The sequence below is a fragment of the Aulonocara stuartgranti genome (genome assembly GCF_965226115.1).
Source record: "Aulonocara stuartgranti genome assembly, chromosome: 6".
Classification (NCBI taxonomy): domain Eukaryota; kingdom Metazoa; phylum Chordata; class Actinopteri; order Cichliformes; family Cichlidae; genus Aulonocara; species Aulonocara stuartgranti.
In genome coordinates this window covers 27,944,369-28,088,189 of record NC_138944.1, presented here as the reverse complement: position 1 = coordinate 28,088,189, position 143,821 = coordinate 27,944,369, and the positions used below count along the sequence as shown (strand labels likewise).

Genomic DNA, 143,821 nt, shown 5'->3' with positions numbered 1-143,821 from the left:
ATATATATATACATATATACATATATATACATATATATATATACATATATACATATATATATATATATATATATACATATATACATATACATATATATATATATATATATACATATATATACATATATATATACATATACATATATATATATATATATATATATATATATATATACACATATACATACATACATACATACATACATACATACATACATACATACATATATATATACATACATATATACGTATATATATACATATATACGTATACTACGTACTTCCTGAGAACTTCCAGTGTTGTCATCCAACATGCTATGTATTGCTTTATTCTGGTTTAGGCTCACATCTCCACTTCATCTATAATCCTCTAATCCTCACACCTTCGCCTCCCGTGCAGGTTTGTAAGGGTGCACAGCAGCTAAAAGATCTCCGTTGTTATAAAAAAGTCAAAAGTAGATCTCAGGCTGCTGATGCAGGGAACTGCATACAGGGTGACCCCTGGTATGATACCAGTGGGTACTGGATTGTAGAACAGTCTCTCTTCAGTGGTGGGACCCACATGGTTCTCCTTTCATGAGGGATCCAATCAGTCGCCGGCTCCTCGGTCTCAGAAAATGCTCCTTTGTTCTTTTCCATCAGCTGCTCGGCCTCCACCTCCATGCCCCCCCAACCCCAATCCTCCCCCAAAGAAGAGGATTCAGGCCCTGGCTAGTACTCATCATCAGTGGTGATGCAGTCAGCCTCTTTGGAGATTGTCTCCTCATCTTCTGGAGAGGAAGTTTCTTCATCTTGGGCAGATGTCTTTTCTTCAAGGGCAGAGGACTGCTTGCTGTCTTTGCTCTCTGTCCAGATCATATAGACAGTGCTTGAAGCAGTGATGACCTTCTTGCCATATAGTCAGAATAAATGATCTGGAAGCTGTTAGGCTGACTTACAGCAGTAGCTCTGTCTGCACCTGCATAAACTCCAGGACACGTTTACAAACAGTGTTTGTTGTTGTTTGTGCTGCAGCTGCAGCTGCAGGTTTGAACTCTGCAAAATGTCCTGTGATTGGGGGGTTTTTTTTGTTTTTGTTTTTATTTCTAGAGTTAATATTTTGGGCATGGTATCTTTTTATGAAAAATACAAGAGTAAAAGTGCTTTTAACATGTGCTTCAAAGCTACGTTTGACTGGGAACCTCAAAGCTCAATAACCTGCATCCACAGAAATTCACTGCAGCCTATGTAATGTTTGATGCGTCATTATTTATTCCAGTCCATCTTGCAAATACATGTTTGTGCTGCAATGTCATACACAAACACAAACTATTAGATCCTTAAGATCAAACCTATGTCAAAATTGTTTCATTATTTTGGTCCATTGGAGTGTGGTAAGCCATCAAAGGCTGCTACTAGGAACTCGGAATATTACATGAAATCGCTTGCTTGGCCAAAAATGGCCACGATAGAGTCAAGAGGAACAATTTGGTGTATAGTGAATATTATTGATATTATTAAGGAGCTGGTGTTGAAAATTAAAAAATCTGAAAAAAATACACACCTTAGGGAAGTTTCATTCCATTTGCATTAACAGAACGGAAATGGTTGAAAAAAGAAAAGTGAAGTGGCCACAAATGGCCAGGATAGAGCCCAGAGGGTGTGTATAACCAGTATACACAAGTTTCAGTACATTGAGTTCTGAGGAAGAGTTTAAGCTCAACTCTTCAAACAAAAGCAGGCTAACTAAATATATAGCCCAGTCAGAGGTGGATGCCATTTTAATTATACACTAGAATGGCACTGCTGTCATGGCCTGGAAGGGGTGATCATTTTCTAATCAGGCAGAGTTGAGGAAAAAAAAAAACCACTGGATGCTACAGCACCACTAATTTACAAAGCTGTAAAGGATATATTTTTAGGAAGTTTTCATAATTACAGTTTCACAGTTCACATCTTTTTCCAAGTTTTGGAAAATTAAAACACTTTTCTGACATTTCAGAAGTTTGGAGTGAAAATGTAGGCAGTGGATGGCAGATGGATTAATCTCTTGCGAATAGTATCACGCTTGGTCATTCAGTCTGTGTTGTGATAATTCAGTTAACTGTGTACAGGTACAAGGGTCAAACGACAACAGAACCAATGAGCTGATCGGCACAATAGCTTACATACCAAGTCTGTATAGAGAGTGATATGTTTCTTAGTTGTATAAAGAAACTAGATTGACTGCTGCAGTTTCTTCTCGACAGAGTAAAACAGCAATAACAACCAAGAGATGAACCCCTATGATTGAGGAGGAGGAAGCAGCAGGCAGTCCCTACACTGATAATTCAAGTTTAATCTGAGCTCTGCAGGCATACACAACACCACAGATTTACCCTTGGCAGTCTAATGTTATCAAACCACACACACACACACACACATATACAGAACTACAGATATAGCCAGAATTACACTGATTGCCAAAGAAGTTACCCTCGATAAGAAATAAAATTGTGTTTACATGCTGATGGCTGATACAAGGGACTGTTTCCTGCTGCGGAAAGCATGATATGAATCACACCCAGCTACCACATTTGAAAGATGTGCTCTGAATCCCAACAAGCGAAGAACGGCAGCATTCACGCACAAAACAATGAGAGCATTGTTAGCACGGAGACATCGATCAGACTGACAGCATGTGAGTAAGTGCACGAGCTTCAAGTTCATTCGCATGTAGATTGCAAAATATATGACGATGATACTGATAAAATGGACAGTTTTGTGAGCAGTTTTTCAGGCATTTGCAAGTATACTGAATGCAGTGATACATACCTACCTCGAAATGTCCCAGCTATTATTAAGATCATCTGAATAAGAAATCGCATACAACATAGCCCTGTGATGGATTGGCAACCTGTCCAAGATGCATACTGCCTCTCATCCTGTGCCTGCTGGGATAGGCTCCAGTCCCCCTGCACTTTTGAATTGGATAAGCAGAAGAAAATGAATGGCTGCATGAATTGATGGTACAAGTCACAGAAACACCTGAATAGCAGAGCATTCAGATGATGCAATCCATCCATTTATCTCAGATGCAGCAGTCCTCACTCTTCTTATATACTCCCTCAAGCTCTACTGAGGGGACATTGCAGAGTTTCCAAGCTGGGACAGAGTCACCATATCATGAGTCTGCTTCAATATCTCTTCTTTGTTTGAAATGCCCAGAACACCTCATCTCAGAGGAGGATTAAAGCATTAAAAAGTTCCTCCTTTAAAAGTTGAGTAGCAGGAGTTCCAGTTTGAGCCCTCCTAAATTACTGAGCACTTCAACCCTGTTATCAATGATCAACTAAGCCACCCTTCTCAGCATATGTCCTCCACTTGCATAATAGTGGAGGACACATCTTTTTCAGTCACTCTCCACAGTAGTCAATCTGTAAATTCATAGCTTGCCTTAATCCCAAGCTTTCTCTTTATTTATTTATTTATTTATTAACCTTTATTTAACCAGGAAGATCCCATTGAGATTAAAAACCTCTTTTTCAAGGGAGACCTGGCCAAGATAGGCAGCAGCAGGTGTCTCACATACGTTTTTGTATGACAGACCAGTATAGCATCTGTATCATTCACTCACACACACACACACACACACACACACACACACACACACACACACACACACACACACACACACTGGAGCTGATTACTCTCATCCCAGCCACTTCACAGCTGCAAACCATCACTGTATGAGTTGAAGGTCATCACTTGAGCAAAGAGATCTCATCATTTGCAAAAAGGAAAAGGTGTGATCCTGGGACCCCCACACCCCAAAGCCCATTATTGCACCCACAAATTCTGTCTGTAAAACTCATGATCACAGTTGATGACAAAGAGCAGCTTTCCTCTACACATACATACTTACCGAAATTAACCAGAATACCATTTACCTCAGCAACATTTAAACATATGTTTGTACTCAAGTCTTCTAGGAGCAGAGGACAAGGTCAGGTTATTGTTTTAGAGCCAAAGAAAATATAAACAGTGATTATTGGGCCACAGGATTTCCAACTCAGACACATTAAAATGAGTTCCAATCCATAAGCAAGTAACTGTTATAAATATTACATCAAATGCTAAATGGGTATGAGGTGTTTGTGCTGATATGCTGCGTTTGGTTTTCACCAAACGAAGGTCTCTATTGTGGTGTCCTATGTGCAAAGGAGATTGTTCCAGAAGTTTTTTAGTTTGCTCAAATGTACAGTCCAAGCTGTGCTGCCATGTTCTGTTTAGAGAGGGGAGACTTTCTCCTGGCATTTCTTCCAGACAAGCCCCACATGTTTAGTGTTTTTCTAATTTTGTTTTTCTCTCAAGAACTTTAACATTTAGCAAGAGTCTGAGATGTAGCTCTTGAGTTTTGGCAGTTTTTCTGAGCACGGGGATGAATCTGCTGGGCCATTCAGTCCTAGGACAGCTGTGGCATTGTGTTAAAACACACCCAAATGCTCCAGACCACCAAAAACTCCCAAAATTTCTACTTTTACAGAGGTGCTCACACTTGCTGGTGATCGCTAAAACAAGCGTATTTGATTAGCATCACCTGACTGCTATACTGACCTTCCTAATTCCTTCTTAAAACGTGTATTTCATTTTTGATAGGAGTGCACAGAGTCATGAGAAATGTGTCTGTTTCACATCAATGTGCATCTCTGTCTGCCCAGAATCATCAGTCCTCTCCTCATTCCTCATTTTAAAGAGTTACAGACAACACATCACTGGACAGTCAGCATGTTAGCTGAATAGCACCAGCAGCCTTGGTGCTAGTTTCAAGTTTCAGTGCTCATAAATATACAGTTAAATTAGATGTTTATTTAAAACACATAAAACTTAAATCCTTGACTTAAATCCTAGAATTGGTAAATCATCTACATTTTTACATACATGATTAAAATGTAAATAGAAGAAACAGTGTTGACTTTGGGCTGGGAGCATAAAGCTCTCAATTTTCCACCAGTAATATCAGTCAAGAGAATCACTGCTGGCTTGTTTTGGCCATGGGCGGCAATCTCTTCTCAACAAAGGTGTTTTGATTAATATGTATTCCCTGGGATGTGTTACCCATTTAGGATACAGATTTAAACAGTGGGTGAAATTAACAGCAACCTTTAAATGTCAACCCCAGTTTCAAAATGAAGACATTAAACTAGGCTGCGTATGACTGCATTGCTTTAAGCTATTGTGTCTTAATTGGTGGATGTTTGGGCTCTCGGAGCTGATAATAGTCTGTTTGCCCTTGGGTAAAGTCAAGTCTTTTGTCAACAGCAGGTGATGTAACTTGAGTTATACCCTGTTGTGCTGATGTGTCACATTTGGCAAGATGAATGATCACAGCAATATAGTCATCTTTACTGTAGCAATCCATCAAGACTGCAGAGAGAGCACTGCTCGCTGCATGGGCTTACTTTCTTTTTCTTTTCTTTGAAGAAAATGTGAAAAACAAAACAAAACAAGCGGATCAGATATTGAAAGAAGTGGGGGGAGTTTTCCTTTAATAATATGCAAATAAGATATGAGCAACAGATGACAGGTAAATAGAACATTTCAATTCAACATTCAGTGAATTTGATGAAAAAATAAGATTGACGCTCATCCTCTACAATCAGTAATGCCAAATTCAGTGCTGTGGAAGTGAGGAGCTTGTCAAGGTAAAAGATTGTGACACTCACCATCATCTGCTGAAAACATTTTAATTACGTCTCTTTGTGTGTGCACATGAGAAATCTAAGGCCGCAAAAATTCAATCAGCCACGTTATGCGGAAGCTCCCATCAAAACACTCCAGTCTGGACAAAGGGCCTACTTTGGGGTGTTTCACTTTCATTAGTGAAAACACTAATTCCTGAAAATTGGCCTCAGACATTGTAAAGTGGCGGCAAGATTGCTGACACAAACAACAAAACACATATTTTCTCTATGAAAGGAAACGAGTGGGAAGCAGTGCAATCTTTTACAGGACCTAAGCGCAAGGTTTCAGTGCCAGGAATCATGGCAGGACTGCTCTTCACAGCATTTCATGAGAAGTTGGAGGTGGAGGGGGAACTCGGGTTTTTAAATCAAATCAAATCAAATCAAATCACTTTTATTGTCACATCACATGTGCAGGCACACTGGCACAGCACATGCGAGTGAAATTCTTGTGTGCGAGCCCCACAAGCAACAGAGATGTGCAAACACAACAACACAAACGAGCAAAATACAAGAATGGCCAACCTGAAACTAATAAATATATGTACAATATATAATAGTGTATGCATTTTAACAGAAAGACTGGAAAATAATGTAATTTTCTAACAATGGAACAGAATAATATAAGTGAATTAGGGTGAGCTTAATGTCCTTTTGTGTTCGAAGTACTTAATGAGGTGTAATAAATGATGCCTTTTAGCTGCATCCAGCAATATAGCAGAGGACATAGATAATAGCAGATTATTTTCAAGTCATTTAGAGTCACTGAATAATTCAAGTATGATGAGTTGTGCTAATGGATGTTTCACATCGGGGTCTGTAAAAACGTCTCTCTGTGTTTTTTTTATTTCTTTTTAGGCATTCATTTATTTTTTACAGTGTTGCAGATGTTTGAAGGTTTCAGATTTTTCATGACATTAAAATGACAGATTGAAACCAAGCTTTCTGCTTCTGAAGAAAGCTGCGTGCAAAGTGCGTAACATTTCATTTTATCTAACAAACTCAAATCTACAGCAGTTCTGAGCTTCTTATTAGATAGGCATATCACTGTAATGACAAATTACAGGAAATAAAGAACACTGAATGTCTAATGAAAGGTGTTGGCCCACCACAATGAGGCTTTTTGTTTTTTTATATATTTTTTAACCAGAGGTGGGACCAAGTCATTGTTTTGCAAGTCTCAAGTAAGTCTCAAGTCTTTATCCTCAAGTCTCAAGTCAAGTCTCAAGTAATGTCAGGCAAGTCAGAGTCGAGTCTCAAGTCACTGGTGTAAAAGTCCGAGTCAAGTCACAAGTCTGAAACTTTGAATTTCAAGTCCTTTCGAGTCTTTAAAAAAAAACAAAACGAAAAAAGCATGTTGCAGTTATGCTAAATGTAAATATTAGACCATGTAATTTTAAAATCTGTGTTTTTCTCAACACATGACAAAATAGTGAACTTAGAAAATATACACAAATTGTGAAATTGCACCTCTATAAAATGCAGCTCAATTAAACCTAGCTCCAAGAATAATTTTCACCGACAGTTCTGAGATAAGCTGCATGTTATTCTTGGATGCGGTTGTAGGACCGGCTTTAAAATCGCATGACAAAAATATCATACACATTAAAAATAACTGTATCACCAACGTAGCCTGGACAACATTTGCTAGTTAGATGAAGTCAGCTATCTCATTGTAGCATATTTATATGCATATTTATAATCATACGGTTCTTGGAGTGAGTGCATACACTCATGAAGTTTAGTAACTTCAGGTCACTGCAACAAGCCCAGGTACAGTTTACCGACGGATGGGTGCAGGACCTTGAAATGCACCGTGTAGAACGAAAGACCATCGTACGTATCATAAGTTTACCAGTCTCACAAATCGTCGTCATAAATACACATTCGTTAACCGTTTATTAATAGGACCTTTGAGCTCAAGGGTAATTAATTAGCAGTGGAAATAATTTCTGGTAGCGTTACAGAAATGTAGCAGTGACAATAATATTGTATGCTGTAATCGTACTGGGCAATTAGTGATACAAAAAACCTGTTTTATCCTGTGAATAAAAGTATATGTTTTTGTTAATGTACCATAATAACAGAAGCGAAACGCAATATCATGTCAGGACAATTCACTATTTATGCACAATAAATAAAGGAGCATAGCGCGACAATTTCTGTTCAGCGCCAGACTTGCTTGTAACCTATATCACTAATTATGTTATGAAAATGACGTATTAACTACTAAAAAACACTGACCTTCGTGTAAATGCTTGGAGCAGACTAACCTGTGAGCTGGAGTGTTCTGGGACGTTATATTTGATCTTTGAATGGCTGCAATCCAGGCCATCCTTCGCCTCTTTGTTACTTCGGAAACATGGCTTGAACAATTTCTCTTCAACGACGTAATCCGATAACAACCGATCTCTTTACCCGTCGGCTTCCCGTGGCTGTCATGCGACCGGCTATTGCAGTTAATAATACAACAGCTTCTTGACATTTTTGTGTTTCTTTTTATCGCTGTATAACTGATTTTAATTGAAAGCCTGCGTGCGCTAGTACCGCTTGCCACGAGTTCCCAGAATCCTTTGCGGTTTTACCCCTGAATGACGTCACATTTTCAATCTCTATATAATATGCATGTTAAATTTTATATTTGGGGTGAAATATCAAGTCTTTTCAAGTAAACCGGTTCAAGTCCAATTCAAGTCCCAAGTCATTGGTGTAAAAGTCCAAGTCAAGTCACAAGTCTTAGAACATTTTTTCAAGTCAAGTCTAAAGTCATAAAATTAATGACTCGAGTCTGACTCGAGTCAAAGTCATGTGACTCGAGTCCACACCTCTGTTTTTAACCTTTCAGACAACAGTAAGCTGCCCTTTACTCAAACTCTGTACCTTTACTGCACTCTTCCCCAGACAGCCCTCTCAAACTGTTTCCGCTGTTGTTTTCCCTGCAACAACTCATCTCCCACGAGATTGCTCTTTGAGTGAAATTTCTCTGTGGAGATCCTTTCCATAACGTTAGACCCTTTGAATAACAATCTAAACCTGTCAGTGGCAAAAACAAATACTTTGACTTTGACGTGGAAAATTGTCCAATGGGATTAAATTGCAGTTGTTTCGTGGTTGCTAGTTATTGCATTCTCACTCGCTGTGGGACTTCAAACACTTTAGCCTTTCTTGTTGATCTAGATTGCAGTTGCCGAGACACTAATTTCTTTAAAGAGATGTCCATGTATGAATATGCAGGATTGGTAGACGCTGACCTTTGTTTACATGCAGGCAAACAAGAGAACAAGAAAGGGAACACACTTGCCAAAATGCAGTCATGAAATCATCGGCTATTAGTTGACGATTTCACCCTTATTTTCTTGCAATAAAATATTTGCATTTGGAAAATGATCACCGGTGCGTCGATGAGTAATATCTGTCAGCTGCCGAACTGGTACCGTGGCTACCTCTTGCCCTCGGAGGCAAAGGTAGCAAAAAGCTGTTGAACCCCAAGATTGTGGAGACAGCTGCTACTCTTTGTTTAGTGGAAAGCAGGACACGTTGATAGCTTATTTTCTGCCCGAACACACTTACTGTGTTTATCATCTGATTGCTCCTTCTCACAATTTCTTTTTTTCTTTTTTGATTCCAGCTGGAAAACTGACAAATGCCGTGCTTCATCCCGCGTGTGACAGTCACTGTGAGTAAAAGTTTACGACACTGAAACTGGCCGAGCTTTAATCCAACACTAATAATGTATTTATCATAGATAAGGCTATGCAGTGTACAATACTATAGTTCAGAGATCTAATAACACTATTGCTGTCTACATTACTTATACAGGCAGCGGAGCAAAAATTATTAACAATTACTCAGACTTTAAATGGTGTTTGCAAAATACTCATTTAAAGTCTATAGTTCCAGCTAAAAATGCTGATACTAGTTTTACCTTTTCATGTCTATTCCCAATGTAGTCTTGTACTTAGTACAACATAATAACAGCTTCATGAACGAGTGATATGAATATAACAAGCTACCAGGTTGAACAGGTTTCTTCCTTGTTGTACAGATTTTACAACATTTTTATGTGTAATATATTTAAATGTAGAGACAGCAGAGTGTTTGACAGTTATTATACATATCACAGCAGTGAGGCAACAGCTGCTGCTGGGATAAGGCAAACTAACCGTACAACTCCAGCACAATATAAGAGGATACGAGGCAGTAGCTCTAATAATGCAAATGACTGTGACTGCATTTTCTAATAATTATTTTAGATTGCAGCACATGATTGTACACAGCTCTCTTAAGGTCCCACCTCAGCATTTCAATCAGGTTGAGGTTTAGACTTTGACTGGGTCACTGCAGCACTTTAATTCTTTTCTTTTTCACTCATTCTGTTGTAGATTTCCTGCTGTGTTAGGGATCATTGTCCGGCTGCAAGACCCAAATTCTGCCAAGCTTTAGCTGTTGGACACATGGCTTCACATTTGACTCTAAAATAGTTTGACTGCAATGGCAGCAAGGTGCCCAGGTGCAGGATTGTTGAGCCACATGATATCTCATTTAGGAAGATAAAAATAAGTTATTGGGATCACCGCTCCTAAACCATTAAACAAGTAAGTATTACTGTAAATATGACATTAAATGTGTCCTAATTGTATCCAAAAAAAAGAAATAGGTTAAAGTGACTGCAAAACAAGCCAAAGTCATTGACCGTCCACCACCTTACTCGAGCTTGTTTGTGTTGTGTATTGCTGCCAGATATCTCCAGTTTGGTCTCATCTTGTGCAAACCTAAGCCATGCTGCCAGGTTTTCTTTAGAGAGAAGAGGTTTCCTTCTGAAAACTGTTCCAAAATCAGCCACCCTTGTTTAGTCTTTTTCTAATTGCACTGTCACGAACATTAACATTTAACATACTAACTCAGTCCTGTAGAGTCTGAGATATGATGATTTTGGGGGCAATTTCTCTGGGTATTGCACACTAGTGGCTTTATGGTCTAGTGGTTTACACAAAGTTCAGATAGAGACACATGACTGCACGTGTTTGTGTGTTTTCACCTTGTCGCTCCATCTGTCCATTTGTCCATCTGTTTGTCTGTCTGGCTCATCATGCAAAATCCGGTCTCGTTGGCATCTGCTACGACAGACCCAATACTGTGACATATTCTCGCTCATGTTCTCTCTCTCTGAACAGATTTTGTCATTTTTTCCCTTTCTAGTCTGTTGCTCATCTGAAACTGTAGGTTGCTAAACAAACAGGTAATACATCTGGCAAAACATTTCTATGGCGCAATCACCACCTACGCTCAAGCCTTGCTAAAATACTTGTTAGCATATAGCAAAATGAAGACTCTTGGACAAACTATAAAGAAACAAAACTAATTCGAGTGCATGCTAAGTGTTATATAAGACATTCTGGAAAAAACTGTGAGACGTGGGAAATATATGACAGAGTATTAGTTTAAAACTTCTTAAATCCCATGGCAGGCAGCTCAGTGCGGAGCACTCTATCAAGAGGCTTATTTCACAAAATGTCAGGCTTACTTTCTTCCAAAGTGTAGCTCATCACTTCACTGCTCAGGTTATGAAACAGCAAATGTAGGGAGTGTTCTAAGGATATATTAGGTACTATGCAAAATACCTCCACACCAAGACATGACGTTATTACAGTACTATTATTGCACCAGTAGTAGTAGTAGTATTTGTGGCAATATACATACCATGCATATTGTGATACTAAAAGACACCAAAGTCTTATTGATTAACCTTCTAAAAACATTCCCAGTCAATAATGGGTGTTATTTCTTACATTTAGTTAAAACTACACTATTTGTCCCAGAGAACTGAGTGTTTCCACAAGGGTTTATCTTGCATAGTTAAAAAAGACAGGCGACGCTGTCTGAAGCTGGATGTGTGTTATGTTGACTGTATGTTATTTAAAACATCAGTCGGTTTAAGAAAAACAGAAAATCAAAACTTCATACATTATGATTAATGCTGCATATTTAAACTAACATTAAACAGAAGAAAAACTTTGTCAGCACTATTCATGAACACTTTTTTTAACCATATTTAATGTAACTGACAACAAAAGGCAAAGGATGATACCAGCAGGACTCTGAACATATTCATCCAGAATCCTATCCATTTTGGCAGCTTATCTTCTTTTTAAGCTTTCAGTACTCCTTATTTCCTTTCCAGGAAAGCCAGCACTTGACAGACTTTAGAGATCAGCACATGGATTGCACAAACTTTGCTTCAGTTAAAAAGATATAAATGAAATACGACTGAAATTCTGGTAAAGGGACTCAAAGGTAGTGTGGGGGAATGGGATTGCACAAACTGCTGATATAGACTTTGATAAGGAGAACTGGATCTCTGACAGAGAAGTTGGGATTTGTCTTGGGCAGCAGCCTAAAAACCCCAAGTTGTCAATCGAAGAAGTTTCAGTTTTGTCTCCTGCCTGTTTTGCAAAGACTGGTACACTTTGTGCATTTTGGGATTTTTGGTGACTCGTTGTGAGCTTTGCTGTACTAACGTCGAAGGAGAGGTGCCATAGTGTGCGCGTCAACAACAAGCAGCACTTTTCAAGAAAAGGATTACCATTAATTGAGGTTATAACACCGGCTGCCGAGACCTTACAAGATGTCGGGATGTTTTCAAAAGCCGACTTCAGCCCAGTTATTCTCATAATACTTTTGAACCATTTTATTTTTATGTAAATCCCTTAAGGAGAGTATACAGACTGGTGTATACAGCTACTAAATGATTGTTTCTGAACTTGTGGCACATTTATTAAAACATTAAAACATAGAGTAAGGTCTTGCTGACTCCACATGGTGACTCATGGTTCTGTTTGGCTCATTGCCTGATATCATTATCGCTCCTAGAGCTGATTTAATATCAAAACCCAGATATTCCCTCGTTGCAGGACATCAAACTTCACTCTGGAGAGCTTTTTATGTGTAGCGAGGTCAAGATATGATATGATCATATGTCACAAGGGGGTAGGTGTCTCCCCAGTGCTGTTTGTGGACTAACAAACCTATTGTGTCACAAACAAGGATGCAGTGGACTCAAGAGCAGATTCAATTGCTCGAACTATGTACAATTTATTGAAAGGAAAAGGAAGTTAAACAAGACTGGGTCTAACAGAAATCATTCGCAGGAACTGAGGGAGGCCCGAGGGCGGAGAAACGGACGTAGAACACAGGGAGAACACGGGCGGGAACTTCTGCAAACACAGGAGAAGGGTTTTACTGAATGGGAAACAAGTAAAGGGCAGAGGTGAGTGGTACTAGTGGAGAGTCTTTGGGCTTATTTGAAAATACCGGCTATTAGGCGGGGAAGGAGTTGCCGTGGGAGCGTTCTAGGGATGGTTGAGAGTGTGGGGAGGCTGGTCCAGGTTCCAAGGTGTCCAGGGAGGTTGAAGTACGGGCTGGAGGGCAGGCTGAGGAGAAGATGAGTGTGTGGTCCTCGGGTTCTGGGCAGACGGGAGAACGGGACGGAAACAGCACCAGCACTGCTGGTGAGTACGACGGGTGATGAATCTGGAGAATACAGGAGACGGAGGACACATTAACCCACGATCGAGGCACACAGAGTCTGAGCACAGAGGAGGCCAAGTTTACCACGGGTGGTAGCAGGACGAACTGGCAAGGAGTAGCAGGCAGTGCTGGCTTAAAAACCCTCTAGATGGAGCCCCGGAAATTGTAAGCAGGTGATGAGCTGGCCAACTCCACCCCAGGGAACGGACAACAGGAACCTGGACCACACCCGACCAGACACTCCCACAGCATATGACATATTGGCATTGTGGGTTTAATGTATTGTCTCTGATCTCAACAATGTTGTGGCAATGACAGCATTGTGTTATATTATCCAAATGTGGACCTCCTATGTCATACTTTAAGTGTGGCCTGGGCACTTTCATTCACAAAATTTGACCTACAGTATGAGTAAGATTTACTTCCAAATTCAGTCTCCAAAGAGAAATCATTGCTTATGTCAGCAGGAGACAGGATGAGAAAATATACAGAATTAATAATAAACATGTATTTGCTTCAAAAGATAGAATTCACTCCCGGGTTTTAATTATTTAGTCACATGTTTTGATTCGAGTGGAAGCCCTTTTTTCCCCTTGTAACTGAGATTTTAACTCTGTAGTTCATTTTATTTGTTATCTTCGTTCTTCTGACTTTACCTGTCTACCTGTCTGGAGCCTACAAAGCAACACCCCTCCCCCACGTTGGACAATCGGACCATCTCTCACACCTCGGTATTCACCACTCATCCAACGTGTGAAACCTGCTGTGAGGACAATTAAAGCGTGGCCAGAGGGGACAGACGCAGTGCTCCAGGACAGATTTAAAAACATAGACTGGAATATGTTCACCCACACAGACCTGGACAGGTACGCCTCATCTGTACTGGATTACATCTCCAAAACCACAAACGGATCACCATGTACCCCAACCAGAAGCCTTGGATGAACCGGGATGTTTGTCTCCTCCTGAAGGCCCGCAACACTGCCTTTAGGTCAGGAGATGCACACGCCTACAGTACAGCCAGGGCTAATCTAAAGAAGGGTATCAAAAAAGCCAAAAAGAAGGTAGAAGAACACTTCTCCAACTCCTATTATCTGGAATCACTTATCCTAACATCTGCCTTCAGGATAAAGGGTCATATGAAGCTGATTACCAGCTTAGTTAAACTAAGGTTTCCCTTGCACTGTACATATGAAAGGGATCCATCGCCAGTATCTGACCAATCACAAACATGGATACAGTGACTTTACAAAGGTAAAACTGTAATATTAGAAAAATGTGAAGAGGTTAAACACATAATACATAAGCTACACAGCTGCTGCAAACAAGTAACAGCGGGAGTGTGTGTGAGAGGAAAAGTGCTGTACAGTATTTAGCATTAAGTGTGCTCTACATACGTGTGAGGATCAGTAAGTCCAGGCAAAATGTACTTTATGAATAAAGTTTGACCTATTTGAAGCCAGGAGAGAAAGCCAGCAAAAACACAGACTCAGTATCACAACTTTCTTATTAATACACAGTGGAATCTGATGGGTTATAATGAAGAATTTCATTAAATGATTGTCTAAAAGAACTTTTTTTTCTAGCTACAGCCTGGGTGGTTCTTATTGGTCACAGAGCAAGTAACTGTATGGGCAGAAATCTGTGCCATCAGAAACTGAATTTGAATAAGTTAAATTTGAATTTGAATTGCTCAGATTGAATCTGAATTGTAACTTGAATAAATGCTTTTGAAAACTGAATTTGAATTAGTCTAATTTGAAATTAAATTTATGGTTTGAAAATGATCATCACTAAATTGAAATTGTATTTTATATTTTGAAAATGAATTGATTTGCTTTGAAACTGCATTTTATCCTTTAAAAATTCAGCTCTCGAATAATTTCAGTTTCACTTCTCACCATTCAGTTTCAGTTCTACAATTCAATTTCAGTTCCAAAATTCAGTTTTTTGGAACTTACATCTGGTTCCGGTTCAAGCGCAGATTAATAGAACTACGTTTTACTAGCGGACCGAAAGTGTTACTGATGGGAATCTACGGCGTCTTGAGCTGAATTAAGACTTCAGAAGTCATTCGTCATGTCGAATGACCAGCGGATAAACTCTCAGGTTGGTAATAAATGTATTACATGTATAAGAACATGCGTCATGTTAACAAATGATAGCCGTAAGGTAACTTTTATGCTTATTGTAGCTGTTAGCTAAAAACGCTAATTTAGCGTAGTTTGCCCTGAATTCAGCTTTGACAAACAAATATGATCGACTGTTTCTAGTAGAATTCCAAAGTTGTCATCTTGGACCCTCTCAGAGTACCCCCTCTGTATGCTTGCAGAGACCCCTACAGTAGGGAAACATGCAAAACGGTGCCCAAACCTTTGTATTTTAGCTTTATTTATGTCTTACACAGCATCCCAACTCTTTAGCTAACTTAATAACTTTAGCTAACGTGAATAGTTAGTCTAATTCATTAGTGCAGCATTACTGGATCACCTCTGTTTAAGTGATATAATATGATATACAACTATCACTGAAACAGCAAACTTTGTAAATAAGCAAACAACACTTCTCATTCTCTAAACGTTTGGCCACAGCTGTAGATTACATTATCAGTGCTTGTTCACTCTTGACAATAATTACATTTCAAAATTTACTTTGTGCATTTACAGGTAAACAATATCTAATATTTTATCTAAATGACTGCTTTGTCTTTGAAAAGGGTGAAGAGCCTGAGGCCGGTGACAGTCCATTTCCACTCTAAGTACATCCTTACAGTGGCTCACAGGACAAGGCCACATTCCTGTCCTGCCAGAAGAGAAGAGAAACTTCAGAGTCTTCATGCAGTTCAACCACACCTGTCAAATTCCATATGACAGGGGTCTCAAACTCCAGTCCTCAAGGGCCAGTGTCATGCAACTTTTCCATGCCCTCGAGGACTGGAGTTTGAGACCCCTGCCGTATAGTGTTCATGCAGTTTTCTACCCCACAGTTACAGCATGTCTGACTGCCTGTTCAGCATATGCAAAAATATATGATGAGTTTAAGCATGTAGGGTTGCCAACCGTCCCTTAAAAAACGGAATCGTCCCGTATTTAGAAACAAAAGTACACGTCCCGTATTGAGCTAATAAGGGACGCACTTTGTCCCGTAATACAGTGAGAATCAAAAGTAGTCTATAAATGTTAATGGAATTAACGCTTTGTTTGAAAACATAATTCCCAGCCCCTCTCCTGCTTTGTGACCAATGAGCTGACAGCACACTTATGACAATTCGAGTATGACAATTCAGATTATCTCATTGGTCGAGGAAAGGTCGCTTGCGGAGAAAATACCGGAAGACAACAGATGACCACAACAACAAGCATGGCCAACAGGGAAACAAACGCCGACACTGCGGTGCACGTCTCGGATGACAGTACACCTAAAGCTGGGCAGACACTGCGATTTTTTTCAGTCACGTTATTCAGCTCTTGCTCAAACTGCACGATTGACTCGCAGGGATTAGAAGTTTGCAGGTCACGATGCAGGGTCTCACACTATACGGCCCGATGCTCTGATGCGACCTGAGTGCTCACACTGTGCCAACATAACATGAAGGTTATAACAGAAAATCTGTCGCTCGCTCTCTCTGTCTTTCACTCACACAGACACACCACCATCAACTTTGCTAAATTGCTAATGAAAAACATGATCAGGCAGCTGTGATTGAGCAGCAGTGTAAATCCAACTATTTTCACGGTTGTTGTGGTCGTGATAATTTTGTGATGCCACATCGAAAAGGCTCGGATGAGCTTTCCAAAGTTCTACAAGTGCCTCCATCACTTGTGTCCAGATCACACGCTGCACAGCCGTGCTGCGCCGTCTTTTTCACCGATGTTTACGTGTTTGCGCATGAGCAGTGTGAGCGGCTGTGGTGACACCCTCACGAGCGATTGATGATCGGGAGCTGGTCGTGAGGTGTTAATCGCTTCTCGTTACCCCACGTATACTACACGACGCACGATGAAGGCCAAAATCGGGCCGATCACCAAATCGGTCGCACGACTCAAAAATCGGCTCAAAATGGGCCAAAAATCGCACAGTGTAAGCCCAGCCTTAGAGCAGCAATGTTTGTTGCCCTCAGAGAAAGAAAAGAAAAAAGGCTGCAAAAGTACAGGGAGGACTGGGAAAAGGAAAACACCTGGCTGGGAAAGTGCACGATAACACCTATAAAGCGCACTGCACTGTGTGCCGGCGCACTTTTTCCATAGGCATGCTTCTAGTGGTGGGCACAAGAAGAACATGAGGGGCGTGAAAGCTCGGGGAACCCTTAACCAATTTTTTGTCCACCAGGCCACGGCAGAAGCAGATATGGTATGTAAACACTGGTTTGTTGTTTAAACCCTCTGGTTAAGGTTAATATGGGCATGTGCGGTGAATATCAGCGCTATGTGGCCAGAAGTGTGATAATATCATTTATTTTGTGTAATAAACAACTGCAAGGATAGATGATTACAACAAATAGATGAATAATACATAAAAGTAATACATAGATGAATAATGATGATGAGTTAAGGTGCGTAATCATGGGAACAAGCGGGTTTACAAACAGGAGCAGCTGATTAGCATTAGAAAAGCTGAAATAATACCTCAACTGAAGCCAATTGTACTAAATGCACTATATGTGCACTGTTACAAGAATATTTTTCGTTCTATTGCTTTCTATTAATTTATATAATTTTAAGTTAAGCAGGACAGAGTTCTTTTAAAGAAAGATTTACTACAAGGTTTCTGGACAAGGTATTTTGCTATTATGTCAACTGTTCTTGGGGTAACTCTTCATCCTTGTCCTTTGATTGCTGTATTTGGGATTCCTGCTCGCTCACTTACACTTGATTCCACACAAAGGGATATTATAGCCTTCACATCCCTATTAGCGAGACGTCTAATATTGTTGCATTGGAAGTCTGTTAAGTGTCCTACTATTTCCCGGTGGCTTAAAGATGTCATGTTTTTTTTAAAACTTGAAAAAATTAAATATACGTTGAGAGGTTGCACAGCCAAATTTTTTCACAAGTGGCAACCCTTTATCTCTTATTTTGCTAGTCTAGAGGTATTGCCTGTTTAAATCTACTTTTGTTACTGTTATATTCCTCTAATATGTTTGATGGTTGTGTTGATCTGTGTGGGACGGGGGGGGGGGGCGTTGTGTTTTGTTTTTTTTTTGTTTTTTTTGTTTTTCTTTTCATATATATATGTATGTATATATGTGTATGTATATATGTATATATGTGTGTGTGTGTGTGTGTGTGTGTGTGTGTGTGTGTGTGTGTGTGTGTGTGTGTGTATGTATGTATGTATGTATGTATGTATGTGTATATATGTATGTATATATATATATATATATATATATATATATATATATATATATATATATATATATATATATATATATATATATATATATATATGTATGTATGTGTGTGTATGTATATATATATATATATATATATATATATATATGTATATGTATGTGTATGTGTGTGTATATATATATATATATATATATATATATATATATGTGTGTGTTAATTAGGAAAATTAAGAAAGGTTGATTGTATTTCGGTAACTGCAAGTACTGTTTTCTTTTTTCAATAAAAATATTTTCAAAAAAAAAGAAAAAAAAAAAGAAAGATTTACTTATATTCTCAAAAGTTAAGCATGACAGGCTTCTGTTTAAGAAGGAGACCTGTTTTACTGTGTTAATGTTGTCATTTTGAGCTAAAAATAAATGGCTAAATGATCATTTGTTTCCCATATGGTCATATCACAAAGAATATGCATCTGCTTAAATCAAATTCAAGTCAAATGGTTAAAAAATAATTTCACACACACAAAAAAAGAGCTACCACACTGGGAAGGGTGAAGACAACTGGGTTGCCCGGCCCTGGCCACGAGGTGTCCCTTATTTATTTTTCAGGGAGTTGGCAACCCTATAAGCATGTGATGACTAAGGCCTTCCATTATGGTGTTTGTCATCACATGTCACAGACATCTGGATGATCATTTGGAATAAACAAAACTAAAAACTTGTTACTTCATCTTTTATCTTTATTATTATTATTGTTCTTATTTTATATTTTTCATTGTTAGGCATTAGGTTTATTTGTAGTAGTCCTTTCCAACTTCTTTCCCTCTTCCATGTTACTGTGTCAGCTTGTCACATCTATTTGGGTTTGGAAGTGGAACAGAAAGTAAGGAAATCCAAAGTGCCATTAAAACCAGGAGAGGTTCTTATATTTCAGAAGAAGGGATTAATTCAAAAGAAATGACCTCAATGCCATATTTTATTTAGGAACCCTAGAGAGCACTTTGCAAAATAACACATTCTTATAATTTCACCCTCAGATGAGCCAAGCTACGACTGTCAGGGAAGGTGATGTAGGTACAGAGCATATGAGAGTGGTTAAGTTAATGTCTCTTGTCTAGATGAAGGCACAAGAGGGATCAATGGCAAGGCGTAGAGATTCAGTATCTTCAGTCTTCAGTGGACACTCCATTTCTGGCACAAAACACCTGTAAAAGATGGTCGATTTAGGAGGTGACCCGACAACTTCAGCCTGTCAAACATAGTAATGGAGCAGTATGCTTTAAAAAAAAAAATCTAATTAAGCATGCACTCAGTACCCTAAGAATTATTATGGTAGTTAAACACTGATAGTTGTATATCACTTCAAACAGAGGTGACCCAGTAATGCTGCACTAATGAATTAGACTATTCACTTTAGCTAAAGTTATTAAGTTAGCTAAAGAGTTGGGATGCTGTGTAAGACATAAATAAAGCTAAAATACAAAGGTTTGGGCACCGTTTTGCATGTTTCCCTACTGTAGGGGTCTCTGCAAGCATACAGAGGGGGTACTCTGACAGGGTCCAAGTTGACAACTTTGGAATTCTACTAGAAACAGTCGATCATGTTTGTTTGTCAAAGCTGAATCCAGGGCAAACTACGCTAAATTAGCGTTTTTAGCTAGCAGCTGCAATAAGCATAAAAGTTACTATACGGCTATCATTTGTTAACTTGAGGCTTGTTCTTATACATGTAATACATTTATTACCAACCTGAGAGTTTATCCGCTGGTCATTCGACATGACGAATGACTTCTGGAGTCTTAATTCAGCTCAAGACGCCGTAGATTCCCATCAGTAATCAGTAACACTTTCGGTCCGCTAGTAAAACGTAGTTCTATTAATCTGCGCTTGAACCGGAACCGGATGTAAGTTCCAAAAAACTGAATTTTGGAACTGAAATTGAATTGTAGAACTGAAACTGAATGGTGAGAAGTGAATCTGAAATTATTCGAGAGCTGAATTTTTAAAGGATAAAATGCAGTTTCAAAGCAAATCAATTCATTTTCAAAATATAAAATTCAATTTCAATTTTGTGATGATCATTTTCAAACCATAAATTCAATTTCAAATTAGACTAATTCAAATTCAGTTTTCAAAAGCATTTATTCAAGTTACAATTCAGATTCAATCTGAGCAATTCAAATTCAAATTGAACTCATTCAAATTCAGTTTCTGATGGCACAGATTTCTGCCCATATAACTGCTCTAATTGCTCTAAGCAAGAATTCATATTAAAAAAAATAATAGGCTGTCAACATGCAAATTTGATATGAGGCCAGCAAGTACAAATAGCTGCTTTGTTTTAAATTCATAATGCTCATAGAACAACAAAATTGTATTAAAATAGTTTCAAATCAAGATGGAAAAAAGGGAATAAAAGCTTTAAAAGAAACTGTACACCTCCTGCTATCCGCACACAGAGGTGTAGGGATCTTCCAAGAATGGGGATGGGGTTTTTTCCAGAGAATATATTGGTCTGTATGAATCGAATCTAGAATGGGTTACAGCATAAGTTCCCATGGCAACGTAACCCAGTACATTTCTAAAGTGTACATATTACACACACACATAAACACACACATGTACGTGTACTAACACTTTCGGGGGAGCAAAAATTAGAAGTTTGGTATACTTTTGGGGACCAATAACCCTTGTGGGGACCAAATTCCTGGTACCCAAGAATTTGAAAGCATTTTTGAGATTCAAAATGTGGTTTTATTGTCAGGGTTACACTTAGGTTATGGTTAGGTTTAGGGTAAGGGTCAGGGTCAGGGTTAGGCATTCATTTTTGATGGTTAGGGTAAGCGGCTAGGAAAAGCATTATGTCAATGACATGTCCCCACAAGGATATAAATACACACACACACAGACACATCTTTTGGTTAGGTTAGTCAAATGAGTCAATTACAGATCACTAAAATGTTATTGGTCTAAATCTGAGGCCAAATGATGACTTACTCCACGAAAAATAGATCCTAGCTCACTGTCGACCTTTTCACGGTTGGAAAGAAACATTCAAATGTGTAACAGATGCTGCTGTTTGTTAACCATGCTGCCTTAATATTTATCCTCCAACTCCCGCACCCCCCCAAAGCACACACTCATACACACGGTTGGTAAGTCAAAAATGCTGTGATTGAATAGTGCTATAAAACACCTATGATGACAACAAAAGAACCTTATTTGCAAATGTGGCCCACAGACAGCATTACAGTTGCTGCTGGTGCAGCTAAAGAGTGTGTGTGCATGTGTGTGGCCACCAGGTCCCAGCATGCTTCTGCATAAGAAAGGAGAAGCTGATTAACCAGTGCACACCAGCTGTGCCAATCAACTCCACCTGGCACTGCTCCCTGAGCCAGTGTGCATCACCTTTTTTTTCCTGCAGCTGAACTAAAACCACACCGACTACCACAGTGTTTTAAAAATGTCTCCCTCGTGAGACGAGTTAGAATCTGTGACCATCTCTCGAGGTGAGTGACAGATACAGCGCGCGTCATGCTTCATAGAAGAGAAACAGTAATGTGTTGCGTTGGTTCTCTGGGTATGCTACTGCTTTGTGTGCACAAATCAGCCGAAAAACACTAAATTCATCATAAATGTGCATACAATACCCTTATTATTTTTATTAGGCTTTAGGATGATTTCCTTTGCACTTTTAGATGTACTGACTAGCTTAATAATCACCGAATCTGTTCATGAAGGAGGAATAAAAACAGGAAAAAGGACTATTTTTATAAGCAGCATTATGAAAATTCCTTAAACAAAACACCACAATTCCTGGTATCGTGTAGTTTACGATAATACATTTCCCATGATCCAGTATTGTAACGCACATACCCTAGATGTGCCATTTGCCCAGCTGATAAATTTATCAGCACTTTAAAACGTGTTGTCTCTTTTTATTAACAAGTCAGGGACAAACTGCTGAAGACCTGAATGGTAAATTAATTGGTTTCAGCATTGCCATCAACATTTCTCTGGGTTTTACAATCCTGCCAAACATTTCTGGAGTAGCTAAGCAGTAAGTGGGATTTGAGAATCTCAGTCAAACAAATTGTTTTTGCAAGAGCTGACACAGGCACCATATCTCCAGTGATATCCTCACAGTTGACAGATAATATTCTCTGCAGCCCCACTTACTGTTCCAAGCCACTTGAAAATTAGATAGCCAAATATTGCATAAAGCCTGAAAAAAGAGACGTGCTCAAATATGGTGTAAAGACCAAAGACTTCAGATGTTTTCAATGTTGTCTCTTGAAGTAATTGCACTTCCAGTCTCCAGTTAATAAGGAAATATGGAACACTTAACCGCCTATAAAATAAATCTCCCTTAAGAGAAGCCCATTCTTCCCATCCCATGGTGACTGGTATTGGACATCAAAGAAAAATCCAATTAAGAAGTGCCGGGTGAATTAAATACCACCGCTCTCGTCCTCTGTCCCTCTCCTTTAATTCATACCTCTTCAGGCCGTTTTTGAAGCAGATTGTATGCTCCACTTAACTTCCAGCTCAGCTCAAGTTGAACACCATGCTAAAGTTTTGCTGCTTCTTCCTTGGAGTGCATGACTTTGAAGGGACTTTGGAATTACAGCAGCTCACTTGAAACTCTTCAAAGAAGAGCTGGTTGCAGCTGCAGGTTAAAAAAGAAAGAAAGAGAAAGAAAGAAAGAAAAGAAAAAGAAATGATAAAAAAAATAGTTAGTCATATTCATCTAACATGAAAGGGCATTATCAGAACCATATACACTGAAATCATGAGGCCAGATCTGTCCGACACTTGTCATAAATGCTTCAGAACTGTTTGATTGTTTTAACGTCTTTTCTGTGGTTTTTGAAATCCATGATGAATGCCAGCTACTGTATTGCTATTAAAAATAGCAGCTTAAAGCCTCTGCCTCTTAATCTAGTGATATCACCGGGTCAAACTCTGATTAATAATCCGATTTGTGACCAAATCTCTGGACATTTTTTTTAAAAAACAGCAACATTTTCATAAGCCCCAGCTTTATATTCATGCTTAGCATTTACTATCAAATTTTAACATACTAAACTTAAATGTGGAAATGAACATGGTGAAATTATACCTGTGTCAACATGATGGAATTAAAGACTTGGAGTCAATTATTTCAGCAAGTGACTCAAAAATAATGAAACTTCAAAGTAATCATGATATGGGCAGAGGAGCAGAGCTACTGTAACTATCTTTAACTATCTTAACATCTGTGATATAGTTCGTCTCACTGGTGTCAGATCAGGAAATGTCTCCTTTTAGTCTTTTAACCATACTAATGGGCTAAGTTAGCATGGTTATCTTAGCATTCTGCTCAAAGCACCATAGTTCACTAATTGAAATTCCCCCCAAAACGTGAACCAGCTCATTGTCTTCAAGCTTATGTCTCGCAAAAAAGATGTTTCCAGGAGGAAAACATAAATACAGGCACAAAATAAGGAACCACATGAAGTATGTAGGTCAGAGAAATCATTTAGGGAATCATTTAGGTTACATAAAGGACATTGTTAACATATGATAAGGTACACCGGCCACGTCAGTGCTCTCTATTGTCCGACCTTGGCATCTGGTTAGTGTTCTGTTATTCCTCTCTGAAAGCTTTACAGCCTACCTAATGGAAGACAATGGTATGATCAAAGCTTTATGTCATTATAAGCAGGCCCCAGGTCCAGCTCATCTCTTCTTGTTTAATGATGAAACAAATTAATATAGACTGGATTGAAGACGTAACAGCTTCTCTGGAATCTATATAACAACTGAGGGACATGCTGATCTTTCAGTATTTTACACTATAAATATATGCTATACTAGAAAGTGGGTTAACATATTTGTGGTCTGGTCAACATACACTAAAATTGGGTATGAATGTTATGGTAATTCAGTGTGTTTTTTAACTATCCTTTTTCCATGGTGGAATGATTGTACAGCATACATCTTTAATAATTGTACACAAGTTCAAACGGTTGTACACAAATACAAATTATTTGGATATCACCACTTTGCCAAGGTCTGGAAGAAGACTGTCACCCTTAGATGAAACGAAATTGGTTAAGATATTCAGGAACAAACCAGGAACCACTAAGGCTCAAGCCTGCTATGGAGTGGAAACTGCTGGAACACCAGTGTCGCTGTCCACAGATCAGCCAGTTTTAAATTGCTACTGCTCCCAAATTGAGTCCTTGAAGTTTAACTGAAATTTGCAGCTGCCCAGTGTTACGGTCAGATGACACCAAGATCGAGCTATTGGGCACAGTGATAAGAGGTATGTTTGAAGGAGTAAAGATGAGGCTTTCAAACCGGAGAACACTGTACCGACTGTCAAGCATGGTGGTGGTAGCATCATGCTTGGGGCTGTTTTTGCTGCCAGTTGCACAAAGTGGATGGAACAATGAAGAGGAGGACCATCTCCAAATCTTAAACTTCCCCTCAAATCAACAGCTAGATTGTTGACATGATAGGATATTCTTACATGACAATGATTGTAAATTAATATCAGAACTAGTTTTGGAATGGATACAGCAGGCTAACATTAAGCTTCTATAACTGCTGAGCTCTATTGAAAATCTGCGGACTTTGCTTAAAAGCCAACTTAATGAAAGGAAAACCAACCATTTTAAATCAACTTTGCTAATTCGGCCAAGAAGAGCAGTAAGATATCCCAAAATTATACCAGACATTTGTTGATGGCTACTGAAAAGAATCAAGGAGCAACTTCCTAAAGAACACTATATGTATGCTTTAAGCCCCACATGAATTAGAGAAAACCCAAAATAAATTCAAACTTGTGCACCCTATTCTTGTTTTTAAATTCATTAAAAAACTATACGGGCAGCACGGTGGCACAGTGGTTAGCCCCGTTGCCTCACTGCAAGAAGGTCCTGAGTCCAGTTCCACCATCAGGGTCTTTCTGTGTGGAGTTTGCATGTTATCCCTGTGTTTGCTTAAGTCTCTCCGGGTACACCGGCTTCCTCCCACAGTCCAAAGACATGCAGTTAGTGGGGATAGATTAAGTGGAAAAGTCTAAATTGCCCATACGTATGAATGTGAGTGTGAATGGTTGTCTATGTCTATGTGTTAGCCCTGCGATAGACTGGCAACCTGTCCAGGGTATACCCTGCCTTTCGCCCTATGACAGATGGGATAGGCTCCAGCACCCTGCAACCCTGAATTGGTTGAAACTATGCACTTAAATATTCGACCAGAACTGTGCCATAGTATTTTGTAGTTAGTAGTATTTCTTCCATTTGCGCAACATCTCTAAAATTAGAAATATCCTGTCTCAGAGTGACGCTGAAAAACTAGTTCATGCATTTATTACTTCCAGGCTGGACTACTGTAATTCATTATTATCAGGATGTCCAAAAAACTCACTGAAAAGCCTTCAGCTAATCCAAAATGCTGCAGCAAGAGTCCTGACAGGGACTAGAAAGAGAGAGCATATTTCTCCTGTTTTGGCTTCCCTTCATTGGCTTCCTGTTAAATCCAGAATTGAATTCAAAATCCTGCTCCTCACATACAAGGTCTTAAATAATCAGGCCCCATCTTATCTTAATGACCTTGTAGTACCATATCACCCTATTAGAGCACTTCGCTCTCGCTCTGCAGGCCTACTTGTTGTTCCTAGAGTATTTAAAGTAGAATGGGAGGCAGAGCCTTCAGTTTTCAGGCCCCTCTTCTGTGGAACCAGCTTCCAGTTTGGATTCGGGAGACAGACACTATCTCTACTTTTAAGATTAGGCTTAAAACTTTCCTTTTTGCTAAAGCATATAGTTAGGGCTGGACCAGGTGACCCTGAATCCTCCCTTAGTTATGCTGCAATAGACGTAGGCTGCCGGGGGATTCCCATGATGCATTGAGTTTTTCCTTTCCAGTCACCTTTCTCGCTCACTATGTATTAACAGACCTCTCTGCATTGAATCATATCTGTTATTAACCTCTGTCTCTCTTCCACAGCATGTCTTTTATCCTGTCTTCCTTCTCTCACCCCAACCGGTCGCAGCAGATGGCCCCGCCCCTCCCTGAGCCTGGTTCTGCTGGAGGTTTCTTCCTGTTAAAAGGGAGTTTTTCCTTCCCACTGTTGCCAAAGTGCTTGCTCATAGGGGGTCATATGATTGTTGGGTTTTTCTCTGTATCTATGAAGCGCCTTGAGGCGACTTATGTTGTGATTTGGCGCTATATAAATAAAATTGAATTGAATTGAATTGAATAGTTTCATGTAAACTTGGCCGTATGAATAAACGTACAAGTACAGCACTCAGCACAGAAACCTCTGTGGGGTTTTTTGTATCTGATATGAGTGTGGACATACTGAAACTGCACAGCTCTGTGTTATAGTATCATTATAACATTGACTGAATGGTGTATTCTTTAGGTTTACACTGTGGGAAGGTTTTTGCAGTCATTTTATTGGTGCTACCAATGGCTTTCCACTCTGACAGGTCTGCACAACTCTCCCGGGAATCTCATGAATATATTTAGAACTATTAAACCATTTTTAAAAAGCTATTTTGCATGCACACAGTCTAATCATTATAATGCAAATGAGACCGATGGGATGGTAAATAATGTGTGAATGAGAAAATGGATAAGAAAACCACTTGGATGCACATTTGTGGGGCCAACCGCATTAGTTTGGATGCCCGTTATAGTCAACCTTTATTGTAGTTTTTGTACACTATCATGAAGAATTGTGATTTTTTTTGTAACACAGACTTACCTGTGCATGTTTGTTTCACACACTGCGCAATATTGCTTCTTGTCCTTGGCAAGATGTTTTGTATTTGCTATTAGCTCTGTTTGATTCTGTCACTGAGATGTATTCCAATAGTTTCATTTACAAAATCAATGACTGTGGAAATGGGTAACATCCTATGAGACAACTGAGGTGACATTTTTCACTGCGGCAGGCTGTGATAGCAATCTGCTCAGAGGTAAGACGGGTCTTTGAAGCAACGACTGAACTCATCAACCATCAGGGGTCCTGCTGCACAACCTACACACTCAGACAAAGGCAGGGAGTTGTGAGCAAATCTGTCACCCAGCATATTTTACAAACAGGACTCATGTTAGAGAGAGCTGTGGGAATATACAGAGCAGTTAAAACACCTAGTTGGTATTTTCTGGATATCTATGATAAAGAATTTGAATGATGAAATATAAACATCAAGTGGCTAAGATGAAACATGAAAGCTGTAGCTCCCACTGAGCCCACTGAGGGCATCCTCCAGTTTTAGCCTGTTCCAGTTAGGCCTGTATTAATACCACCAAAGCACATTACTTTGGAAAATCTTTTTGAGACCAGGTTTTCACTTTCATTTCAGGAGAGTCAGATGTCTAAGCAGTAACATTTATTACATCTTGGTACCAAGGTAGAAAAGCCTGAATAGACGTATTGGCAGGACTAATAATCATCCAGTTCTGAAAGCTGCCCTTCAACAGAGAGTATTTGTGGTCATCATCATTTCTTCAGCCCGCCTGCCCCTTCCAGATGAAGTGAGCACAACTCTTTCACCTTTAGTCTAAAAAGGAACAACCAGAATTCAGTCTTATCTTGCTAAATTAGATAAAAGAGCCCCAATAGGCCTTTGGGGCTTTCATGGACACAAATGAGATACGCATGAGCAGAGACCCAGAGGTCAGCCAAGGGATCAGCTCAGGACGCTCCAAAAAAGGCTCCATTTAGCATAACCCTTTAGAGAGATCTCTAAACAGGAAGAGAAAACTTCTAACAGGGAATATAACCTTTGTTAACAAAGTATTTCAAACGAGATGTATCACTACTAAATATTTTAGGGTGATACAACATACCATTTATAGCTTAATTTCCCAGCATCTACTCACAGTATTTTCCTTGAACCTACATTGTAATTTTATTTTATTTTTTTTGAATGAATGAATGAATCAGTACATGCGATTTACTTGGTGTTCCTACTAGTTCTTAAACTTATATGAAGTGGAGCATGGGACGAATGGTGAAAGAAGTTATACTGTTTAATAAGTACAGGGTTCCTACAGGGCACAGTGGCTAACTGTGCCCTATAGGAATACAAACTGGTGTATTTTGGTGTAAAGTGACATGATAGCATTGCACAGTTGCTGCAGATGACTATCTTTGTTCCACCAAATCCCAAGGGTGCTCTACTGGACTGAGATCTTTTGACTGTGAAGGCAATCTGAGTACACTGAACTCACTGTCATGTCCAAGAAACCAGTTTTAGATGATCTATGCTTTGTGACATGCCCTGTTATAATGCTGGAAGCAGCCATCAGAAGATGGTACCTTGTGCTCATAAAGGGACCATTAAAAGGGACCATTACCACTACTGCCTAAGAAGTGTCCGGTGAGTGTCTATTTCAATTGTGCAATAAATCAGCTCAATAAAAATAAACAAATCACACTTAATTCAAAAAATTTGACAAACTAATTAATAAACCATAATTATTACATTGCAAAGCACAAAACAAAATAACTTAAAATAACAAATTAGCCAATAATTTGTGTTTGTTTATTTGGTGATTTGAAGGCGCATGTACCGGTGGATTTATTTCTGCAGCCTTTAATCTTGTCTGGGAGAACACACTACCAGTAAAACAATGTTACAATGCAATATTTCTGTCTTTCTTAAAAGTCTGTTGTCAAACATAAAAGCAATCAGTGAGATCCTTCTGAAATTAATTAAATGCAAAATACTAGAATAAACTTGGATGCGCGTGGAATAAGGATCAAATTGTTTTACATCCACAACAGGACGCTGTTAAACCTGTCATACATACAGATGTCAAAGGGTGAACAGATTCTGGTGATAAATCAGAGTGGCATGTGCTGTGTGCCACTAATTATCGCTCTTTTGCCTATCATTAAGCTACTGAATGTGCTCTTCTTCTTTTTTTTTATGAACACCTATTTTAATTAAGAGAAATACTGCTGTGTGTGGAGATTAGTCACTTCACTTCTCTAAACTACTCCATTAATCTTACTCTGTGCACTGGAAGTCATTACATTCTGTTTCGGTCCATTTGTTTAGATCATATTGTAACTGCCATAATCTCTTTCCACTTGGACTGTGTTTGACTTTCTGTCATGAGCTGCAGAGTTAGAGTGTGTGTGTGTGTGTGTGTGTGTGTGTGTGTGTGTGTGTGTGTGTGTGTGTGTGTGTGTGTGTTTCATGCTTCATATTTTTTTATTTTCATGTAAGAAAGGGCTGTGGTCATGTTCATGATAAACAAACAATTTTTCTATTCCGTAAAATGTTTTTATTTTTATTATTTAAATAAGGTTAACAGTTGCTATGGGGGGGAGGCATCAAACGAGGCCTGAAGAATCAGGATCAGAAAAGGTCAGAAGTTGTTCTTTCTAGCTTGTAGTAAGAGATAGTTCATATTAGCCATATTTTCACTTCAGGAAAGGCTTTGTTTCCTTTAGATGAGGGTGCTGCATGAGTAAAACAGGCAGCAGACAGGAAATAGGACAACCACTTGCTAGCTGTGAACTGACAGGACTATTACCTGCGCTTTTGTCACATTAGTGCAAATTGGTGGAAATTCCCACAATCAGACATCACACAGTCTTTGTACTAGAGAGTTGGCAGGTTAAAGGCTGTGTCATACATTTGCAAACGTGTCACCTACTGAGTGTGTTTTCTTTTATGCCAAAATACCTGCCCGGTGCTTTAGGTTTGATTTATTTGGCAGTTTGTTAATATGGTGCAGTTAGTGACTCCATAGTGTAGTGATTTACATAATAGTGTAACAAGCAAAAGATCTCATTCAAATCTGAGAAGAGACACAAAATGCTTTGAGGTTGTATGAGGAAGGGCATCCAGTAAAAATAAATAAATAAATAAAATCTGCTAAAGTCCAATTGCCTTAGTATTGATCGAATACTGATCCAATATTAGCATTGGTATTGATACTATCAATATTTGGATCAATCCGCCCACCTCTACTATCCTACTGTCCCTTTGTGAACAGGGGATTAGCCCGAAGTAGCTTTGTTCCAGTTGGGTGTGATGAGGGATGAGAATCTGTACCCATTGCTTCCACACCTGCAGCTTGTTTATCTCACCTGGTTTTGCCAGGTGGAGTAATAAAGTCAAGACTTTCCTAAACCTGTAATGTTGCTCATTCTCACCTCCATTAGGTAATGTAATGTGGGTTGTCTTTTGTTCATGTCATATGACAGCAAAATTAAAAGAAAACACAGAATTTTCTATGAAATTAAGTATAAAACAGAGAGCTTACATAATACTTTATGTACTATCGCTTCAGGTTGTAAGCTGACAGATTTTTACAATAGACAGTCTGTATATAGATTGATAGATAGATCGAGTAAGCATCACAGTGGCAGACATCCAAGAAAGGGTCTCCAGTATGAAGAATTGGACAGCACCAGGCCCTGAAATGTGTTACAAAATCAGTTTCACCCTTTTTTATTCCTCGGGCATCCAGAGACGGCACCGGACTCAGTAGTCATTTTCACAAAAACCTTTATTCATCTTGTTAAGCATGCATCTTCTAGAAGGGGAGATGTGCAAGGCCGGTGTCCCTCTCCAGATCTTCCACTCCTTTGTTTGTTTCAGTCATCTTTATAGAAGCGACCCCATCCTAAAACCCCGATGGTGTACTGCAAACTCTGTGTCTGTGTGTGTATGCACGAGCACGTGAGTGCCTGTGTGCGCGCACACGTGTGTATAGAATAGAATGACTTTATTGTCACTATACAGTCGTACAATGAGATACAGAGCATCTCCTACTCAGTGTAAACATGCTGGGGGGGGGTACAGTTCTGCAGCGCTATGTACATATGGACAGTGTCTGTGTGAGTGCACGTGAGTGAGTGTGCATGTAGGTGTGGGTGCGTCGTAAAGCACTGTGTGTGTGTGTCTCTGTGTACGTGACTTCCTGCCGGTCATAAAAGTAATCTCCTCACTCAATCTACACCAAATTCCTTTAGACAACATACAAAACAGAGTTAACATATTACAAACACTGAGACCCCCACTCTGCATCCACTGGACCATTGGCCTCTTGTTGTCTTACATTTACATTTAGGGTGGAGAGTCTCCTGTAAACCTACTTCTAAGTTTATAACAATTATGAGCGTTTATTAAATTCAGGTTAAAGCATCAGCATCGCATTCCCTACTGTAGCTTCCTGTCTCATTTCATGACAGCAGACCCCCAGTGTCAATAAATTCCTTTCCCTCTAAACAATTACACACACTATCAGGCCTACAGCTAAGCCAAACTAAAACACAGACAAATCCTTCCCTATTCCTCTGATCTACTGCTGGACCGTCTCATCTAAGCAAATTTAACACATTGTATTCTAATAATTGTTTTCTTGTACTCACACATGGTTCACGCTTGCTGGCTGAAGAAGCTGACTGCACTCCACAAGCGCCTGGCAGCACAAAAGAACCAGCTGCTAGTTGACGAGAGACACCCAGAATGGCTAACCAAAGCCAAAGGCTGGACAGTCCTGATCCTCAGGGACCCCCAGAAGGGACCGGTCCTGTCCAACTACCGACCAATAACCTGCCTCAGCACCACGTGGAAGCTCCTATCAGGCATCATCAGAGATGGGCAGTAACGCGTTACTGTAATCTCATTACTTTTTTCAAGTAACGAGTAAAGTAAGGGATTACTATTGCAAAAACGGTAATTAGATTACCGTTACTTTTCCGTAGGAAGGCTGCGTTACTGCGTTACTAAAACCGTGATTTTTTTTTGCGAGAATGTCTCATGACAGTGACGTAAGCGAGTGCGCCGTTAGTGACAACAGCTGTGTGCAGATCAACAATGGATCATATATCAAGTGCGGGAGAGAGTATGAGCGTGCAGCGTTTAAAGCGTGGAAGTAATGACCTTATTTTAAGTTTGAGTCCATAAAAAGTGACAAAAACATTAACATCCGTTGTGCGTGGGAAGAAAACTTCTTTTTACAGCGAAAAAAACCCTAAACAAGCTCGTGCGCAATGACGGAATGGGAAACTCACAGAGAAACTCGCAGATTCTTCCACTGACCGCTGCGGCACACCTGCATCAGGGTAAACCTCCGCCTAACCCCACTCCTGTCATGATCCTGGGTCTTTTGACCCAGCGTTTTAAGTTTGAGTTTATTTTGTTCATTAGGAGTTCATTTGTGTATCCAACCCCGTTAAGTCTCCCTTGTCCTTCATGTGCTTCATGTCTGTGTTATGTTGTCATGTTTGCGTTTCATTAGGTTTCCCATTTTATTTTGAAAGAGGTCCTGTGTTCCTGCATTCAGTTTTACTCTTCCCCTGTGGCGTTGTTATGTTCATGTTGATCTACTGTGCCTTTCTGTTCCATGTTTCAGATCCCTATGTTCTGTCTCCCCCAGTCTGTTAAGTTCACATGTCTTGAGTTCCATCAGTGTGTTTCCTGTTTTACTTTCAGTATGTTCTATGTTAATGTTTCTAGTTTTGCTTCCCTTGCCTCGTCCTGCTTAATTACTCTCAGCTGTGCTCTCCTCCTGTGGCTCATTCCCCCTCGTTATCCCTCAGTGTATTTAAGCCCCATGTTTCTCTTTGTCAGTGTTGCGTCCTCCCTCATAGCTGTGTGATTTTTCCCTGTGGCTCCTTGTGCTTTAGTTTTCCCAGTTTAGTTTACTTTATTGTTTTTCGTGTCCCACTTCACGCCAGCAATAAAGCTGTGTTTTTTGAGTTTACCTTTTGACTCTGTGAGTTTGCGTTTGGGTCCTACTCTTGCCTGCACACAGCCGTATTGTGACAACTCCTGCTTTACAGGTGAAAATAGAGCAACAGGACCGCTAGTCTTTGACTTTATTTATTTTCTGCTGTGTTTTACTTGCATCTATTTGAAAGAGTGAGTGTAAACACAAAAAAAATTATTTTATTTTATGTGCTGGAATGTGCAGAAAATAGGTTTAAATGTTAAACTAATTTCTTCAAGTCAGAGAATGGTGCATATAATTTAATTTTTGCTTGATGCATAAAGTTAAAAGATTAAAACTGTTAAAACGAGTTTTAAAAAGAGACTTTTCCATTTGATTACATTTTGTATGATGGATTATGCAGAAAAAGTAGAATTGGGCTGAAAGATCTATCGCTTTATCACCTATTCAGGTTGTAAATAGTGTTTTTAAAAAGTAACTAAGTAACTAAGTAATTAATTACTTTTGAAAATAAGTAATCAGTAAAGTAATGGGATTACTTTTTGGGGGAAGTAATCAGTAATTAGTTACTGATTACTTTTTTTCAAGTAACTTGACCAACACTGGGCATCATAGGGGCTAAGATAAACAGGCACATGGGTCAATACACGAGCGGGGCACAGAAAGGGATGGGCAAGAGTACCAGAGGCACAAAACACCAGCTACTGGTAGGCCGAGCAGTCAGCCGAGACTGCAAGACTAGGCTGACCAACCTGTGCACTGCCTGGATTGATTACAAGAAGGAATATACATGTATTTTTTTTATCTATAGATAGATAGATAGATTTTTTTTTTTTATTTTTACGTTTTATTTTTTTTACCTTTGGTCTCTGTTTCAAATAACGTTACACAAGCCTCTCAAAAAAAAGAAGTTGGATGGGATAGCTACACATTGACTGAGAAAAACAAAACTCTCCAAGGGACTCTTTGAAAAAAAATACAAAATTACAAAAATATTCCTTTATTCCCACAGCATGGCCTCTGCGGATTTGGAGCTTTTTAGCACTTGCCCAAAGTTGTTCAGTTAGTGATCTGGCATTGGTGATGCTAGTTGTGAATGCTTCCCTCAAGGTAAAAACCCAAGAGGGATAACTTCTTTTTTTTCCCTGCAGAGAGACCTCTGCCAAGAATAAATGGTTTAAGCAAATAACATTTACAGGGGCGGGTACACTTATCTGCTTTGTACTAGAATAAACTCGGCATTTCTTTGTGCCTCATCCTCTCAGTCATTTTCTGTGGATGGACTTAATGACTATTAATTATATCAGTCAGCTGTCTACAGGGCATGAGCAGATGGACTGAGTGATCAAATAATGAGCCATGATGGATGCTTTTTTATGTGTCATCCAGTTATTTTCACACTTTCTGAAAAGCTCTGAGAGACTGGCTAATTCTTTGGGTGCACGGGGCCTGTTAGCCTATGGTAACATATCAAATTATGAAGAAGTACAAAAGACGGACGTAAACTCAATCCCACTACAGGCAGCGCTCGTCTTCATCACCTCCTTGCCCTTGCTTCTCCCACACTCAGCGGTTATGCGTTGTCTCGCTCCTTTAGGTCTGGCCCTCTTTAGCATCTCTGCAAAACCCGCAGAGCAAATGTTTTGAGATGATTTGGCCCCATCAAAGACTTAGATTTATTCACTCTGTTTCTGTATGATTGTTCTGCATACCAGATTCACAGCATGATTAAATCTACCTCCTACACACTCGCCTCCTCTCTACTGTCACTCACACCTCGCTAAGGCAGCACTGTCATAGTCTGTTATCAGGCTCGATATTCCCCCATTGGCATTTTCTATTCTGTCTAGAGAATAGGTATCAGAGAAAAAAGAAAACACAGACAAGGGAATGTTTTCTTTGGTAAATTCAGCCAGCAGGGAAGGAAAATAACAAAGCGAGGTTTTGTTTTGTTGAGAGAAATACTGAGTGGCCTTTCTCTACAGGGAGTCGACTGTCATAGCATTTTGATACAGGTACAGTCACATCACAGAACACCACAACAAACTCTTAGCAGTCATCAATTATGCTGCATCTCTTAACAATGCCAGTCTTATTCGGTCCCCTAGGAACACTCAAAATGAAGTGCTTGTTCAGTTAGTGTTGCTCCCTAATAGGTACACCTGCAACACATAGTTTTCTCTCTGACTGTGGAGTGTGTTCAAGTGTGTATCTGTAGGAGGAGGTAATTTAACACAACTTCAGCGTTTGCCTAAAGGAATGATACATTCAAACATTCTCGCTTTGTGTTGTTTACTAGTTCATACTCTCCATCCTGGCCTTACACTCAACCAAGTGCCTCAAATACTTATATGGGGGGTTTTTTCCCCTTGTGCTTCAGATGAAAAGCTAAATATATTTTCAGCTGAAAGTTTTCACATTTTAATGTTTACACACAACTTTAAATATTTCATGGTTTCCTATCCTGACAAAGTTACACTTGTCATTACTTTTTATTAAAATGTCAACAGCGTTCATGTGAAAGCAATCACTGAAGTGATACCGAAATAGAGATTTTGTCATTTTTAAGTCCCGATTTGGTGTTTTGGTTCTGTGAGGAAAGTTACACTTTTTTGTAATTTTGCCTCTACCCAAGTTCTTTGGATTTTAAAATCAAGCAATCAAGATCTGATTAAAGTGCAGACTTCTAGCTTTAATTCAAGGGGTTTAACAAAAGTATCCCAATTTTCAAAAATAATCAACCGATCATTTCTTTTGTAGGTGAGGCCATGTCCTTAATTATTCCATAACAAATTAAGCAGACAAAAGTGTGGAATGGGGCCTTAAGAGATGTCAGTGGAAGTGAAGGCTGAGAAACCAAAATAAATCAATGAAAGAGATAGAGGAGAAAAAAAAAAAGCAGCATGAATTGAGACATGCACAGGGTTGCACTCTCTGCTTAGACAGCGCTTCACAGTTCAGAACTTCAACGGCATTGCAAGGGGTGCCAACCATGGAAAAAGACTTTTGGACTGCCTTGAAGTGATTCTGGCAAACCATCGGGCTACTAAGGAGGAGAAAGTAGTGCCCTATTCACACAGTGCATTGTGTGTGGGGGGCACTGCTGACTTCAACTGTGGACATAGTGGGACCGTAGGTGTAGCCAAATGGTTGAAGGCTTCCACCTTGGTGAAATCAGAATCGTATCTCTACTTTTTGCAGATGAGGTGGTGCTGTTATCTTCATCAGGTGGTGGCCTCCAGCTCACATTGGAGCAGGTTGCAGTTTGAAGAAGCAGGTATGAGAATTACCACCTCCAAGTCTGAGGTTGTGGTCCTCAGACAGAAAACGGTCCAGGTCAGGGACAAGTTGCTGCCCCAAAAGGAGGAGTCCAAGTATCTAGGAAAGCTGTCAATCTTTCCTAGATACTTGGTCTTTTGGTCACTACCCAAGTTTTGACAGTGACCAAAGGAACAAGACGGTGGATACAAGCAACAGAAATGAGCTTTCTCTAAAGGGTAGCTGGGCTCTCCCTTAGAGACAGGGTGAGGAGTTCAGCTATTCGAAAGAGGCTCACAGTAGACCCACTACTCCTCCGCAATGAATCAGAATCAGAATCAGAATACTTTATTGATCCCTGGGGGAAATTACTTTTTGTTACAGTGCTCCATTTTAAACCAACATTAAGACAAGACAGACAATACGCTAACTAAGAATAGTACAATACATACATACATACATACATACATACATACATACATACATACATACATACATACATACATACATACATACATACATACATACATACATACATACATACATACATACATAAGTCACTTATAAATAAATAGTTGGAAAAGAAACATGTGTAGCTGTAGCAGCAAACAGTGTGTTAAGTGGATGCGTTGTACAGGGAGATGGCCACAGGCAGGAATGATTTCCTGTGTCGTTCAGTGGTGCTTTTCGGTAATCTCAGTCTCTCACTGAACGTGCTCCTGTGACTGACCAACATGTCATGGAGTGGGTGGGAGGTGTTATCCAACATTGTCTTTATCTTGGACAGCATCCGCCTCTCCGACACCACCTTGAGGGAGTCCAGCTCCATCCCCACAACATTGCTGGCCTTACGGATCAGTTTATTAAGTCTGTTGGCATCTGCGACCCTCAGCCTGCTCCCCCAGCATGCAACAGCATAGAGGATCGCACTGGCCACCACAGACTCATAGAAAATCCTCAGCATTTTCTGGCAGATGTTGAAGGACCTCAGTCGCCTCAAAAAATAGAGACGACTCTGGCCCTTCCTGTAAAGTGCTGTGGTGTTTTTAGCCCAGTCCAGTTTATTGTCAATGTGTACTCCAAGGTATTTATAGTCCTCCACAATGTCAACACTGACCCCCTGGATTGAAACAGGGGTCAAGTGTTTCCTGGTCTTCCTGAAGTCCACGATCAGTTCCTTGGTCTTTGCCACGTTGAGCTGCAGATGATTCTGCTCACACCACGTGACAAAGGAGTCGACCACAGCCCGGTACTCTGTCTCATCATCCCTGCTGATGCATCCAACCACCGCAGAGTCATCAGAAAACTTCTGAAGATGGCAGGTCTCTGTGCAGTGGCTGAAGTCTGTGGTGTAGAGGGTGAAGAGGAAGGGGGAGAGGACAGTCCCCTGTGGTGCCCCTGTGTTGCTAATCACCTTGTCAGACACACACTGTGGGAGACGTACATATTGTGGTCTTCCTGTCAGGTAATCAACAATCCAGGACACCAGAGAAGCATCCACCTGCATCGCTGCTAACTTATCACCCAGGAGGGTCGGCCTGATGGTGTTGAAAGCACTGGAAAAGTCAAAAAACATGACCCTCACAGTGCTCGTCGGCTGGTCCAGATGGGTGTAGACACGATTGAGCAGGTAGATGATGGCGTCCTCTGTTCCGAGACGAGGCTGATAAGCGAACTGAAGGGGATCCAGATGTGGTCTTACTATGGGTCGCAGCTGGTCCAGGATGAGCCTTTCCAGGGTCTTCATGATGTGGGAGGTCAGTGCCACGGGCCTGTAATCCTGGGGGCCACTGGGACGAGGCGTCTTTGGTACAGGGACGAGGCATGATGTCTTCCACATCACCGGGACCCTCTGCAGACTCAGACTCAGCATAAACAGTTTATGAAAGACTCCACACAGCTGGGGGGCACAGGTCTTGAGGACAAGGGGACTCACTCCGTCTGGTCCAGCAGACTTGCCTGAGTGAAGTCTCCTCATTTGCATCTCAACCTGGTATTGAGTGAAGGTGATGGGTGGGGGAGGGGTGTCAGGAATCTCACAGGAGGCAACATGTGAAGAGAGAGGCTGGCACAGTGGTGTGGCTCTGGATTCCAGGCTGACTACAGGTGAGGTTGTGGGGGTGGGAGCAGACACTGTGGTGTCGAATCTATTGAAAAACAGATTCAACTCGTCGGCTCTATTCTCACCTCCCTCAGCTCCCCTGCTGTTGGTTGGCCTGAATCCAGTGATGGTCTTCATGCCCCTCCACACCTCTCTCATGCTGTTCTGCTGGAGTTTCCACTCCAGCTTCCTCCTGTAATTGTCCTTAGCCTCTCTGATCTTGTCCTTTAGTAACACCTGGACCTTCCTCACCTCCTCTTTGTTGCCCCCTCTGAAAGCCCTCTTCTTGTTGTTGAGGAGGGCTTTGATGTCCTTAGTCACCCACGGCTTGTTATTTGGGTAACAATGAACAGTCTGAGCTGGAACAATGGAGTCGGTGCAGAAAGTTATGTAGCCTGTGATACACTCAGTAAGCCCATTGATGTCCTCGGCGTGAGGCTCACAGAGTGTTTCCCAGTCGGTCACCTCGAAACAGCCCTGTAGTTCCGCTATTGCCTCCTCTGACCACCTCCTAACAGTCCTGGTGGTCACAGGTTCCCTCCTCACAATTGGCACATAGCGGGGGGTGAGGTGAATCAGGTTATGATCTGACCTACCAAGTGGGGGGAGGGAGGAGGAGCTGTATGCATCCTTGACGTTAGCATACAGTAAGTCTAAAGTTTTCTCTCCCCTGGTGGGACAGTCCACATATTGTTTGAATGTTGGTAGTGTATTGTCCAGTGATACATGGTTGAAGTCACCCGAGATCACAATAAAGGCACTCGGGTGCTGAGTCTGTAGCCGAGCTATGGCAGAGTGGATAGTGTCACATGCAGCTGTGGGGTTAGCAGAGGGGGGAACATAAACAGCCACCAAGATGACGTGAGAGAATTCCCTGGGTAAATAATACGGCCTGAGTCCAACAGCACACAGTTCAGTGTCCGGGCAACAAATCCTTTCTTTGATTGTTATGTTGGCAGGGAAAGGAGACAGTTGAGGTGGTTTGCCTGTCTGACTAACACTTCTCCTCGATGTCTCCTCAGGCAAGGTGTTCGAGTTAAGTCCTGCCAGGCAAAGACCTAGGAGTAGGTCCAGGACACTCTGGGGAGATTATATCTCTTGGCTAGCCTGGGAATGTTATCCAAGGTGTTCCCTTGGATAAACTGGAAGAGGTGGCTAGGGAGAGGGAGGTCTGGGTTTCTCTGCTTGGGCTGCTATCCCTGCAACCTGGTCCCAGATAAGTAGAAGATGGATGGATGGATATTAAAAGCTATTCTTGCAGTATTCTGGTATACCTTTTTTAAACCCCTTGAATTAAATCTAAGGGTTTAGACTTGCTGTTTGTTTTAAAATCCACTGTGTATAGAGGCAGTTAGAAAGATTGCATTGTTGTCCAAAAACTTCTGAACCTACATGTATAACAGTTAGCCTCCTGAGTACCTTCATCTTACCCAGAAAGATGGATAGCTTTGTCGTGGCCAGAAATATATCAATACTGAAACAAATCCTTAAAAAAGAAAAAAAGAATTTAAAGTTAAATAATGAAGATAAATGTATATTTATTTGTAAGGATTATTTTCAGTAGGTTACGGCTCAGATTTATTACATTGTACTGGTTTGATTTTTAGCTTCTTGAGTGGACCGCGGTCGCAGTTACTTTTGACCTAACTTTGGTTCTTCAAGTGAAAGGTGCAGTCCAGCCTCGTGTTGATAAAAGACTGGCTGGAAGTCTAACTGGCTCTTTGAAGGATAATACCAAACAATGGAGAGAACAGGGGAGATACTTCATGCACACTTGAGTGCACATGCTCTTATTCATTCACTTACTTATGTAAAACTTTCTTTTCTTCTCCTCCTCCCTCAGACTCGATGTCTCTCAGCTCCGTCTGTCCTCAGCCATCTCTCTCGAGTGCTTTACTCCAAACACTTTTATACTTAATCTCTGTCTTCTCTCCTTACTTACACAGTCACCGTCTCGTTGTCTTCTTTCTTCCTTCTCCCATCCTTCATCTGTGTACATCTAATGCCTTGCCAGTCAGTGCAGCACCGCTAGCATACTGAGAAGGTTCAAGAGAGACAGGTGGGAGTCAAGACAAGACATGAAGAGGCAGAGGACATCTGGAGCCTGGTTGCTAATTCATTCACAAATGATAAATGAGCTATTTTGCGCTTGGTAATGGATGAGAGAGGTGCCGACAAACGATAAATGTTCTGACTAAAATATATGTGTCTCCTCTCTGAGACAAAGTCCGAGATAGAGTTTAAAAATCAGGATGCGATTTAAGTAAAGGCAGTAAAATATGAAACATCCCTGTTGCTTGTAGTTGTTCATGTTTGCAAATAGTAACTACTACTTGACACTTGCAGAAGTTTGAGTAAACTGGAGGTGAAGAAGGTTCACCTTCCAAATTAAAGCTATGCCTCAGCAGGCAACAGTTTCTATTTCTGCTTTGTTTCATGCTTTTCACAGTTTCACTAAAGCTCAGAGAGCACCTGGCACTTTATGAGAGTACCTTGCAGACAAGTCAGTGACCTCCATGTAAGCTATGAATGACTGATGCATGCTAGCAACCCAAACAATCACAAGGAGGTTTTATCCAACCGCTTGGGAAATGTAAATTTCTTTTCCTAGCAATACCAGGGGGTCACACACCAATCTCTGTGGCAATTTTATTCATACAGCACAATTCATTATACTCAAACTCAATGTGCCTAACACAGAAATAAATAAATTATTTTACAATGACTTTATAATGAATACAGCAAAAAAAAAAAAAAAAAAAGATTACAAAGAGGTAGAACACACAGACACACAAGTTGACATACACATGTCTGTGTATTTCTGTGAGAATGAAACAGTTTTGAGTTTTTTTAGATTTCATATGTAATTGATCTCAGGTCAGCAGGCAGCTTGTACCAAAAAACAGGACAGCAGTAACTGAAAGCACCCTCAGCACACTTTAGACCTAATTCTGGAGACAGTTAAAAGAGCTGCATCTGATGAGAGTTCTAGTTAGTGTGAATGCTTGAAAAGCATTCACAGTATTGTTCTTCTAATCTTTATTATTAGTGTGAATGCTTGAAAAGCATTCACAGTATTGTTCTTCTAATCTTTATTAGTGTGAATGCTTGAAAAGCATTCACAGTATTGTTCTTCAAATCTTTATTATTATATATTCCGTACGTTTTTTGGCATCTAACTCCTTCAAAACCGTTCAACTTAGAAAAACCATTCAAACACCGTTAGATTCCTCTTCTTTTGGACATGACTGCTTCTACTTTTCTCATTTTTAACATTTATATTTTTAATTTTATTCAACTTTATTCAACAAAAATTTCCCATGTATTTCAATGGGGAGACCCTTCAAATTCTCATTCAACTTACTCATTTTTAAACTCTTACTACTTCCACATACATTGACATAGAGCCACCATTCAAACTTTAAAACGAAGACAAGACATTCAACTATTCAACTTGTATTTATCTTTTCAATATCTATTATACTTTTTCTTCAGTTCCAGTTTAAGTTTCATGATGTTTTTTCACCCGTTTCAAAATTTATAATGGGTGTGTATGGGACGGAATGTTGGGGCTAGAGTGAGACAGCTCAACTGCTAGAGTGAGAGGAGCAAAAAAATTAATTTTAAAATCTTTTTTAAAACTGCTGCTGTGTCCGCAGCGTTTGCTCTACAGGTATGATTTTACCCTCAAAACGTAGCCATCGCTGTCCTCTTTCATCCAATGTGTTTACTATTGTACTAGGTGTTATGGTTCTTTCATAAATGTCACCAATGCACAGCCTCCTCCCTCCAACTCTTCCATAGACTCTAATGTTAAAATGGCTCAGAAGGTTCGTTTGAAAATCAGAAGAGCATGGTGTCTTTCCACTGTCACCACGTCCATATAATAAACTCCACAGACATGAAAACTGAGAATTTGGTAGACTAGACATTGCTGTCGCTCACAGTGAAAGAATTTTGTCAATACGACTTTTACTTTTCATTTGGGAACGATTTGTTTCGGCCTGACTTTTCTGTTCATTTTAAGCAGCAAAAGTGAGGTGCATGTCTGTGTACGTGTGTATGGAGCCATTGGGTGCGGTCACTATAGCAACCAGGCTCACACCTGCCTGCTTAACGAGCTCTCTCTCTCACTCTGCCAAGATTCATATTAAACACTTCTCTTTCAACTGCTGCTGTGTCCACAGTGTTAAAGCCATCATTTTACCCTCAAAACGTCGCCATCGTTGTTCTTTTTCCAACATCTTGTCTTTCAAAGCTCAGAGATGTAAACTTTTTAAACTGTGTGGGTCCAAGTGGAGGGATCACATTTTAGTCATTCAGTGATTCAAAGAATATGACCTTTTAATATTCTTTCAGATGTTTTCTGACTCTAAATGTTCTTTTCTCATTTCTTAGGTTTTTCTAATTTACAATTAAAACATTTTCAGCTTTTTTCCAACTTCTTCTTCTGTGTAACCTTCAGCTTTTAGCAGTTCAGCACTTTTGTTTTCAGGTTAAATTCGGGTTGTTTTTTTTTTTATCTCATTCAAGATTTTTAACTTAAATTCAGTAATTAATTCATTTCAGTGCATACATTCAGATTCAAGCATTCACACTGCAGTTTCTTCAGAAAATGCACTTTCTAGTTCTATTTTATTCTGTATTCCGTACGTTTTTTGTACTCCTACTCCTTCAAAACCGTTCAACTTAGAAAAACCATTCAAACACCATTAGATTCCTCTTCTTTTGGACATGACTGCTTCTATTTTTCTCATTTTTAACATTTATATTTTTAATTTTATTCAACTTTATTCAACAAAAATTTCCCAAAATTTCCCATGTATTTCAATGGGGAGACCCTTCAAATCCTCATTCAACTTACTCATTTTTAAACTCTTACTACTTCCACATACATTGACATAGAGCCACCATTCAAACTTTAAAACGAAGACAAGACATTCAACTATTCAACTTGTATTTATCTTTTCAATATCTATTATACTTTTTCTTCAGTTCCAGTTTAAGTTTCATGATGTTTTTTCACCCGTTTCAGAGTTTATAATGGGTGTGTATGGGACGGAATGTTGGGGCTAGAGTGAGACAGCTCAACTGCTAGAGTGAGAGGAGCAAAAAAATTAATCTTAAAATCTTTTTTAAAACTGCTGCTGTGTCCACAGCGTTTGCTCTACAGGTATGATTTTACCCTCAAAACGTAGCCATGGCTGTCCTCTTTCATCCAATGTGTTTACTATTGTCCTAGGTGTTATGGTTCTTTCATAAATGTCACCAATGCACAGCCTCCTCCCTCCAACTCTTCCATAGACTCTAATGTTAAAATGGCTCAGAAGGTTCGTTTGAAAATCAGAAGAGCATGATGTCTTTACACTGTCACCACGTCCATATAATAAACTCCACAGGCATGAAAACTGAGAATTAGGTAGACTAGACATGGCTGTCGCTCACGGTGAAAGAATTTTGTCAATACGACATGTACTTTTCATTTGGGAAGAATTTGTTTGGGCCTGACTTTTCTGTTCATTTTAAGCAGCAAAAGTGAGGTGCATGTCTGTGTACGTGTGTATGGAGCCATTGGGTGCAGTCACTATAGCAACCAGGCTCACACCTGCCTGCTTAACGAGCTCTGCCTGCCACTGTGCCAAGATTCATCTTAAGCACTTCTCTTTCAACTGCTGCTGTGTCCACAGTGTTACAGCCATCATTTTACCCTCAAATTGTCGCCATTATTGTTCTCTTTCCAACACCGTGTCTTTCAAAGCTCAGGCATTTAAACTTTTTAAACTGTGTGGATCAAAGTGGAGGGATCACATTTGAGTCATTCAGTGATTCAAAGAATATGACCTTTTAATATTCATTCAGATGTTTTCTGACTCTAAATGTTCTTTTCTCATTTCTTAGGGTTTTCTAATTTACATTTAAAACATTTTCAGTTTTTTTCCAACTCCTTCTTCTGTGTAACCTTCAGCTTTTAGCAGTTCAGCACCTTTGTTTTCAGGTTAAATTCGGGGGTTTTTTGTTTGTTTTTTTAAAATTTCATTTAATATTTTTAACTCAAAATTCAGCAATTAATTCATTTCAGTGCATACATTCAGATTCAAGCATTCACACTGCAGTTTCTTCAGAAAATGCACTTTCTAGTTAGTGTGAATGCTTGAAAAGCATTCACAGTATTTAGTGTGAATGCTTGAAAAGCATTCACAGTATTGTTATTCTAATCTTTATTATTATTATATTTTATTTTTCCGTACGTTTTTTGAAAGCCTACTCCTTCAAAACCGTTCAACTTAGAAAAACCATTCAAACACCGTTAGATTCCTATTCTTTTGGACAACATTGCTTCTATTTTTCTCATTTTTAACATTTATATTTTTAATTTTATTCAACTTTTTTCAACAAAAATTTATAATGTATTTCAATGGGGAGACCCTTCAAATTCTCATTCAACTTACTCATTTTTAAACTCTTACTACTTCCACATACGTTGACATAGAGCCACCATTCAAACTTTAAAACGAAGACAAGACATTCAACTATTCAACTTGTATTTATCTTTTCAATATCTATTATACTTTTTCTTCAGTTCCAGTTTAAGTTTCATGATGTTTTTTCAGCCGTTTCAAAATTTATAATGGGTGTGTATGGGACGGAATGTTGGGGCTAGAGTGAGACAGCTCAACTGCTAGAGTGAGAGGAGCAAAAAAATTAATCTTAAAATCTTTTTTAAAACTGCTGCTGTGTCCACAGCGTTTGCTCTACAGGTATGATTTTACCCTCAAAACGTAGCCATGGCTGTCCTCTTTCATCCAATGTGTTTACTATTGTACTAGGTGTTATGGTTCTTTCATAAATGTCACCAATGCACAGCCTCCTCCCTCCAACTCTTCCATAGACTCTAATGTTAAAATGGCTCAGAAGGTTCGTTTGAAAATCAGAAGAGCATGGTGTCTTTACACTGTCACCACGTCCATATAATAAACTCCACAGGCATGAAAACTGAGAATTAGGTAGACTAGACATGGCTGTCGCTCACGGTGAAAGAATTTTGTCAATACGACATGTACTTTTCATTTGGGAAGAATTTGTTTGGGCCTGACTTTTCTGTTCATTTTAAGCAGCAAAAGTGAGGTGCATGTCTGTGTACGTGTGTATGGAGCCATTGGGTGCAGTCACTATGGCAACCAGGCTCACACCTGCCTGCTTAACGAGCTCTGCCTGCCACTCTGCCAAGATTCATCTTAAGCACTTTTCTTTCAACTGCTGCTGTGTCCACAGTGTTACAGCCATCATTTTACCCTCAAATTGTCGCCATTATTGTTCTCTTTCCAACACCGTGTCTTTCAAAGCTCAGGCATTTAAACTTTTTAAACTGTGTGGATCAAAGTGGAGGGATCACATTTTCTTCATTCAGTGATTCAAAGAATATGAACTTTTAATATTCATTCAGATGTTTTCTGACTCTAAATGTTCTTTTCTCATTTCTTAGGGTTTTCTAATTTACATTTAAAACATTTTCAGCTTTTTTCCAACTTCTGCTTCTGTGTAACCTTCAGCTTTTAGCAGTTCAGCACCTTTGTTTTCAGGTTAAATTCGGGTTTTTTTTTTTATCTCATTCAAAATTTTTAACTTAAATTCAGTAATTATTTCATTTCAATGCATACATTCAGATTCAAGCATTCACACTGCAGTTTCTTCAGAAAATGCACTTTCTAGTTATATTTTATTTTTCCGTACGTTTTTTGAAAGCCTACTCCTTCAAAACCGTTCAACTTAGAAAAACCATTCAAACACCGTTAGATTCCTATTCTTTTGGACAACATTGCTTCTATTTTTCTCATTTTTAACATTTATATTTTTAATTTTATTCAACTTTTTTCAACAAAAATTTATAATGTATTTCAATGGGGAGACCCTTCAAATTCTCATTCAACTTACTCATTTTTAAACTCTTACTACTTCCACATACGTTGACATAGAGCCACCATTCAAACTTTAAAACGAAGACAAGACATTCAACTATTGAACTTGTATTTATCTTTTCAATATCTATTATACTTTTTCTTCAGTTCCAGTTTAAGTTTCATGATGTTTTTTCACCCGTTTCAGAGTTTATAATGGGTGTGTATGGGACGGAATGTTGGGGCTAGAGTGAGGCAGCTCAACTGCTAGAGTGAGAGGAGCAAAAAAATTAATCTTAAAATCTTTTTTAAAACTGCTGCTGTGTCCACAGCGTTTGCTCTACAGGTATGATTTTACCCTCAAAACGTAGCCATGGCTGTCCTCTTTCATCCAATGTGTTTACTATTGTCCTAGGTGTTACGGTTCTTTCATAAATGTCACCAATGCACAGCCTCCTCCTTCCAACTCTTCCATAGACTCTAATGTTAAAATGGCTCAGAAGGTTCGTTTGAAAATCAGAAGAGCATGGTGTCTTTCCACTGTCACCACGTCCATATAATAAACTCCACAGACATGAAAACTGAGAATTTGGTAGACTAGAAGCTGCTGTCGCTCACGGTGAAAGAATTTCGTCAATACGACTTTTACTTTTCATTTGGGAACGATTTGTTTCGGCCTGACTTTTCTGTTCATTTTAAGGAGCAAAAGTGAGGTGCATGTCTGTGTCGTGTGTATGGAGCCATTGGGTGCAGTCACTATAGCAACCAGGCTCACACCTGCCTGCTTAACGAGCTCTCTCTCTCTCTCTCTCTGCCAAGATTTATCTTAAACACTTCTCTTTCAACTGCTGCTGTGTCCACAGTGTCACAGCCATCATTTTACCCTCAAAACGTCGCCATCGTTGTTCTTTTTCCAACATCTTGTCTTTCAAAGCTCAGAGATGTAAACTTTTTAAACTGTGTGGGTCCAAGTGGAGGGATCACATTTTAGTCATTCAGTGATTCAAAGAATATGACCTTTTAATATTCTTTCAGATGTTTTCTGACTCTAAATGTTCTTTTCTCATTTCTTAGGTTTTTCTAATTTACAATTAAAACATTTTCAGCTTTTTTCCAACTTCTTCTTCTGTGTAACCTTCAGCTTTTAGCAGTTCAGCACTTTTGTTTTCAGGTTAAATTCGGTTTTTTTTTTTTTATCTCATTCAAAATTTTTAACTTAAATTCAGTAATTATTTCATTTCAATGCATACATTCAGATTCAAGCATTCACACTGCAGTTTCTTCAGAAAATGCACTTTCTAGTTAGTGTGAATGCTTGAAAAGCATTCACAGTATTGTTCTTCTAATCTTTATTATTATATTTTATCTATTCCGTACGTTTTTTGAAAGCCTACTCCTTCAAAACCGTTCAACTTAGAAAAACCATTCAAACATCGTTAGATTCCTATTCTTTTGGACATGATTGCTTGTATTTTTCTCATTTTTAACATTTATATTTTTAATTTTATTCAACTTTATTCAACAAAAATTTCCCATGTATTTCAATGGGGAGACCCTTCAAATTCTCATTCAACTTACTCATTTTTAAACTCTTACTACTTCAACATACGTTCACATAGAGCCACCATTCAAACTTTAAAACGAAGACAAGACATTCAACTATTCAACTTGTATTTATCTTTTCAATATCTATTATACTTTTTCTTCAGTTCCAGTTTAAGTTTCATGATGTTTTTTCACCCGTTTCAGAGTTTATAATGGGTGTGTATGGGACGGAATGTTGGGGCTAGAGTGAGGCAGCTCAACTGCTAGAGTGAGAGGAGCAAAAAAATTAATCTTAAAATCTTTTTGAAAACTGCTGCTGTGTCCGCAGCGTTTGCTCTACAGGTATGATTTTACCCTCAAAACGTAGCCATGGCTGTCCTCTTTCATCCAATGTGTTTACTATTGTACTAGGTGTTATGGTTCTTTCATAAATGTCACCAATGCACAGCCTCCTCCCTCCAACTCTTCCATAGACTCTAATGTTAAAATGGCTCAGAAGGTTCGTTTGAAAATCAGAAGAGCATGGTGTCTTTCCACTGTCACCACGTCCATATAATAAACTCCACAGACATGAAAACTGAGAATTTGGTAGACTAGACATTGCTGTCGCTCACAGTGAAAGAATTTTGTCAATACGACTTTTACTTTTCATTTGGGAACGATTTGTTTCGGCCTGACTTTTCTGTTCATTTTAAGCAGCAAAAGTGAGGTGCATGTCTGTGTCCGTGTGTATGGAGCCATTGGGTGCGGTCACTATAGCAACCAGGCTCACACCTGCCTGCTTAACGAGCTCTCTCTGCCACTCTGCCAAGATTCCTCTTAAGCACTTCTCTTTCAACTGCTGCTGTGTCCACAGTGTTAAAGCCATCATTTTACCCTCAAAACGTCGCCATCGTTGTTCTTTTTCCAACATCTTGTCTTTCAAAGCTCAGAGATGTAAACTTTTTAAACTGTGTGGGTCCAAGTGGAGGGATCACATTTTAGTCATTCAGTGATTCAAAGAATATGACCTTTTAATATTCTTTCAGATGTTTTCTGACTCTAAATGTTCTTTTCTCATTTCTTAGGTTTTTCTAATTTACAATTAAAACATTTTCAGCTTTTTTCCAACTTCTTCTTCTGTGTAACCTTCAGCTTTTAGCAGTTCAGCACTTTTGTTTTCAGGTTAAATTCGGGTTTTTTTTTTTTATCTCATTCAAAATTTTTAACTTAAATTCAGTAATTATTTCATTTCAATGCATACATTCAGATTCAAGCATTCACACTGCAGTTTCTTCAGAAAATGCACTTTCTAGTTATATTTTATTTTTCCGTACGTTTTTTGAAAGCCTACTCCTTCAAAACCGTTCAACTTAGAAAAACCATTCAAACATCGTTAGATTCCTATTCTTTTGGACAACATTGCTTCTATTTTTCTCATTTTTAACATTTATATTTTTAATTTTATTCAACTTTATTCAACAAAAATTTATAATGTATTTCAATGGGGAGACCCTTCAAATCCTCATTCAACTTACTCATTTTTAAACTCTTACTACTTCCACATACATTGACATAGAGCCACCATTCAAACTTTAAAACGAAGACAAGACATTCAACTATTCAACTTGTATTTATCTTTTCAATATCTATTATACTTTTTCTTCAGTTCCAGTTTAAGTTTCATGATGTTTTTTCACCCGTTTCAGAGTTTATAATGGGTGTGTATGGGACGGAATGTTGGGGCTAGAGTGAGGCAGCTCAACTGCTAGAGTGAGAGGAGCAACAAAATTAATCTTAAAATCTTTTTGAAAACTGCTGCTGTGTCCGCAGCGTTTGCTCTACAGGTATGATTTTACCCTCAAAACGTAGCCATGGCTGTCCTCTTTCATCCAATGTGTTTACTATTGTACTAGGTGTTATGGTTCTTTCATAAATGTCACCAATGCACAGCCTCCTCCCTCCAACTCTTCCATAGACTCTAATGTTAAAATGGCTCAGAAGGTTCGTTTGAAAATCAGAAGAGCATGGTGTCTTTACACTGTCACCACGTCCATATAATAAGCTCCACAGGCATGAAAACTGAGAATTAGGTAGACTAGACATTGCTGTCGCTCACGGTGAAAGAATTTTGTCAATACGACTTTTACTTTTCATTTGGGAGCGATTTGTTTCGGCCTGACTTTTCTGTTCATTTTAAGCAGCAAAAGTGAGGCGCATGTCTGTGTACGTGTGTATGGAGCCATTGGGTGCGGTCACTATAGCAACCAGGCTCACACCTGCCTGCTTAACGAGCTCTGCCTGCCACTCTGCCAAAATTCATCTTAAACACTTCTCTTTCAACTGCTGCTGTGTCCACAGTGTTACAGCCATCATTTTACCCTCAAATTGTCGCCATTATTGTTCTCTTTCCAACACAGTGTCTTTCAAAGCTCAGGCATTTAAATTTTTTAAACTGTGTGGATCAAAGTGGAGGGATCACATTTGAGTCATTCAGTGATTCAAAGAATATGACCTTTTAATATTCATTCAGATGTTTTCTGACTCTAAATGTTCTTTTCTCATTTCTTAGGGTTTTCTAATTTACATTTAAAACATTTTCAGTTTTTTTCTAACTCCTCCTTCTGTGTAACCTTCAGCTTTTAGCAGTTCAGCACCTTTGTTTTCAGGTTAAATTCGGGTTTTTTTTTTTTGTTTTTTTTTTTTTTATCTCATTCAATATTTTTAACTCAAAATTCAGCAATTAATTCATTTCAGTGCATACATTCAGATTCAAGCATTCACACTGCAGTTTCTTCAGAAAATGCACTTTCTAGTGTTATTCTAATCTTTATTATTATTAGTGTGAATGCTTGAAAAGCATTCACAGTATTGTTATTCTAATCTTTATTATTATTATATTTTATTATTTTTCCGTACGTTTTTTGAAAGCCTACTCCTTCAAAACCGTTCAACTTAGAAAAACCATTCAAACACCGTTAGATTCCTATTCTTTTGGACAACACTGCTTCTATTTTTCATATTTTTAACATTTATATTTTTAATTTTATTCAACTTTATTCAACAAAAATTTATAATGTATTTCAATGGGGAGACCCTTCAAATCCTCATTCAACTTACTCATTTTTAAACTCTTACTACTTCCACATACATTGACATAGAGCCACCATTCAAACTTTAAAACGAAGACAAGACATTCAACTATTCAACTTGTATTTATCTTTTCAATATCTATTATACTTTTTCTTCAGTTCCAGTTTAAGTTTCATGATGTTTTTTCACCCGTTTCAAAATTTATAATGGGTGTGTATGGGACGGAATGTTGGGGCTAGAGTGAGGCAGCTCAACTGCTAGAGTGAGAGGAGCAAAAAAAATAATCTTAAAATCTTTTTTCTGCTGCTGTGTCCACAGCGTTTGCTCTACAGGTATGATTTTACCCTCAAAACGTAGCCATGGCTGTCCTCTTTCATCCAATGTGTTTACTATTGTACTAGGTGTTATGGTTCTTTCATAAATGTCACCAATGCACAGCCTCCTCCCTCCAACTCTTCCATAGACTCTAATGTTAAAATGGCTCAGAAGGTTGGTTTGAAAATCAGAAGAGCATGGTGTCTTTCCACTGTCACCACGTCCATATAATAAACTCCACAGACATGAAAACTGAGAATTTGGTAGACTAGACATTGCTGTTCCGCTCACAGTGAAAGAATTTTGTCAATACGACTTTTACTTTTCATTTGGGAACGATTTGTTTCGGCCTGACTTTTCTGTTCATTTTAAGCAGCAAAAGTGAGGTGCATGTCTGTGTGCGTGTGTATGGAGCCATTGGGTGCGGTCACTATAGCAACCAGGCTCACACCTGCCTGCTTGAACGAGCTCTCTCTCTCTCTCTGCCAAGATTCATCTTAAGCACTTCTCTTTCAACTGCTGCTGTGTCCACAGTGTCACAGCCATCATTTCACCCTCAAATTGTCGCCATTATTGTTCTCTTTCCAACACCGTATCTTTCAAAGCTCAGGCATTTAAACTTTTTAAACTGTGTGGATCAAAGTGGAGGGATCACATTTGAGTCATTCAGTGATTCAAAGAATATGACCTTTTAATATTCATTCAGATGTTTTCTGACTCTAAATGTTCTTTTCTCATTTCTTAGGGTTTTCTAATTTACATTTAAAACATTTTCAGTTTTTTTCCAACTCCTTCTTCTGTGTAACCTTCAGCTTTTAGCAGTTCAGCACCTTTGTTTTCAGGTTAAATTCGTTTTTTTGTTTTGTTTTTTTTTTAATCTCATTCAATATTTTTAACTCAAAATTCAGCAATTAATTCATTTCAGTGCATACATTCAGATTCAAGCATTCACACTGCAGTTTCTTCAGAAAATGCACTTTCTAGTTATATTTTATTTTTCCGTACGTTTTTTGAAAGCCTACTCCTTCAAAACCGTTCAACTTAGAAAAACCATTCAAACACCGTTAGATTCCTATTCTTTTGGACAACATTGCTTCTATTTTTCTCATTTTTAACATTTATATTTTTAATTTTATTCAACTTTTTTCAACAAAAATTTATAATGTATTTCAATGGGGAGACCCTTCAAATTCTCATTCAACTTCCTCCTCTTTAAACTGTATCTACTTCCACATACATTGACATAGAGCCACCATTCAAACTTTAAAACGAAGACAAGACATTCAACTATTCAACTTGTATTTATCTTTTCAATATCTATTATACTTTTTCTTCAGTTCCAGTTTAAGTTTCATGATGTTTTTTCACCCGTTTCAGAGTTTATAATGGGTGTGTATGGGACGGAAATTTGGGGCTAGAGTGAGGCAGCTCAACTGCTAGAGTGAGAGGAGCAAAAAAATTAATCTTAAAATCTTTTTTAAAACTGCTGCTGTGTCCGCAGCGTTTGCTCTACAGGTATGATTTTACCCTCAAAACGTAGCCATGGCTGTCCTCTTTCATCCAATGTGTTTACTATTGTACTAGGTGTTATGGTTCTTTCATAAATGTCACCAATGCACAGCCTCCTCCCTCCAACTCTTCCATAGACTCTAATGTTAAAATGGCTCAGAAGGTTCGTTTGAAAATCAGAAGAGCATGGTGTCTTTCCACTGTCACCACGTCCATATAATAAGCTCCACAGGCATGAAAACTGAGAATTAGGTAGACTAGACATTGCTGTCGCTCACGGTGAAAGAATTTTGTCAATACGACTTTTACTTTTCATTTGGGAGCGATTTGTTTTGGCCTGACTTTTCTGTTCATTTTAAGCAGCAAAAGTGAGGCGCATGTCTGTGTACGTGTGTATGGAGCCATTGGGTGCGGTCACTATAGCAACCAGGCTCACACCTGCCTGCTTAACGAGCTCTGCCTGCCACTCTGCCAAAATTCATCTTAAACACTTCTCTTTCAACTGCTGCTGTGTCCACAGTGTTAAAGCCATCATTTTACCCTCAAAACGTCGCCATCGTTGTTCTTTTTCCAACATCTTGTCTTTCAAAGCTCAGAGATGTAAACTTTTTAAACTGTGTGGGTCCAAGTGGAGGGATCACATTTGAGTCATTCAGTGATTCAAAGAATATGACCTTTTAATATTCTTTCAGATGTTTTCTGACTCTAAATGTTCTTTTCTCATTTCTTAGGTTTTTCTAATTTACAATTAAAACATTTTCAGCTTTTTTCCAACGTCTTCTTCTGTGTAACCTTCAGCTTTTAGCAGTTCAGCACTTTTGTTTTCAGGTTAAATTCGTTTTTGTTTTTTTTATCTCATTCAAGATTTTTAACTTAAATTCAGTAATTAATTCATTTCAGTGCATACATTCAGATTCAAGCATTCACACTGCAGTTTCTTCAGAAAATGCACTTTCTAGTTATATTTTATTATTTTTCCGTACGTTTTTTGAAAGCCTACTCCTTCAAAACCGTTCGACTTAGAAAAACCATTCAAACACCGTTAGATTCCTATTCTTTTGGACAACACTGCTTCTATTTTTCATATTTTTAACATTTATATTTTTAATTTTATTCAACTTTATTCAACAAAAATTTATAATGTATTTCAATGGGGAGACCCTCAAATCCTCATTCAACTTACTCATTTTTAAACTCTTACTACTTCCACATACATTGACATAGAGCCACCATTCAAACTTTAAAACGAAGACAAGACATTCAACTATTCAACTTGTATTTATCTTTTCAATATCTATTATACTTTTTCTTCAGTTCCAGTTTAAGTTTCATGATGTTTTTTCACCCGTTTCAGAGTTTATAATGGGTGTGTATGGGACGGAATGTTGGGGCTAGAGTGAGGCAGCTCAACTGCTAGAGTGAGAGGAGCAAAAAAATTAATCTTAAAATCTTTTTTAAAACTGCTGCTGCCGCAGCGTTTGCTCTACAGGTATGATTTTACCCTCAAAACGTAGCCATGGCTGTCCTCTTTCATCCAATGTGTTTACTATTGTCCTAGGTGTTATGGTTCTTTCATAAATTTAGCCAATGCACAGCCTCCTCCCTCCAACTTCATAGACTCTAATGTTAAAACGGCTCCAGAAGGTTCGTTTGAAAATCAGAAGAGCATGGTGTCTTTACACTGTCACCACGTCCATATAATAAGCTCCACAGGCATGAAAACTGAGAATTAGGTAGACTAGACATGGCTGTCGCTCACGGTGAAAGAATTATGTCAGTACGACATGTACTTTTCATTTGGGAACGATTTGTTTCGGCCTGACTTTTCTGTTCATTTTAAGCAGCAAAAGTGAGGTGCATGTCTGTGTCGTGTGTATGGAGCCATTGGGTGCGGTCACTATAGCAACCAGGCTCACACCTGCCTGCTTAACGAGCTCTGCCTGCCACTGTACCAAGATTCATCTTAAGCACTTCTCTTTCAACTGCTGCTGTGTCCACAGTGTTAAAGCCATCATTTTACCCTCAAAACGTCGCCATCGTTGTTCTCTTTCCAACATCTTGTCTTTCAAAGCTCAGACATTTAAACTTTTTAAACTGTGTGGGTCCAAGTGGAGGGATCACATTTTAGTCATTCAGTGATTCAAAGAATATGACCTTTTAATATTCTTTCAGATGTTTTCTGACTCTAAATGTTCTTTTCTCATTTCTTAGGTTTTTCTAATTTACAATTAAAACATTTTCAGCTTTTTTTCCAACTTCTTCTTCTGTGTAACCTTCAGCTTTTAGCAGTTCAGCACTTTTGTTTTCAGGTTAAATTCGGGGTTTTTTTTTAATCTCATTCAAAATTTTTAACTTAAATTCAGTAATTATTTCATTTCAATGCATACATTCAGATTCAAGCATTCACACTGCAGTTTCTTCAGAAAATGCACTTTCTAGTTGGATTATAGATACTGAGCCTATCAGTAATGCACTGAAGGGCCAAACCACTGAGCAATGGCGTGTCCAGCGGGGTGGCCTGGGGGGGCACAGGCCACCCCCCAAACCAGACTGGCCACCCCAGGTGCCACCCCAAAGGCAAAACAATAAAATTCAATCAAATATCAAATGTCCGATTATGTTTTCACGGTGACGCTCAGATATCCGAGTGTAAGTGAATGCAGCATCGCTTCTGCTATGTGCATCACGTTAGCAAAGGTAGGAGAGCCAAGCGCGAAAGACGGCACTGCAGGAAACAATTTTTCGGTGAAAGAAAATGAGGACAGAATAAATGTCCCGGTAAGTAATATTAAGTTTGTTGAGTTTAGTAAACTTCGGTGAAATTAGAATACCAAGGAAAAAAATAACACTTAAAGAATTATTGCAGCTGTGGAATATTTCAGACAGTATGCTACTGAGGGCAGCTAACATAAGAGTTATGAGTTATAAGATATAATCTAAGTCGTAACATTGCTGTATGGAGCTGCAAATTTGGTTGCAGGTTAACATAGCTGGACTGGCCATCGGGCATACCGGGCATATCCCCAGTGACTTATTTTTTATTTTTTTTGTAAGGGCATGAACAATGAGAGGTGGTGGATTGGCCAGATGCAGGTCGATGTGTAGAAATAACTCCGTTGTTTGGTGGTGGCTATGACGGAGCTTCCACAGAGGCAACAGGTGGATGAGGGAAGGGGAGGCAGGAGGAGAGACCCGAAGCAGCCGCCAGTCCGAGTGTCAGGTGAACTGAACTTCAGGTAAGAAGTTATGACCTGCAGTCTATCTGGGTCAGATATAAACCAAGTTTAGGTGGAGTTTATTTTCATGTTGCTGACTTTTTACTGTCAGTTGCAATAACTCATACTGCGTTCTAGCCAGTTTGACGGAGTTTTTATACAGCTGGGTGGGTGCTATGATGTTACTGATAGTGAACTTTATTTTATTCATAAGGTTAGTTAGTAGAGTTGCCAACGGCTCCTTAAAAAAACGGAATGGTCCCTCATTCAGAGAAAATATTACGCGTTTCGTATTGAGCTGAGAAGAGACGCGGTTTGTCCCGGACTTTAGCTAGAATGGAAAAAAGACACAAAGCTGGATTTATTCTGTGTTTACGCTGCACAGCTGCCTCTTCTTCTCTCATTCTCTCCCCTCCCTCTCCTGTTGCTACTTCAATCATGAAACTGATCAATGATCAGCTGATCGGCTTTTCTCTCTTGTTTGTTTATCGCCCACTTTGCGCCAGAAAGAGGAAACCAGCGGATATTGCGCTAAACAACAGCAGCACGTTTAAGCTTGATCAGCTGTTGTTAGAATGTATTTAATATTAATTTCTAGTATCAGCTGATGTTTGCTGGAGCCACAGCTGTAAAGCTGCTGGTCATGATATGTGGTGAGAGGGAAACATGAAGATGAAACCAGGAGATGTCCTTACTGAACCATCAGAGCTGAACAGGTGATGGAGAAACAGGTTTACCTTTTAGGTGACATGAATGAGTTGAAGTTATCAACTGTTTCTGAGAGATAAATAACACCAGGATCCTTTTTTATGTAGCTGACAGCTGGTAACTGTGCAGGGGCGGGTCTAGCAAAGTTTTGCCAGGGGGCCAGGTAGGGCATTAACAGGGAGAGGGGGGCACAAAGAAATACTTTTCTTTCTTATTCTCATTTAAAATACCTAGTTTTTATTAAATAATTATCTAAATCTTACAACCAAAGTTTTTATCTGACGTAAAATGTATAGAAATCATACATATACCAACAAGACTGTACATCACTGTCACAACAGCATTTGTTTTCATTCAAAGGCTTTATGGCTTTAATACCTGGTGGGTCGGTCTGTAGTAAAAATGCCCAATTTTTTTGTCCCAGTCCAGCCCTGCAGGTTAATACTGGCAGTGTCACCATGCCAGCTGACTGTATTTCATCATCAGCCAGTGTTGTTCTTTATCAATATTACCAAAGTTTACCATAAGGCAGCATAGAAAGTATTTACTTGCTTTCAGGTTTTATTCAAATGTTAGTCTTTTCAGTTGTTTCCCCACTTTTTTCCTGTTTCAAAATCAAACACCAGTTTGTGAGAAGATTATCTTCTTTTTTAACAGGCAGATAAAGTTTTGCATTGGCTAATTTGTCAATTGTTTGTTACAAATGTTCATATTTTAATATTCAAAAATGTTTTTGCCCAAAACATATGTGCACTATATGTCAGTAAAAATACTATGCAAATATTGCTGTCCTTGAATGCTGAGTAAGCACTGACAAAGCACTGATTGTATCTCTTGTACTTTATCAACGCAGTATCTAAAAACTTTGCACCGTAGTGGTTAAAATCTCATTCTAATAAGAGTTAAAAGTGCATTTGGTTATTAGGTTTATAGGATTATTGAATTATGGTTAAGGGTTGGTAGAATTTTTTTTTTTTAAACATTATCTGCCAATTAAATCTGCCACCCTTCTCCAAATCTGTGCCCCTACCTGGCCCCCCCAACAAAAATTTTCTAGACACGCCACTGCCACTGAGAGCTTTATGAACTAATAAAAAGTAATTATGGGCTCCCAGGTCAATACAGAGAGTGATGTAGCCTTTTCAGAAAATACTACATTCAGGTGAAACTTTCAGGGATTTCCTTACTTGTAGATTTAAAACTTTCCTTTTTAATAAAGCTTATAGTTATAGGGCGGATCAGGTGATATTGAACCTACTCTTTATATGATGAATAAAGTCTTTAGAATTCACAGCTGAGAAGGCTGACACTGAGGTCATGGCAGTCATTTGATAAGATTGTGATTAGCTAGATAAATTACAAAAATATATATTTTCTCCAATACTAGAAACTCTTTTCCAGAAGAGAAATGCAATTTCATTACATTTTTTTTCTTTAAAGAAATTCATTTGGTACAGTTTTGGAGGGATTAAGTATAGGTAAAAATAGAAAACCATTATTAGACTGATTAATGTTAATCAGTTAGAGAGATGTAGGATTGTATGGCTATTTTATTATTATAAAAATTAAGTGTCTTTTTATAGATTTCAAAGCTATTTTCTCTTTTCTCAAGTGTGTGACTAACAGTGTTGGTCAAGTTACTTGAAAAAAGTAATCAGTAACTAATTACTGATTACTTCCCCAAAAAAGTAATCTGTTACTTTACTGATTACTTATTTTCAAAAGTAATTAATTACTTAGTTACTTTTAAAAACATGATTTACAACCTGAATAGGTGATAAAGCGATAGATCTTTCAGCCCAATTCTACTTTTTCTACATAATCCATCATACAAAATGTAATCAAATGGAAAAGTCTCTTTTTTTAACTTGTTTTATTAATTTTAATCTTTTAACTTTATGCATCAAGCAAAAATTTAATTATCTGCAACATTCTCTGACTTGAATAAATTAGTTTAACATTTAAACCTATTTTTGACACATTCCAGCACATAAAATAAAATATTTTTTGTGTTTACACTCACTCTTTCAAATAGATGCAAGTAAAACACAGCAGAAAATAAATAAAGTCAAAGACTCAGCGGTCCTGTTGCTCTATTTTCACCCGTAAAGCAGGAGTAGGGTAGGCGGAGGTTTACCCTGGTGCAGGTGTGCCGCGGTCAGTAGAAGAATCCGCGAGTTTCTCTGTGAATTTCCCATTCCGTCGTAGCTACTCGGTGCTTGCTTAGAAGTTTTGGGGGTTTTTTCGCTGTAAAAAGAAGTTTTCTTCCCACGCACAACGGACAATAATGTTTTTGTCACTTTTTATGGAATCAAACTCAAAGTAAGGTCAGTACTTCCACGCTTTAAACGCTGCACGCTCATACTCTCTCCCACAATCGATATACGATCCATTGTTGATCTGCACACAGCTGTTGTCACTAACGGCGCACTCGCGTCCGTCACTGTCATGAGACATTCTCGCAAAAAATCACGGTTTTAGTAACGCAGTAATTACCGTTTTTGCAACAGTAATCCCTTACTTTACTTGTTACTTGAAAAAAGTAATCAGATTATAGTAACGCGTTACAAGTAACATGTTACTGCCCATCTCTGGTGACTAATTATTTGTACATCGTTACCTTGTCGCTGTTTTTCTCCAGGAAGCTTTACGTGGAACGTGCATTTATAGTTCTAACAGGAGCAATATGATCAGTAATGTGAGAAATTTTCCAGCTTTTTATCACATGATGACAGAACTGATGATATGTACTTTGAAAATTCGCTGATAAATGTATTGGCTGTGCTGGCATTGATCTAATGCTTGTTAATGGTTTAGTTGGTGTTTATTTTGACACTTGAACAGAATATTTTGTTGTGATAAATGTCAAAAATTATTCAGTTATTTAGACATACAAAAAAAAGAAGGTAGAAGCAAAGTAAAACAGGTAGACAGCAAATGTTCAGCAGTTGAAGAGATTGCATCGCTCAGCAATGATGACAGTCAATGAGCAAAAGAAGTATCAGTCTCTAGGTCTGCATGATTGGGGCTTTAGCATGATGGTCTAAAACCAGTCTCTATGTGACTGGGATTTTATTAATTCTACATTGTTGCCATGATTGTCACACGTCTAAAATGCAGACGATAATACCACTTTTGTTTTGAAGGTTATAGCAAGGAATAACTTGGCTTAGGATGAAAATTTGAAAAAAAAAATCACTGATTGTGTGTAAGAGACAAATGTAGCTAAAGCCTGTCTAGCAGCAAGTCTTGTAACAAAATAAGCAGCTATCTTGAAACAAGACCAGATTATCTAAATAATGGAGATGGAGGCATAATTGTAATTTTCATGGTCACTAACAGATGAAAACTTCACAGTAACATAAATCATGCTGAATAAAAACTCTTCAAAAAAGTCTGGACAAAAAGACAAAAAACTCTTTTTTTTTTTCCTCATCAAGATATAGTTGTACAATACATGTGCACTGTTTCCCAACTGTTCAGCTGCATTACGAGCTCGATGCAAGGTGGACACCATCCTGCTCAGACCACACGAGCACTGGAACAAATCCAGTGTCGAATGTGAATCTCCACTGTTTGCATGTGTAATTGCAACATCATGATGGACAATATCCTAAAAAGTAGCCAAACTGGGTTGGCAGGTTCGAATTTTCAGCCAGTGCTAGTGACTTTGGTTAGCCGGCTGGATCCATCAACTGTATGGATGCATTAGACAGGCACAGATATCTGCTAAGCAATGCTTAGGAACATTCAAATACAGCGTCTTCCTGAGTAGGTTGTCAGCATTAATGACACAGTGAACCATGTTTAAAAAAAAAAAAACTTTCAAAAAGCACCAATGCCACAAACACAGTTGTAAAGATGCAGTTTAGAGACTCGAATGAGCAGAAATATTACTCAGCCAGCTCTATCAGCCAGCTCTCTGTAAAACCACCCATACATAATAATTGGTGCATTTAAGCATTAATACAATAGGAATTGGTACTTATAAAAATACTGTAACGATGGTTAAGTCTTACTGGACAGTGACATGTTGGTTTTCTCTGCACACTGTTGTTGTTCCTTTAAGATTCATGTTTGGTTGGGCTGCAGGAAGTAGTGAGGGTGGTGTACAGGAAGGGGTGGGGGGACCTGGTTGTTCTGTGTGTGTGCCAGGCTGAAGAGAGGTGTAGTTCGAGAGCGCTTCCCCCTGAGTTAACAACCCGCTGGCTTATGTGCCGAATAAACGGACAAACTGAGACCCCAACCGTCTGGTTCTTGTGAACGTTACATTGGTGTCAGAAGTGAAGAAAGAAAAAAGAACCCCAGAACGCCCGACACCCTGTTGCCGGCGACGCTTGCCGTTACGAGACGAGGATGTTGCCGGGCAGGATTAAGAAGGAGACGGAGGAGAGGGAGGAGAGGGAGGTTCGTCCGCGCTCGCCCGCCCATGGAGTGAGGGAAACGGCGCTGCGGCTGTCTGCCGAGGCTGGATTTTCTCCAGGTTTGACTAGGCTCGGGAACTGTTCGCACAGCGGCCGCGATTCCGGCGGGAAGGAGTCGACCTCGCTTGGCGCGCCGTCACGTGATGTAAACAAACATGGCGGCGCCCAGCAAGCTGCAGCGAATATAAAAACGCCTAAGTTCAGCGGCAAGACGCCATGGGAAGTGTTTATCGCACAGTTCGAGCTGTTAGCTGTTGCAGCTGGCTGGTCTGAGGAACATAAAGCTCTCCAATTGGCTTTGTGCCTGTGTGAGGATGCAGCTGCATGCCTGCTGCTGCTGACCGAGGAGCAGAGGGGAGATTATAATGCTCTGGTCGGAGCACTTCAGAGGCGCTTCGGGCAGTATAACCAACCAGTGCTGCTGAGGTCGGAGTTCCACAACAGACGCAGATTGCCAGGTGAGCCCCTCCGCATTTTGGCCCATGAAGTCGAGTGCCTTTGCCGGAGGGCGGAGTTAGCTCGGGACCAGTTCCTGCAGGCCCTGAGCCCTAAAGAGCTCCGCATGCAAACTCAGCTTGCTCGGCCGGCCACACTCAGTGCAGCCCTGGAGCTAGCGTTGGAGAGGGAGATGCTTGCAGGATCCTCTGGGGGCGCTGACAACGCACACGTGGTGAGGGCTGTGTCAGCACCTGTGGAACAGATGGAGACGCCAGCGGGCCTGTGCAGTTTGGTGCAGACAGCTTCGCTGCAGTCGCCTTCCCCTTGGGCTGGCCCACACCGCCGACCTCAGAGCTGCTGGGGATGTGGACAAGTCGGACACCTCATCAGGCAGTGCCCCAAGCTTGCAGCGGTTCAGGGAAACGCCCATGGGCCCGTGTAGGCGGGAGTACACGGGCCTGGGAGAACGACATCCCCACACCACCGCCACCTCCACCCGGTGCGGCCATCACTGTGGGCTGGACCCAGGTTGGCGGCTTTTGCCATGTTCCAGTGACGATTGCGGGGGTGTCCTGTACGGCCCTGCTGGACACGGGATCCAATGCAACGCTGGTCCGACCCGATATTGTCCCAACCGGAGCTGCTGTACAACCGACTAACGTGCAACTTAAGACTGTGACCGGTGATCTGGCCCCAATGAGAGGGAAGGGAGTGTTCCAGTTCAAGGTGGGGGACCTCGGTGTGTCTTATGCTGCCTGGGTGGCTGACGTGCAGGACGCCTGCATCCTTGGGCTGGATTTTTTACGAGCCATTGGTGGTGTACTGGACTTAGGCAAAGGCCTCCTCGTACTCTCTGATGGGAAGAAGGTGCCGCTTATTCCTCCCCCGGTCTGCACAGCATCTGCCGCGGCGTCCACCTCCACCGCAGAGACCCCTGCAGACCCACCAGCAGAACAGCGAGCGGAGGAGGAGGAGGAGGAGAGGCTCTCAGCAGTGAGGAGTATCTGGTCAAAGAACTGTGAGGGGCTGACTCCACAGCAGCAAGAGAGTCTATGGCAGGTACTAAAAGAGTTTAGTGACATTTTTGCCCTGAAAGAAAGTGATGTTGGCTTGACACACTTGGTAGAGCACGTCATTGAGACCGGGGATGCCCAGCCTATTAAAGTGCGCCCCCGCCGCCTGCCCCTGGCTCATCAGGAGGCTGCAGACAGGGAGCTGTGTGAAACGATGAAGGTGGGCATCATAGAACCATCTGATAGCCCGTGGGCCTCCGCGGTGGTGATGGTGCCTAAGAAAAAAAGTCCTAGGATGCGTTTCTGTGTGGACTACAGACCACTCAACAAAGTGACGAAGAAAGACTCTTACCCCCTTCCCAGGATTGATGAGTCCCTCGACTTAGTAGCCGGGTCCTCCTGGTTTTCCACCCTGGACCTGCGGAGTGGCTACTGGCAGGTGCCACTGTCCCCGGAATCCAGACCGAAGACAGCCTTCTGCACTAACAGGGGACTATGGCAGTTCAAAGCTCCTGCGACCTTCGAGAGGCTCATGGACAGTGTGCTGGCTGGCGTCCCACGGCAACGGTGTCTGGTTTACCTGGATGATCTTCTAGTGCACGGGAGCTCCTTTGATGCTGCCCTGGATGCCCTGAGACAAGTGTTGGAGAGGGTGGCGGCTGCAGGCCTGAAGCTGCATCCCGACAAGTGCCACTTCATGAGGAGGGAGGTGGAGTTTCTGGGCCACAAGCTGGGTCGTGAGGGCATCAGCACTTTGGAGGAAAAAATTCACACCATTACCGAGTGGCCCACACCAGCAGACCAGAAACAGCTCAAAAGCTTCCTAGGACTGGCGTCTTATTACAGGAGGTTTGTGAAGGGCTTTTCCTCCATAGCCGCACCACTCTTCCACCTGCTGCAGAAGGACCGTGACTTCATCTGGACCCAGGACTGTCAGCAGGCGTTCGACACCCTCCGCAGATCGCTGACAGAGTCCCCAGTCCTTGCCCCCCCTGACCCCGCCCTGCCTTTTGTCCTGGACACTGACGCAAGTAATGTGGGGCTGGGAGCGGTGTTGTCGCAGGTTGGACCGGAAGGGGAGAAGGTGGTGGCGTACTTCAGCCGGGTCCTGAACAGGAGCGAGCGGCGCTACTGTGTCACACGACGAGAGCTGTTGGCTGTGGTGGCGGGGGTGAGACACTTTAAATACTACCTGTGCGGCACAGCATTTGTTGTCAGAACTGATCATGCTGCCCTTCAGTGGCTGATGTCTTTCAGGGAGCCAGAGGGACAGGTGGCTCGCTGGCTGGAGGAGCTCCAAGCCTTCAATTTCACCGTGGAGCACAGAGCAGGGACGCACCATTCTAACGCAGACGCCCTCTCTCGCCGCCCATGTGCTGCAGCTGGCTGCCGTTACTGTGAGAAGCGAGAGGAAATAGAGCGGGAACTCACGACAATAGACGGAGCAGCACAGCTCGCCTGCAGGGTTCTTCTGGTGGTGGATGCAGCGGAGTGGAGGGCACGGCAGGAACAAGACACAGACCTGCTGCCGGTCCTGCAGTGGCTGGAGAAGGGGGAGCAACCCCTTTGGGATGAGGTCACTGGGTTTTCCATCTGTACCAGGGGGCTGTGGGCCAAGTTTGCAGCTCTCAGGCTGAAGGAGGGGGTGTTGGAGCGTGCCTGGAAGGATCCTGCCACGGGGGAGGAGAGGTGGCAGGTTGTGGTGCCAAGGTCGCTGAGGTCAGCTGTGCTGGGAGCCTGCCATGGGAGCACTGGCTCTGGCCACTTTGGGGTCTCCAAGACTCTTCGCCGCCTCCGCCAGGGCTATTACTGGGGTCAACAGCGGAGGGATGTGGAGGACTTTTGCCGCAGCTGTGATGCATGTTCCTCACACAAAGGGCCACAAGACCAGTCCCGGGCTCAGCTTCAGCAGCAACCAGCAGGAGCCCCAATGGAGCGAGTAGCTGTGGACGTCATGGGCCCATTTCCTCGCACAGACAGAGGAAACCGCTATGTTCTTGTGGCCATGGACTATTTTACCAAGTGGCCGGAAGCATACGCCATCCCAGATCAGGAGGCTGAGACGGTCGCTGATGTATTAGTGGAGGGGATGTTCAGCCGCTTTGGAACAGCAGAGACCCTCCACAGTGACCAGGGGCGTAACTTTGAGTCCAAGGTATTTGCTGCCATGTGTGAACGCCTTGGGACTAAGAAAACCCGCACCACCCCACTTCACCCCCAAAGCGATGGGCTGGTGGAAAGGTTTAACAGGACGCTGGCCCAGCAGCTAGCCATCCTTACCTCAGAACACCAACGGGACTGGGATTACCATCTTTCCCTTACCCTCATGGCCTACAGGTCGGCAGTGCAGGACTCCACCCAATGTACGCCTGCCCTGCTCATGTTAGGGAGAGAGCTGAGAACTCCTGCAGAGTTGGCTTTTGGGAAACCCCCGGACGCGCCAGAGGCACCACCGGGCCGGGACTACGCAAGGAAGCTGCAGGACCGGCTGGATTCTGCACATTCCTACGCCCGAGAGCAGCTGGCGAAGGCAGGCCTGCGCCAAAAGAGGAATTACGACATCACCACTAAAGGGAGGCACTTCCGTGCTGGGGAGCTGGTGTGGGTCTACAGCCCAAAGAGGAAGAAGGGACGGTGTCCTAAACTGGATAGCAGCTGGGTGGGGCCTTGCAGCGTCCTAGAGCGAGTGGGGGAGGTTGTTTACAGGGTGCAGTTGCCTCCTAGGGGGAGGATAGTAGCGCTGCACAGAGACCGGATGGCCCCCTACAGAGGACAGTCCCTCCCCTCCTTTCCAGAGGGACGTGTACAGAGCGTCCATGACCCTGCTCAGAGGGGCCCCCGACCGGGGCTGCGTTCCCCCCCCCTCGGACTCTTCACCCCAAAGCCCCGAAGCTCCGCGTCCTCCTCAGGGGCTCAGGAGGTCAAGGAGGGAACGTAGGCTACCGACCCGCCTCAGAGACTGTGTCGTTCCCTCGGGGACGAGGAACTTATTGCTGGGGGGGCAGTGTAACGATGGTTAAGTGTTACTGGACAGTGACATGTTGGTTTTCTCTGCACACTGTTGTTGTTCCTTTAAGATTCATGTTTGGTTGGGCTGCAGGAAGTAGTGAGGGTGGTGTACAGGAAGGGGTGGGGGGACCTGGTTGTTCTGTGTGTGTGCCAGGCTGAAGAGAGGTGTAGTTCGAGAGCGCTTCCCCCTGAGTTAACAACCCGCTGGCTTATGTGCCGAATAAACGGACAAACTGAGACCCCAACCGTCTGGTTCTTGTGAACGTTACAATACATTTCTCCCTCTACAGCAGTCCCAGCAGGGAAAGTGCCATTTATTATTATGTGTCATTTATTTTTTCTGTATAGGTGGGCATTTTAACACTGGGTCTTTGGGGATTCACTCACTTTTGGAGCCAGCCTCAGGTAGACATTTGAGGAACTGCAGTTTTTTGCCATTTAAGCTTCATTCTTCTTCTTCCCAGGAGTTTGCTGCTTGCTGGAGAAACTGGGGCGAAAAATAACCTGACTCTGTCCAAATCACCACTTTTTAATTTGTATTTTATCTTTCTTTTTTTATTTGCCATAATATGCATAAAATCGTAAAAATGTTTATTTGTGTTTACTCAGTTAAAAAAAAGAGACTGTAAACAGCTCCTAACTTCTTGAATCACTATCTATACTTAAAAAATGTTTACAAAAATGGATTGATAGATTCATTTGTGACTCCTCACTGTTGTTTAGTTCTGATAGAGTTAAAGGGAGTGCTTTGAAATCACTTATGCAAGAAAAAAAGAAAGGAAATCATTCCCAGGCGTGACCCATTTCATTTTAACGCCTGCTTGGCTACACTTTCCTACATTGTGATATTTTTTTCTTTTTAAACCAGGTTTCAAGGCATAAAGAGCAGGAAACTGTAAGGAATGAGTAACCAAGCTGTGGCCCATGTCATGCTGTCTCGCCTTAGCGGATTGTAATGAGAACTATGCCCCTGCATCATAATCACCGGTGACCCTCACGCTAAGACTTGATTGGCTCCTCTGTGACCTCCTGGGCGTCCTCTGAGCAAGGTACTGACTGTCCACTGGTTCGGACCTGACCAGAATATTCATGAATGTGTATGTATGGAGGCTTATATTGGTTTGTCTAAATAACCCATGCTGCTGCTGCCAGGGGAGAAGACCAGGTCGAAGTGTTGGGTTTCTGATGGATGTGTTCAGCTTCTGCGTGTATGTGTGTGTGGTTTGGTTTCTCGCCTAAACCATCAATGAGTTGATAAACTAATTTGGCTTGGATTTGTCTTACCTGCCAATACTGCGAACGCGCTTCAAGAATCGATGAATAGAGGTTCAGGCACGACTCTTTCAGAGTGAACCTGCTTCCTCCGTGATGCTGCTGTATAATGACATCACGCTGCTGAGGGGATTCGTGTAAACGGAACCATATGGCTGTGAGCACCTCTGCTTTCTGTCAACCTGTTATTGCTCCCCACTACTCATCTAATGTGCACATGCTTAGATGTTCTGCCATTGTTGTGAATGTTAGCAAAGCGACTATAGCTCATACGGTAATATCACACCACCTGTCGGGAAGGTTAATTGTTCCGTGGGAAACTCTCAGAGCTCATTTTATTCACTCTGTTGGCTTTTTAATATGTATCTGTTTATTGGCTGAATGAAGAAACTCGTGGTATTTAGATTTTGTAATAGCATGAAATAGCAGGGGATTCATGATGAAATAATTGTGTATGTATGTGTTCCCGTATATCAGTGTGTACTTTTAATGCTCATTAAAATATTCATTATTATTTCTATTTGAATATCGTTTACGATCATAAAGCTTCTGGTTGTTTCGTCTCTTCTCCTAAAAGCGGTAGACGCATTATTCATGTTTTCCGAGGTTACACACAGCACCAAAATTCCCACAGCCATCACTGCATTTGTTTTGCTGAGAGGAATACAAATGTGCTGTGTCTGGCACCCACAGAGATGCTCTGAACCACAGTAGGAATCACACATCCAAACTACATTTGAATTTGCAAGTCTCTCTTCAGGCTGGAAACAACACCTCTGGGTCATTTCTCTATGAAACTTTTTTTGATGGGCACGGAGGATTGGAGTTATGTTTTTGACAACTACAAACGCTACACCAACCTATCCTGTCATCTTTGACATATAATTTATTATTTACATTTATTAAAATGAAGACATCAATATGTGGTGTCTTAAAGTGGTTACTGTAGTGTCTTGACCAGCATCAGAGGGACTTTAGCACAGTTGCCTCATGGAGAACATCTTATCTATCTCACACTTTTACCCCGGTGTGGGATATATCCTATAAGTTAAAGCTGCAATTTAGATTGTCTTTTTTTAACAATAAATCAATATTAAAAATTAGACTGCAGGAAGCTGTGACCAGACAGTAAAGTTCAGCTTAACTCCATGTGTCGCTTTAGATGCTTTTTGTTCAGTTTTGTGGATATTCAGGTTTTCATAGGCCTCTATGCAAACCTATGAGTAGCTAGGTATACCTCATCATTCCACTGAATGAGTGCCTTATAAAAACACTAATACATTTCTTGTTGTGGAGCAATTTTGACTCACTCGTTTTTACAGCGCCGCTTCCATTCACTGAGGTTTGCATCCATTTATTTACACACAGCTCTCTTAAAGTCCCACCGCTGGTGTGCTTGGGATCATTGTCCTCTTGCATGAATCAGTTTTGACCGTTTGGCTGTCAGACACACGGCCTCACATTTGACTCGAAAATACTTTAATATTCAGAGGTTTCATGGTCAACTCAATGACTGCAAGGTGCCCAGGTCTGGTAACTGCCATCACCCGTCCACCACCGTGCCTAATAGTTGGTATGCGTATAACATTGTTTATTATGACCACACATCCCCACTTTAGTCCTGTCTGTCTAAAAGACATTGTTCCAGAAGTCTTTTCCAGTGTTGTGTTCTTGTTTTTTGCAAACCTAACCCAGGCTGTCATGTTCTTCTTAGAGAGAAGAACATGGCCTGGATACGGCAACAAACAAGCCATATGTACAGTCTTTATCTAACTGTACTGTCATGAACTTACTGACTGGCAACATTTCTGCTTTGACAAAGGTGCTCACACTGCTCAATTAATCAGTTCCATTTGATTTGCAGCACCTGGTTGGTTCTTGCCCTCTTAATTCTTATGGAGGCTTTTTCTGTATGTTTAAATTAATCTTCAACAGGTGGCATGAGTGGAAAAACCACACAGACAAGGCTAGCAAACAGCTGATGAGGGAAGTGTGGCATTGCGGAGTTGTCCTGTCCTTCAGTAAGTGGAGACAAAAACAAAAAAGAGTGAGAGAGAGCTAAGAAGCGGAAGAAATGTGAAAGATTTCTGAAGTGGACAGTGAGCTGTGGACAAATGAATGTTAATATTACTCACTGCATGCCGGAAGTGTGAATAGTATACACACCATAACAACAGTATCATGAGTATGTGCACATTGTGTCCAAAAAGAGTCAGTTGGTGTATCTGCCAACAGAACGCAAAACTTTCCAGATGTAACCTCTCATTTTTTAGTGAGCGGCCACTCTTCATACCTGCTACCACTGTTTCAGGTTCACAGTTCAGCACCTGCAGCTTATGTTACCTGCAGTTGCATCAGATGTCAGCCTTGGTCATTTGAATCATGATACATGGATATAAAAATGTGTAGTATATGTTATAAAAATCTCTGCTAAGCTAATGGTCGCCTTGTTTTATTTTTAATTCTTTTCTGACAGATAACAGGCACATTAGGGCTTTGTCAGCAGGCAATATGCACTGATGTCAAAAGCAGAAATGCTTCTTTCACTAACTGCAATAAACACAAGCCTGGCTGATATTCTCATACGTCATTAACTTTTGGTTATATCTATTGTACATATAATTTGTGCCTTAGCGGCTGGATTCAGGCATGAGTTATGGTTAAAGGCACATCACATTATCTCGGCTAAATCTAAGTGAGATGGATTGAGGGAAAGAAGGTGCAGCGATGAGAAATCCTGGAACTTTCCATTTGGTGTCGCTGGGATCTGTGACTTTGACAGCTGTGCCTTCCAGTGGCTGAAAAAAAAAAACTGTTTAAATGCAAAATTTAATCCTAACAGGAAGCCTGTCTTTCCTCTGTCAAGTCTGTGGCAAGCTGATTTTAACACACGAGATAATCAACGCGATTTGTATTTTCTTCCATATATTTGTGTAAATTTTGTGTTTGCAGTATATTGAAATCTGGTTGGGTGTCACTAAAGGGTGCATACATACAGAATATCATGCATCGCTCGCTCAATTTTCTCAACGCCTCAAATGCAAATGAGCCCATTTGATGTAGTGGTTGTTCAAAAGATATTGTAGAGGCAAGGAGATTGGTTACCGAGGTTGATAATTAAAAATGGGAGACTCTTCCCTCGCCTTCCTGTGTTTATAAGCAAGTGAACAAAATTCTCCTCAGAAATTATCTGAGTTGGCAGACGGACAGATGAATACGTCTGGTAGTTAAAAGGAAAAGCAGCCTCGCACTGTTTCAATATGTGTCAGAACAAGATGGTAGCTTTCTGCAAGCCTCCATTACAAGGCTTTACTAATCCAAACATGCAAATCTGTGTCTAAAAAGCGCTTTATGCATAATCCTAACACAATTTCTATGGTATTAAGATGGGGCAACAAGAAAAAGACTGGTTGCCAATACAGTATCAGTATGTCAGCTCTTTATTGAGCCGTACTGTAGCACAGAGCTAAGCAAACTGCAGCAGAAAGCACACAGGAAAGCATGCATCACGATTTTCAAAATACTGCTGTACTGGAGAAGCACACAAAACAAAAAGTAATATTTCATTCTTGCAGTGATTTGAGTCTTTATCACGGTGAGCACTCATCGGCTGGCACACAGAGTCGTGGTTAATAAGTTCAAGAAATCAGCAAGGAATTTCACATTGATTTTCCACTTGAACTGTGTCCATGTAGCTGATTATTTTCTAACAGCAGTGGGTTTGATTGCAGGGATCAACATCACATTGCCCAATACTTCAGTCCTCTTTAACAAACACGCAGGAGCCTTGATTTAATCAAAGAACGCTTCGAGCTTAATTCATGATTAAAGACCGAGTCTCTAAAGTAAGGAGAGGCTTGCCAAGTTCATTTATATGGCACAAATTCCTTCTATAAAAGGCACTTATGTGACTGATATAATGCATTAAAAGGAAACTGCGGGGAATGAGTAAGATGCAAACCACCGCCAGCTTCACCTGTTCTGACATTTCTGAATGTGCACAGTTCGGAAATAGGTGTCTCTGAATGAATGCTCTCGAATTCCCTTTTAATGGCGGCTTGAATCCCTCACATGACAATGTGTTATTATGCAGCTAATTTGCATCAGCAACTCACTTTCACTGGTAATATTCAGCGACAATGCAGGATGCAGTGTGGCATTCACACACTCTAAGGGAAAACTAAAGGCATTGTGAAATAATGGGTGGTAAAAGAAGGTGCTTACATTACAGGCTGAGATTTACATCCTGTCTCCTAACCATGAGCTTCCCTCAGCTATAGTTGTTTTGCCTGGCATTAGATCACACTGGTTTCTCTAACAATAATTAAATAAATAATCATAGCAATAAATACACAGTTGTTCTCACAGCTGCATTTAAAATGATAAATATGACATTCACTTTTTGTTTTGGTTTCAAGTGTTATTTTCAGCTTCTTTAAATATGTGAATGTCATTCAACTCCAGTGATGGCCATAAATCCCTCATCCTTGCTCCAGGGGACACTGTGTCGGGAAACGGTTACTATATTAACGTCTCTAAATCAAAACTGTATTCACACTGCTTAGGATTTTCCCTCAGACACGCCGCGAGTGTTTAAATAAATCACGTGAGTTTAAAATATTACTGTGAGGCTACGAGACTTACAAGAAGTTCTGCGGTGACTCTGAGACAGATTTACTCACGAATGGTGACATTTCCAAAGAGTGATGCAAGCTGACACAGCCACCCTGCCCTTTCCTGCGCGATTCAGCTCGATTTGTTACAATTATAATTCACTGTCCAGAGAGCGGGGCAGAGTGGGACGTGCGTGTGCACGTGTGTCGTGAAGTACAAATGCCACCACGGTACGAACAGACCGGTTACAATATGTTAGGATGAATACCTCGCAGCGCACACCGCAGACAACAGTTCATTACTGCCTGATTACCATATGCTTGTGAGACCGCGGGTTCAAACCTGGTTCAGATCTAGCCGGTGATTCATGTCCGACCTGATTTCACTCCGCTGTGCGCTGTTTACAGCAACAATGGAAGGTGTTTTCAATCAGTGACACAAAACGTCTTTAAATCTCGCTAATTGCGCGGGATGATGAAAATCACATTTCCTCTGCACTGGCCTGTTTGGGGGGTGGTGGACCAGATTCAAAGCTGGTGAAAGGATACGTGCCAGCTGGTAGCAGGTGATGTCAAATCGAGTAAGTCCTTTCGGTTAGAAAGACAAGAGAGGGAGCAAGGCCATCTGTGCCTGTGGAGATTTAGAAGGAAACGAACAGAGGTTTATAAATCTGACTTTGTATTGTATTATGGGACATATTACTGTAGACCAATCTGGGTATTAGGAAAGTAGTAGTCATGGTTAGGGTTGGAGTAAGTGTGTGTGTGTGTGTGTGTGTGTGTGTGTCCCATGTATTCGTTAACTAGCAGTGATTCAAAGCCTACACAGACACGATACGGAGGCTAAAAGATTAACAGCGTGTCACTGTCACATGATTCAAATTTCTCTGCATTATGAATGTAAGGATGAGTTTAAAAATACACAAGGCTGTGAATTATGCAGCCATGCTCTGTGGTTGTGCAGCTTCGAGTCAAAAAGCCTCTCAGTGAGTAATGTGGCAAATGTGACTGAGGAGAGCACCAGGCTGGAGGTGAAACATGTGACATGAAACAACATTCACGTTCTGTTCAAGTGCTCCAAAAATCTTTGGCACAGTTTATTTCATAGCAAGGGGGGGGGGGGGGGGGCAATTAGTTTAAGAGCAGTGGAATAATTAGGCGGAGAGAATATACCACCCGTGGAGAGTGTAAATAAGGCAATTTATTTGCTATCATGCAGCTGGATTCTTGTGCGCTAAACTCCCCAAAACTCCAGCATGCGATAGCATACTTTAATGAGCACTATCCTTTTGCTTTTTTTTCTTTACACCCTCTGCAAATGAATTGTTCTTAGACTAATTCTTGATAACTGATTTTTAGCTAAAAGCTCAACATACTTTGTGGGGTGTGTCTTAAACAATGCCTTTTCTATTCACTACAATCATACATATATATATTACTCAAAAATATCTCATTTTGATTCATTATGGGATGCTGCCTGAAATTCTCATTGTCAAATGAGGCAAACAGTATTGTGTGTGTGGGAGAGAGAGAGAGGCGCTGGGTGCATGTGTGTATGCTGCCACCTAGTGACAGCACTCAGAACAACGAGAGCAGATGAGTCATTCTTGCAGCCCGGACCGACTGCCTTTCCTCGGTGCTGATGCAGAGGGACCCGGGTTAGGTCATAAATTAGTCTCTTTTAACATTCACAGCTGATGGAAGGCAATCTCAAGGTGTGTGAAGATGAGGTTGAAAGGATGTGTAGACGGTGAGCACAGAGCGGGGAAAGCTGGGGAGGGGAGGTGGCAGCGGTGATGGTGACAGAAGGAGTGAAACATGGATATGTGGCTCTGTGAAGCAAGAATAAGAAGGCGTGAGCCAGTAGAGCAGGGCCGTGGACAGCTAACCATTCAGAGCAACAAAAAAAGGAGCTGTCACTGACAGTTCTGCAGTGTTATTTCTGGAAGGAAAGAAAGAAAAACATTAAACCAAGAAGTTTATTTTCAGTGGCTTTTTCTGGAAGTTTATAATTAGACGTCAGAGCTTTTTTTTTTTTTTTTTTTTTTTTTAAAAGGAACACTGAAAGCATTTCTCAAGACCAAGAGGCTGTAAAAAGCACCTATCTCTTTCCCCCCTCTATAACCTTGAAGAGCAGCATATGTTTTTAAGAGGTCACTGATAACAGGATTGTTTATGTCTTACAGACTTTTGTCTTCCCAAAGATCAAACTCTGCATAATTTAATATTCACCATCGTGTTTAGAGTACATTTATGTTGACAAAATTGACATTCAAAGCCGCTTTTGGCGCTGTTTAAGCGTACTGTGATTTAATCATGTCCCGAAGCCCCTACGTGCTAAATTAAGTCCCGGCAAAAGCAAATGTGTGTATTGAGGATTAAAGAAACGAAACGGCATAACATAGACGGATTTCCACTCAGAGGAGGCGTTAAAAATCTAGCAATAGAGGAGCAAAAAAGAAAAAAATACCCAGTGTGGAAACAGTTACCTTGAACATTCCGCTGAAAGGAAATGTCACAGGTGTTTATCCATTCGCTGAACTCCTCTCTTCCATAACCTCCAGCGAAATTGCCATAAGACCTCTAAATGACTGTAGACTGTAGTCAATTTCCAGACCCAAAGCCCCATGAAGTCAAGTAATACCACAGGCCAGTCCAGCATGAAAAGTATTAAGGCAGGCGCTGAATTCATGTGAGGATAAATAGCCTTCCCTCCACTGTGTGAGTTAATCTTTTTAATTGTGTGTCTTTTGTTGATAAATGGGCTTTTTTTGCATCCTTCATTTGGTAATACGAGAATAAATATGCATGTTAGGCTAATTTCCTTCTCACTCTGTGTTCAATCACAACTTGAGACATGGCATTCCATCCCATAATTACCACGTGACAGGTAATTTTAGTCAAGTAAAGCCTGGCTGTATTGATATTTTATTAAAAAAACTGCTGTAAAGGGATGATGTATGCGGTTTAAAAACTGTCATTAATTACAGTCTGACATCGACCTTTATGTCCTTTTTCGCATCCTACCAAAATGCTGTCATCAATTTCAGTGAAATATAGAGTCACAATAAGTATGCATTAAATGGCTTAAAGAGGCCATACGTTTAAATTCTCCCCCTGTCTAGCACATCGCTCTCCTCCCTGGAGTCACTCTCAGAAAATTACACCATTACAACATTTTTAACTAAGCAGCCTCGGGCCACTGAGCCACTTGACACATCCTCATCCGTCTCTCTCCCTCAGATGTCGTCCACATCATAAACTCTGGCAGTCTGCACAAACACGCGCCGAGGAAACGCGTCGTGAAGGAGCGGTGACATTGACGGAGTGAGAGTGCGGCCACAGTGCGATGTAACAGCACGCTGCCACTTATGAAAACACCTACTACACACTGTCAGCAACTTAACCTTCTATCACCTGAATCCCCCGCTGGAGGATTAAATGTGGCAGATGTAGGACGAGAGGAGGGGGATCAGGGGAAGGGAGTGACAGAGGTGAGGTGGAAGGTAGGAGTGACTTCATAAGTTTTGGGAGAAAAACAGCTGAAAGGGGGAAAAGAAGGGAAACCGAGCAAAGGTTATACATGAGAAGAATGAGAAAAGGTGGAAGAAGAATTGAAATAAGGCACTTGTTTATATGTGATGCCAAGCAATGGTGCCTGATGTCCACATTATATATATATATATGCCTTTGTAGCTGAGAAAATGTGGGGGACACCAACAATATCTAAAGCACATTTTGTGCCAGTTCTTCCCATATTAAGATTATTTTTATATATAAGTATACTGGTAATAAATGTGAGTAATTAATGAATGCATTTCTGATGAAAATCACCATAAATAGCAAATTAATTCATCATCTGTACTGCTTGGTAAACATCTGGACTGCAATCCTTAAAAAAAGCAAATGTAAAAATTTGTTCAGTACATCTGTTTGTTATGTGATAAAATCATCATATCATTATTCACCAGAGTCTCAGTGCATATTTAAGGCTTTAAATTTCATTATTATCCTTCGCTTATATAAATTGGATCTGTGATGCTGTAATTGGGATTCATCATCTGGAGATGATTAATATATGTTGTCAGGCCACGAAGAATGAATGCAGTTCTGAAGGCAATGGGCTCCAACCTAGTATTAGGTATACACCTTGCTGAGACTAGGTTGGAGCCCCTTGCCTTCAGAACTGCATTCATTCTTCGTGGCCTCCAACAAGGTGCTGAAAACATTCCTCAGAGATTTTAGTCCATATTGACATGATAGCATCACATAGTTGCTGCAGATTTGTCTGCTACACGTACACGATGCAAATGTCTGCACATGTGTGACTGTGGAGGCCATGCCTGGATTATCGGTTTACAGACCTCTGGGCACAAATGTTTGGTTTGGTTGTTTTTTATGGTCAGGCTTTTCTTTTCTCAGTAGTCATACATCTCATACAAGTATGTGTAAACAGAATGGTTTTATAGAGACTTTTTATGGCGCACTTTAACTTACTGAAAAAAAGTGGTCAAGGCAGTGCACTGTTCCACTAAAATCTTTAAATTGTCAAATATGAAATGGAAAAAGTCTTTGTAAAGGAATAATAATATATCTCATTTAAGTTCACACACACACACACACACACACACACACGTTCTTGTCTCATCCCTGTCTCTACGTCCTCCTTTCCTTCCTTTCAGTGGTGCTTGCCAGTACCACTCCACTCCATCTGTTGTGCTTTTTCACAGTCCCACAACTGAATGAGTGCTTAAAAAATAATTGATGTGAGAGTAAATAGATTTGCCTTTTTTCATTTGTCAAAAATGTTTAAATTAAATTAAATAGACTAATGGATGGGACCCCAACTGTGGTAAGCCCCTGCAGATGTGTCCAGAATGATTAATCCAGCCCTGAGTACAGTGTTCAAGACACCAGTTTGAGATCCTCTGAGCCTTGCAACTTGGTGTGTTGTCCTCGGAGGATGGGTTCACTGTCGTTATTAAAGGATGAACATTACTCAGGTAGCCAGTGGTGTTTTAAATGATGCTCAGTTGGGCCCAAAGCATGCCCAGAAAATATCCCTTACACCATTACACCACAAGCAGCCTGGACCATTCATACAAGGCAGGATGGATCCATGTTTGCATGCTGGTTATGCCAAATTATGACCATACCATCTAAATGTCACAGGAGACATGAAGACTCATCAGACCAGGCAACATTTTTCCTGTCTTCCATTGTCCAGTGTTGTTTAGCCCATGTGAACTATAGCCTAATTGCCTGTTCTTAGCTGACAGGAGTGGCACAGGGTGTGGTCTTCTGCTGCTCTGTTGCATGATCAGAGATGCTTCTGCATACTTTGGTGTTAGCAAGTAGTTACTTAAGTTACTTTTGCCTTCCTACCAGCAGGGTAGGGAACAGTAACTCAGAGAACTGCTGCTCACAGGATATTTTTTCCTTTCTTTTTTTAGATGACTCTGTATAAAGTCTAGAGATGGTAGTGTGAGAAATTATCAGCAGATCAGCAGTTTCTGAAGTACTCGAACCATCTGACACCAACAACTATGGCACGTTTATTTAAATCGCCTTTCTTCCCCCATTGTGCTGCTCGGTTTGAACTTCAGCAGGTCATCCTGACCATGTCTACATGCCTAAATACACCGATTTGCTGCCATGTGATTGACTGATTAGGTATTCACATTAACTGCATCACTGGGGTGAAAATCTATTCATGCAATCAGGTTCTCATAGTGAACATATTCGTGCAAATTTTCACAAGACTACTTCCACTTTCTGTTTAGATCAAAGTGCTAAACCATTAACTAATTAACTAAACAGAATAAAATAGGTAGCCTTAAATAAAAAGTAAATGTCCATGTCAGCAGTGTTAGTTTTGTACAGTGCATAAAGGATGATGAATGTGTCTTTTCACAGTTGAAAGGCAGCTAATGGAGCAAGCAGACTTGTTAGACAAAAGGCCCTTTAACAAGGACACGAAAGACACATAAGGACACAGAAATGTGTCTGAATTAAGTCATCCTTCACCAGATGAACATCAAAGATTTAGACTGATGTTTGTTGTAAAGTTTATCTTTAAATTAGTTGCATCATCTTACTGTACATATTCAGGAGTTTGAGGATTTTCAATCTTGTCTTGTTGATAGCAAAGCATGCCATCAACTTCCAAGCCATGATATTGTCATGTATGTCTGAAGCAATAAATATACAGACAACAGATGGGTGACCAATGAGCCTTTTGATAATATTGATTAAGATTTTTTGGGGGGACAAAGTTTGGTTGCAAACAAGTGTGGTCTGCAGCAAAAAATCTTTAATCAGCTACTCTGTGACCGCAATCCTACATTTTCTGTGACTGTTTTGTGGTATAAGCCAATTTATGTTTAGTCAATTAAATGTTTTGAATGAAAACCAAGTGCACTTAGACTTCCACTTGTTCAGAGTTAAAATGCCAGTCTTCTCTACTAACAGCTAAAAGCCATACTTGAGAGGCAATTACAGAATTGGAACATGGATTTTGCTTTAAACAACCTTTAAAGCAGGGAAGTGTCTATGGCTGGGCAAGGGTGGACACTGCGCACTAGATGAAGTCTTGCCAACTAAGAAGCAAAATAATCTTTTTTATATGACCACTGGCCTGCAACCTGCATGATTTGGAAACGAGCAGTCATTTTCCCAGCAACTGCCATCAACCTCCAGTGGCCACCCACAACTAGTTGGGGAATGCTCATGATCGGAGGTTTCCAGATGGTTGCGGACCAGTCTTAGATTGTATGACTGTGACTGATTCGTTTGATCCTATATTATAACGACGATTTTCACATGTTCATGTGAGTGCTGAAGTCTCCAAGGAGCTATGGAGTCCTCAGGCAGAGCCCCTTCTAGGAAATTCACCAAAACACTCCAAGAAGGCCAGAAAAGGTCTGAAAAGCTGTTTGGCGTTTATGCACAGGCAAGAGTCTAAACCTTACCCTCCATGACTCAAAGTCATACAGAAGTGGCTCTCTCGCTGCTTCCGGGTCAGGAAACGGGGGACTCTTCTTTCATAACCACATTTTTGTTCTTGCCCTCCAAGACAATCCAAATACTCACCAAAAAATAAGATCTCAGTAAAATCTCTGCCCTAAATATTAAAAAACAATCCTAACTAAAAGCTTGATGGTCTGTTGATATGGAAAACATGATAATTCATGTATCTTTAAAAAATGACCACCAGAATGTTCTTCAATCTGGCAACCAAAATGATTTTCTTAATATTAAACTCTTATCAAGCTTTACAGTGATTTCTTTTTTTATCCAAAAAACAAAAAAAACAAAAAACCCACCCACATATCTTCTTATGTATTAATATGTGGGACATTTGTGTTGCAGCAACGTGCTGCAACTGGATGTTATTGTTACTTTTATGCTCGGGTCCTAAAGTATCAGTTAGTGTGTTACCATTTCATTTGACATCGTCCTTATTTACTTCATTTTAAGGACTCTAAGCTTAATCACTCAGCTCTCTCAGTACAACTTATGACTGTTTAATCCCATCAGCAGCAGGGATTGATGTCAGAGTATTACTGAATTTGACAAATGACAGAAGCAGTACAACTGGGATTCAGTTCTTGGTAAAATGTTGATTCATGATTTCTGAAAACCCTACTTTCCAACTTCCCTCAAGCTTACAGGACTTTGCTAAACAGATTAATCTTCCACACTCAAAATCAACTTTTCCTCAAGCACAGCAACACAAGGAGTTTCACTGAGGCATTACAGCCATCTCACTATTGCATCAGTCAACAAGTTTTGTGCGAGTTAAGATGGTTGCAGAAGTTGCGTGTAGTTATTTCCTCTTTTTTTTTTTTTTTTACCGAGTTCTTACTAGCTGAGTTTTATTGCATTAATTCTTGACAGTATCCACAAATGATTTATTACTTCCTGTCATGGTCATTCCTGCTAATGAGGCATCATTAGCATACACGGTTACATAAGGACATCTGCCAGAGGTCAGCAGCACTAACCCAGTCAACCACGCCTCCTCCACCTACCCTGATTGGTGTCTTTTTAGGAATTTGTGAGAAGGGTCTTATGGGTTTGACTCAGAGACCATTTAACATTTTGTGTGTGTGTGTGTGTGTGTGTGTTTGTTTGTTTTAAAAAAAAGAGATAAATGCCACTTTTTCAGATCCTGACTGTATATAAAATTATATGGCATATAAAAAATATTTATGACCTAATAAAGGACAAAGAGCAAAGTTTATTTAGTGTGGTTTGAGTCTGGGAGAGATTTGATTATGTTATTTTATGATGTTTCTAAAGTAGTTTACTCTGACTGATTACTGAACTGTGATTATCTGTCAAAATGCTTCTGTACTAATTTGTATATTTGCAAATGTAGCACAGAATAAAAAAAATATTTCATGTGAAATAATGTAATTTTATATACTAACATTCAAAAATTTTGAATGTCATACCATTACAACAGTATGCTATTTGCTGTACTAATTGCACATTATATTCTGACGACACTCTACCTTGTTCTATAGAGTACTTAACTTTATTTGTTTTTCTATGATTAGTATTCTTGTACTTTTGATTAGTTGTATTTATTTACTACAGTAGCAGGTAGCAATGTTTCATTCATTTGGATTTACAAATGAATGAAATGTGAGCTGAACGGTCAGGTTCAGAATGTTACTTCGCAGCCACCGTACTTTTCTGAACGGGAAACGGCGTTTGTTTGTTGTGTTACCTGTTAACATTAGCTAAAGACATGGCGGAATACGCACACGTAAAATCTACCAAACTGGTTTTAAAAGGTCATAATAAAGGGTAAGGGCTATTTTTGCTTTGTGGCATTACCCGATGCCACCTCAACTACTTTTCGGGGCTTATTATGTGCTCTTTTCTCTGCTAGCTTTAATTAATACGCTAGGCTAGGCTAACAGTAATGCTACAAAGAAGAAACTTACCTCTTAGCCCGTAGTTAACCAACATATCTACAGTCTTTAAGGTTGGACAGGAACGTTTTTGAAAAAAGGGCTTTGCAAGTGAAATAATTACCAGTCAAAATAAACAGAAAGATTTAAAGATAAAGCGTGATGTTAAACCACCAACCTGAAGGCTTTACCTAAAGCATAAGTTAACTGGAGTAACATAAACTAATCTGTTAGCAATGTTAAAGAAAGTGTAAGTGAGAGAGAAAGAACTACAAAGAAAAAAAACCCCCACATTATGCAGCATGTGGTTTGCAAAAAAATCATATTTATTATAAGGAACATAAATAACTTCATAAAATGAAAGCTCCAAGCTATAGTTTGGGTTAAAATTCACTGGAGCTGAATACTTTTATGGAGAAACAGAAGTCCTGAAACCTTTTATCCATATTAAGTAATAAATGATAATATTCATTTGGTGTTGCTTAGTATTTAGTATATATTATTTGGTATTATTCCAAGAGAGTGGAAGTTGCATTTCAAGGAAAATGCTTGGATATTGCAAGGTCTATTTTATAATTAAATTTAGCTACTGTACAATTTAAGACATTTTTGATTTTTTTTTGTGTGAAAAAAGTAATAAAATACTAAATTAAAGCAGTCTGCCTATTTACTTGACACAAACATTTTCTTTACATAGGAATACATATATATATATATATATATATATATATATATAACTTTGTAGCTAGCAAGCAGGGTAAAATATACCCACATTAATTTGTCTATTAACTAGTGCTCATTAAGAAGCTGATCTTTTCCATCTTGATATTAATGTCACAGGAAAAAGAAGAAAAACAAAGATAAGAAAAGAAAAGCCACAGATGAAGAGGAAAGGCTTGATATTGTTGGTATGTATATCTTCTGTATTTTACATTAGTATTTTGTCCATTAAGCAGTAAGTGTTCTTTGAGCATACAAACAGCTAAGATCTTTCAGATATAAAAACGAATAAATTAGAGGGGTCTGTTCAAACTCATTCAAACATCAACATTCTTGATACATTCATGACTGAAGGAATATATTCTTCCCTACTGTTAATGTCTCTTAAATTCACAGTAGTGCCGTGCATTATTTAAGCTCTGACATGGACCTTTTTTTCTCACTAGGTGGCTGGTGGTCTGTAAGCAGCTTTGGAGAAATTACAGGAACAGTTGCCATAGAGATGCAGAACAAGTCATACATCCATGCCCTGGATACCGGTCTCTTCACACTTGGTTCACCACACAGAGGTAAGAGGAGAGACTGGGGTTACATCAAAATTTAACTCTGTTTTTTTCAAAGGTTCAGCTATTTCTGCAGCTCATGGCTTATTCTAGAGACAGTCGAAGTTATTAGCTGATAAATAGTGTAAAACTATTTGAAGTCTGTGTCCTGTGCTGTATCTATACAGCATAGAGCTAAATTTCATTCAAGATTTTTTTTTTTATTATTTGTTTGTTTTAAGCGACATCAGACATTATCATGAAATCTGAACTCAGATTGTGCAAAGAAACTTGGAAGTCCTTAGTGGATAGCGCTAGGCTAGCAGTAGGCTGCCTGTACTAAGCAATTATGGATGAGGGTTTGGAATTTAATGTGGTTTAAAATAAGCAGCAAGCTGGAATTATTTCTTCTCAGTCAGTAAGCAACAACATCTACCTACTGTTATCCAGCTTTGTGTTTTCATATGACCATAGCATGCTATTGAAATGTTATTGTCATTGTTTAAAAGCATATTCTTAGGCTTTTGTAATCCTGTACAGCAGCTTATTATTACAGTTAGCCATGTTGCTAATGATTGGCAGTCCAAACGCATGCCAACTAATACAACCGAAAGGTTAGCAAGTAGATCAAGTATGATCCACTAAGGTAATGCTAATATAAACAAAAGAATATGTACATGGATACTCCTTTCCATTCTCCTCTTTTTATAAAAAGGAGTGTGTGAATCTAGGATTTAATTTTTAATGACATGATTCTTCTAGTTTGTGCTCATAGTTATTTATTTTGTGTTCATCACTCTGCCTGCTGTGTTCAGTGTTGTTTTTATATTAGGAGTAAAACAGGAAAGTTATGTGATGTGGCACAACAGTTCCTGTTGAGTCACTAAAGGAAAAAAAGTGATCTATTGTAGATTTAACTGTAAGATCAGCTCCTAGGAACTGTGATTTAGGTTTCACTGGTGTCTATTTTTTTATTTTGTTTTGGGTCTTGTTTTGTTTTTTATGGGACTGTACGAAGTCCGAACCAGAAGTTTCACCCTATTCAAGTTTTGTCCATTCCCTTTGCCTTCCTTACTTTGGGGAAAGGGACAAACAAAGCGGAATGTGGTGAGTTGAGTTTGAGGTGATTACATGTGATGGCAGGCCCCTCAGCTCAGGTCATTTGCACCTCAGATGTGGTCATTAAAGTAGAACTGGGAGCCTGAGCCTGTCGCTGAATTTATGGTATATGACCTCCTGACTTTGCATGTTCGTGGTGGAGTTGAGCTCTCATCACCCCTAACTAGGGCTGTGCGATATGACAAAATATAACTGATGACGTAATTAAAACATAATATGAAACACGTTTCATATTATATCTATCATTTGTTTCGTGGTGTGGCAAAATACACTGTATACAGCGATATTTTTTTCATCGTTTGGATGGTCACTACATGGATGCAGGCACAGAGAATACCAGCATGGCTACTGGGGATGAAGCAGAACCAGGTAGCTCCAAACAGAAGGACCAGTCAAAACAAATCGAGGACCTTATTTCTAAACAAGGGGCTACCTCTGTTCATGGACATGGTTTGGTTATGAAGTGTCTCACATGGACCAGAAAACAGAACTATGCAAATTATGCCACAAATCCATCCCCACCACAGACAGAATGCAGTCATTAACAAAGCATGCCATAAAACTATTGCTGCAAAAGGTAGCAGTACCATGAATTTATTCCACCAGCTGAAAAGTCTTCCACTGCAAAATGAGACTGTTTAATCTTGGCATGTCCACGTCTCCCCACACATCAAAGAAAATGTTAAATAAATCAGCTGTGATACCTGTGACTATTCCTCGTCAGTTGTTTTTATAGTCACTGTTTACGCTTTTGTTTCTGTAATTTGAGGTTTATTGTAAAATTTTATATGTTAGAAGCATGAAGGAGCACATTCTTAATTTCATTTGTTTTCAGAATCAGAATCGTGTTTATTGGCCAAGTATATGTGCAGACACATACAAGGAATTTGGTTCCGGTAGATGGTGGCTCTCAAGCACAGCAATGTAAAACACACACACACACACACACACACACACACACACGTGTCTATATATACACATTACACATACATACACAACGCTGTGTAAACCAACTATAAATAACTAATCTAAACTTATATACATAAAATACAGAAATGGAATGAATACTACAGAATGTACATAAGGTGCAGTTGCAGTCTGGCAGTGGGAGCAGTGTGACAGGTCAACTGTTTAGGAGGGAGATGGCAAGGGGAAAGAAACTGTTCCTGTGTCGGGTGGTCCTGGTCTGCAGGCTTCTGTACCGTCTGCCAGAGGGCAGCAGATCAAAAAGTCTGTGACCAGGGTGTGAGGGGTCTGCGATGATTTTCCCTGCCCGTTTCCTGGTTCTTGAGAGGTACAGATCCTGGATGGAGGACAAGGGGGCGCCGATGATCCTTTCTGCTGCCCGTACAGTCCGCTGCAGTCTGTTCCTGTCCTGTTTAGTGGCTGCACCATACCAGACTGTGATGGCGGAGCACAGGACAGACTCAATGACCTCAGTGTAGAACTGGATCAGCAGCTCCTGTGGAAGACTGTACTTCCCCAGTTGTCTCAGGAAGTACATCCTCTGCTGGGTCTTTTTGAGGATGGAGTTGATGTTGGTCTCCCACTTCAGGTCCTGGGAGATGGTGGTACCCAGGAACTTGAAGGTCTTCACAGTCGACACAGGGCTGTCTGATATGGTGAGGGGGAGCAGAGTTGAGGGATGTCTCCTGAAGTCCACTGTCATCTCTACAGTTTTAAGAGTGTTCAGCTCCAGATTGTGCTGACTGCACCAGAGTACCAGCTGCTCAACTTCCTGCCAGTATGCAGACTCATCACCATCCTGAATGAGGCCAATGACAGTGGTGTCATCTGCAAACTTTAGGAGTTTAACAGCCGAGTTCTTGGAGGTGCAGTCGTTAGTGTAGAGGGAGAACAGCAGTGGTGAGAGGACACATCCTTGATGGGCACCAATACTGAGGGACTGAGTTTCAGAGGTGATCTCCCCCAGCCTCACTTGTTGCTTTCTATCTGTCAGGAAGCTGGTGATCCACTGACAGGTAGCTGGTGACACGCTGAGCTGGGAGAGTTTGGAGGGGAGAAGTTCAGGCACAGTGGTGTTAAAAGCCGAACTAAAGTCCACAAACAGGACCCTGGCATAAGTTCCCGGGCGGTTGAGGTGTTCCAGGATGTAATGCAGCCCCATGTTTACTGCATCATCCACCGACCCGTTTGCCCGGTAGGCAAACTGCAGAGGGTCCAGCTGGTGGCCTGTAATGTTTTTCAGATGGGCTAACACCAGTCGTTCGAAGGATTTCATGACCACAGACGTCAAGGCGACAGGTCTGTAGTCATTCAGTCTCAGTTTATTTTGTCTTCTAAATTCTATGGCACTATATGGTTGAAAATAACATTTGTATACCGTGTATTGTGATATGGATGATCTGATATCCTCATGTTGGTGTTGTTCCAGGTTCAACATTGCAAGTGACCAATCACATTGTTGTGACGTTATTCTTTTGCGCGCCAAGCCATTCGTGCATTTATGAAATTCCAATGTTGCAAGGACAATATCAATTCTGCTTACTGTTTATTAAAGGGTTAGGGTTAGGGTCATGGTCCGTTGATCGGCGGACAGAGGCGGTTTCACGCAGCTTTAGAACAGTTTTTTGTTTTACGCCGCTTTTTCCCGAAGTTGCAAAAGTATGACGTCACAACATTCTGATTGGTCACTTGCAACGTTGATCCTGGAACAACATTTAGTATGATGATCTGGGAACAACACCAACACGAGGATATCAGATCAACCATTGTGATATAGCCAAAAAATGTCGTGATATTAGATTTTCCTCATATCGTCCAGCCCTACTCCTAACACAAAAATTTGCATCGCCCTCTCTCTGAGGTCTTATATGATCGGATGATAATTGTACATCTACTAACACAGTGGTTCCCAACCTTTTTTTTGCTAGGCCCCCTTTGTTTTACAAGAAAAATGTCTCAATTCTCAAACATTTAGTAAACAATTAAGCAAATACAAGTAAACTGCAATAAACTACAGGTAGTAATAAAATAAACTGCTAACTCTTTTACGCTACGTGCACACCTACACGGGTATTTTTGAAAACGCAGCTGTTTCTGTGCGTTCTGACCTTTCGTCCACACGGAAACGGCGTTTTGAATCACCGAAAACTGAGATTTTTTTAAAACTCCTGTTTTGCGTTTACGTGTGGACGAGGAATACGGAGTTCCTCTCGCAACGTCAAAGGTATGTTCCTTTTTTCACATCACGCTGTGCTCCACATTATTGTTTACATGACATGAATTGCAGAATGGCAGATAGAGACAAAATACTCGCAGTTACTGTCCCTCTATTTACAAAGGCAGAGGCATCACGGTGTAATTATTTTACGTGTAGTTGTTTTTTTCCTGTGTAATAATATTCAACATTGCTATCAATAAATTTTTTCAAAAAATGCCTCTCTGTGCAAAATGGGTTTAAAAAAATAACTGTGGGATACTGTTTGTCCGTGATTTGAACCGAGGGAACAAATCGTGGCAGGATCAGCCTGATATTATTTGTATCCCACTGTAACTTTACTGTATAAAGAGCTAACATCGCCAAAATGTCAGGAGTAGTTAGTCATTACAACAAGTGCTTGTGAACTAAAAATCAAGAATGATACTGTTTGTCTGTGATTTGAACAGCCCAGCGCTGCTTTCGATGCAGGGAAAATCACTTCTGTCGCGGAGATCTACCTCGGCACTTGTGCAGGTGAAGCCAAAGGGAAGATATGCTTCACCATATTTTCTAGTCTTTGGTTTGGAAGGAAGTTGGTTTGGAAACATATTTGGCGATGCTTCATCTCCTGCTTTGCGTTTGTGTGGAAGGAAGCCCCGTCAAAAAAACTGTCCATTATGCTAGCAGTGTCCAAGCGTTTTTTGTTTTTTTTTTCTTCATACTGCGCCCCCCCTGCAATGGCTCTGCGGCCCCCCTAGGGGGCGGGCCCCACACTTTGGGAACTTCTGTACTAACAGATTAAACAGTGATCATATTGTTCTGTGTCAGAAAGAAAGCGCATACAGGGAGTGCAGAATTATTAGGTAAATGAGTATTTTGTCCACTTCATCCTCTTCATGCATGTTGTCTTACTCCAAGCTTTATAGGCTCGAAAGCCTACTACCAATTAAGCATATTAGGTGATGTGCATCGCTGTAATGAGAAGGGGTGTGGTCTAATGACATCAACACCCTATATCAGGTGTGCATAATTATTAGGCAACTTCCTTTCCTTTGGCAAAATGGGTCAAAAGAAGGACTTGACAGGCTCAGAAAAGTCAAAAATAGTGAGATATCTTGCAGAGGGATGCAGCAGTCTCAAAATTGCAAAGCTTCTGAAGCGTGATCATCGAACAATCAAGCGTTTCATTCAAAATAGTCAACAGGGTCGCAAGAAGCGTGTGGAAAAACCAAGGCGCCAAATAACTGCCCATGAACTGAGAAAAGTCAAGCGTGCAGCTGCCAAGATGCCACTTGCCACCAGTTTGGCCATATTTCAGAGCTGCAACATCACTGGAGTGCCCAAAAGCACAAGGTGTGCAATACTCAGAGACATGGCCAAGGTAAGAAAGGCTGAAAGACGACCACCACTGAACAAGACACACAAGCTGAAACGTCAAGACTGGGCCAAGAAATATCTCAAGACTGATTTTTCTAAGGTTTTATGGACTGATGAAATGAGAGTGAGTCTTGATGGGCCAGATGGATGGGCCCGTGGCTGGATTCGTAAAGGGCAGAGAGCTCCAGTCCGACTCAGACGCCAGCAAGGTGGAGGTGGAGTACTGGTTTGGGCTGGTATCATCAAAGATGAGCTTGTGGGGCCTTTTCGGGTTGAGGATGGAGTCAAGCTCAACTCCCAGTCCTACTGCCAGTTTCTGGAAGACACCTTCAAGCAGTGGTACAGGAAGAAGTCTGCATCCTTCAAGAAAAACATGATTTTCATGCAGGACAATGCTCCATCACACGCGTCCAAGTACTCCACAGCGTGGCTGGCAAGAAAGGGTATAAAAGAAGAAAAACTAATGACATGGCCTCCTTGTTCACCTGATCTGAACCCCATTGAGAACCTGTGGTCCATCATCAAATGTGAGATTTACAAGGAGGGAAAACAGTACACCTCTCTGAACAGTGTCTGGGAGGCTGTGGTTGCTGCTGCACGCAATGTTGATGGTGAACAGATCAAAACACTGACAGAATCCATGGATGGCAGGCTTTTGAGTGTCCTTGCAAAGAAAGGTGGCTATATTGGTCGCTGATTTGTTTTTGTTTTGTTTTTGAATGTCAGAAATGTATATTTGTGAATGTGGAGATGTTATATTGGTTTCACTGGTGAAAATAAATAATTGAAATGGGTATATATTTGTTTTTTGTTAAGTTGCCTAATAATTATGCACAGTAATAGTCATCTGCACACACAGATATCCCCCTAAAATAGCTAAAACTAAAAACAAACTACAAACTACTTCCAAAAACATTCAGCTTTGATATTAATGAGTTTTTTGGGTTCATTGAGAACATGGATGTTGTTCAATAATAACATTATTCCTCAAAAATACAACTTGCCTAATAATTCTGCACTCCCTGTAGTTATTTTTAGGCTTGTTGTTTCATAATATATCAGTAGTGCTGCAGTAGTCCAAAAGAGCTCTGTATCAGCTCAGGATGCTTTTCTTTGACAGTCATAATAGTAATCACAATAATTAACTCGAGGAATTTTTTTTTTCTCAATTGTCTGTAATTTTATAAACAGAACATTTTCTTGTTTGCAACACTTTCAGACTATTTTATGTGTATACTTATCTACATGATGTTGATTATGGGCAAGGATAATTGAAGAGCAGGATTATACGGAGGGGGGTCACTGTGTACAGTAGGATATAAGTGGTTCTGCTTTTCATTTTGTCGTTTTAAATGAAGATGTAAAGTCTGCAGCTTTTTACTTATTCCATGCTCGTGCAAACTTGAGAAGCAAAAACCTAATCTGGGGTGAGGTTTACCGTAGGCTCCTGGATTCGCCTTCAGTCCACAAAGCAGTAATTACTTACGCAGTAAATCCAGACACCAGACTGAAAAGGCTGAACAGGGGTTGACTTGAGGAGGAGGGTAGAGCCAACTCTGAGTTTTCACCCATTTCTGCCTTCAGGCACTTCTGAGGAAGCGCTTTTCATTGACACAGTCCTCCCAGAACAGAGACCCTACTAACAATTAATTCAGACCACATTTATTGAGAACCTGTGAAAATGGCTGGAAGATTGAAACATCCCAATTCCCTTAGTGGGTCCTCATCCTCTGCATGCGCAAACACCAATTTCCAGTAGATAAAAGAGGGCACAAGCTAGAGCACCGAGAGGGAGATGAAAGATTTCATCGTCTTTACTGAGATTTCTACACTGATGCCACACTGTGGATGTTACAGCCTTTTAGAAATGTTCAGTCACCTACAGGTCAGCGGAAACATGCGGATGTTCTTTTAGCCACCCCACTGGGTCACAGTCAGACATATTCCAAACATAATCAGTGTCTGTTATTCATTAATGCATTCTTTAACATCTCAGAGTCTGCTCGGCGTTGACCTGAATGATGGACTGTGACTGATTGTAAATGTCAGAAAGTAGCCTCATCTCAGGCACCCAGATCAGCACAGCACTACATAACCAGAGGGTCTGCATCATTTATGAAAAACATACATAAGTAAAATACGAAGCGGGTTCAAAGATTCAAAGGTTCAAACTCTAAATATTGAATTAGGACAAACTATGTATAGGGTTCAAAAAATGGAATAAAGCCAAGATTATAATGAGAGCAATAATATAACACTTAAACAATCTGAAGAGGCCCACTGACACCTGTAAAATCTTTAAAAGGCAAATGTTGCTTTGTGTTTCAGATGATGAAGGACCAGATCCTCCCGAACAGTTTACTGCCATCAAGCTCTCAGACACACGGTGAGTATACAAAGATAAACTGCACATTGTTTTTTCATCTTCTCACCAGCAGATTTATTACCCCATTTCTGCATTTTATATTAAGGATCTGTTTCTATTGTCAAGATGTACACAAGTAATTTACCAGCCCATGGGCGATCAATCCTTGAAGATACGCTGCCTGTTACAGAGCTATTTCTTATGCATTAGTTTCAGTGATAGATCTCAGATTCATACACTAATGTTATTGAACTATTCTTTTCACAGAGAAACACATATTCTGTGGCGAACGTGTTTTGAATATTAGATTAGCCTTTTTTACAAATCTGTTTAGGGTTTTTTTCTTTTTTGCTGTCGCAGGATAGCCTTGAAGTCTGGATATGGAAAGTACCTCGGCATCAGCTCTGAGGGTGTGGTGATGGGGCGCTCTGATGCCATTGGCTCCAGGGAACAATGGGAACCAGTCTTCCAGGATGTGAGTAAATCTTCTAATCGATGTATGCCACCAGTTCAATAATGACATGCAGAGCTGCTGTTTGAGTTTCTTTCTAGTCCAGTGAGTTTTTTTGCAGAAAACAAACGCATCTTTTCAAGATTCCAGATTGGTAGCTTGAGTAGTTTCTGGTGGTGACAGAAAATGTGGCTTAATCCCACAGGTCACAAAACTATTGATTTTATTATTAATGTCAATTTCAGTTATTCTGGCAGACTCATGCTGCGCATATTTGAGTCTGCCAGCAGCAGGGCTGTGAAAGAAGTTTGTTACCTCATGAAGAGGTGTGCAGCGTGCTGAATGCAGCTTGCTGTGGCTTCTGCTCATTGTTTTTTTATCTTGTACTTATATAAAACATGCTGAATACTACAGCCATACAGTGATAAATCCTGAAACCTACTGAATTTTCTGTGATTATGTCAAAATATAACTCAACCCACCAATTAAATGCTGCAGCTGCCAGGAACGTTCACATTGCATTAGCAGTAAGTTGATATGGCCTTTGTTTGTTTTTGTTTAGTTTTCTTTTTGTTTTTGCTGTTGCCACAGTTACCCAGTTTGTATTATTGCAAGTCGCGACTGAACATCTGACATTTATTTTGAAAATTAGAGTTGCTTGATCTCACACTACAGCATCAGCATAATAGGCCAAAACAAGCAGGTGCAGCACCCACACTACCCCTCCTCTTCCTTTGTGTATCATTTACATCCACCTGGAAGCTTGTGATGATCCAACCGAAAACCAACCCGTCGCTATATAATACAATAAATGTCCCTAGCAAGTTGTCGTCAAGCAATTTCACTTGTACAATTATTTGCCTTTTGTGGCTGAATGCTCTCCGACTTCCTATTTTTTCATTGCCGTGTTAGAAGAGACTCTTTTTAATAAAAGGGACAGTGTTTTCAAAGGAACGAGGTTCACATAGATATGGATGGCCAGGCTGCCGAAACATAGAATAGAAAACCTTAGATACTTTATTCTCTGCTAATGAAGCTATCACTCCACTAAATCTAGTAAATGGTTGCACTGGGTTTATCAAACCCTTCTCGATAGAGTACACCAGCCAGATTTAACTGCTAAAGGCACTGGATTAAAATAAGAAAAATAATGATTATGTCATAGTTTCTAATTGCCTTCATTATCAAAGTGGCTGCCAACAAACACTGGAGGGACCCTGGCGTCTTACTTTTAATTGGTGTGCAGCCTTTTAGTCCCTTTACTGTCTGACTTTATACTCTGAAGAGATGATTTGGTTAAAAAGGCAGTCGCACAAATTTAATCAGTGCATTTACTAGCCCGCTAGCAGCAGCACCACTGTGCAGTGAAGTGCAGAGAACATGTGCATGTGAAGATAGAAATCTAAACAAAGATAACAGGCTAAATAAAGATAAAAATTAAAGCATCAGATAATGCTGTGAACACTAAGTTGCTCTACTGATCGCACCGACACAAGTAAGATAATTGACTAAACAATTAGTGGTCTGATAAGACATTTGAATATATTTACTTGGGTTTTCTCTTTTTTTCATATGTTTTGGATACCTTCAAACTTGCAGAAGAATGATAAATGTTTTAATAAGAACTTTATATTCTTGAAATTTGTAAATATTTGTATTTGAAACACAACATGCATATTTTGTGGTTGTGTCACATCGTGTAAAAGGATCGCTTATGTTTTAGTTTCTTTGTTTTGTTTTGGTTTAACCAGCCCCAAAGAGCCCTGATTCATACAACACGCCTCTCGACTGACATTAAGCCCATGGGAGATGGCATTTACCTGAAGTTATGAGCAACTAGCTCATTATGCAGAAAGCATCTACCTTATCACTGCAGCGTGCTGCTTGCCTTCATGCTTTGTTGAAACTATAAACAAGCTGCCCAGCACAACCTTGAAACTCTTTTACATCAAATATTGGGCAACCTTTCATGCCTGTCACAACAACCAATCCCACTGCAATTCTATCTAATCTACCCGACCCCACCCCTCTCCCCATCTCCTGTGTTTTCTTTTTGTTCTGCTTCAGGGTAAAATCGCTTTCCTGGCAGCAAATAGCTGTTTCATTTCCTACAGTGACAACGGGGACATTGTGGCCAAGAGCAAGACAGCAGGGGATGGCGAGATGGTGAAGGTGATGTGTAAATAGTGTTCTTCCACAAGGTTGCACGTTAATCCTTTGATTTTAAGCATGCAATCTCTGTAGGGGTCTGACTGTTAAGTGGGAAGGGGGAAATGTTGTGACCTCACTTCATGGAGTTCAAGGTATTGATATGTAACGCACCACTTCCCTCCTGCGCCTCTCTTTCTCTCTCTCCCTCTTTCTTTCTTCTTTCTCTTTGTTTTTTGTTTTTTTCCCACTGGACAAAGAACAGATCCGAACTTGTGCAGAACGAGAGGTCAAGCGTAAAGATGACATTGCAGATGAGGACAGGGGCAACGTGAAGTCCTGCGAGATCAATTATGTGTACGTAACCTCTGCTGTTTATAAGCGGTGCTTATGAAATGTGTAAGCAGCCCAAACAAAGACTAATGAAGGAAAAATGTTAAGTTCTCTTATATTTTCTTTGGAATCTTCTCCGTTAGAAAGGTTATCGTAAGTTAGAATAAGTAAATGTTATAATTACCTGTTATTCTTTGCTAAGTTCAGTAGATGCTTTTGTTCTCCTTTAATGTGAAGTTTAACTAGACGTTTCTGTTCTCTTTCAAAATAGGCCTGTGAAAAAGAGGACGTTGTAATTTATTGACGTCCATAACCAGAAAAAGCGGCTGCATGTACCACGGCCCACTACTTAAAAAAAAAAAAAAGGCTTGTAGCAAGCAGTGAAACACAGATAAGCTGATGTGCTTATGTGAGGCGTTGCAAGATGGTTAAAATGATAGGAAAAGAGGGATATCTGACAGGGAAATACTGTGTCTATAGCAAAGCTATAGGTATCAGTCAGTATGAGGTCTCATCGATAAGCTGCTCAAAAAACAACGTTTAACCTCCAGTGTTTACAACGTCATAAAAACATTACATTTAAAGGCATTCATTAAGAGGTACCAGGTACTTTTTTAGTACCTACTTTACTGGGTTTCCAAGTGAGTGGAGTTGCATGCCACTGATTGGCCAGCCAGTGGCATCACTGTTGTGAAAGCAACTTTTTGAAACCCAACAACAAGGGAAACAGCAGCATGAAAACCAACAACCGTGTCTTTGAGTCTGACTAAAAGCTGTAGACGGAGCAGCAGATGTACCATCGCCTCAACGTTCTTCATTGTTTTGTTGTGTTTGTGTCGCGTACAAATGACATCAAAAGACTTTTGGCCATGTTGCTACGGCGACCTGACACACATTGAGGTGGCTCTCAGTTGTAATGGAAAACAACCAAAACCAGATTGAGCCGAGTAGGTACTAGTGGAAAAGAGGGATAACACTTCTTTTATATGACATATCATTTGTAATATTTCAGCGTAAGTAAATCATCTGAACCCCGACCACACTGCTGGTCACAACTTCTCGATGTTCCAAACAGTGAGCTGCATCTACACATGATGCTTTGGTTTCAGAGGTTAGAAGACTGAAAAATGCCCAATTTAAAATCGTTATGTTAGAAAAGGCCAAAGCTTAATGCCCGTTGGGTTAATCTCTGCATCCACACAGGAAACGATTCGTGTCGAGGTCACGATCAGAGATCATAGAAAACCACTGCCTTCGGCTTGGTGATGATGTCACTACTGTGGAAACACACTAGCAACCAGACGTTAGGAGCTCTCAAGATAAACTTTAGCACAGGATACTGGTGATTGCCATATGGCAGAGTAGTAAATACATTCAGAGGGTTGCCTAGACAACCCGATCCTGGACCAACCATCAGCTTCAAAATGATCATCACCTTTTTCCGTCCCATTTTCTGTAAATCATAAACTCTGCTTTGATACACTTTCTTTGTAAAAAATTCATACTGCTAATAGAATTTGTCTTACAAGCACTTGATGCTTCCTATCAGTAATTAAATTTAATATTTTGCAATAATTTGACATTTTACAGTTTCAACCGAGCACCATCTGCCTCCCCAAAACCAGGGAGGAAAATAAAAGAAAACAAACAGTAATTTCTTTATCCTCACAATTATCTTAAAGTGTCAGTCTCTACTGACAAGATTTGAACAGCAAAAACACTTGCCTGGGTGTGAAGAAGATCACGCCTAAAGGATCTGCCTCATCAATCCAATGCCTTTAAAGGCACAATTGATGGTCTGCTGTAAAAGCGTGATGAGAAGGCAGGCAGCGGCGCATTTTCGCTTCCAATGCTTCAAGTGTTTTATATACAGCCTGTCTGTGGCCTATTAAGTTCCGGGCAATATGTCTGAAGCTGTGTTTTTGTTAGTTTTTTTACTTGGCATGCTTTGGCTTTCGTTGGCCACTGTTATTTGTTTTAGATGAATGCGGGGGAAATGGACTCATCTTGCTGACATGTTGATAATGGCTGCCCTTGAGCCTGTGTCTTGATGTAGTGTTTAGCGTCTGAAATGCTTTTCAGGATGGAGTGTGCCTTGGGAACGGCAAAATGCAGGCAGAATGGGAGAGAAAGTAAATATCGGAGAGTTTTCCGACACACTGCCGCGCTTGTTTATGAAGGTTTTGTCTGAGATATTTAAGTATGTTGTCAAGGTGGCTTATATTAAAATGAGGGATTATTTTAAGCTTTTTTCCAGGGACTTTATGATATTCAGGTGAAGCTTATTCAGATGCACAGCAACATGTATTAATTAAAGGGGAAATCCAACTACCCACTTCAACGCTTCCGGCAGCTGAGTATTTAAATAAGAGCACTGTATGTGTGGTCGCTGGTGGCAGCTGGTAGGCTTAACCACTCAGCCTTTTGCTGTTTAGGTGCCACTGTCAACATTTAGATAATACTTGAGAGCATTATTTGGAATTATTTTTTAAGGTTTTAGCTGCTTATGAAGCCTTGATGTCATTGAACATTTCTGTGTGTGTGTGTGTGTGTGTGTGTGTGTGTGTGTGTGTGTGTGTGTGTGTGTGTGTGTGTGTGTGTGTGTGTGTGTGTGTGTGTGTGTGTCTTACAGGAAGAAGTTTCAGAGTTTTCAAGATCGAAGGCTCAGGGTTAATGAGGGCGACGCCACTGTCCTAAAGAAAGCCAGGACGGATGGAAAATTTCACGAAGCTTTGCTCGACAGGTGTGAAAATAAGTGTATTATATCCTTACTGTCAGCCACTTACGCTTCTTTTAATGAGCGCTCTCTGTTAAGGGATCTTCTTTCCCAAATGAGTGTTTCTACCTGAAGTTATTAAATTCAAAGTGCCAGAGGAGTGTTTTGTGTAAAAAGAAAGCACTCAGGTACTGCAGAGGCCTGTGTGTTCACACACTGTGTAATACAAAGCAATGAAAAGGTGGCATTCAAGATCAGCATGTGTGCATTCAAAATCCACTTTATTCCTGCACTTCACTTCTGTTTGTGATTCCCTTTCAAAGATAAAGCTGATAGCAGTTTTACATCTCTAAATGAAGATTTGCTTTGGAAAAAATCTCAGTTGAAAAATTCAAGTGGGATTCAAGGGTTTAGAAAAAAACTGAAGGGTATATATATTTTTGTTTCTTTTCTGATTTAGTTTTTTTACACAGTGAAATTTTCGGAGGTTTTATCCTGTTGTGTTGGCATAATCTTTATCTACTCTTATAGTATATAAAGTCTTACACAAATCAGTTCTCTGTAGTTACCATTTAGAGCAGTTTTTAAATTCAAGTTATTCTAATCATGGAATTAATACACGTATTAATTGCACTGACTAACCCTGAATATAAGATGTCCTTTTTTTTTTTTTATTGCAGGCGAAGCAAAATGAAAGCAGACAGGTACTGCAAGTGAAGAATGTGGATTGCTGTCATGCCTTTGTAAATGAATGCATTTTATAGATTTGATCATATGACATCGGATTATGACTGTGAGTGTTTTATGTATTTTGAATAAACTTTTAAACTTTATTTTGTTTTGTGTCCTTTTTTACAGCCATGTTCATCTTTGTGAGATTCTTTGCTTTGCTTTGCTCTGGAGAAAAATTGTGTCTAATGTTTGTGGAATGCTTTTGCAACCTTTGATAGGAATCAAATGGCCTGTATAGTGGTATTTGATATGTGAACTATGAAGATTATTTAGTGGGAAATTAACTACAGGCTGATGTTTAACTAAGCTTTAATGAAAGGCAGCAATACCTAATTTGTTAATCTATAACTTAGTTTGACAGTACTCTGTGTGCTTCAGTATTTGCAATGATTTTATGCAATAAGGGTACATGAATGCAACTCAAAAGAGGTAGTGAATTCACTTACACAACTCAGCATGTGTTTTACCCTCCACTGCAGGCATTTATCCTTTTGGCCTATTGATGCATTACTAAATGGGCACACTGGGCACAGGATTATGGGGGCATAGATATTACACGTTTTCACCTGCAAAATATCTGTGTGAATGAAACCTAGTCTAGAATGAGTTATAAAATGAATACAATCAGTTACAAAATACTTCTTTTGTATCAGGGCAGTGCTGGTGATCTCACTGTTTTAGGATGTGTATTCATTTCAGTTCACCCCCCATAGTTAGACATGGGGGGTGAACAGATATTTTCTTAAATGTATCCTCACTTGTTGAGTTAGCCACAACCTAATTGTTGTCCATAGTCCCTACCTGTAGTCAGAATTATTATATTATCACTTATATTATTATAAGTGATTATCAATCAAACATCTTTTAAACTGTGTTTAAAAGCTGTAGATGGTCTGCTGTCTAATACTAGTTTGTATAGAGCTCCACTGTTGCACAACCTTTACAGAAAATGCACACTGACCACAAGAGCTCTGCCTCAAAGGAAAAATACAGGCTTGTCAAACGTCTTTGATTCCTGTTTACACTGGCAATGAAGTAACTAAATGTTGAAGAAGCCACATAAGGTAATTTTCTTATAAATAGGACATGACCATATATATATGTATAGCTAGATATATATATATACACATATGTATACATACATATACGTGGTCAAGGGTTGTTTTTATACGGAAGTGAAAAAGGACACGTGATGATTTGCATTTATTTTTCTCATGTGACAGCCACTTATGACCAGTTACTGTAATCTGATTACTTTTTCCAAGTAATTTGTAAAAGTAAGGGATTACTATTGCAGGTGAAAATAGACTTAAGAGCAACAGTACTTAGTGGTCCTGAATCTTTGACTTTATGTTTTGCTATGTAAAAATATTTTATTTTGTATGCTGGAATATGGAGAAAATAGGTTTAAATGTTAAAAACATTTCTTCAAGTCAGAGAATGTTTCATATAATTTCATTTTTACTTGATGCAAAAAAGTTAAAAGATTCAAACTAATAAAACAAGTTTTAAAAAAACTTTTTCATTTGATTTAATTGTATATAATGGATTATGCAGGAAAAAATAGAATTGGGCTGAAAGGTCTATTGCTATATAACGTTTTCAGGTTGTGCATCATGTTTTTAGAAAGTAACAAAGTAATAAAGTAACTAAATACTTTTGAAAATAAGTAATCAGGAAAGTAATGGGATTTTTTTAATATATACATATATATTAGTGTATAACTGGCTGTCACATGAGAAAGATTTTTTTTTTTTTTTTTTTTTTTTTTTTATTAGTAGTATAAACATACAAACAAAATGCACCATATATTACAGATTCAGAGAATAAACATTTCTTACATATTAGCAACTTTCATATATAGTGAAAATAAAATATAAAGATGGGGTCACATAAATTAACAGATTATTAACTCACTAAATCAAAATCTTCTACAAAGGAAACAAAAAAAGCAGCCTTTTTCTTTTTAACTAAAGTCAAAGATTTAACCAACAGGTTTAGGTCGTTTTTCCAGTGAGCCAGTGTTGGTTTAATCTTAAAAAAGCGACATTTATGTATAAAATACTTACACAAGATTAATAACACATTAACACCATAATTAGCTTTCTTTTCTTTCAAAAACACTCCAAACATTATCATATTTAAGGTAAATGGGGTCATTTGAATCCCACTGGAATAAAGCCAGGTATGAAAATCCAACCAAAATATTTGTATAAAATTGCACAAAAAGAATAGATGGTCCAAATCCTCCTCTTCTGTTTCACAAAATACACAATTACCCGTTTCTATTTTGAATCTATCACTAAGGAGTCTATTTGTCGGGTAAATTTTATTCAAGATTTTAAATTGGACTTCTTTCCCTTTAGGAGGGATAGGGAAGGTGATATAATCAGTTCTTATTTTTTCAATTTCTTCCCTTTGGAAATCTTTTAATATGTAATTACGTCTAAGTAAATTTGGAGAATAAAGACTCCTTAATGAAGATCTAAGAAACTTATTGTTGCATTTAACATCACAAAATCGAATACCATCTATATATAATTGCCTTAACTTGGGGGAGATGTCAGAATATATTATATCATTTACAACTATGTTTTTAAGTGACAATGGAATGGATTTTATAACCCGATTAAATTTACTTTTAGAACATTGGATATTAAACTTTTGGCAAAAATCTTGATGTCCTAGAACATGTCCTTCCTCATCTACAAAATGGGCAATTGCCCAAACACCTTTTGATAACCAATCTTGAATAAAAATAGATTTTCTGTTCATCAGTATATATCTATTGTTCCAAATTGGGCTATTATGTGGAGTGAAATTATGTTTAAATAACATTTTCCAATAAAGAAGGACCTGTTTATGGAATTCAGAGAGTTTAGCAGGTAGCTTAGTAATTTCAAAGTCACACTTTAGGAGAAAGTCAATACCCCCTAGTGTGTTAAAGACCTTACTTGGTATAAAAAACCAAATGGAGTGTGGATTATTTAGGAAGGATTTTAACCATTTAAGTTTCAAAACACCATTCATTATGTCAAAATCAATTGCGTTTCCACCGCCTTCAATGTATGGTTTAACCAAATCATCTTTAGATATATAATGGCACTTATTCCTCCAAATAAAATTAAAATTCAAGCTATTAATTGTTTTAATAACTTTATTCGATATTGATAGAGAGTAAGCTGGATATATAAATCTAGATAAACTATCCATTTTGGTTAATAATATTCTTCCAAAAATTGTGATGTCTCTTTGTAACCACTTATTTAGGATTGTCTTACATTTGTCAACATTATCTAAAATATTTACTTTTTCTAAGACTTTGTGATCTTTTGAAATTGTGATGCCCAAATATTTTACCTCCCTCTTCACCTTTATATCGTACAGTAATTGTGAATTACACTCCTTTAATGCCAATAATTCACATTTATTTAAATTTAACTTTAAGCCTGAAGCTTTTGAGAATGTAGTGATTATTTGTTTTACCAGGGGAATCTGATGTTCATTTTTTAAGAAAAGAGTAGTGTCATCCGCAAGTTGACTAATTATTAAAGAATTGTCCATAATCTCAATTCCGGCAACGCTGCTGTTTTTAATTAGAATTGCGAGCATCTCCACAACCATTATGAACAACAACGGAGAGCTTCCACACCCTTGCCTAATTCCTCTTTTGACGCTAAATCTTTTACCAGTGCCATATCCTAATGACACAGAGCTATTTATATCATTATACAGTATATCTATTATCTTCCTAAATTTATCCCCAAATCCAAATCGAGTTAGTGTTTCTAAAATAAAAGGATGTTCTACTGAATCGAAAGCTTTATAAAAGTCCAAGAAAAGAATAAAACTGTCATCACTAATCAGATCATTGTAGTCCAGTAAGTCTAAAACCAATCTGATATTATTATGAATGTTCCTGTCTTTCAAAAACCCTGATTGTGTCTCACTAATTATACTTGAAACCCCTTGTTTGAGCCTTGTTGCAACTGAGCTAGAGAAAATTTTATAATCTGTATTTAATAAAGTTATGGGCCTTAAGTTATCCAATTGTCGTTTATCTTTGTTTGGTTTAGGAATTAATGTAATTAATCCTTGTTTCATGCTAGACATCAATTCTCCCTTTTCAATACTGGCCAGTATAGCTTTGAATAAAATTTCCCGTAAGTCTTCCCAAAAAAATTGGAAGAAATTAACTGTAAGCCCATCTGGACCAGGGGATTTATTAAGTGCCATTTTCTTAACAGATGCATCTAACTCTTCAATTCTGAAGTCAGATTCACATAATTCCTTAAATGATTCATCAATTTTAGGGATCAGATTATCTATTTGATCAAAAAAGACATCACAATCTGCTTGGGAGAACTGTGAGGAGTATAAATTGGAATAGAATGTATAAGTTTCATTCTCCAAAATTTTAGGGTCGTCACATTCAATGCCATCAATTAACAGAGAAGATATAAAATTTCTTTTCTGTCTGCTCTTTTCTAAATTAAAAAAATATGAAGAATTTCTTTCCCCCTCCTCAATCCACTTGGCCGTCACATGAGAAAGATAAATGCAAATCATCACGGGTGTCCTTTTTCGCTTCCGTATGGAAACAACCATTGTCCTGTCATCTGGGGGGTGTTTTATAACACTTTAATTATTCTGTAATTGCTTTGTTCACGTCTCTCGCTTGGCAACCAAAAGCCATTTTAATTGTGCTGTTTTATCCACTCAGAAGACGCGTGGGATGCGTGTTTCCCTGCATTTATTAATGGAAAGGGCGTTTAATACATTCTCGAGCTCTTCCTGTTTCCCCTCGGCTGTGCAAAAGTCAGTTCGCCGTCATGGGATAAACAGCAGGAACTTCCGCAGTAAACTTAACGAAACAACAAACCGAGCTGGACATTAGAAAGCGGTTTGAGGGAGATCTTCTGAAATGGGTCCCGGTGTGCTTCTCGTTTTAGCGGCTTCGTTCTGTGTCGTATGGACACAGTTTGTGCCTCCGGTAAGCAAGATTTCTCTAACCACACTAACACGCCGTGTTATCAAAGCTCGACTGTTGTCTGACTGCATTGTTTTCAGTGATGTTTGAACCATAAGAGACAGTGACCTTCTCTCCCGCTTATTTACTGCTGTTACTTTCGTGTGTTTGCAGTACACAGAAGACTGTCGGACGGACATGTATCCACCGAAAGGCCCCACGTATGTCACATTATTGTGTAGCTGTCATGTTAATGTTTTAGAGTTGTTACAGAAACTCCGTGATTCGCCTGGTAGCTGAGTCACTGCTGTGTTTGATAACAGCCCTGCTTCGTAATGAGCTCTGCTGCTTTCACTTACTCCTCGTAAATTTGTTAGCCGCACATGTATCCGTTGACAATACTTTGTATTATTTCTTTATGCAATTTTATTACTGCCATTGGCCCTAAGTGAGCTCTGGGCGAGCTTTCTTCCCTTTTTGTGTGTGTGTCTTAACTGTACACTAAAGCTAAAACTGCCAATAATGAATATAGATAGCAGGGATCAGGACAACACATGCATCGGATACTTCACCTTTTAAACTTTATCCACAGAGTTTTAAAGATCTCTCGGCTATAAGGGAAGTGTAAGATTTATTCTTTGCCACCATTCTTCAGTAATCAGGCTTAACAAGTTTTGATGAGGACCCCCTTAGATGTCTGCACTCCCCCACCCAGGAATTTAAAAAGACAATTCAATTCACTAATATTTATGCAGCGCCAAGTCACAACTGCAGTCACCTAAAGGTGCTTTAATTCTAACAATCAACCTTTAGGCAAGCACTTAATGAAAGTGGGAAGGAAAAACTCCATTTTAACAGGAAGAAACCTTTGGCAGAACCAGGCTCAGGGAGGGGAGGCCATCTTCCATTACCGGTTTGGAGTGAGGGGAGGGAGACGGGGCAAAAAAACTACTTCTTTCTAACCGAAAGAAGTAGTTTTATCCAGCCATTTATCATTTATGTCATCATATCTTCGACTAGTTTTGCACTCACTTTATTATTTCTTAACCAAGTCAGTAATGTATTAGAACTCACTTAGCTGCGATGAACAATAATGCTGTGAATGGAGGCTTACCACTAAAAGCAGGGGAGTAGTGTCGTTTTTAAATCTTTTGCTTTCTAATCAGGTTCAAAGGAGCCGTGAGCTGGTACACAGTGGACCTCGACTTACCGCCCAGCAAGAGATGGTCGGCTGTGATTACTGACAAAAAAACAGATGTAAGAGTCATTGGAAAACACTTCGCAATAATGCTCCAAGTCCCAGAAAAAAAAGCGCATTAAAATCGTGATCTTATTCTCTTCAGCTGGTCAACATGATAGAAGCCATCAAAGAGCTGGCTGACGCTTTAGTGCCGAGCGGAAAGCTGATAGAGATGGTCGACATTGCACTGGTGAGTGCTGTCTTCTCTTCTCCCACTTCCTTGATATATACTTTTTTTTTTTTTTTTAAACTTCATCTCAAGTGTTTCTGATTGAATCCTTTGCAATGTTTCACAGCCTTTAATGGTGGACACACTTCCAAGCCCGTTCAATGAAGAAATCAGAGGAATCGCAGCTGCTTCAGGGGCTCCTCTTGGTAAATAAATGAATTGAAGTAAAGTAGTCAACTCTCTAGTAAGCGAAAAAGGAAATCCAAATAATCTCTGTTTTCGTCATTCTTAGGTGAAGTCGTCTTGTTTAACATCTTCTACGAGGTGTTCACCGTGTGCACGTCGATTGTTGCAGAAGACGAAAAGGGTAAGTGGGCTGATTTTTGGAGTCAGTGAAGTGATTTTTATTTTTTTTAATAATTAACTGATACACTGTTGGGCTTTGGCTTTTTTCAGGTAACCTCATTCATGGCAGAAACTTAGACTTTGGTCTATTTATGGGGTAAGTTTATCAGTTTCACAGGTTTCAAATTTTAAGCCAAGTCTTGCCTCAGACAGGTTAAAAGTGTGTTCTTCTTCAAAGCTGGGACGTGAAGAACAAGTCGTGGATCATTAGCGAGAGGCTGAAGCCTCTCGTGGTCAACCTCGACTTCAAGAGAAACAACCAGACAGTCTTCAAGTCGACAAACTTTGCCGGTTATGTTGGCATGCTCACCGGCATCAAGCCTGTGAGTCATTTAGTAGCACATCTGAGGACTCAATCGGCATAAAACATTATTTAAGGCAGCAGAGTTGCCTATGCTCTTTGTAGTTGTGGAAGTACAGAAGATTAAAAGGAAAGTTTCTCTTGCAGAACATCTTCACCCTGACTATGAACGAGCGCTTCAGCCTCGACGGAGGATACATTGGTGAGCTTTTGGGGTTCTACACGTACTCAAGATCAGATGTTTTGTCATTGTTTGTCAACGTGTTGATCTGCTCTCATGCAGGAATCCTGGAGTGGATCTTGGGACAAAGAGATGGGATGTGGATGAGCTTTCTCACTCGATCAGTCCTAGAAAATGCAACCAGGTATTCTTTGATACTTAAAGCAGTTTTTTGGCCACTAATGAGCACCAAGACAGTGTGACAGTGTGCCTTTTCGTGTTAATGTGTAGAAGTGGGAGGCAGTGAAACGCTGCAGTGCCCGACTATAACAAGACAAAAGTAGATTTAAGTAGAAGATTAAGTTTTGCTGTTATTTGGTACGCAGTGCATCCACTGTTTGATACATCTTAGGGATTTCGATGGCATTGTTAGTAATAAATTAGTTTGTTTGTTTTTTGTTTTTTAGCGATGATCTCTCCTTTTGAGTTTTTGAAAAATAAAGCATAAGAATATCAGATTATAAATCATTGAAAGAAATCATATTAAAATGATTAGAAAATAAAATTCTTTCATTGGAAAGAAAGTTTCACTACAACATAAGAACTGAGTTAAAGCGCATTGTAGTTTCTTTGGTGAATCGGTTTCTGCGAACAATATTTATATTTTTATTTTTTCCCTCTCCAGCTACGAGGAAGCTAAAAGTCGTCTGGCTCAGACCAAGCTGCTCGCTCCAGCCTATTTCATCCTTGGAGGAAACAGCACAGGACAGGGCTGCATCATCACCAGGTCTAGGCTGCTCAGCATTGATATCTTGGAGTAAGTACTGCTGCCTAGATCAAGGCCACTTAATATTAAATGTGTGTTGAACAACACAGAACCTTGTATTCTTGGATAAAGGGATGATAGATCACCCTCATGAGGTCCTGCAAAAATCTCAGTGTAGATCTGTGGCGATTTGGTAGCTAGAGACCATAGAAAGTGATTATTTTGGTTACTTGTAAACCTTCAGGCAAGCGACTAAAGAGACTACCAGTAAGAATTGATAATACCATTGATCGATATAACTGATAAATACATTAGAGGGTCACTGAGGTACCCAGATCCTGATCTGCAAGCAACGGGCTGGCAGCTTTAAAGCAATGCGTGACAAGCGTATCGCTTCCTGTTTGTACACGGCTTAAGGCGCTAAAATCCAACACACAGCAAAAGTACTGGATCATGAGTCAGTGATGCTGCTTTCCTCATGCTCTCATGATTTGTTGCTTAACTAGCAGCTGAGGTCAGATGGTAAACAGTCCAGTTACTTGCTGTTATTGCACGTCACACACTGAAGTTTGACCAACTTGTTCCTCAGGATTGATCTGAAGCTGGGCCGGTGGTACGTCCTGGAGACAAACTACGACCACTGGAAGGACCCTTTCTTCCTGGATGACCGCAGGACTCCAGGCATGAAGTGCATGAATCAGACCACACAGGCTGTGAGTACTGAAGACGCCCACTTCCTGTCCAGAACTGACAGAATTCTGTCAGAAACCTGGCTTTAGGTCTGAGTCTCTTATCACCTTTTGATCATTTCTTTTGCTTTATTTAAATAGAACATCTCAGTGAAGACAATGTATGATGTGCTGTCAACCAAACCAGTGCTGAATAAGGTGAGCATTTTATGATTGCCAGGACTTATAAAATTAAAGACTACTGTACTTTGATCGGCTGTAACTACTTTCTCCTCCTCGATTTACTTTCTTTCCAGTTGACCACATACACGACACTGATGCAGGTCTCTGAAGGCAAGCTGGAGTCCTACATCAGGGACTGCCCAAACCCATGCATGCCGTGGTGATCCTCTAGACACTGAATCCTGATCAGTTTGGAAGTGCTTCCTGGCACAGAGACACTCAACTGATCCTTTGGATAAAACTAAGCTTTTGTACAGCAACCAGTCACCTGATCCAGTTTCATGTCACTCCAGCATTTGTTTTGCAAGCAGTTTAGTAATACTTTCAACTCTGAGAATCCCAAATCCTTTTTTCCTCTTCTAATATAAAAGAGAAACGTGCCTCATTTTGTTTTTCCACTGTAATTATTTGTATTTTAGGACAAGTCTATAAGTTGATCTCTGTGTGGGCTTAGGAAACGTGTGTGTGTGTGTGTGTGTAACACAACCAAAATGTCAGTTTATTTGTTAAATGTGTCAATTCCAGCTCACTCTTGTCAAATACGTCAATAACAGTTAAGTTAGAGGAACTTAATGATCTGCCACCACATGACTGACATGTTACACACTGACAATGACAAATGTGCATCGGTACTGAACTACTTCCTTTTTCACTGTTTTAAATTATGACTATTAAAAGAATTCTAATAATGAATGCTCTGCTTTTAATTTAAAGGACAGTCCAACCTCTAGTGCTACTTATCCATCGAAATGGTTTTGATGTTAACTTCCCACTCTTGGAGATACTGGCTATAAACGTTGCTTCTGACTATAACTGAATTAGAGGGCCCTTAGTTCTTAATGCAACAAACCAAATTTAAAAATTAAAAAAAAAGCCATTTCAGGCAGGACTGTTTTGTCTTGTCTAAATCCACCAACCAGGAAAAATAAAAGACTAGATGGGCAACAGCTCAGCTCATTATATTATTACATCCTGTCACACTTTCATGAGCACAAGCCTTCCATCCATAGATGCAGACCACCTCCTGCAGAATAATACAGCTCAGTATTTCAGAGAAGGCAGACATCCTGAACTGGACAATTCATGCTCAAACAATCTGCACGTATAAACTAAAACAGGCCAGAGAAACAATATTTCTGTATGACTGGGTGAACTGTGCCTTTGATCCATTTTTTTTTTCCTCCAATAAATCCACTTCATGTTTTTTAGTCGGCTAAGTAGATATTTATGTTACTAACCAGTTGAAGTGGCATACCTTATATTTACCTACATTCACCGACCACTTTATAAAGCGATATATACATACATATTTTTAGATATAATTATATTTGTTCAGTAAACTATGTAGGTGACAGTTCATTCAAATTTAGTGGTATCAAGAAGAAGAGCAAACAATCAATGAGCAGTAATGGAGATTTATCGTTATGATATATGTAGTAACCACATGACAAAACCATGTTTGAAAGTTCCAGCATTTTATTAATTAAAACTCATTACTGTAGCCAACATTTTAAATACATGGAAAGACTAACCATTAACTGAAACAGTATATAAAGAGGAGTGTGAAGGGACAGAAGCTGAGTTGGAGCTTAAAGGTGTGTTCAAGCTAAAGAAACATTTAGCTGAAGTCAGCTGTCATCTCTTTGTAAATAGGAACCAACTTCAGAAAAGGTGAGATGTACAGTAACAGTAAGGCCAGAGCAAGACAAATAAAACATTAAAAAAACCAAAACAAACAAAAAAAACCAAAACATCACAACTGATATCGAACTGATCCCAGAACCATGGGAGAAAAAAAAAAATCTAAGGCGGATCTGAACAGGAGCATCAGCACTATAGCGATTCAAGCAGAGGATTAACTGTTGTGATCCAGAGCATAGAAGAAAATTCTCCGCTCCAGATTATCCATAAATCACATTAAATATTCAGGGATAAAATTAACCCAAAAGTGTTGTTGTATAGGAGTACAAGTCTTAGTATTATCTGTTGCACATGTGTTTGTTAGAGAGTCGCAAATGATTTGCAACTTTAAACTATCAGATTAAGAGTTAACAATCCTACAACCAGAACAGGTTTTAGGGTTTTAAAGTATAGTGTTGCTAAAAAACAAACAAACAAAACATCTGTATAATTCTTTAAGCATCCTGGGCAGCAGCGGTTTCTGAAAAATAAAAGAGCAAAAAAAAAAGGGTACAATTTGCTGTCACAAAAAAAAGCTTCACAGTTTGTTTATGTATCGACTTAAAAGCTGCTCGGGTCTGTGGATGTCTGCCGAGAGACGGCGGCTTTGCTTTTGGCGAAATGTGTGACATCCGCACAAACAAAACTGCGATCTTGACTGACAGAGACTGTAATCCATACCTGGTTCCTTCAGTGCCTGCGCGTTTCCCACCAGCCCAGTCAGCAATTCAGTGTTCCCGTTGAGGATCTCTACCGACAGGTTGTTATTCTGCTGCTCCTCCACGATCCTCTTCTGCAGCTCCTCCTGATGTTTACAGCACACAGACACATTGTACAATCAGACACCTTTTGCCACGGGGGTGGGGGTCATGCCTCGGCTTTTAAAATGCTTGCAGTTTGCATTTTAACTGAGCGTTTTTGTTTTGTTTTTTTACTGTTAGTCTTTACGCACCTCACACATGACTGTGAGCTGTAGCGGTAAGTCGTCCACCTTAACAAAGTCGTCCTCATCAGACTTTTGGCTCGCGTTACCAGATCCCACCTCCTGAGCATAGACCCAGAAAAAAAAAAAAAAAGCAGCAAATTAAGGTTTGACATTATTTCTACAACAGGAAGGGGAAAAAAGTCACATATAGGTCATATTTGGACTTGCATCCACGCTGATCATGACGGGCGAGTCTGTGTCTGGGCTGCTTGTGGTCGTTGCCTCCTTGGTGACATCCTGACCTTGGTACATGGTGGACTCCCTCTCTGAGGCAACAGCAGAAGCCCCAGCTTTGCTCTCCTCCTCGGGGCTCTGGCACTCCACCCTCTCATGCTCCTCCACTCCAGAATCCACAGTCTCAACTGACCTCACGATTTCTGCAAGACAAAGTTTGTGAGTGTGCAAAGAGAGCCCCAAAATATTCCTGACAAGTTTACTATCGCGCACTGGCCGGGATCGAATTCCGCTGCTGAATACGTAGAAAAGGCCTCACCGTCGTCATTCTCCGAGCTCCTCTGTTCAGTTCTTATCTCTTCGGCTTCGCTGGCTGCTGTACCCTGGAGTACAACACAATTACACAGTCAGACTAAGAAGAAGCTGCTTAATAATGTAAGCTACAGCTGTTGCACACATCTCCATGGCTGACCGTGGCTGTGCTCTCCTGCTCCGCCTGTCCGTCTGCAGAAGCCTGTAAGGATGTTTGGACGTCTACAGGTCCTGCTTCAAACTCCTCGATTTCCTCCTCTTCGTTCTCATCCTCCCCACTGCCATAGTTAGTCAGCGCCTGCGTCTCTGCTTTGGAGAGACCTGAAAAGCAAAAAAAAAAGTGAAAATGAAACGGCAAAGTGGTCGGGGTGCAGGTTTAAGTGAGCAGCGATTCTCTGTTTTGATTCCCAGCTGGTTGGCCATTTTCCAGGTCGTTTTTACTGTTTGTTCTTGAATAAAGGCGTAAAATCCCAAAAGTATGTGCTTAAAAAAACCTTTAAAAAGAAAAAAGATAATGACCTTTGGGTTTAAAACTGTAAGAACATTTGAAGATTCAAAAACATTTAAACGCAATAAATTATGATTACAGATAAAGAGTAATTGAAATATTTGCACCATTTCAAGGGCACCAATCACACTGCAGATACCTTTTATTATTCTGTACTCAGGGTCAGATATCTTTCAACTTGTATACCTTTTACTGAAGCAGCCTTTCAGATCTACTAAACAGCAGCTCATTTAACATGCAGCCTCTGTTTACCTGTTAGAGACGTGGCTGCGATTAAAGTTTTTTAGAATAATGGTGTTTATTGAGCAGCTTTGTAATTGCAGAAAACACGGCATCAGAATTAGACAGCTGCACTGAAACGACTCCACTTCAGCCAGCGAGCAGAGACACTCAATTTTCCAGAGATGTGCTCCCCCTCTGGTTTGTACCACACTGCATGATAATGAGTACACATACACCTAAAAGGTAAACTACTACTTGAAGATCAAAGAAGACCAAGAAGTGCTGACTCTCGTGGTCAGTTACCTGACCTCAAACTCCACCTGTGGGGTGGAAGAAAAGAAGGAGAAGAAAGCGGAACTTTCTTAACACGACAAGAAGATTTTCGGAGCATCGTTGGGTCATGCGGGGATAACTCAGGCCGTCACAGTTCGAGGGCTGCAGTTATTAAGTCAAAACTGAGGCGTGATCAGACATCACGAGAAAAAGTTGCCAATTTTGTGTCATAAATACTACAAAACCGAGTAAAGAGCAAGAAAGTGAGGCTGAAAGAAACCTTTAATGTAAAGTTCCTATCAGAGTGGTTATCAACGATTTCAAATCACAGGATCATAATTTGAATGTTTTTTTTGTTTGCATTTTTAAATATTTAGACTCTTATCACCTCAGAAACAACCTGCCTGACAAGTAACATAATTTGCTGTTTGCAAATTAAAGCAAAGGGCTGAATTCTGTTCACTGAACATTTTTAGCCTGAGGACCTAAAGTTATTCACAAGAACCGCCTTTTCTTACTCCACTTTTCACTCACTGATTGACAGAGGCACTTCCCGTCCACCTTCTTCATCCTCATTATCCTCTTCAGCCTCCGAAGCCTCACTGCTCCTACTGTTCTTCATCTGCGTCTGCAGGTAAAGCTCCTGGGAAGCAGAGGCACCTCCCTGCTCAGCCTCATCTTGGTCCTGGAAGACAGTGAGAGACATTGTCGTTACAAAGATTAATTACTGACAGTTTCACCCAATAAAACAGTCATCGGTGTGAAGATTACCTACCTTGTCTTCATCTGTGTATGCTGGAGAAAGAGATTTATTGCCGCCACCGGCTGTATTATTCTAATACGGAGGAATAAATAAACACAGCATTAAAATTAGGATCATTCAAGCTAACATTGCATTACAAATGCTTGGAGAAAGAAAACAAAAGATGTAACCTTCTGACTGTGTTTGGCTTTACTATGCTGCTCAGCCCTGTTCTTATGTTTGTGTTTGGCTGCCAAAGCGGTGCCGCTGCTGTTGTCCAAATCCTGCATGAGCCTGAAGAAGGCCAGTTCATTGAAGAGGATCTCTGAAATCTCCACGAGCAGGTCCTCCCCGCAATCCTTCAGAGTACGGCCGACAAATTTACTGAGAGAGTCCTGGAAGAAAAACAAAGAGTGAACCGTCAGACAGGCAACAACTGCGCTTGTTGAGGCAAATTTAGAGCAAGGCTGGCATCGGTCCTACCTGCAGTATGCCTCCCAGCTGTCTGTGGAAAAAACGGACAAACTCTTTGCTCTCGTCGTTTTGCTGGGTGAGAGTGAGGACCATGCGCCGGACAGAAGTCAAGAGCTGGACGGAGCACACCTCGTCCATGTTCTCCTGTGAGAAGAAAGACGGACAGTGACGAGTCATTTTAGTCTTCAGTAACTGCTCAGAAGCGCGAACTTTACTGACAACCGAACGCACATTAGAGCAGTGTGTGGACAGCTATCATTCTCATTTCCAACTCCACATTTTATTCTTGGACTTCGCATGAGTCATTTGAAATTAATCCCTGTTTCTCTTATATTTGGTGCAAACCCTCAGTTCAGCCTCTGTGCTCAATGCTATACACCTGAAAGACACACCTTATTAAAGACTGGAAAAACAAGAAAATCTGAAACTGAGGGTTTAGAGCTTCTTTCTTGCAACCATGTACATTTTTGAAAACTGGGAAGAGTTTAACATAATCATCTGACATTTCAAAAGTATATAGGACAGAAAATATTGAAAAGGTTAATAGGTGCCACTTAAAGGCTAATTTGTTCAATACACATTTAGTTGAAAGTTTAATAAGCAATTACTAATAAACCACAATGTGTTTTGCTTCTGTTAAGCACAGAAAATTCACGTCACTTGAATATTAGCAAACTCTATTCACTGTCTGTGGTTTATCCTACCTTAAGGAAGGGAATGACTTCTGTCATGATGGCTTTGATCTGACGATCCAACTGCTGGGTGTCGATCTGAGGGCAGTGCACTTCGCCTCCTGCAGCTCCTGATCACAGAGAAATATATATATTAATTCAAAACGCCATCTATTTATAATAAACAGCCATAAGAAAGACCACAATCAGCCAGCCACAGGCCTTCGTTGTACACATGCAGGGTCTTGTGATTAGGTACCTTCGAGGTGCTCAGCAGGGTTAGCAGAAGGACGTTCAGCATTTGAGACGTCAGAAGTGCCTGCACCTGCAGTGCTGGCGCTGCAGGGGTTAAACTCAGCTTTAAGCTTCATGCGCTCATATTCCCTAATCCTTGCCAGAGCTTTATCTAAATGAATCACCGTGTTGCCTGTCAGAGCCGCACAGAAAGGAGAGGGAAAGGAGGAAAAAAAGGGGGGGGACACACCAAACATTTTACAATCAGTGAAGCAAGAGAAAAAGAACTGAATAATAGATTGTTTTGTATCTGTAAACAGGTTTACACCATGGGATCAAACAATGTATGGCAGCCTTGCTCTCAAGTTATGATAGCAGGCCAACAAGTCAAAGTTTTACATTGCCAAAAAGTCCTGTTGTTTACTTATTGATCCTGACGTGTAAACTGATTGGTTTACCAAAACCAGCACTAACAAGCCCAGCGGGGGAAAAAAAGCAAGAGGAGGTACCAGATTTGTAGGTCAAGGCAGAAGGAAAAACGTTTCAGATGAATACCTCCAAGTGGAACTTTAAAAAAAGAAATTTTCCCCAAATACATTTATATATACCCAGGTCATCATTAGCAAAAGGTTCCAGGTTGGAGGAGGTTGACATGGTGCTGTCGTTGTCCACAGATTCTGCATCATCCCTCTTCTTCATTGTGTCTTGCGTGATCCTCAGATTTTTCTCCACCACCTCCTGAAAAAATAATTCAGATTTGAGGCACATACGCTGTGGTCGCCATTTTTTTAGCATGGAAAATTAGACATTTCATCCATCACTCCTGAACGAAGCCATTATTTAGACAGACAAAAGCCTTGGCTCCCAATTAGTACAACTCTGGGGACCCAGGAGAAGAACAAAGACCACATGTCTGATCTGGCAACAGACGCACAGGCAGAACAGGGTCATTTTTTTCCTTTCTCTTTTTCCTTTTTTGAAAAAATACTTCTGACGCGTGCCGTCAAGTTAAACTCAAAGACAATGAAGATCGGGGAGGGAAAATTAAAGTCAGAAAATAAAGAGGGACATGGAATGATGAAAGGAGACAAGACGAGGTGGGATGAAAGGAGATGAGGCCGAGAGAGAAATTAAAGAAAGGTATAATGAAATGTAAGAAAGAAAGCGAAGGGGAAGGATGACAATGAGGGATGAAAGGCTTCAGAAGGACCAAAGCGACATGGAAGCAAGAGAAAGGAGGAAGAAAAAAAAAGTGTGAGAATGCCATGCTGGGAAGCAATAATGTTTCTCTTACTGCATCACTGGTAGTCAGGCTCTCGCTGGGTGTGAGCTCAGACTGAGAGCCGGCAGCCCAAACTGCAGGACCAAGACGGGGCATCTGGTCTTCGGTTGCACTCCTCTCGGCTAGATGCCTGCTTACTATGTCCTGTAAGAAACACACAGAGAGGGTATCATAACTGTTAGATCAAGTGTTTCAGTGTCTCTATCTGCCCATGTCATGTCACAGACATATAAACATTACAGTGCATCCAAAGACACAAGCTAGAGAGAGTCCATGAAAAAGGAAGCCCATCAGCAAAAACAAAAACTGAAGCACTAACAAACACACACACACACACACACACACAACCCTAAGTTAACATCCCACCCGGCATGATTTCTTTATCTTGTCCACCATTGCTACTGTTTTGTGTGCATATGTCACTGTACCTGCCATGGCAAAGAGCTACAGCGCTGAACTAGACAGCAGTCAGGAAAAAGAGAGGAAGACAGCCCAAATTCCAGTAAAAATAAAAAATATTCACCCCTCACCTTTATTTGAGTTAATACTGTAATCTTGCTCAATTGACAGGATACATTTAACCAACTTCATGCAACTCTTGAACTTAACTTCCTTTTATGCATGTGGCTAGAGACTGGCCACAAAGTCAAACAATGTTAGTTCCTCTTCAAAGAAAATTTCACTAACCCTGGCTACCAGCAGCTAACACAGGCTTACTGCATCAAAACAGCAATGCTTACTTACAGAAAAGTTCAGGATCTCCTCAACAAATCGCCTCAGTATCACTTATCTGACAGAAGTGAGCTTCACTGGCTCATCAACTCATATCAGACTCCTTTCACAACAAGTTTTACAGCCTCCTCTAGAGTAAATAGACTTGGACACATGCTGACAGCTAAGGTCAACCACAGACTGACAGCCTAGACTCACTATACATGAATTATTACAGTGAAAAAAAAGTTTTATTTCCATTATTTCAGTTTCATAATCATCAGAAGCCAAAATCACATGATTAAAATTTAAAAAATAAAAAAAAAATAAAAAAAACTAATTTTGAAAAATATGATCTGTAGCCATGTTTTTTCAAAATTAGTTTTTTTGTTTTTTGTTTTTTAAATGATCTGTAGCCAGGCAGCACGGTGGCACGGTGGTTAGCACTGTTGCCGCACAGCAAGGTCCTGAGTTCAATTCCAACATCAGGCCGGGGTCTTTCTGTGTGGAGTTTGCATGTTCTCCCCGTGTCTGCGTGGGTTCCCTCCGGGTACTCCGGCTTCCTCCCACCGTCCAAAGACATGCAGGTTGTGGGGATAGGTTAATTGGATAATCCAAATTGTCACTAGGTGTGAATGTGCGAGTGAATGTGAGTGCGAATGGTTGTCTGTCCCTGTGTGTTAGCCCTGCGACAGACTGGCGACCTGTCCAGGGTGTACCCTGCCTCTCGCCCTATGACAGCTGGGATAGGCTCCAGTGCCCCCCGCGACCCTGAAAAGGATAAGCGGAAGCGGATGGATGGATGGATGATCTGTAGCCATCGTCAGCTGTAGCTCTAGTCTCAACAAAAAGCAGAGATACTTTCAAACCTCTTTCAAAGAGGTGTTCCCAGATATTTTCAGACGATTGTAAAAATCAAGTCAGTGATCAAAGTTATCTTTAATACTTGACAGACTGTATTTACAGATGTTCAGTGCCACATTCTCACACCGAATCCTCTTTCCAGCCAGATGGGGAAAAAAAATAAAAAAATAAAAATAAAAATCACCCAAAAATCTTATTATGTGAACCCAGGACATTGGATTTAAACAGCAGTTGAACATGTTGTGAAAAGTTTGAGCCTACCTGTAGGGAATACAGTGCCCTCTGGCGCAAGTAGTCCGTGTTGAGCAGCTGCAGTTCGTGGAAGAGCTCAATGAGAAAGTGTGGCCGGGACTCATTCTGGGATATCAAAGTAGCTACTTCAGAGTAAATGGTCTCCCTCAGCGTTTCAAACAGTGAGAAGTCACTGCTTGCATCTGAAATTTAAAGATGTGACACCATTACAGACAGATATTTGCAAACTGCCACAAACAACAGAAAATACCATACAAAAAACTACTGACTATTTTCACAGCTAAAGATTTATCCTGCACACATGTTTAGTTAAGCCAAAAAGGAGAAGAAAACAAAAAAGCCCATGCATGGGATAGTTAAGTAATGCTAAGATCTGCATGGTGACTTTACCTGGTGCTTCAGTGCATGCAATTCTGTTAGAGAGGAAGGGTGTTCTCCAAGCATAGGCTGTGAGTAAGATAAATTAAAATTGACAAAAAAAAAAAAAAAAAAAAAAAAAAAAAGGAAATTAACCCAAAATTAAAATGAAATCTGTGGTCATGAAGAATGTGCCAAGTCAATTACATATATATTAAAATAAAAAGACAGGGTGTTATTATGAAAGAGAAAGAATAAACATTCTACAATAAAATAATGTGGATCATAAATAAAAGAAAACACACACACACACACACAGAAATAACAGAGGAAAAGGAGGGTGCATTGATTTTACTACAAGCAGCTTCAGCCATACCAGAGGAGAGGTCGTTCCGTTTGCTCCCAAGCTTAGCCTTGCTGTCCAGCTTTTCTTGAGTAAGTTTGTCTAAAAGACTCTGATTGTGCTCCTTCTGGTGGCACGTGTCTGCCCTCTCCTGGACAGAGTCTGCAGTGCTGCCAACACTGTCGCTCTCATGACCTGAGGGAGCCACCAACAAATGAAAAGACACATACTGATAATGTTTCTCATATCAATAATTTGACACTTAGGTAAGGAAATGCAGAAAAATGCCCCTGAAGATAAACTCACAATACAATGGAACTGAATTCAACAGCTTTTAAAAGGAGCTTCCTGCATAAAATATTCAATTGGCCTCTCAGCAGGGTGCAGCATTCCACTTTTAATACCTTCACTGTTCTTGCCCTGCCCTTTGCTCCTCCTGCGGCGGCTTTTGGGAGTCTTGCTTCGGGAGGCCAGGTTGGCTTGTGCGGAGGCCTTGCGCCCGGTTTTAAAAGTCTTTGTTATGGTGGTGGGATCGACCGGCTCGGGCATGCTGCTTAAGCTTTCCTGCGACCCCTTGTCAAAGTCACGATGTCTTGATTGGTGGTTGGCAAAAATGGGAGAGGAGGAGGGAGACTCTCGGGCCTCAGCGTTAGACAGTTGATGGCGAGTGATATTGTTTGAGTAGGAGGTGTTAAGCCAACCTGCCGCCCTAAGGCAGGGAAAAAAAGAAGGTATTGATAATAATGTTCCATAAAGAAACACAAATGAGTTTTCAGGCAACATTGATTGACATACCCTCTCTCTGTAGAAGTGTTAAGAGGAGAACGCTGCAGCGGTGGAGGGAAACTCAAGTATTCTGTTTTGATTGAAGTGTTGGGATCTGACTTCTGCTTCTGATGTTCAGGAGTAGCCTGACCTACTGCACCTTGAGGAAAGTCACTCATGGAACCAGGGAACAGGGGATATAAATTAAAGCCTTCAGACAGAAAGAAAAAAAAAACAACTTAGATTAAGATGGCAATTAGGCAATTAAGTCAGACAGTGAGATTTTTTTACATTTCACACCTACTGAAGGTCCCCTTTGAATATATTAACCATTTCTAAATCAAATGCACCGATTGAAAATGTGTAATTCACACCAATAATAACATTTTTTCAATAGTGTTTATGCCAGAGCAGTCACTGGAGGTTATACTTTTAATTTTAGAGTGGAAAATAGGATTTCTGGCCAAGTGTAAAATTTGGCTTTTATAGTACATCATAATCAATAATTCTGGTTAAAAAGTGAAAATCCTTATGCAAACTTGGCCCCTTCACTGTCCACTTTAAAAACAAGTCTTGAAACACATTTTTCCTCCTTGGCATATGACACAGTATGACCCTGATTTTATTGTTTTAAATGTAATTCTAATTATCATTTTATACTATTTTATTTTTTTGCTATTTGTGCTAATTTTATTATTTTAAATGTCATTTTAATTATCATCTTATTTTTATTTATTTATTTTTTACTTGTTAAGTGTATCATTTCTGGCATGTCAAGTGTACAGCACTTTGTGTTCAGCTGGGAGTTGTTCTGAAAGTGCTATATAAATAAATTGCTTCCTTGCTTGCTTGCAAACTTCCTCTCTTTTCAGACTCAAAAATATTTGCCCTCTCTGTCGTTTCTATTACACAAAAATTCAAAAATTATTTAGAGAATTAAACTCAAAAGCTGATAAATTTTCATATCATACTGGGAGGAAATGGGGATGTCATGTTGTTGGCTGAAGGATGCAGGGTAGAGGAGAAGGGGAGGAAGAAACCAGGAGAGGCTGGAGGGCCGGAGCTGGATTCCTGGGATGATCCCTGCTTCTGGGTTTGCCAACCTGCTGATGAAGAGGAAGGCATAGGCTGCTGCTGATGAAGAAGGTCATTGAGGACCTGCTTTAGTCTGAAAGAAAAGTGACATCATGTAGTTTCTGTACTTCATAGACATAAAGTGAAAAATACATATTGAAGTTGCTGTTATCACCTCTGGATATTGTTCTGTTGCCAGGCCAGCTGGGTGTAGCACTGGTGTAACTGGTGCATGATGAGCTGAACCTGTGGTGATGACAGGTTGTTGGGCAACATGCTGTACTGACCTGTCAGCAGAGTTTGTAGCATGTATGATAGTGTCTGTGGAAACAGGTGAGACACAAAAAGAATGCTTTTCACTTGTTGACAGCGGTTTTAATCCAAACACTGGACACAAACTTCAACCAAAGAGCATTTCAGCATCTGTGCATGTATGTGCCGAGTGCACTAACCTGCTGGTCCTGCAGGAGTGTCTGACACATGCTGGTGCTGTAGTCCAACTGTCTCTGTAGCTGGCTGACCTGTTCCTGCCAGTGATACGAGCCCTCTGTGAAGGAGAGCTCCGAGGCCCAGCGCAGGTTTTCTTGTCGCCGTGTGCCCCCCTGCTGGCTTCCAGACTGGTTCAAACTTCTTGACTGCTGCTTGGCCTTAGTCTTGTTATGAAGAAGCCCACCACTGTCACTGGAAAAGGCTGCCGGAGGCTTCAGATTGCTGCAGACACAAAAAAAAAAGCATGTAAATTATTGATCACTACACAGTGACATAAATCCTTCCTTTGCCACTTTGTCTGACCTTCCTTGATTCTTCCTGTTACTGTAGGAGCACAGGTTCCTGCTTGGTGAGTAGAGATGAATGTCATCATCAGAGGTGCTATCTGTACATTCTTCCTGCTCTTCTTCTTCCTCTGCGCCCATCTCAGAGCGATATTCCTCCTCCTCATCATCATCGTCGTCGTCATCATCGTCATCATCCAGGTGGCATGGAGAGGAACCCCAGGTGGCCATTGTTCTAATAACAAATCATGAACAATGGTTCAAAACGTTTGTGAAACAATGACAAATGACAACCTAGCAGAGGAAATGCTCTGCATCCGAAAAAGAGAGCATGCGTTACACACTTTCGCCGCTATTCATCTTCAAAAAAATTATCTCCTCATGAGACAGACCCCTAGAACAGAATCTCTCCTACCTTTCATCCCTGCTGACAGGCTGTGAGGGTGTAGCGATGCCCTCTTGATCTTCAATCTGGCAGGCAGAGTCTCCAAGACCACTACGCCTCTGGTGTTCAGCCATCAATGACTCTAAGTGCTTTCTTCGCTGTCTCAGTTCTTCGCGCAAAATTTGATGGCGACGCATTTCTGACCAAAGCTGCCATTTCAAAGCAAGAACAGAAACGATCAGTGGATGTGGATTATTCTCAAAGTGTAAAGTGTGTTTGATATATCACAAGAGTTGGTTTAAATAGTTAGCTAGCAGGTGTTTTGTCGTCTATGGTGGAGTCTGTCACCTCATTGTCAGTGACTGAAGAAGTAGCTGCTTCTGGGGCTGTGGCTTTGAGTACGGCTGAGTTTGTTTTGGCTCCAGACGATGGAGGAGCCGGGGCGGTTGCAGGAGTGGAAACTGCAAGTGGAACCTTCCTCAGCAAACCCTGCTGACTCACCGTGCTGGACACAGATGACTGGAAGGAAAACCAGCAGAAATACTGTTTACATCTGAAAACAGCTCGTAACACCTGACTTCTAAGCACAATGGCAACATGACATGGCCAACTGTGTTGGAATAAAATCTGTGGTTACAGTTACACTGGATTAAAATTCAATTTGTCATATAACAAAGCAAAAAAAAAAAAAAAGACTTCTGGAGTATAAACAAGAGATCAATGTTTTAATGTTACAAACTTTATCTACTAACCTTATGTTATGTACATTTTTCTTAGTGAGTTATTTTTAGAAATTTCAAGTTTGTTTGTGCCATTGGTTGGCTTTGCCATAACTGAGCTGCCTCCAGTCACTTGTGTGTAAACAACAACACAGGTGGACATGAACTGAATCCACAAAATTCAATTTCAAGTACTAAGAATCAGAAATAAAAAGCATTACTTACTACATTCTTAAAGCATTAACATGTCAGTTTTTATACACTGAGACTGTTCCCTTTGCCACCAGTCCTACATATAGCTGCATGTATGTGTATTAATATGAGTCAAGTACCTGAAGGTCAGGGCAAGCCCACTGCAAGTCCTGGATCTTGCCTTGGATTTCAATGAGCTTCTGACGCTCTTCATGAAGCATCTTCAGCTCCTGCTTCTGCTGACGTAGCTTCTCCTCATACAGCTTTTCTCTGTCAGAAGAATAGGGTGGGACTGATGTGATGCAACTTCAAAGTCAAATAAAGGGTTTTCAAAAAGAATATTTTTACAGTTCTGTACCTGGCTTTGCTGGAGAGGGTAATTTCTCTGGGACTCTGTTTTGATCCTGCTCCTAATGTCCCCGGCACAGAAGCCCTGGTGTTATTTGGCTGCTGGCGTAAAGCTTCATCCTCATTAGCTGTTGTTCCATCTGTGTCATCACTCTGGATACACACAGATTGGGTCAGTGCTTCTTCACTAAAATAGTCAGTCGTTTATGATCTAAGGGAACAGTTCAACTGACTGCTTTAAGCGTCTTTAAGAGTCTTTTCCTATTTTTCTTGCAGTTGCAGGTGTGTTTGTTTTTTCATTTTTGTTTTCTCATATTCCAACAAACTAATGTCTTATGTTTATTTAAAACACAAGTAAAAGTAATGGTTGTTGAATTTGTCTCCAAAAATCCAAAACATTTCTACATGTCTACTCATGTCTAAGTACTCTTACTGAATTCCACCTAAAAGCTTTGGCACAGTATCAGTGGTTCAGCTACAGCTGGTAGGGTTAGCATTTAAAGCTTGGAACACTCTGTAATCTGTTAAGTCGCTTCGTATTTCAATAGTGAACCTAAACATAAGTCCCATAAGTACCAATAAAGTGCATGTAAGCAACAGATTCCTCAGTAGTGGGATAAAATGATTAATTTTACACACATTTACAGAATCAGAGCCTCATGATGGTTTACAGTGGTTGTTGCTGGGTTTATTTAATGACAGTTTAATCTGGAGTGTCTTTGCTGTTTACAGGTAGTTTGGATTTTAAAAAAATCTTTTTACTTTGTTAAGCTACACCCAACTCATGACCACAGAACTTTGAGCATTGTTCTCTCATCTTTCTCACTTGAACCATGGCCACCAGCTCCTGCAGCTGCCACAGTTTTTGCTTCGCAGTCTGTCGATGGACCTTCTGACCAAAACCAGCTTCATTCCCAAGGCTGCTCCTCCGACTAGACTCCGATGCCTCGCTGTCTGGAGCCACAGCCTGCGCCCCTCGCTCATTATCAAGACCATCTTCATCCTTCAACAAATTATAGGGGATGTCTCTGTTGTACTGGCAGTCTAAATCAAAGCAAAGTTACAGGAGTATCACTTACAGATCACAGAAAAACAAGACAAAACATTGGTCTGACTTTGACTTTAAGTGGCTGTTCAAGTCAAAGAAATAAAAAATGAAGGTTAACATTATTTTATACAATGGTCAAAACACAGCAGAAGACAACACATATAATGAGTTTGTCATACATAGGATTTTATTTGGACATGCCACCAGGTATTTTAACCCTCTCGAGACAGGCGTTGCTGATTTGCAACAGTTAAAAACTAACAACCTGATTACCCCACATACATATTTTATGAGTTGTTTTTTTTTTTTACTCAGAAGTACCACTGCAGGACTTGGTTGTGCATTAGCAACAAAAAGTTTAATTTGAGCCTGAGAGGGTTTAAGACTCTCACGAATGCTTGGTGCCTAATTTTTACAAATTTTTCTGCAGCCTGACGCCGGTTATCTGGCACCGCTTTAGTCTACAGGAAGGATTTGACAAGATTTGACATGGGTTGTCAAACAAGCGGCAGACTTTCACACCAGCATTACAAACTTACTCTCAGACTGTACTACAGTCTGAGAGAATGGTTGGTGAGCAATTTTTACAATTTTTTCTACAGCAGTTTAGCAGCAGTCAACCTTGTTGCTTTTATTTTGAAAGTTTAAACCCCAAATGGTAGATAGCCCCGCAAGTCCTTCCCATGTCATATTTTCCCTAGTGGCTAGCTCAATCTGTTATGTAATTCAGGTGCCGTACTCCAACTACACCGTCTTGGACTGAAACTAAAATTAAAAAATTAAGTGCAGTATAAGCTTATATAAGCCTATTATGACTAACTCTGTTATTCAACTCACATATTCTTATTTATAAAATAACACTAACACCATCAAGTGTGTGTCAGTCTGTGCAGTGTGTACCTATAGCTGAGGGGATGTTGAGGCTTCGAAGGTTTGCTGCTGACCGGTTGTTGATCTCACATTCAGTGTTGAGCCTGCCGTCCCGGTTGTTTGTGGCGCCACTCCTGGGGCTGCGCCCGTTGGTCAGGCTGTTCAGGTCTGCCCAGTTCCCACCGCGCTGTGGGTTCCTAAACAGATAAGGTGCAGTGACCGTTGCGGTGTAGAATTACTTACACACAATCACCTAATTACTAATGCTATCATATTGCAACTTGGAACCAGTGACAATAATAACCATTTTAACAAAAGATACTGAACTTGTTAACAAAGATTAAGAAATTCAAAAAACATTTTATTCATTAAGTTACCCACCTGATGTTAGTTACAGGCTGGCGGTTCTCCTGCTCCGAGTCAAACATGGCCTCAAACATCGAGCCATCCTCCGTCTCATCTTCCTCGTCCTCCTCCTCATCATCGTCATCTTTCACGTTTTCATTTACTGCGTCTACCATCATATCAGAAGTCTGCTCGTAGTACTGGACCAACTCTCGCAGTTCATTCAAGCGCTTGTGGACCTCCTTCAGCTTCCTGCAGGAAGTGAATGAAATGTGAGTATATGCTAGGTTTAATCATTAAAAATTAAGTGACAGGCCAGGAAAATATTTTCACATTTCTCTTCCTTTTCAAAGGCTAAAGTATAGAAAAAAGAAAATAAAGACTGCCATAAACGAGGAGGTCTAGTGTCTTTTTCAAGAGCACTTTAGAAAAGGATGAAACTTGTCAACAGGAGGCCGTGTGGAAGGTTTTGTGACGTCAATGTTATACTATATCCCCACTCCCTGTACAGCAACCTGCTGTTGATATTTGACCTGCCTATTCAAGCTGTGTCTTTGTTTGCGTACGCACCTGAGCTTATCTGCTGAGTTGGAGCTGTCCTGCTGTTGTGTAATTGAAGGATGAAAGGAAGTTGAGGCTGAGGCCCCAGAGGTCAGAGTGGATGGAAACTCTGAAGATCCCCCCATACTCAGACTGTACTGTGCTGACAAGCCGCGACCTAAGTGAATCCACACGCAATTCATCAACAACTTTAGAAGAATAAAAGCCATGTAATGGTTGAAAAGAATGCCTTAAAAATACTCATACGTGAGTTATTATTGAGTGTCTGGTCTCTGAGTGAATGCAGCTCCTGCAGGATCTTGTCCATGGTCTGCTTTTTGTCTTGAAGTTCCTGGAGTTTGGTGAGTTTGGCGCTGGCAGCTGTTGCTCCAGTGTCTAGACCAGTGTGTGGGCCAGAGGCAGAGTGGAGGAGCGGCCTGTGTTGAGGGGGGCCAACAGGCTGCGGAGTCCTAGACCAGCACACCTCTCTGGAGAGGGAAAGACTCTCTGCCTGACGCCGGTTATCTGGCACCGCTTTAGTCTACAGGGAGGATTTTTCAAGATTTGACATGGGTTGTCAAATGAGTGGCAGACTAACACCATTCACACCAGCATTACAGATTTACTCCCAGACCGTACTAAACAAATAGTCTGACATGACTGGCTCTGATGGAACTGATATGAATCTAATGTAAATCTAAAGTCTGTAGACTGATGGCTCAAACAGAGGGGATAAAATTATATGATTTATGGACATGAGAGAGTAAATTTACAGTTTCTACCATACCTGAGAGTCATGAAGCTGGTTGTGGAACCGCTGGATCAAATCGTTTAACTCATCATTGAGTTCTGAGGTGATGCTCAGACCAGAAACGCTGCCTGTGGTTTCTGTGACAACTAATAACAACAAAGAAATTAAGAGAAAAAAAAAAAAGAAAAAAAAAAAAAAAACAGATTTATTTGTGTCAGTCACTGAATATAAATTTCAACTCTTAACACCTTTACCAGAGAATACTGATTAATGTTTGTAAATACATTAGCTCTGCTGAATAAATATTTCCTGAGAATATTCCATCTAAGATGTCAGGAATGCATAACCGACCGTTTGTGAGACAAATCGTTTTAAATTTTTCCTCTAAGACCAATTTACACAACGATGTGATGTGAATGATCATTCTAACCCTACACACTAATAGTCTGTACACAGTGATTATGCCTGTCACTTTTTACTGTATATCTCACCAGTGTCTTCAATCACAGCGAGTGCCTGCTCTGCACTGTACTGCATGGCCATTAGAGCTTCCTGTCGGCCCTGCAGGGCCCTGAGCTGCTCCTGCTGCTCCAGCATCTTCTTCAGCAACTCGTGCTGCTTACGCAGATTCTCCAATTCTTCTTTCTGGTCAGCACGCATGGCTTCTGGCCTTCCTCCCTAACAATGCAAACCCACAGACAGTCAGCATTATTTTACCAAAAGCCATGTTAACAATACTGTACTGCTACTGAACAAGAAGGTTAGAAGAAATAAATAAGACAAGATAAAAGCCAGAGGAGGGACAAAATGTTTAGTTTCCATTTTCTCATCACAGAACTCAAAGACAAAACAGAGTGTGTACGTACTGCACATATGTATATAACAGCTGTACATACTGTTGCATTTGAAGCATCTGAAGATCGAACTTCTGTGTTAAGAGAAGTGCTCTCTGCCACTGAACCTGAGCCAACTGCAGAGTCCAGCGTCCCCACATCATCTTCCTCATTCTCCTGTGCCTATAAAAGCAGCAGAGAGAACAATCAGTGATTGTAAAAAAGGATAAAATCAAGAACTGGCATGCCTATATACTCCCTCTCAACTGCAATAGATGGTGATGATAATTAATTGGTAGACTACAAGGCTTAAGACTAAAATGTATCTTTCTAGAAATTTTAATTTCTCAGAGAAAATATTAAATAAAACTACACAAAAAATTAATAATAATAAAAAAAATCACAGAACAATAAAAAATGGTAGTTACAGTTTTTATAGCATATTATAGCTTAAAATATGATTAAACTATTTATTAAATAGCGTGTGGAATAGCCCAAAGACAACAAACTACTGTAGTTATGAAGAAGCCAAATTTGTAAAAGAAAATAAATAAATAAATAAATAAAAATAATAATTTCCAAATGATGTTAAAAGCATGAAGCAGATTCTAAAAGATATTCGGGTGGAGCTGGAGAAACAAATATCAAATTTACCAGCATTTTCTGCAGGAACCGTAAATAGGACTTCTCCTGCTCCTTGAGGTGGTCGATGAGATGAGAAAGACGCTCCACGTTGGCCGGCACGTCATTTTTTTCCACCAGGTCATCCCGCATGGAGCTGGCCTTACTGATATACTCGCGGATCTGTACCAATTTGCTCACCACCTGAGACCAAAGAAAAAGAGGAGGGTGGTGTAAGGGTGTGGGTTTCAGATTGAAAATAAAGAGTAGACTGAGAAAGACTGTAGGATAGGTGAGCAAGCATCTGTAAGGAAGGCTCAGACTGGGCTAAACAAGGGCAAGAAAGGGGGTTGGGCGGAAACACTGGGCACAGAGGGTGGCATATTTATAAAGTGCCCTAAATACAGCCTCGTTTCAGCTGCACTGGCTCTCCCTCACTTTCATCCTAGTTCTCGTTTCTCAGAGTTGAGTGCAGTAACACACGGACGACGACACATATATGTATGGATAGGTTATTTCACTTGCATAAAATATAAATATCAAGAAAAGATCAAAAATTTTCATTGCATCTCAGTCAAATTAACTATAAACATAAATGTGTGTGTTTTTGGTAAGTGCCATTTACCTGCAACACTTCAACAGTCCACACTCTGTCTTTGCTGGAGGTCTTGTACCTGCCCCATAAACTAACTATAATTGCTATTCACCACGTGTAGCTGGTTTTAGGCCTTGTTCCTTGCTTGCAAACATTTCTTTGCAGCATCTGAATGTTAATATTATATACCACAGATAACAATATAACCCCTTTTTTGCAATTTTACATTGAGTAACATTCTTAAACTTTTAAAGTAGGCATTCATAGCAACTAAGCATCCACTCAGCCACTGCAAACTGATATTAACTTATTTTTAGATGTTCCAAAGTTTTTTTTGCTGAAGTTTTTCCAACTTATGAATTATTCAAATGATATTGGTTGCATCCACTTCAAACATAGTGTTGCATTTAAAAATAACAAGCAAGTTAGCAGTTTCAATACTTCACATGTCATTTTTGTCCTGTTTTGATCAATACAAGGTTTCAATGATGTGCAAACATGTTTAACACACTGTTAAAGATTCAAGTTCCCAAATAGATCTCCTCTAACTGCTTTAAAAAGTCTTATTTTCCTCATAGCACCATAGGCTGGTCAGAGTTTTCAATCATTAAAATTCCTATCTACTTAATGGATTGATATGTCTGCAAACTGCTCTCCACTCAATCATCAAAACTCCAAGACATCAAGCGGACATCAAACAACAGATCAAATTAGTAACAACAAAACATTACCTGGCTGCTGTCTATTCTCGGCTCTCCTCTGCCATGTTCCCTGTGCGACGAGGGCAATCTGTCTGTGCTGCCATGACCGAGCCTCGGAGGTTCCTTCGTAGGAACGACAGGAGTTAATGTGTCTCTGAGTCCTTGGCTCTGCTTCTTAGTTTCCTTGGTGATCACTGGAGTAGCCGGGGCAGAGGAGGAGGGGGGGAGCAGCTCCTTGCTTTTGTTAGTGTTTACATGCAGAGGTAGGAAGTTATAGGGCTTCTTGTTCTCGACAGCTAACTGGCGCTGGTTGTTGGCAGCTGTGACGCGCCCCTGGGAGTCACTGCCGATGCTCCTCTGAGTAAGAAAAGTCATCACAAATCAGACAAATCACCACTCAAAGTTTTGGGTATTTTTTATTTTTTTATTTCACAAACTGCAAGTGAAGTAAATGTTCAGAATTTTGTTTCTTTAAAGCAAACATCTGACAAAGGATAAATGAATATTGTAAAGGTATGTAATTTTATTTATATATTTATCTAACTGCCTTTTTTTTTTTTTTTTTTTTAAACACTCTCCTCAACTTCTAGCTTTCTCCACTAATGAAGAGCCAAACAAATAGTTATATATTAACAATCTTCTCTTTTGCTTTCTCCATTTACAATCCCCAAATTCATCTCCCACGCTTGTGTGCCGCTCTGTCATTCTGCCACCCACACTGGTGTAACAGAACAAGGTCAGTCAAACAACTCTGTATCAAACTATGAAAAATATTCTGCTATCACTTCCCGCAGCGACTGCTGAAGTGCCACAGCAGATTTAATCACTAACTTTTTAGTTTGACGGTATGATAAGTGTAGCCTGACAGATACTGGGACTTCTGAGATCATTACCATATAAATTAGTTAATAAACCTGATGTTTTAATGAATCTGACTACTGAATATTTTTGTTCCCAACCGGCAACAAAAGCAACCAAATTTTTTAAGTGAAACAAAGAAATGCGAAGGCTGGGACACCCGAAGCTGAAAAATAAACTGTCCCTGACTCTGGTAGCCAAGCTATAACATTTTTTTGTGTCATTTCCCAGTTGAAATTTATACCAATGATATGTCTGCAACCTGCTCTCATGAGCCAGTATGACTTGTAAGCCTTACTCGATTCCTGTGGCATGCATGTGCATTCCTGTAATTGTTTTTCCTAAAAGACAGCAGCCATATTCATCCAGTCACAGGAAACACTGTCAGATTATAAATTCTGTATTGTGTTACTGCACAACAGCTCTTTGAACAGAAATCAAAAGCAACAAATGAAGCCAGTCAACATTTTTATACAACACCACCACCTGAGACGGGACATAGGTGTCATATCACTAACAGTAAGTCATGCAAGCCACTTTTTAGTAATCTATCACAGTAATACCCATTAACAAAAAGCAAAGCATTTTACCTCATCCAGGTCTGTAAAATTGATCCTCTGCCGGAGTTTGTCTAGTTCAGCCTGGTCCGGTACAGACATTTGGGTCGTGTACTTCATATGGGGGAAGGAATGAGGAGTGCGTGCTCTCCTGCGACCTGCCCCAGGGGTGGACTCTGGCGAAATATCATTAGTGAGGCGGCTTTCCACCACCGCAGCTGACAGCTTTTTCTTGTTTTTCTCTGATGATCGGTTGGCTTTCTTCTGCTGTACACCCCAATTCTTAGGAAAGCACACACAAAAAACAACATTTGAGGTTAATTATTATTCAAGGTAAAATCAATGAAATGTATTTATTTTAAAGGAGAGTGCAGTTTAACATAGTTCCAAAATGGACATGAAACTGATCAGAATCAGAATGAGAGAAGCTTTATTAATCCCGTAGGGAAATTGATTGACAATTAATTACATAATACTATCAAAACAAAACTAAAATACACAGTGTAAATAGCATACAAAAGAAAGTAGGATAGACGGCTATAAATGGGAGTTACCATAGCGTTTATATCACTTGGTAGAAAAAAAAGATAATGAGCTGTACTTCAAAAAGAGAAAAGTCCTTTATTGTCATTGTACATGTACAATGAAATTATGGGGCTTCTACCATTCTGACATTCAGCATTGGGCCAGCCCTTACCATGTTGTTCAGCCTATCTTCAAGACTGCAATTGCTTACAGTCCAGTTGTGCAGCTCTTCTGCACTGTCATCAAAAGGTGTACCTCCAGTTGCCATGCTACCCTCCTACAGCTTGCTGAAATTCACAAAAATTGTCATACTGGTCAGCACAGAAAAAGCACTCAAAATAAGTAAGCAAATAAAGTAACACACAACTATATCAAAATGACACCCCGTGTGGTTAAGCAAACGCTTCTTAAAAGCTTGCTGGAATCCACAACAGAAAGACACCACACTGAACCACGGACTGAATTAAATCAATTTCTTCAATGACAGACAGGGCATTACGCATCTCATTAAAACGAACTTGACCTTGTTCATAATTTAACTTTATGACTAAGGTCACTTGGCTAATCGTATTTAGCTATTAATAACAACGTACGGTTGATTAAACAGGCTCTGAATAAAACTTCATCAACGCTTCACATGATGGACAGTCACAGTTAACGGTAAAGCTAAATATGCATCAGTTCTTACCAACAGAGTTTAATTAGCGGCTTTATTTTAAAGCTCGAAAGCATCAGTACCTCTGCGCTGATCACATAAACGTGCCGTCTGTTTCGGTACCCTGTCTCTGAGCGCTAGCTACCGTTTGGTTATTGTATGTGGCCCGCTCGGATTCCCGGGGAAAGCTAAGCTATGACATACTCCCCGCAGCGCGCGGCGGCTTCTAGCGCGAGCTTCATTCCTGTACTCCGCAGGAGAATTTATAATATTACCAACAAGAAGTCCAGCGACGAGTATTGCAGCAGCTGGTGTTGGCTATAAACACAAACCCTAGTATCAGCGTACACATCATATTTGCTAAACTTCACTAGCACAACACTTGTGACCTAGTTCCGTCCCGCAATCGCCATGGCAACCCCGACTAACCCGTACCAGCTAACCCGGTGTTTAATGTTTACGCTGGTCTACAAAAGAATGAGAAAACTAGTGTTGCTAGCGAGTGGCTAAAGTTGTCAAGCTTGCCGATGGAGCTGGCTAGTACTAACCAGCTCCCAGGCTCGCCGTAGCAGCTGCTCGCAGTGCAGCTAACTTTAAATGTATAGGTAAAAGTTCGGTCTCACAAATATCTCGCGTAACGACAGCTGAAATACACTTAAAAGCTGCAAATTCGGTCATTTATGTGGATAACTTAAGGTCTGAATAACTTCTGTGCCACCGCACATTAGCATCAACGTAGCTGTACCAAAACGTATCATGTTAAGTGATGGCTTTTGGTCATTTTGTTAGGACTGCACTTGCTAAGGTAGCTAGCTTACGTTCCAAGATAAGAAACGGTGGTGTCACCGTTCAGAGCCAGAAACGGACAGAGATGTTGTTGCCCGTCGTTGTTCTTCATATACGCCAGAAAGAGCTTCACAGATTCTCTCTTCGTCCGGTGAAATCCATTTAATTATTAGCAACGTTTCCGAGACGCACCAACTAATGGACGCATCCCTAGCGTGACATAACATATACACTCCCGCACGGCAGGCGGCGTCAGCCTCTGGCTGACGATCGCAGGAAGTGCGTTTTCAGGAAACAGCAACACTGTCGTATGCTGTTTTTTGTTCTTAAACTTACACGAACGTGGTGTGAGGTTATTTACACTGGCCTGAAGAAAACATACAGCCGACCATTCTAGTCCCTTACCGAGATTGGATTTTGAACGCAAATTTCAATCTTTGCCTTCGAACTACGTAAGTTGTGGCTTCGGTTAATGACTTAGTTTTCATAGCTTATGTAAGCTAGTTAGCAAGGGAAAGCTAACCGCTTTCCCGTCATCAATCAAATCTTAAAATTGTCAAAGCTAGCGGTTTTATTTTTCACTGCTTGCATTTTTAATTGTTGTTGTTGTAATTTTCAGATAAACGATGGGTTCATCTAAGAAACATAAGGAAAAGAGCCGCGATAAGGACACAGAGGAGCGCCGTCGTGAACATAAGAAACATCGCCACAAGGAGCGCGACAGAGACACTTCGGACCGAGACAAGGAGAAAAGAAAGCGCTCCAGGTCCAGGGAAAGAGGCAGACGGGAGAGCCGTGGGAAGGGTGAAAGGAGCAGCGGGGAACCACGAGTGAAGAAGGAGAAAGTAGATGCGGGATATGAGGAAAGCAATACTGAAGTGCAGCCTCAATCTGCGAGCGGAGATGCATCTCTCAGCATCGAGGAAACAAACAAACTCAGGGCAAAGTTGGGTCTGAAGCCTCTGGAACTGAATGAGAACAAAAAAGAGCTTGGGACCAAAGAGGAACCCATGGTTGCAGAGACCATCAACCCCGTGGTCATCCAGCAGCAGAAAGAGATGAGAGAGAAGCTTGCAGCTTTGAAGGAAAAACGCAAACTCAATCTGAAACTGGGGAAAGTCAAAACCCTAGCTGAGGATGACTGGCTGGATGACACATCCTCCTGGGTTGAGAGAAGCAGAAAGCTGGCAAAAGAAAAAGAAATGGCAGAAAAAAGAGCCAAACTTCTGGAAGAGATGGATGAAGAGTTTGGTGTCAGCAATCTGGTAGAGGAGGAATTTGCTCAGATTAAACAGGATGCGTACACATCTCGAGATTTAAAGGGACTCATAGTGCAGCACAAAGTAGAGTCTTTCTCTGAGGGCCAGACTGTCATCCTGACCCTTGAAGACAAAGGTGTTTTGGAAGAGGAGGAAGATGTGCTGGTAAATGTGGGACTGGTGGACAAGGAAAAGGCAGAAAAGAATGTGGAATTAAAAAAGAAAAAGCCAGATTACAAACCTTACGAAGAAGAGGAGAGCGTTGACGACATGGTTTCATTTAAATCTCGCTCTGTTCTGTCAAAGTATGATGAGGAAATTGAAGGTGAGAAGAAAAAGAGCTTCCGGTTGAATACAGGTGGTTTTGCAGATGGAGAGCGAGAGCGCGAGCTCCAGGCCATGAAAGAAATGCTGCGAAATCAGGCCCAGTCCTTGGAAATGCCTGCGCTCTCTATCGCCTCGGAGTACTACACACCACAGGAAATGGTGGGCTTTAAAAAGACAAAACGTAGAGTGAAGAAGATCAGGAAGAAGGAGAAGACATCCACTGCAGATGACCTTCACCTCGATGACACCCGCAGCTCTGACTTTGGCTCCAGGACACGTGGCCGAGGCCGCAAACAGGAGGATGATGAAGACCAAGAAGTAAAGAAAGAGGAGAAGGTGGTGACGCATGAAATCCCCCTACTGTCTGACGACATCAGGATGGCAGAAATGGACATAAGCGACGATGAGGAATTTACCCCTCCTGAGCCAGCTGTAATTGAGGAGGATGAGGCAGAGCAGGAGCTGCAGAAGCAGTTGGAGAAGCAGAGGAAGCTGAAGCAAATGCAGCTCCTGAAAGACTCTGGGGCGAAGGTGGCAGAGCAGGTTAAGAAGCTTGTTAAAGATGACAATGAAGACGATCCTGAAAAGAAGAACAACATTGTTTTCAATGCTACCTCAGAGTTTTGCAGAACCCTGGGTGATATCCCAACATACGGACTGTCAGGCAACAGAGAGGACCAGGAAGACATTATGGACTTTGAACAGGAGGAGGAAAAAGATGATGCTGGAGGTTCAGACTCTGACATGGATGAGAATGTTGGATGGAGCACAGTTAACCTGGATGAGGAACAAAAACAACCAGATTTCGCCACAGCCTCTGCCACCATTTTGGACGAGGAGCCCATCGTCAACTCCGGCCTCGCTGCTGCCCTGTTGCTGTGCAAAAATAAGGGTCTGTTGGAGACTCAAATGCAGAAAGTAGCACGTGTCAAAGCGCCAAAGGGTGCCCTGCCCAATGGCGACTACTGCATCGAGGACAAGATGGGCTTTGATGACAAGTACAGCCGCAGGGAAGAATACAGAGGCTTCACGCAAGACTTCAAGGAGAAGGATGGCTACAAGCCTGACGTCAAGATTGAGTACGTGGACGAGTCTGGGCGGAAACTCACTCCAAAAGAAGCTTTTAGGCAGCTCTCCCATCGATTCCATGGAAAGGGGTCTGGAAAAATGAAGACCGAGAGGAGGATGAAAAAGCTGGAGGAAGAGGCGTTGCTGAAGAAGATGAGCAGCAGCGATACTCCTCTGGGAACTGTGGCTTTACTGCAGGAGAAGCAAAAATCCCAGAAAACGCCATATATTGTGCTTAGTGGGAGTGGAAAGAGTATGAATGCAAACACCATTACTAAATAAGCATGAAATAAGTGTATTATAATTGTGTATAATTAACGTAGAAACATTCAAGTACATAGATAAAATACACCACACACATACACATCTTTTAATTAATGTCTACGATTTAATGTCCTAGTTTATAGAAGCTGCATTGTTGTGTTGAAGAATTGTTCAATAAAATCAGTACAATTCAGAGGAAGTGTTTGGTTTTTCCTTGTGTTTGGAATTTACATGATTAATTCAGATCACAGCTATATTAAGTCATAAAAACAACAAAATTATTTCTCTAATATTGTAGGTTATTTACTTTACCACAAAAAAGATTACTGTACCTGTGAACTAGTGCTATATAAAAACCTGGATATATTGAATTGAGCACTGTGTGTTTAAAATGCCTTTTAGTTTCATAAAAGCTGTTTGAGTAGGGTCTGTAATTGTGCCCTGGCAAATATAGCAGGTGCATTTAATTTCAATATTTTTAATGGAAACTACATGACAGGAATTAATGCAAACATAAGTGCATTATGGGTGCACACATTGACTAATTACCCAAAATATAACAATATAAACTCACTGGCCACTTCTTTTCAAATACTTGTTAATAAAAAATGTCTAATAAACCAATCAGATGGTGTAGACATACTTAAGATAACTTCCTGAATTTGAAAATGAGCACCAGAATAAGGATGAAGGGTGATTTCAGTGGCACTGGTGTTGGTACAAGATGGGCTGGCATGAGTACTTCAGAAAATGCTGATCTACTGTGATCTAGATGCAAGATCACATCTTTGGAATAGTGGTGTAGTAGGAGATTCACAAAGTGGATCTGCAGCAATGAAGATGCGGTCATGTCAATATGGACCAAACTCTGAGGAATGTTTTAAGCACTTTGCTCAATCTATGCTACAAAGAATTAAAGTAGTTCTGAAAGCAAAAAAGGCTCCAACCTGGAGGACTAAACTCTTAGTTATACGTTAATACATAATCTGTAAGTTCTCATATAAACTGGGCTGAAAGTCATGCTATACATACAACAATGTAGTTTGGATTTTTTTTTTAAAGGAAAAGTAGATAAATGAACTTATTTTACATGCATAATACCATTCATATTGCTTTACACTGTAAACCAGAACAATACTAATGGGGCATAGCCAGTTGATTCAGATGTAAAGGTATTTATAAATATACATACCTTCTTTGAATTAGTATGAGAATGAGTATGGACATTAAGCATGTTTTCTTTACACTGATATAGCCTGCTTCTTTTTTGTCTGTGGAGAACCACAGACATTATTAGAGAGACAAAGACCCCTGAACTGAAACGTATGGGAGAATTCTACAATAGCAAAGATAGTATACATAGATACAGACATTCATACACTACGACAATTATAGTATAATAGTAATTATTTTTTGCATTATGTGATAAAATTATTTTTCAAACAAGGGATAAATAAAGTTTTTTCTCATGATCAAAAACGTCAGCAAACCGTTTTGTTGTTGTTGTTGTTTTTTAAGTTATTAAGTAGTGAAGATAATTTATGGGATGGTTAATTTTCAACTATAGAGTCTTACCAAATAACTTTGAGTCGTTTTTTTTTTTTTTCATTTTCACTGCAGGTAACATGTATGTGTAACATTGCATGTGACAAATAAAGGCTTGATGGATTGTATTACATTGAAAATAAGAAAACAATATCTGGATCTTCACAGGGCGTACAACCATTTACATCAACTGCCGAGAGGCGTTTAGATTGACTGGCGGAACTAAAGCGCACGGTTTAGATGCTGGTCGAACCCTATTTTGTTGCACAACCTGTAGCAAAGTGGTTAGCGAAGCAAAAACTAGCGAGCTAACGTCGCATCATCAAGCTCGATATGCCCGCCCATCGGTGAGTCTTGCAGCTATATTACATTAAGTTATGCATCGGATGGATGCATAGTGAGAGGGCTGCACGGTTTAAAACGATAATTGTCAACGTCTGCGGCGTGTCAGCTTTTCCAAAGCTTCCTGTTGTTTAGCTAACCGCAAGCTTAGTGACAGCGGGCAGAGTTTTAAGTAGCTTTGATGTGGTATTCGGGGTAAATTGACTATCAGTATCCATGCTGTTAATTTGACACTTCCATGTAATCCTACGAGACCAAGGGAACGGTTGAGCTCACTGTTATCGGCGCTGAGCTGTGTTTTCTGGATGTTTATTAGTTTCCTTCAAACGCGATAAAACTGTAGCGAAGCAGGTTATTGGAGTCGTGTCAGCGTCCCTCAGCTCGTTTTGTTTTCACTGGAAGGTGCCACGACAAGCCTAAAAGTTTCACGGAGCCAGAGCTAGTGCCAGTGTTGAGTCATATTTTTTTTTTACCTTTGACAAGCGTGGCTATGTAGGTTTAATTCTGATGACTCGGTAAACATAAACATAAGTGATTGCAGCCGATCTTAGTGGCGCAGGTTGAATCTGCTTCCGTTACCCGTAACGCATTGTGTCTTATATAGCCAAAGATTGATGAATTATATGGTTATAAGATGGTATAAACTTTAGGATGTAGTTACAATGTGTCTTGATTTACTGTAAGTGGGATGTCTTTATAGTGAGCTTGTATCATGCACATCATGTATCAAATGTGATGTGCATGACACAAACTTTACAGTAATGCACCTGTAAATGTTTTTCTCTCCACAGCCTGTAACATCACTCAGTGAAAGCACAGGCTGTTGTGATGTCAGAGCCAAAGTCCCCTACTCCGACCCCTGGAGACACATACAAGGGTTGGCTCTTCAAATGGACAAACTACATAAAAGGTTACCAAAGACGCTGGTTTGTTCTCAGCAATGGCTTGCTCTCTTACTACAGGTAAGTTATATGAAGAATACTGAAGCTATAATAATTTGCAATGAATTTACTCTATTCCAAGCTCAAAAAGAAATTGCAAAAGTATAGCTTAAAGAGGATCCATGCATTAAAATTTTATTATAAGTATGCCTTGTAATAAAGGCCTTTTTACAGGACAGCAACAGAACCACAATAACACCACAAAGCCATCTGAGCAGTACACATCTATAAATGTAAGTGATTTGCAAACTGCAGATTTGACTGCTGTTGTCGTCTCTGTCTTCAGGACTCAGGCTGAGATGGGTCACACATGCAGAGGCACCATTAACTTGGCCACAGCCAACATTGCTGTGGAAGATTCGTGCAATTTTGTGATTTCTAATGGAGGGGCACAGACCTATCACCTGAAGGCCAGCTCCGAAGTAGAGCGCCAGCGATGGATCACTGCTTTGGAACTTGCAAAGGCGAAGGCTGTCCAAATGCAGGCGGAATCTGGTAAGAGGGACTCTTACCAGAGGACAATGCAGGGGACTCCATAGAGAAAGCTTACAAAGCACCCAGAAGCAAACTCTTTCACTGAATTGTGTTTGTGTTGACTAATGACACTCTCTGTTTTCTTCCTTAGATGACTCAGGTGACGATTTCCCTGCAGTCTCGCCAAACTCAGGACAGGGTGGAGACTGCCGTAACACAGAAATCCAGTCTACATTACGCACACTTAACAGCAAAGTGGAGGATCTTGCCACCTGCAATGATCTCATTGTCAAGCATGGGTCTGCTCTCCAAAGGTAGTACTTACTAACAGACTATTATCCATTAACTAATCTTTTTTTTTTTTTTTTTTTAATTACGCTTACCCATTAAAATCTTTATTTCACAATTTTAGGTCTTTATCAGAACTTGAAGGACTTCGTGTCGCAGTGGACATGGGAGAAAAGGTCAAACAAGTCACAGAGAGAGCCACGCTGTTCCGAATCACATCCAATGCCATGATCAACGTAAGTCAATCAAGCGTTAATAAAAGTTGAGCAAACAGCTCTCCCCCTGAGTGTGTTACTGATGATGTCTATTTTTTTGCGTGATCCTCTAGGCATGTAGAGACTTCCTTTCCATGGCTCAGAGCCACAGTAAGCGCTGGCAGAAGGCCTTACAGACTGAAAGAGAACAGAGGATACGTCTGGAGGAGACTCTGGAGCAGCTAGCCAAACAGCACAACCACCTAGAAAGAGCTTTCAGAGGAGCAACAGTTCTCCCCCCTTCATTCAGTAATCCTGCCTTAGGAAACAAAGGTGAGAGTCTTTTCATCATCGGAAATTCTTACTCTGCCACCTTCGTTACCGATCTGCTGAGGTTTGTCGAACCGTTAAGTTATTCAGTCTTCCAACTCTTTCTTCATTTCAGGGGGTGTTTCAGGGAAAGCCGATGCCAGTGACGAGGATGATGACAATGAGTTCTTTGATGCTATGGAGGAGCCAGCAGAGTTTATTACTGTCCCCGCTGACCCCAAATATCACAGGTACAAACTGATATTTTCTATTGTCAGACGTTTCTTTTCCTCCACATGTGTTTTGTTTTATACTTGACTCTTATCCTCTTCTACAGGAGATCTGGCAGCAACATCAGTGGGATCAGCAGTGAGACTGGGACGGATGATCAGTCGGTAAATGTGCGTTAAATTTTTATATCTAATTATTTTTGTATTAACTGCATTACCATATCAAAGCCACCTAACTCCTGCTGATATTTTCTTTATCTTCCATCAGTTTGATGAACTTTCTTTGGCATCAAACCCAGAGTCTCCACAGCTGCTGGAGCTGGAGCCAGTTAGGCAAAGGCGAACTCGTATCCCAGACAAACCAAACTATTACCTCAATCTGTGGAGCATCATGAAGAATTGTATTGGAAAGGAGCTCTCAAAAATACCGATGCCTGTAAGAAATCTGTGCACACAACAGCGTCAATGTGACTTTTCCATTTAAAAATAATCAGAAGTGATGAGATGTGTCTCTGTGAATTTTTAGGTGAATTTTAATGAGCCCCTGTCAATGTTGCAACGTCTGTCTGAAGACCTGGAGTACTACGAACTCCTTGATAAGGCTGCAAAGAGTCATAGCTCTCTAGAGCAGATGTGTTATGTGGCAGCCTTCACAGTGTCTTCCTACTCCACCACAGTCCACCGCACAGGAAAGCCCTTCAACCCTCTGCTCGGAGAAACCTTTGAGCTCGATCGGCACAGAGAGTGCGGTTATCGCTCTCTTTGTGAACAGGTAGTTAAAAAAAAACAAACACACATTGTAAAACACAGAAATGGTCTACATTGCATTGTTTTTTCACAAATTATAATCGTTTTGATTCAGGTTTTACCTGTTTCCATTGCAAACATGCTTTATTTACTCATGTAGTATTTTGTCCTAGTCATGTTTGTTTTCTTAATGCACTCAAAGCCATTGTATAACTACAGTGACCATATGTTAAGCTTCCTGACTCTTCTCTCTCTTTGTTACCTCTTCTTAGGTCAGTCACCACCCACCTGCCGCAGCCCACCACGCCTTCTCTGAAAAAGGCTGGACCCTCAGACAGGAGATAACACTAGCCAGCAAGTTTAGAGGGAAATATCTCTCTATCATGCCTTTGGGTGAGTGCGTGTGTGTGTTTGTATAGCTGCAAACAAAGACACAGCATGCGAGAACAATACACCTGCTAAGCCTGATGTTTTTATCCAGTGAACACCGTCTGTCTTACACTACTGTAATTCACTATTTCAGTGTAGAATTTCATTTTTTCACTTTAGTTCATGGGATATATGGGATACGTTTCCATCACTTGCAACATCATTCCCTTTTCTCTCTCCAGGTTCTATTCAGTGTATATTTGAAAAGAGCAACAATCACTATTCTTGGAAAAAAGTGACCACAACAGTTCACAACATTATTGTTGGGAAATTGTGGATCGATCAGGTAATGCCAAAATGTTTTAGCTTAAACATTATGAAAACATTAGATGTTTTCATATGATGTTTTGATTTTAATCTGCTAGAGAACAAAACACGCAGAACATTTTCTTTCTTTATTTTGTCCTGTGCCAGTCGGGAGAGATAGATGTGGTGAACCACAAGACAGGAGATCGCTGCCACCTCAAGTTCGCTCCCTACAGTTATTTCTCCAGAGATGTACCGAGAAAGGTTGGCTCCTTTTTTTCCTTTTTCTTTTTTTGTGTTTGTTTAAATAAGATAATTTGAGTGAGGTTTCCTCAGGCAGTATTTTCCTTTCAAGATGATGTTATTACATCCACTAGTACATAAGTTGATTCTGTTGAGTCATCCTCATCCTCTTTCCTTCTGCATATGAGCCGTCATTTTCCCAGGAAGCCTTTAATGGCAATGGTTTTATTATTTTCTCTCCTCTACAGCCTGCAATTAACATATCTTAATTAATTAATGTCTCCTTCTAGGTAACAGGAGTAGTAACAGATAAGGATGGAAAAGCGCATTATGTCCTGTCAGGAACGTGGGATGAGAAAATGGAGTTTTCCAAAATTATGCAGAGCAGTAAAGGTGAAAATGGCACTGAAGGCAAACAGAGGACTGTCTATCAGACACTCAAAGCCAAAGAAATCTGGAGAAAGAACCCGTTACCGTAAGTGTTTTAGTCTTAAAGCCTGGCGACGTTCAGAAGTGTGAACGTGTTCTCAAACATTTGGAGCGGAGCTGTTGTAAATACTGCTGCTCTTTACTTTTAATGTTTTTATATTGTTGAATTTGCAGGGAGGGAGCAGAGAACATGTACTACTTCTCCTCTTTGGCTCTGACTCTCAATGAACCCGAAGAGGGAGTTGCGCCAACAGACAGTCGGCGGCGACCTGACCAGCGGTTAATGGAGGAAGGCCACTGGGACGAGGCCAACGCAGAGAAACAGCGTCTAGAAGAAAAACAACGCAGCACCCGTCGAGAAAGAGAGAGAGAAGCTGTGAAAGCAGCCAGCTCACCTGAGGAAGGTAGGACGACGGAGAGCGAGTTTGTGTTTAGCATGGGTTTGATTTTTTTTTTTTTGTTTTGTTTGTATTTGTCTTATATTTCTGTCTGATGTTGTGTCCATTCATCTTTTATCCATTTTTGTCTGTCTTGGTGTTTCTTGTCTTTCCTTTTTTTTTACCCCCCCTCCTCTCTTAATGCTAAGCTGTCACTGAGGCTTCGATCAATGACTCGCCTTTGAAAAGCAAGTACTCAGCTTAGTCTCTTCTCACCTTTGGTGTGAACTTCAGACCGCACAATCAAAAGTGCACACACGAAATGTTTGTGCGTTCAGTATTAAGGTGCTCAGCATCCTCCTCTCTTAATAACAGCTTATTTATATTAATATGTCCCCCCCCCCCCCCCCCCCCCCGTTCCTTTCTGTTTCATTTAGCTGATGAAAAAGAGCCTGCTCCTGCTTCAAGTGAGATTTCTGATGAAAGCAAGTATCATTTTACAGTTTTATACAAAGTGTACTTTTAAAGGTGCTTTGTGTGGCTTTTTTACTGAGCAAGTACCGTTTATGTCCACGGGGCGGTTGCTGGGTGCGTTTGCTGCTATCAGTGACTTCACAGCTCATATGTGTCATTTTGGATGTTCCAGTGATTTTCACTTCCTGGTTATAATGAACAAAACTATAAGTGTAAAGAGATTTTCACTCATTGTTAACTCATGTTCACATTTTAGACCAGCAAAGAGAAGATCTATAATCTAACCCTCTATAGAACCACCTAATCAGGTCAAATCTAAATGACCTATCAGTTCTTAAAGCACAATCAGTTTATTACACAAATCAACTTATTTCTTTGTTACGATTAGTCTGTTGGGCTTTTGTTAAATTTTTGAGCAGAAAATAATGCCTTAGATGCGACACATGGCACTTTTAAAATTTGAAGAAATCTTTTTTATGTGGATTTTGGATGTGTCTTTATGTTTGTGCTGGGTTTTGCTCAGCTGACACTGAGGATTCCCCCCCTCATACACCTGTTGCATGCAAGTAGTCCATTTCGTTTTCACTCACTGTCATTTTCAAATCACAGCAGTTCTGTTATGTCTCAACTTCCAAAGAAGAATCATCCTTTTTTTGTTTTTCTTTTTCTTTTAATAGCCCCTTATGGACCGTCACTCTTCCCTTATATAAGCAAGTATTCTGATCATGATTTAATGCATAGCACCAGTATATCACATTTTCTAGTAATGTAGTTGAATCCTAATGACCAGAAAAACATCCAACTTCCACCATTTTCCTCTTTACAATTTGCTCTCTTAGTGGAAGGCAGGGAAGGCCCTTATGGAGCTCCAGCCAAAAGCAAGTAACATTCATTTCGACTGTTGTCCCATCTCTTAGAGTAGCTGTATACAGCTGTAGAGGCCTCACAACATTGTAGAGTGGCAGTTTGTCTGTGATTGACCAGCATCCTCTGACTCTGAAGCAGCTAGTGTGTTATTTGTGAGCCTGGTCCTCTCCAAGTGGTTATACAGAAAGAGCCCCCTGCATTTTGTTTGTATAGGATGCATCTGAAGATCAAGGTAATGCTAACATTTATTTGTTTCTCATGGGCAGAACTCTGAATGCATATCGGCTTAATTTAAGCATGATATGTAATCCTGGCTGAGTGGGGGCGGGTTAACCTTTACTGTAGCTTCTAAATTGAAACGTTCTTTTCTTTTTCAATAGGTGGCCATCCAGACACCTACCAAGCACTGTGGTTTGAGAAGATGGATGATCCTGTGTCCGGAGAAACGTTGCACATCTACAAGGGGGGTTACTGGGAAGCTAAGGAGCAAGGGAACTGGGATATGTGCCCTGACGTCTTCTGAGCACAGCTGAACAATTTCCCCACTGAGGTGTACAAATGACACGATCGTTAGAGGGACCCCTTTTTCCTATCACATTAATTAGGAAATCCAGTTTGACATCAGCCTAGCCCGTCATCTGACCAACCTCCTTCAGCCCCTCCGTTCAGCAGGATCAAGGTCGGCTGGACTTCGCGTTTAAGTACACACAATTGCCTGTGTGGCATTGTAGTCACCCTGCAGCTGGTTGGTGTTCCTCCCACTGCCTCTCAAACCCTGAAGTTTAGCTTGGTTTTGGTCCACAGCCTCTTCCCAGTCCAGGGTTTTCTGATCCAGCCTTCAGGTTGCAGTTTGCAGCAGCTCTTTCTGAAAATGTCATTCTGCAGTTTCTTTGGATGTGCTATTGTTGGAAGGGTTATTGACCCAGATGGTACCTTTCGATATGAAAGGCTTGCTCTGATAGGTTGAGGTACTACCTAACATGATTAATGTATGTTTTTCTGCCACATTCCTGTTTGTTTTCCAAATACTCCAAAGCCTCCTCAGCACAAAACCACAGCAAGTCAAAGTTAAATCGCATCCTTTTATAATTCCCACAGTAATATCCACGTTACCATTTTCAGGCCACAAGTTTAGCTTTTGGCATTTTGGAGATAAATGAACATATGTTCGATACAGAGATACAGAGCCAGACTGATATAGGATTTCTAAGACTGATATACTGGCCTAAATTTGACACAGTGACCTTTTAATTTTCTTTTTGGGCACATAAACACATTTCCTTAACATTTGTTACATGTATTTATTTATCTACTCGTTTACGCTCTGCCTGACTATGCTCAGAGCATCTGGTTGTGTTTCTGTTGTGTTTCAAACACAGTGTAGCCAACAGGGAAGTGGACAAAGCGTAACATCAACAATCAGAATATTCCTTGTGTTTCTGTGTTCTGCATTTCATTCTCATTTATAGGTCATTCTAAATGCCAATACTGACAAATCGGCAAATAGCTGATATATCAGTCGGCCTCTAATGCAGAATTTGCCTTTGAATTTATAGTGATTTGTGGTGCTGCTTCAACCCCTGAAACAACAACTATGGAGGTATAATATAGCTATATACTAAGACTTTTAAAAAAATGGTTTGAACTGTCTTATTTTCCCCCATTCTAATACTCCTCCTATGCCCTGTAAGTACACCGCAAAGATCCAGAAGTATTTATTATAACTGTGCTGTCCCGCTTATTGGTGGAGTTACTCATATAAAACCTGAATATGGCTTCATACATCGTTCATTTCATACTACAGGAGTAGTAGAGTACTACTGAAATGGCAGTTACTGTTGCAGATGCATTTTTAGGTTGTCTGTGGTCACAGTCACTTAACCTCAGAAAACACTCTTTTTTTTGGGGGGGGGGGGGGGCGTCTTTGCTCAAGAATTGAAACAACAGCTATGACATTTGCGTTTGTGACATTTGCATTGGGGAAAACTGCCCCACTTCTCAAAGCTGATAAATTTCAGATGTATTTTTCTAATTTAGCTTTAAAAGTTTCACTCCTGGTTTCACAGTAGATGTCGAGGCCATCCACGTGAGTTTGTGACTAAATTTAAATCAGCAGATCTGCGCGCTGAGTTGTCACGGAGCTGCGTGGAGTTTACTGCTAACTCGAGGATTTGCAAACTGAGGGCATTTGAAGCGAGTGGTTTGGCCTTTGTGGTTAACTTCAGACTTAGTGAGCATAGCTTTAATCTTGATTACAAATATTTGTGTGCTGTGAGTTTAGATTTTCTTTTTTGTTTTTTTTAAATAGCAATAACAGTGCCTCTGCTCCTACAAGAGGCACAAATTGAAATGCGGGGGTAGCGTTGAGCAAGAACACTAAAGCTGCACAAACCGACTTTTGTCTCGGTCTTTGCTGTTGTTTGTCTCGAGGTGGTGGACTGTGCAGGTGATAGAAAGTTTTAATCAATGTCATATTAAAGTGTACTTAAAATAAGCTCTACCAACAAAGATGACAAAAACAGCGCTAGAAAATGATTTCCGTGTGAATACACCAAATAGTGAAATAACTGTGATCATAAGTAGTTGTGTTGATGAAGAATATAAAAAGAGTGATGCACTTTTAAAGTTTTGTTTTGGGGTTTTTTGTGTTTCATTATCATTGTTTACTCCATATGAACATAGTTTCATTTTCTGAATCGAGGGCACCGTGTTACAACATGTAGCTCTTTAGCAACCAAGTTAGCTTTCAGTTTGAAATATTCGTCTTTATTTGTGTTCTGCCACCGTCATCTTCACCGAGGCTCTGCGAGCTATTTAAAAACACTTCTTTATAGAATAGGTGTACAGATTTGTGTCCTCTGTTGTTTTTATTACATGTAACATTTCTGTTTCTGTGTTCGTTTGAATTGTGTGGTTCTGTCATTTCATCTTTATGTTTCTAGTTTTTTTTTCTGTCGGTTTCCACCAGTTTCATCACTTTGTTCCAGCTAGTGTGGTTTTTTTTTTTCCTCCTCTTTTTCTGACTGTCCTCGTCTACAACTGTCCAAAGCTCAGTTGGTCAGATTTTGATGTTGGCTATTGAGATATTTGTGTGAGCTTGTTCTGGAAACTTTTCCTAAACCATGTTCAATAAAATATGAAATGAATTACAATTCTAAGGAAACTTTTCACCTTTTTCTGTCCTTTTGATGGAGTTTTTAAAAGGATTGTTTTAGAGCAGGGGTGCTCAATCCCAGTCCTCGAGAGCTACTGTCCTGCAGCTTTTAGATGCATCCCTACTCCAACACAGCTGAATCAAATGGTTTGATTACCTCTTCAGCATGCCATCAAGTTTGGAAAAGGCCTGATAACAAGCCATTCATTTGATTCAGCTGTGTCGGAACAAGGATGCATCTAAAAGCTGCAGGACAGTAGCTCTCGAGGACTGGGATTGAGCACCCCTGTTTTAGAGATTGTGGCTGGATTAAAGTCTGAATTGAGATGAACTGCTTATCTTTGGTATTAATTTTATCAACTCTCAACAAAGCGGTTTTACTAATATAATGTATATGTGTAATTTCAAAGCA

General features: G+C 40.3%; 5 protein-coding genes and 1 long non-coding RNA gene across 14 annotated transcripts; 5 read left to right on the top strand and 1 right to left on the bottom strand.

Moving 5' to 3' along the window:
- The first annotated feature begins 59,086 nt into the window (after nt 1–59,086).
- Nucleotides 59,087–75,161, top strand: LOC309707798. The gene is made up of 3 exons (XR_014277077.1): nt 59,087–59,224; nt 66,650–66,830; nt 74,910–75,161. It is a non-coding gene; the product is annotated as an uncharacterized lncRNA (long non-coding RNA).
- Nucleotides 75,162–80,349: 5,188 nt separating this feature from the next.
- Nucleotides 80,350–96,357, top strand: frg1 (FSHD region gene 1). The gene is made up of 9 exons (XM_082535338.1): nt 80,350–80,483; nt 81,431–81,498; nt 81,757–81,879; nt 89,840–89,897; nt 90,237–90,351; nt 92,395–92,499; nt 92,741–92,832; nt 95,441–95,551; nt 96,205–96,357. The coding sequence occupies exons 1-9, from the start codon at nt 80,425–80,427 to the stop codon at nt 96,239–96,241; spliced, it is 768 nt and encodes a 255-aa protein (XP_082391464.1). The 5' UTR covers nt 80,350–80,424; the 3' UTR covers nt 96,242–96,357.
- A 4,711-nt stretch (nt 96,358–101,068) lies between these two features.
- On the top strand, nt 101,069–105,870 carry asah1b (N-acylsphingosine amidohydrolase (acid ceramidase) 1b). Its single transcript, XM_082535497.1, has 14 exons — nt 101,069–101,249; nt 101,400–101,446; nt 102,392–102,482; nt 102,569–102,655; nt 102,762–102,840; nt 102,927–103,001; nt 103,091–103,136; nt 103,218–103,362; nt 103,488–103,542; nt 103,624–103,705; nt 104,186–104,317; nt 104,856–104,979; nt 105,097–105,153; nt 105,252–105,870. The coding sequence occupies exons 1-14, from the start codon at nt 101,181–101,183 to the stop codon at nt 105,339–105,341; spliced, it is 1,179 nt and encodes a 392-aa protein (XP_082391623.1). The 5' UTR covers nt 101,069–101,180; the 3' UTR covers nt 105,342–105,870.
- A 765-nt stretch (nt 105,871–106,635) lies between these two features.
- Nucleotides 106,636–129,450, bottom strand: pcm1 (pericentriolar material 1). Of its 7 annotated transcripts, none has more exons than XM_082536579.1 (40): nt 129,235–129,450; nt 127,934–128,048; nt 127,270–127,518; nt 125,852–126,178; nt 124,559–124,729; nt 123,968–124,087; nt 123,563–123,749; nt 123,108–123,217; nt 122,588–122,861; nt 122,351–122,498; nt 121,817–122,032; nt 121,466–121,632; nt 120,344–120,561; nt 119,528–119,670; nt 119,310–119,439; nt 118,607–118,777; nt 118,289–118,467; nt 117,893–118,108; nt 117,553–117,811; nt 117,276–117,421; nt 116,998–117,194; nt 116,057–116,237; nt 115,666–115,970; nt 115,295–115,456; nt 114,952–115,008; nt 114,571–114,743; nt 112,747–112,878; nt 112,061–112,190; nt 111,478–111,645; nt 111,252–111,349; nt 110,557–110,691; nt 110,265–110,468; nt 110,107–110,166; nt 109,866–110,016; nt 108,489–108,649; nt 108,336–108,399; nt 108,011–108,219; nt 107,810–107,902; nt 107,539–107,662; nt 106,636–107,338 (listed from the first exon to the last, which is right to left on the bottom strand). In XM_082536579.1, exons 2-40 carry the CDS (start codon nt 128,027–128,029, stop codon nt 107,313–107,315), a joined length of 6,357 nt encoding a protein of 2,118 aa, XP_082392705.1. In that variant the 5' UTR covers nt 128,030–128,048; nt 129,235–129,450; the 3' UTR covers nt 106,636–107,312. The 7 variants fall into 7 exon arrangements, with proteins under 7 accessions (XP_082392705.1, XP_082392706.1, XP_082392707.1 ...); XM_082536580.1 differs by having other exon boundaries at nt 129,263–129,450; XM_082536581.1 differs by lacking the exon at nt 129,235–129,450 and adding an exon at nt 128,692–129,214.
- A 28-nt stretch (nt 129,451–129,478) lies between these two features.
- sart1 (spliceosome associated factor 1, recruiter of U4/U6.U5 tri-snRNP) lies at nt 129,479–132,313 on the top strand. Its single transcript, XM_082536588.1, has 2 exons — nt 129,479–129,654; nt 129,822–132,313. The coding sequence occupies exon 2, from the start codon at nt 129,829–129,831 to the stop codon at nt 132,136–132,138; it is 2,310 nt and encodes a 769-aa protein (XP_082392714.1). The 5' UTR covers nt 129,479–129,654; nt 129,822–129,828; the 3' UTR covers nt 132,139–132,313.
- Nucleotides 132,314–133,883: 1,570 nt separating this feature from the next.
- LOC309708156 (oxysterol-binding protein 1-like) lies at nt 133,884–143,407 on the top strand. Of its 3 annotated transcripts, XM_082535941.1 has the most exons (20): nt 133,884–134,012; nt 134,799–134,969; nt 135,235–135,443; nt 135,574–135,736; nt 135,835–135,946; nt 136,039–136,237; nt 136,350–136,464; nt 136,551–136,614; nt 136,712–136,879; nt 136,970–137,215; nt 137,463–137,583; nt 137,802–137,905; nt 138,034–138,129; nt 138,399–138,583; nt 138,712–138,941; nt 139,352–139,399; nt 139,912–139,950; nt 140,066–140,098; nt 140,228–140,266; nt 140,636–143,407. In XM_082535941.1, the coding sequence occupies exons 2-20, from the start codon at nt 134,836–134,838 to the stop codon at nt 140,776–140,778; spliced, it is 2,448 nt and encodes an 815-aa protein (XP_082392067.1). In that variant the 5' UTR covers nt 133,884–134,012; nt 134,799–134,835; the 3' UTR covers nt 140,779–143,407. The 3 variants fall into 3 exon arrangements, with proteins under 3 accessions (XP_082392067.1, XP_082392069.1, XP_082392068.1); XM_082535943.1 differs by lacking the exons at nt 139,352–139,399; nt 139,912–139,950; nt 140,066–140,098; nt 140,228–140,266; nt 140,636–143,407 and adding an exon at nt 139,124–139,324 and having other exon boundaries at nt 133,885–134,012; XM_082535942.1 differs by lacking the exons at nt 139,352–139,399; nt 139,912–139,950; nt 140,066–140,098; nt 140,228–140,266 and having other exon boundaries at nt 133,886–134,012.
- The last annotated feature ends 414 nt before the right edge of the window (nt 143,408–143,821 follow it).

Bases quoted from the DNA above. Each gene is read 5' to 3' on its own strand.
- frg1 (XM_082535338.1), top strand. From the start codon at position 80,425: ATGGCGGAATACGCACACGTAAAATCTACCAAACTGGTTTTAAAAGGT. The intron at 81,499-81,756 runs GTATGTATATCT...TTTTCTCACTAG, and splicing joins GGAAAGGCTTGATATTGTTG to GTGGCTGGTGGTCTGTAAGC. The intron at 81,880-89,839 runs GTAAGAGGAGAG...TTTGTGTTTCAG, and splicing joins ACTTGGTTCACCACACAGAG to ATGATGAAGGACCAGATCCT.
- asah1b (XM_082535497.1), top strand. From the start codon at position 101,181: ATGGGTCCCGGTGTGCTTCTCGTTTTAGCGGCTTCGTTCTGTGTCGTA. The intron at 102,483-102,568 runs GTAAGAGTCATT...TATTCTCTTCAG, and splicing joins TTACTGACAAAAAAACAGAT to CTGGTCAACATGATAGAAGC. The intron at 102,656-102,761 runs GTGAGTGCTGTC...AATGTTTCACAG, and splicing joins AGATGGTCGACATTGCACTG to CCTTTAATGGTGGACACACT.
- pcm1 (XM_082536579.1), bottom strand. From the start codon at position 128,029: ATGGCAACTGGAGGTACACCTTTTGATGACAGTGCAGAAGAGCTGCAC. The intron at 110,469-110,556 runs GTAGGACCGATG...TTTTTCTTCCAG, and splicing joins AGCTGGGAGGCATACTGCAG to GACTCTCTCAGTAAATTTGT. The intron at 107,903-108,010 runs GCAAGTCCAAAT...GTCTATGCTCAG, and splicing joins CCGTCATGATCAGCGTGGAT to GAGGTGGGATCTGGTAACGC.
- sart1 (XM_082536588.1), top strand. From the start codon at position 129,829: ATGGGTTCATCTAAGAAACATAAGGAAAAGAGCCGCGATAAGGACACA.
- LOC309708156 (XM_082535941.1), top strand. From the start codon at position 134,836: ATGTCAGAGCCAAAGTCCCCTACTCCGACCCCTGGAGACACATACAAG. The intron at 138,942-139,351 runs GTAGGACGACGG...TGTTTCATTTAG, and splicing joins AGCCAGCTCACCTGAGGAAG to CTGATGAAAAAGAGCCTGCT. The intron at 140,099-140,227 runs GCAAGTATTCTG...TTGCTCTCTTAG, and splicing joins GTCACTCTTCCCTTATATAA to TGGAAGGCAGGGAAGGCCCT.